At 35.4% G+C, this 109,532-nt stretch overlaps 1 protein-coding gene across 1 annotated transcript; it reads right to left on the minus strand.

Annotated features, from left to right (window-relative positions):
• Window positions 1-2,450: 2,450 nt before the first annotated feature.
• LOC136029701 (uncharacterized) lies at window positions 2,451-98,059 on the minus strand. Its single transcript, XM_065708205.1, has 9 exons — window positions 98,017-98,059; window positions 86,079-86,168; window positions 72,808-74,709; window positions 56,205-56,513; window positions 18,732-18,749; window positions 15,663-15,764; window positions 10,446-11,241; window positions 8,027-8,835; window positions 2,451-3,136 (listed from the first exon to the last, which is right to left on the minus strand). The coding sequence occupies exons 1-9, from the start codon at window positions 98,029-98,031 to the stop codon at window positions 2,561-2,563; spliced, it is 4,617 nt and encodes a 1,538-aa protein (XP_065564277.1). The 5' UTR covers window positions 98,032-98,059; the 3' UTR covers window positions 2,451-2,560.
• Between the last annotated feature and the right edge of the window lie 11,473 nt (window positions 98,060-109,532).

A 109,532-nucleotide genomic window follows, 5' to 3' on the forward strand; every position in this document is an offset into this window, starting at 1 on the left:
TTTTGTTTGAAATACGGTCAGTCAGCTGGGTACCCAGAACGATCTGTAGGCAATTTCTCTAGAAAACATCTAGTAAGTCTTCACTCGCTCTTCGGAGCGCCCTTGCTTCAGTTTGACTACTCTCATCACTGAACCTTTAAATATTCTAATCTTGGTTTGCAGACTTATCTTCCTACTCTTTAAACTTTTTTAAACTGTGGAAAAATTACCCTGAGCCTGTGCTATTCTACTTTTAACATCTTCACTGCTTCCACCGTCTTTACTAATAATACTAACAAGGTAATTCAAGCTGCCCACCTGATCAATCTTTTCGTTACCCAACGTCACCTTTTCATCTTCACTTGTTCCAAGCCTTAGTGACATAGTCTTCTTAACATTAATTTCCAAACCTATTCTAGCACCCTGAACTTGCAAAACCTCTAAAAGTTCATTCATATTGTTCACACTTTCATCTAGGATGCTTAAATCATTAGTATAATCTAAGTTCAGGGGAGTCTTTCCTTTCCATTTGATTCCGTGGTCTCCCATTACCTTCCCTGTGCTCTCTAAGAAGAAGTTCATTAAAATGATCCATGTAAAAGGGGATAGAACACAATCCTACTTAACTCCTAATTTAATACAAAACCGGCTGCTAACCTCATTTCCTACCTTAGCCGCAGGAGTATTATTCTCGTACATAGCACATATCACTTTAATGTATTTTTCTGGTATACTATATAAGGGTAAGACCTTTTCTAAAGCTCTTCTTTCAACAGAATCGAACACTTGCTCTTATTCTATAAAACTGAGGACCAAAGGTGTTTGACAACTAAGGCACTTCTCAATTATTAGCTTAAGAGTGAAAACTTGGTCGACACATCCTCTACCTTTTCTAAAACCGTATTGTTCTTCCCTTAAAATTTTGTCTACAGCATCTCTCAGTCTAAAAATTATCATATTACTAAGCAATTTGCAACCTACAGAGACCAGACTAATACCAGACTAATGCCTCGATAACTTCGAAACTCATTCTTATCACCTTACTTATACAGTGGTTATTGCTATCTCAAAATCTTGATCGGTTGTATTTGGGCGAAAAGAGGCGTAGGAGAGGGGCTTGTTGTCCTCCGATATTTTCGGTAACTCAAAAATTGCACAAGGACTTTTCATTTCCGTTTGAATGAGCCTCCTTTGGATTTTCTATGACATTTGGCTCAATGCAATCACCTTTTTGAAAAAAAAATAAACACACAAATAATCTAGCAACCGTGATTCTTCTTCTGGTAAAAATACAAAATTATTCGGTTTTAGAGGTTTTTCTGTTTTTCGAACATCGAGAAAATTTTCTCAATTTCGTTGATGGGTTACATTAAACTTAATACATTTTACACGTTAAGAATCAGCACAAAAAGCTAATTCTTTTGACGTATTCACTATTATCAAAATTCCTTTTCAGATTTTTGGTTAGTATTGGGCCAAGTCACTCCTTACATACATTCCGTTACCAAAAACTGTGATTAATTGTAAGTAAAGTTCCTTTTTTACACTTTTGGTTACTATTAGCCTGAGTCGCTCTTTACTTATAGTACGTTACCACGAACCGTTCAAAATTTATATTTAAGTGTTTGAAAAAACAACCTGTTCAGAATCAGGGTTTTCATTGAAATATAAGCAAAAAATAGATTGTCTCCCAGAAAACAGACAATTAAATAGTAAAACTTTCAGCCTGACATCATTGCTGAAAACAAATGACCTTTGAAAAATAGGACATAGGAAGTTTTGTCACTTAGCATTCTTCGGGTTAAAGTTGTCTTTCAGTGCCACTAAAAGGAGAGAAATAGCACTTGGTTATTACGAAATATCTGGCATTGCTTAAAAAACACCTATTCGAAAGACGCCTTTCTAAATTTTTTCACAAGCCCTTGCTTCATGTTTTCAGCCATCAACTCGACTCGACTCCGCATCAATTCAGAGTTTTTTTGTCCAAATATTTTCAAACACAATCCGGCAAATAACATACTTTAATTTTACTGTTGGTGATATTAATTACTTTCTAAAAGGCCTTAATGAAAGCACTTGCCAAACTGAAATTTAATCATTTCTGTTCATTTATGTTTTAACGTCTTTTATCATTCTCATGAGAAATAAAACTTTATTTTCTTTGCAATTGACGAACTGGATAAAGTGACTAAGGTTTCCATTTAAACATTATTCATTACATTGGGACAAACAACCTGATTATTTTACTTAATTTTAAATACAAACGGACGCTATCAAATGTAATACTCATGTAATTTTTTATTTTTTTTTACTTTAAAATATAGTTATTTATTCTGCAAATAACCCACTGATTACAAAAGATGCTCCCCAGTTAAATTTGTAGCCCCTTGGTTTGGTTCTACCGGTTGATTTATTGGTCTTTAAGATTGTTCTTACAAGCAGTGAGACTTCAAAGTTTACAGTACAAAATACATGTTATAGAAACATTTATTATAAAAATTAAGCGTACAAAAATAAACTATGGCATCACACCTTCTTTAATCTCTCGCTATAATGTCAGATCTACTGACAGCACCAGACGCTAAAATCGAGGTCTGTATGAAGAATAATGTTGAGGAGCATGGGAATACGGTGCTGGCGTGTAAGGTCTTGGTGCGTAGCTCTTTGGAGAGTAAGGTTTTGAAACATATGGTGCTGGTGGGTAAGGTCTTGGCTCATATTTGCTGGGAGGATAAGCCTTTGAAGTGTAAGGTACTGGATTATAGGAGCGTTGTCCATACGAAGGGTCTGGATAATACGGACGGGGCTTGTATGGGTAGGGCTTGTACTGTGGCTGGTATGGTCTACGATATGACTGTGGTGGGTATGGTGGTCTGTAGGGTCTGTAAGGCTTATAGCTGTTCTGTGGCTCTGAATTAGTGCTTTCCCCTGGAGCTGGCTGATTTTCAGCATTTTTTGCTGCAATCGGTGCTACTTCAGCAGTTTGAACGTCTGCAACAGGCAATGCAGACCGTGCTTCTGCTTCTTCAGCGGCTTGCTCTGCTTCTTCGGCCTCAACAGCTTCTACAGGTACCACTGCTTGTGTTTTCACTTCTTCCTGTTGAAATGGAGTTTCTTCAACAGCAGGATTATTTTCTATTTCTTCTGCAAGAACGTCCTAGAAGAGGTAGATCAGTCAATTTAAAATGGGGATCTTTATCTGTGAGCACAGTAAGGCAGTTAATCAAAATATTCCTTAGTAGCCCTAAATCCAAGTATACTTGTGTAAGATCTATATCACATAATACAAAATTCTTCATTACTATTTTTCATTTATTTACTCCCTAGGGGCGAAGAGATGTAGTTTCTTGAAAACGTATGTTGTTTTTTTCAGTGTCGACGCAATCACGCCTAAATTAATTGTGTTATTTACGAACCTATTTGAGCTCAAAATATTCCAGATCTGCGGAGTTTTTTTTTATATTCTGGAAACTGGGAAATCAATAGATTTTGTACAATTTTTACTTGCCTAACTCCCAAGCTTGCATGTCCTCTGAAGTACACGATGTACCTCTTTTGACTACACATCGTTTAAGGGCTATTTTGAGAATTGCCCTAAATTTTTATATATTAATCACTAAAAATCCGTACGATTGAAGGGTAACTATCCTAAAAGAAAAAAACACTAAGCGCACAACTCGACATTTATATAAATATTTCAGATCAGCAAACTTTTTTTAAATTCTGGAAACTGGAAAATTGACAGATTTTATACAATTTTTATTTGCCTAATTTCCAAGTTTGCTTGTTTTTCGATGTACGTTATGTGCCTCTTTATACTATACATCGTTTAAGGGCTGTCTAGAGAATTATCCTAAATTTTATATATTAATCACTAAAATACCTACAATTGAAGGGTAACTAACCTAGAAGAAATAAACACTAAGTGCACAAGTAACAATTTATATTTTGTTTCCACCAAAGTTGGTAAATAAAGGCTTATAATCCAGTGGCCATACCACACAAAAAAATGTGCAAAATTGAAAAACTCGAACAATAGCTCTCAAAATATTGAAGCTATTTTTTCCTTTCCTCTAAAATTTTCTGTTAAAGCTTTCCACCACAATAATTAGGTCCCTAGAAGAAGTCTCCAAGATACCTGGGAGTCTTGGTGCACCCCCCCAAAAAATGTTTATAGATACATCAGCATTAAAATAAATCAAGTACGTATTCTACACAAAATGCTTGATATTCACCAAAGTTGTTATGTTTAAGGTCGTGGCTTATAAAAATTGAGGCTAATATTATAATATAAATTAAAAAATCCTTGTCTGGCTACTCCCACCAAGACTACCTTCCTATTATTAATCAAGGTTAACTGGTCTTATTATTCATGTAACTTTATGGTCATCAGTGTCATCAATTATCGTATACACTAACTGCGTCAATTAAAATACAAACTTAGTGAATTAAACTATAAATGATTGGTGAATCACTAATACATACAGATACTATATCAATAAGAAAATAAACTAAAAAGCAAAAACACGCAGTTTTCCCATAGAAATTAAAAAGCAAATCTAAAGCTTAAAACATTAAATTGTCATGAATAGGGATGATGTTCCCATTTTTTAGTTCCCTCGTCATCCTGGGCATAGTCAAAAGTGACTAGATTTTTTTTTCCTTTACTGTAAGCAAAACCCTTTTTTGTAGTCATTTTTTCATTATTACATTCAAATTACAATTGTCAATTTAAGTATGTCCGGCAAGTATATAATAAGTTATTGATTCATTAATGTTTTTTTAATTAATGGTTTATTTTTCTGTTTTTGTTAATCGGCTAATTTAGTTAAATTAAACTTTTAATTTAAGCCATTCAAATTGTTTTCCGTAAAGCACAAAGGACACATTAGCCTTTCCGGGGACGTGGAGGTTGGCGATAACAAACTTGTTTTTTTGGCAAAATATTTTTAATATCCACTGACCTTCGTACCGAATCAAAAAGTCAGCAAGACAAATCTTTAATTATTTGTCATTAGGCTGTAAAATAGAGATAATTTCTCTTGCATTCTGTTCTTTAATAACACAACATTACATAGATGATGAAGCTATTTCTACCGTTTCAGATGTTTTGTCATTTATTTTAGTGGTGACCACACCCTGTTTTTTTTTTATTTTTTTTATAGATCACATTCTAGTCTAACCTGTTCAGAATATTCAGGTGCATGGTATTAAACAAATAAGTACAAGGTTGTTCCAATAATTCCATTTGTTCTACATTATAGAGTCAAGGCCGTTTTTTGAACCTTTACTTTTGGATTTTGGAAAAAAAATTGAGTTTAGGGTTTGGACAAAAATCAAGCATGCTCTTGGTAATATAGTTTGAAATAAAGTTAATAACCTATTTGTTGCACTTACAAATCCAGACTTTGTAGAGTATGTATTTGGGAAAAAATATTCCCTAGGAATTTATTTTGGATCGGGCTTGAAAAGAAGGGGTAGGGTGTAATGAAAAGAGAAAACATCATATGGTAAAGACAGAATAACCTTTATTTACAACCTACCTCTATGAAGATTTACCATTGTGTTTCTCTGTAACACTCCAAGTGCTATATGATTTACCAGCGGTGTCAATTCACGAAATTTCAGGGGGTGTGGGTTATATTATTCAATACAAATATATAAACTATTTCTTGAAAACGGTTCCATGTTTTCTTTTGAAATTGGCACCCTGGGATTTTCTGAACTTAAAAAATAATTTTGAGAGGTCACAAGTTTGAGAAAATTCGTTTAGAGGCTTGATTTTGGAAACACACTTTTTATTTAAATGACGTTACATTTTTCATGTTAATGACATAAAATTCATTTAAAGAACCACAACAAGTAGATACATGACAGTATTGTAATGAAGTCATGCACTAATGTAAAACCCTTTAGCATGTAATGAATTATACGCTGTTCTTACTCTTAATGCTGACCATAGTTTTCCGTCAACTGAAATAGTTGTAAAACAATGCGGCGGAAATACTGTCAGTTTAAAAAATACCGACCATTGTGTGGAGCTCTTTACCTAACCGTTGTTTTTCCAGCTGGATTGTCAAAATTGACCGAGTATATGCCACTTCAAACACATTATGCAATTCATCGACATCTAAAACGTCTTGAATTAGCACAGTATCGTATCACTTTTTAACCTGAACACACCAAAAGCCTTTCCCTGCGAGCTGTAACACCTGACCTGCGTTAGATAGGTTTTAATGCTTTACATTTTGGTGGACGGCTTTACCAACATTATATTGCTGATACATGTATTCCTGTTGAACGTGATCAAATTCAATGGATAAAATTAAATGAAAAAACTGTTATGGTTGATAACTACGTAGGTGTTAAATGACTTGGACTCGAAACAGAATGCATTGCAATGCGACTTCATATTGCAATACGAAGTCTTTGGCGAAAAAGTAATGCTACAGTCATCATTCACCAGATCAACACGCTACTGTGCTGAACATTTCGAAAGCTCCATCGTTATTGGACGAATCCAAAACCCAGTCGAAATTGATGATTTTATTTCTGCTGAGACTCCAAATACCGACGATCCTTCATTAAAAGAATTACTGTTAAAGTGGATCATTCATAGTCTGTGCGGGGAGTTAAATCAAAAAGCTAGTTGTATGATTGAAAAAATGGAAAATGACAATGCCGCTTCAGCTTATGATTGAACTTAAATAAAAATTACCGAAAATAAACGATGTTTGGCTTAAAATGAAGCAGACACCTATGTGGAAGGACGCTGCATAGCACCAACTGAAGCATACTGGCGAATATTTAGCAGCGATACCCAACAAATGAAAACCAACCAGGAATTTCCCTATTATTGAGGAATGCCTGAAAACTTTAAATGGAATGAAAAAATCGAGAACATGACAACCACGAATCCGTCGATCCCGACTCAGTTGAATCTACAACGTAAACTACATAGCTCATCCAGAGTACTTCTGTTTGCGAGTACTTCTCAATCATATGAAGGATACAACAGGTTTTCAAGATCTATTTATAGTGAATCAAATTCGTTATGTGATATACAAACAAGCATGTCTAGCTCATGTCTGTGGATTTGACGATAAAGGGTGGATAGATGGCCTTGAAGAATCGGTACTGTCCAAAATGCCTTCTGTAATGGAATCAGCCTTGTTGTTACTGACTTTTGTGACAACATAATTAACGCAAATATTGGTACGGGTGAAAAATCTGGAAAAGAAGTTCACCTCTCTCGAGTTACCTTCGATTACAGTAAAAACCCAATTTGGATGTGCACTTCAATGACACCAATTCCCACTTCGACCTGCGTTTGCACTGACGGAAAGTAAATGGCTTCCTTGGCAGAATAATATGCCAACAATAAATTCCTTCTCAGTGTCGAATTTTGTTAAAAGGGTTAGGGGTATCATAGTTTTAAATACATTTAGGTGGGGAATAACAGGCAATGGTTAAAAAACACTTTTCCATAAGAATATAATTTGAAATAATAGATATCAAATGAATTAATAGCTATAAAAGTACACAAAAACATTACAGCCAGTGGAAAACTTCACTTTTCAATCTGAGAAAATGAAAGAGTGACCCATTAGAATTATACTAGAAAAAAATATATTAGATCTACGCAAAAATTAAAAGAGATTGAGAGACCAAAATTATAATGACACAGTTGAATGGCGAAGAAGTATTTTCATTCATGTTGAATAACTGATCAGGGTTTTACTGTGATTGTTAAACAATGGAAAAAATTAAATAAAATTAAAGAATTTCTAGATATGCCTTTTTTCTATTTTTTTACTTTTCACTATTCCCTTCTCTTTTTACAGCTAATACAAATTCTATCTTTTTCGGATTTTTTTTTTCAAGTCGATCAGTTAAGCGGATATGTTCAAAGTGAAAAGAGTTATGGCTAAAAATTCATGTATATCAATACTGCTTTGTGGAACATCTTTGAAGTTGTGATTGTATGTTTTAGCTTGAAAAAATTTATACCGTTTCAGTGGCGTCTTAAAAAGCCAAAACAATATACCTGAGGTTCTGCTGTTTCGTCAGATGGCACGGCTTCTTCTAGAGACGCTACCTCCGAAATGCCCCTGTCAGAAAATTGTTCATTATCATTTGTCAGTTCTACTGAAGAAGCTTCAGGAGCAATTTCTGCTGGAACACTATCAGGTGCTTCGATTGGAGATTCAAAAGGAACTGCTTGATCTGGAATTAATTCCTCGGCTTGATCAGAAACAAACTCATCAGGCACTTGTACATCATCAGATACTTCAACTATTTCAGATAACTCAACAGGTGCCAATTCTGACTCAATTGGTCCAAGTAGTACGCCCTCTTGCTCAACAGGCTCGATAAGTGCGTCTTCTATTTCAACAGGCTCAAGAAGTGCACCTTCTGGCTCGACAGGCTCAAGAAGTGAAACTTCTGGCTGAACAGGCTCAATGAGTGCAAACTCTGGCTCAAAAACTTGAACAAGTGTGGATTCTGGTTCAGCAGTATCAGAAGGTGCAGCTTCTACATTTTCTATTGACAATACAGGATCGACTTCGAGTGAAGCAGTATCCTCAAAAATGGTCTCGCCAACTGGACCTTCGTTAGTCAAACCTATCTCTTGTTGTTGTTGTTGTACAACTTCGACTGTTTGATCTTGTGTGTCAGCAAAAATTTCTTGCTCCGTAATATCAATTGTTGGAACTTCTTCAACAGGAGAAATTTGGACATTATCTTGCTCAGCATTATCAGTTGGTATGAGCGAACGTAAATCTAATTGATCGCTGTTTTCTTGTTGTTGCTCATCACTGCTGGATATAACTGGCTCCAACGGTAATTCAGGCACTGAAATATTGAAAGTCAATTAAAAAAGTAGACAAATAATAAAGTAAAAAATTTTTAAAGCTAATTGAAGTTACATACTAATCTTAGTGTAGGGGAGCAGCCACTCATAATTAGGACAATTTCTTATCATTTTAAGTTTTAGTATTGCTCGTTACTTTCATGTGACATTTGTTTTATCATTACCATATACTGTTTAATTTTGTGTTCCTAAAGTCGTCGCACTTTCACAATCTGAGGCTAAAGCTCAGCAGCAGAATTGTCTAAATAGAATCTAAACAAATTCTAAGGAAAATTAAGGAGTATTTTATCTCAAGTCGAGATAAAATAAGTAAGATAAGTCTCAAGTCAAGTAAGACATGAAGATATAGTAAGGATACAAAAAAATAATAATTTTCGATCATTGCATAAAATTTTTAGTTTTTTTTTGCTGAATTCGAGAGCAGGTGTTACCTTTCAGTCTTAATTGAATTTAGAATTTTTAGTCGTATTTTTCTTACCAGTTCTTACGAATATGTCCTTCTTATATAATTAAATAAAAAATAGATTTCTTCAACTGAAAATAAGGAGCAATACTGAAACTCAAAACGAACAGAAATTATTTTGTATATGAGGGGGGTTGCTCCTTCCTCAAACCCTCGCTCTTTACGATAAAGTCTTAAAGTTCTTTAAATATTTCTGATTCAAAATCAACCGCTCTTGTGTTTGGATAGTCTTTACAAAAGAATCAGGACAAAAAGTCGAAATTTACCGTAAAGAGCGATGGCCGAGGAAGGGGCTGCCTCCCTCATATGCAGAATGATTTCTGTTTGTTTTATTTTTTAATGATGCTCCTTACTTTCATTTCAAAACACTTGTTTTTATTTAATTTCTGACTGTTTTTCAAATCATGCCAGGAAATTCCCTCCCCTACCTCCATATAACATTTGTCTTGGAAAATTCCTCCCAGAGACACCCTTCTCCGGGGAAAACTCTCTCTATGAAATATCCCCACCCCCTACCGTTGAAAATTAAAATTTTACACATATTCTTCAATAACAAATACTATATGTGTACAATACTGGCAAATTGCCTAACTTACAGCCCTTTCCCCAGGGACTATGGAGGGTTATTTTTATCACCAAAAGCATAACTACCGGATCTTTCAACTATGGTGAATCAAATGGCTATCTTAAATTTTGATCAAGCGTGTTTGGAGAAAAAATGGGTGTCGGAATCATTTAAAAAGGGCACTAGAACACTTGATTTCTGTTCGAAATGGCAATCCTTCAATTTTCTAGGATCATTGGTTTGATACTAACAACTATAAGGAAAAAATGAACAAACAAACACCCATTCGTTATTTTTGTTATGCCAAAAAATAAAAATTCAACATTTTTGTGGCTATTAAATTTTCTGATTACCACCTCTGGTGGAGGAGAAAATAAAAACTGGGGAAGTCTATGTTTCATGTCAACATGAAAAATAGAAAGTTCGTCAAAGTCCTTGCGAAACGTTTGCTTTATTAATTTAAAAATCATGGCATGTCTTTTGTGTCTAAGTTCAAATCTTGCCATGATTCCAATGGTGTTATTATGCTAATGAATCATACTGCAGAAAATTGCATTGCTTACCGTCCTCATTAAAAATTGGTTCAAGTGGAGTCTGAGCAACTTCAACTTCCTTGATCTGGATTTCAGCTTCAATTTTGTCTTCTCGGGGCAGTAACTCTTCAACATTAAGTTCAGGATTTGACGTTACCAATGGACTGGCAGTGGTATAAACATCTGAGGGCCTATATCCATAAAACACTGGTGGATAGTTGCCATAAGGTTGCCTGTGTGGTGGATATGGAGGTGAAGGATAAGAGGAAGGTCGATATCCGGGATAGGAGGGTTTATTGTATTGCGGCTTTGGATATACTGGCTCAGGATGATTTGGTTTAGGATAGCGACGCTCTTCATACCTAGAGGTAGTGTAGGTTGGTCTCTCATATTTTGGCTCAGGGTAACTTGGTCTTTCATATTTTGGCCCAGGATAACTAGGCTTTGGGTATTTTGGCTGTGGCTTATATGAAGGCTCCTTGTAACTTGGTCTCTCGTATTTTTGTTGTGGGTGACTACTAGCTGGGTATGATGGAGGTTTCTGGTACACATGTTGCTTTGGGTAAGACGGTTTTTGATCAGAGGAATGATGCGAATATCCTGAAGGATGCTTTATGTACTGCTCGCTCTTTGATTCACCTTTGTACTGAATATCTGCAAAATACCCGTTCTCATCGGCGACATACGATACCACCTGAATACGACCATCAGGGAGTGCAACTTCATAATTACCCTTAGTATTTTCACCCTCTCTGGATTCTTCTTGTTTAAAATCTGTGCCGTAGCCGTCCTTCACATTATAATTGTAATTGTAGTTCGGAGTTTTCTGAAAAAGAAAACATGCTGTGAACACCTGTATCAATATAAGGGTACAGGTTATTCATCTTAATACTTTTATTCATTCGCTATTAGATTATTAATTTCAGCGTAAGGAATCTTTCTTAAGGAAAATGATCCCCAGAATTGTCATTACCAGTTTAATCCAGACTAAACCTGCACTTGGGATTTCATGCCTTCGACGTTTGGAAGCTATTTTGCTCTAAAATAATTGATATTATGCGGGTTTCTTTTTCACACCCATTCATTTCTGCACTTAAAAATAGAAATTATATTATGACTGTAATGATTTTACTAGCATATATAAAAAAAATCCTCAAATGAAGTTATTCAGGGAAAAGTAAACAGCTAGATTAAACCGAAAACAAGCAGAAATAACGTCAGGTAATAATTCAAGCCTAAAACAACCATATATCACTATCAATGAATAAATCAAAGCCAAAACGAATAAAAAATATAAAAAATAACCAAGTCAAACTTAAAGCGAACAGAAATTACCAAAAACAGGAGTAAGGACTAAGGCCCAAATTCCTTCTAAATACAATAACATCATTTATGCTTTGCTGAAAACAATGTTCATTTTGAGCTCTGTGTTTTTATTTCTCATGACACCAAGAGAAAAAAAGCACCATAATTACCAAGATTACTGGAAAGAACAAATGAATTTGCATTGAAAGTTTGATATATATATATATATATATATATATATATATATATATATATATATATATATATATATATATATATATATATATATATATATATATGTATATAAGTTTAATATTTTAATTATTTCTTGAAGGAAATATATCGTCTTGAGAAAATCACTAAGCCCATAACATTTAAAGTGTTTGAAGTGCAGTGGATTCTACAAGAACTGAATTCAAAAACTAGTTTTTTTCAACTGAAAGTGGGGAGCAACATTACAACTTAAAACGAACAGAAATTATTCCATATATGAAAGGGGCTGTTCCCTCCTCAATGTCCCGCTCTTTACGCTGAAGTTTGACTACTTCCAATTGAATAAACCTTTTTTTAATTTATTTTTTCATTGTTTTTTTTTAATGCTAGAAAATCCTGCACCCCGCCATGGAAATTCTCTTCCCTCATGATAAATTCCTCCATAGAAAGGTCCTCCCACGCAATCCCCTCCCCCTAACACGAAAACGTCCCCCTGAAAACGTCTGTACACTTCCCAATAACTATTACTATATGTAAACAGTGGTCAAAGTTTGTAACTTGCAGCCCCTCCACCAGGTACTGTGGAGGATTAAGTAGTCTCCAAAGACCTAGTGAACGCACCCGTAATCGGTCTTCTGGCAAAAAATACGAAGCTCCACATTTTTTCTAGATAGGAGATTGAAACATCTGCAGTGAGGTCCTCTGATACCTTGAATGCCATAGTGTGATTTTTGTTAAGATTCTATGACTTTTAGGGGGTGTTTCCCCTATTTTCCAAAATAAGGTGAATTTTCTCAGGTTCGTATCTTTTTGATGATAAAGACTAAATTTGATGAAACCTACATATTTAAAATCAGAATAAAAATCCGATTCTTTGATGTATCTATTAGTTTTAAAATTCCGCTTTTAGACTTTCGTTTACTATTGAGCCGGGTCGCTCCTTACTACAGTTCGTTACCACGAACTGTTTGAAAATCATGGTTACGCACACAAAGCTACAAACTAAAGTAGTGGCTATGTTGAGAGGAAGGGGGCAATAGGAACATTTGTCCCTTCAACAATTTAGAAAAAACTTTAGTTTATTAAGTAGCTTTAAAACTGTTTTTTGTTTTAAGTGTCGAATTCGCTCTTTACTTTGAGCAGATAATTTTTTCCATGCTCGTCTTTAACATAAGGAAATAGAAAAAATAGGGGTCGTAAAATGTTTCACGCTAATATTTTTCCAGACGTTTTGCCTTTGAAACCATATCATCATGTAAAAATGCGAGCCTTCTTAATAGAAAAATGTTCTATGCTTCCTGCTTTGCCACATTTTCTCAGGTCATTTCCCCCCATATAATTGAGCTGTTTTTTAATAGTTCCTCTTGTTTTAAAACTTCCAAAGGTGGAAATGAAAAATAAGAAGGTAGATATGCAGTGAATATAGTTTTCTGAATGAAAAAAATCAGCATAAAAGAAAATAAGATTAGTGCTTTTATAATGATATTCGTACTATAACTTGACAAACTAAATCAGTTTTAATTTGGTGATGGAATTTGGTAGAGGGGGATCTGCTCCAGGAATAATTCAACTGTTCAAATCTTTATTTCCAGCATTTAATAGAAACTCCGATGCTCTTATTGGTCATTGAAATGCCTAATAAGCGCCGATAACATCCTATTCCTTACGTTTTGGATTCACATACTAACCCACAAATGTAGGTCTGCCTCTACATATAATACCATGCTGACTTGTCGCTATTTCCGCTTTTTAAAATATTTCTTTTAACCAGCTCCAAAACAATTGACATAAATGTGCTAATAATTATGACTGTAAGTAGTCTCATTTCACACAATGCCAGCGATATTTGTGGTAAATTTAGCTCTGCATCAGCATGCTGTACGAAATGTCTACTGAGAAAAGAATAAAGTGAATTTAAATAAAGTATGTATATTTTTCTCACAATTTATAGATTTTGTGTGCATATATAAGCGCTACCAATCCATTTATACAAGCAGTACCCCCCCCCGGCGGGGGGTATACGTGAGAGGATCTTTCCATCGCTTACATAAAAGAAGCGATTACAAAATTACATATTATTTGGAACATGAGCATCAGCTCTAAAAACAACATAGCTTGTAGTTATTATGGCTATGTAAAAAAAAAAAAAAAAAAAAAAAAAAAAAAACAGAGCGTAAAAATGAGACAAGAAAAAAATTGTGGATAATGCGACATACATATAACTTGTGGTGTACCGTTTGTCTTAAAACTCTTTTCACAAGTAGCTACTTCAAACATTAAATACGGTTTTTAATATTTTGAAGGATTTTCCCAAAATAGATAGTTAAAACTTTCTGTCACCAAACTTTAATTGACTGTGCAATGTTTTCACACAACCAACCCAAATCTGATCGATTAAAAATTTCACAAATTATATTTATTATCTAAGTACAGCAATTACAGTCAACGTGAAGCAATCTGTCTTTCGGTTTTATAACTCGCAATTTTCCTATGAGAGTATTCACAGCAGTACGAACGATCGACCGAGGCCAAAAGCAGCGGCTATTTATTATTGCCGGTTTGGATGGGGTTTACGTATATCACTCATGAAGAAGAAAAGCTGAGTATTTAATTACCCAATCCCCTATTAGCATTTTCCTCGTTTTACCAAAAATTCTGCAAGAGATAGCCGACGCGCAGTTGCACTCGTGGTGGCTCTTTAGGACTGCAGATTGAGATGGCGTTTCATTATTCCACTATTTCGATCGTGATTTACTAATTTTCAAAATTTCTAAGCACATGATTTGATCTCATTCGTTATTTTCGTTACAAGCTACGCTATATTGTTGAGTGTGTAAGCGAAGGAATAGTTTCATGAGTGTTATCCTAAACAAACTTATCTTGGATGCCAAACTCGAGAAAATTCATAAATTAACAAATCTATTCAGCAATGATAAAGAAGATAATCAAACGGGACTACACTATGAATGAAGACAATGGTTTCAAAGCTTTAGTAGCACATACCCCCTCTCCCAGCTAGAGAAGCATTCCAAGGAAGTTCTTACCCTTCTACCTCTTTTTCTCGTAATCGTCAGCATTTAAACGATGTGGCATTAATATTAAACTTTGGGATCTATCCAACAATAAGAAACATAGCCACTGGTTTTGGGAAACGTTCCTTTCCCCTTTATCTTAGGGATTCAGTTCTTTCCATTCCCCTTTGTCTATCCCCTCAGAAGGCATGCCTCTCAGTTTGGAAATAATGGACTTAGGTTCACCAAACTGATGTAGAAAATTCTTGAAACAGGAAACCTATTATCTTAAATTATATTAACCCTGACGTCAAACAAGGAATAGGGTTTTCTTTAACTTTTACCCTATGCTTCTCGGAAACAAAGAAAACTAAATGAATAAAACCACATAAAGAAGTGTTAAATAACTAGTCACTAATCACAAGTTCGTCGTTCGAATTCCCAGATAAATTGAATTTTACCGAAGATTCCTTCGGTGTATTATTGAAGGTATCATTTCAATTTTTCGGAAAACGGAAAAAAAATTTCGAAAAAATCTCTGGATTATCGTATTAATGGTTAAGACTGGATAAAAACACTTTTCCTTTATTTTGACGAAATTTTTTCCATCTTGAAGTTTTTCAAACGAATTTGAACGTTAACAGGAGGGGGGGGGGAGAAAAATTCCCACAAGTGCTTGTACAGCATTGAAGTTAACAAACAGATAAAACGAACTAACCTCATAATCTCCATATCCTCTATACTCCTTATTCTTGTAGTTTGATCTTTTGGCGACATCTTTTGCTGCTAAGCAAATGGAGATGACTGATAGACTTAAAATCTAAGACAAAAAGTAAAAATAAACTTAAACGGTGAAACTTACTTTCTTTGAACGCAACAAATCAACAAAGGGTTAAAAAGACCTAAGAGTCCTCTGGGAGGCCTGTATACCGTACACTATATGTTGTATACACCCCAAAACTGTGTTAAATATGAATAATGGGTTTCAACATTCAGTCAGTAAAAATATTTAGTCGGTAAACAGTAATACAAAACGCCACTATTTTACTGGCTCAATCTTTTGTTATTAGGGTAAATAATATAATGGAAATGTTTAACAAAAAGTGAAAAACAATCCGTCTCAGCCGGTAAAAGACAAAAAATGAAGTAATTTTAATAGCAATATCATCAAAAACAGTCGGTAAAAATGAAGAACTAGTAAAATTCATTCCTCCCCCCCCAAAAAAAAAACTTTTTGGCTGGTGACGCATCTGGCTGCAACCATATACAAGATGTTCGGAATTGAAGACTTCCACATATAACTGGAAGTGATAGGAGATATCATTGGACATCTTCAATGAAATCGGAGTGATAGGATAATTGGAGTGATAGGAGGTAGTTTAACAAATATATTATCCAAGAACCAGGTTTCAGTAAAACGTAACTTACAAAGACACCATCTCAATTTAAGGAAGGGTTAAAAGCCAAGAATGTTCCTTCAGAGAGAGCAGGACAGCAAATGAAAAAAGAAAGTACCATGTCTCTTCACTCTTTTGAGAAAATACGTTCTGTTTGAAAAGTACTTGAAAGCCTTGAGACTTAGGAGAAAATCAAGGCGCCACTAGTCCTCTTTTACATGATCTTCATAACCACTTGTTATCTTCCACATCACCAACATAAATATTTCATAAGCATCCATACCTTCTTGTAGTTTATGTTATAAAACAATAATCTTATTTAATTAAATAAGAAATTCAATAATCTTATTTAATTTACATATTTTATATAATTTTGTGCACAACCAGGGCTGCCTCATATTTGACGCAAGATCTAAAATATCAAAGACGGATTATTTTTCTTCAGTCTACGAATATGTTTGAATAGTATCAATACTCCTGATAATTTTTTTTTTCTGAATTTCAGAAGTTTTTAAGTGGTAAAGTTGGCAGCTTTTGAAATCTGTTTCAAACACAAATAGCTAGCTATGGAGCTCAATTGAATAGAAGAACAATGAGTACTATCAGGGCCTAATACATCAAACTAATAGACCCATTGGAAGTAATAACCCAGAAGGGTACAATAATTGTCTTAACGTGCAATAATTTCTAGAATACAAATGGCAGCTATTCTTTGTCCCCGTTTATTAATCCCTCTTGCTGAAAGAGGAACTACAATCATTTATTTTAATTCTAGTATTCCCGCGCATGAATTTTCCAGTTTTTTTTTCCAGGTTACTACTTTCATATTTGTTTTTGTTATTCAACCTCCATGTCTTTGTCTTGCAGCGTGACAAGTGAGAAAAAAAGAAGTCAGATATCCATCATTTCATTTATCGACTCTAAATCTTAATGCCGTATCCGCTTTCCCCGGCGGTTGCGTGTATTTATAGTTTTTTGTAATTTAGTAGTTAATAAAGAGTTCATTATTCAATCATGTATGTGTGTACTGAGCAAAACTAAGTATTCTGCACTGTGGTACCTTTTGGAATAGGTCGTAAAAGTTCACAAGCGTTCCACCTGTATTATAATTACCATCTTTCAATTAAACTATTTCTTACGAATGTAAATAGACCGAATCTTAAATGTAAAAAATGTTGCTACTTAGTAGAATGCGCAAGATTTATTTAGAAAATTAGCTTAAATGAACTGACCTGTGAAATTTCTCAATATTTTTTAGAGTTCTTAACAATAGCATTTTACTGAAAACACAAAACCGATGCAAAAAACAAGACGTTCCCTTAGAAGCAGAAAATTCTAATAATAACCTGGCGAAATTCAAAGACTAATTTGTAAGACTTTCAACTGTCTTCCCTGACCATGATATCTGCAACCAGTATACAAATATAATTTTCTTAACAACTCAAGCGAGCTCAGTTTCCAGTAAAGCATTAATTTTTAGAATCAATTCTACGGATGTTAGGAAATGTCGAAGGTCAGTTTATTTGATCTACTTTTGTAGATATATCTTGTTGCTCGTTTTAATTTTTAGTTTGTTGAAAATTTCTACTTCGTTTGCTTCAATGTATTAATGTGATCTGTCACCCTACAGTCGCCTTATTATAGGGTCAGTCCAAAAAGAAACATCACGAGAAGGGAGGCTAGAGGTTAAATTAACCCCCCTTCCTCGTTCCATATTTACTTGAACATCCTCTCTCAAAGTATTTGAAAATTTGGCTTAGAAATGCACTTTGAGCCTTCAGGTACCCCCCCCCCGATCTATTGACCTTCTTCTATAATAGCCTGACCAAAACTGCAATTATACATCCCGGTAAAAAAAAATATGAAACCCTAAAATGAATTAATTCAGTTAAATGGAGCTTAAAATCTAACTCTATTAAATGTTTATTTTGTTCCCGCTGCACGTATCCTTAGGAACGAATGCTCCACCACGTGGTGTAAATTAGAGGCTGAATAAATATCTTTTTGATGCTCCTAAATTGATTGGATGTCTTGAAACTGTCACTCGATATCATTTTAGACCTACGGCATAAATTAGTGTTTCATGCCACAAAATTGGAGAACCGTCTCTTATCTGCGGCAGGATCTCTTTGGCTAGTTCAATAGAACACTAGAACCAATAACTACCTCCTGAATATAAGCCCCCTCAAGATTTTCTAAGATCACCGCTTCGATACAGTGACACCCGAGAAAGACAAAACAAGAAAAGAGAAATAAAAACCAATCCGTGACCATAATTCTCCCCCAGAAACAAATTACTGTAGACATGGAAACCCAGGAATATCATACAAAGCAACTGAATTTGAAATAAAACTACGAATAAAGCTGCGTTATCTGCAATACAAACTTACCAATATCCTCATTTCCATCTACTATACAACTCAATCTATTTCAAACTACAACTGATATATATGTGTCAAATTATGATCTATATATATACTTGCCCTCAAACCCGGGGCGTGGATGGTATCCGTAATATATAACGATAAATTATTCACCTTGCTGTGCCATTAATTGAGCTGTTTAAAGAATGGCAATTTCTTCAAGTAATTGAAATAGTTGGTCGGATAGCACGGGCCGTACCTTTAACACACTATTCAGGGTCCCTAAGTTGTTCGCTTTCGGCAAAACTGAGCTTGTAAATAGTTTTTTTTTTTTTAATTGGAAAAAAAGGATTTGGATGTATGTCTCAATTTATATAGATTTTAACTGGAGTATCGTGCAAACAAAAGCTCTTTATTCGGTATTAATTAAAAAATTAGTTTCTTTCAACTAATAATAAGAAGGGACATTAAAACTTAAAACGAACAGAAATCATTCCAATAAGTGAAAGGGGCTGCCCCCTCCTCAATACTCCGCTTTTTACGCTGCAGTTTTTAGTACTTTTAAAAATGCTTCTGATTCTAATTAAACAACCCTTGTGTTCCAGGAGTCGTTCTTGAAGAATTGTGACAAAAAGTCAGACTTTAGCGTAAAGAGTGGGGTATTGAGGAGGGAGAAGCCCCTTTCATAATAATTTCTTTTTGTTTTGAGTTTTAAAGTTGCTCCTTATTTTCAGTTGAAATTCAGTTTATTTATTGAACACAATGGTTCAGTCTAATGATTGGCTCTCGTTTTGATTCTGAAAAGGACGTGTCATGATTAGTTTGTAAACAAGTTCGATGTAAAATCATCTTGATAATTTCACATATGACGGTAGACTAGCTTTAAAATTTTTATTATAACTTGAACTTCTCTGTTGTATATAGAGAAGCTGCGGGAGCTTATTTGATTTTCATTTTGAATAATACTAAAATGTATTTCCTACAATTTAAGATTGTTTATTACTCACTATTGGTATTATAGCTGGTGAGACCGAAATGTTACCTTTTCAATCAGTCCAAATATTTCTGTATGCTGTTCAATGGCTTTGTGGTTATTAAAAAAGCATTTATTTTTATGCCTATGTTTTTAAGATAATTTTAATTGTATATTCTGGAATTTACTGATATCACAGCTGGTGTAAGACTATGAAAAGCTTTATAATTTAGTTTGTTGTTATCAGGCTACGTACTCATTTTAACTAATAAATCAACATTTTATTATACTTGGTTTTTGTGTTTTCAGTAAAGCGCTAGTTTTCAAAAATCCTACTGACACACGGAAATATAATTAGTTGGTTTATTTGTACTAGTTAAATTGGTATATGTCAGATAGACTGTGAATCAATAATTTTTTTTTGTTTTAAGTTTCAGCTTCACTATTTACTTCCTTAAAGAACTTGGTTTTTTAAATTAATCGGCATAAAAAGTGAATTATTTTGACGTATCTCTTGTTATCAAGATTGTTTTTATTACAGTCTGGGTTACTTTTGGGACGAGTCACTCCTTACTTCGGCTACAAAGTCTGTTACCACGAACTGTTTGATACAGGAAGAAAATGTAGATCAGAGAATCATGTGTAAATCAAAAAGGTTAGTCTCCAGCAATCAAAGAGGAATTGACCTTCCTGAGGAAGGGGGTAAAATGAGTGATTTTCAGCTTAATTGTTGTGTTTGAGTTATTTTTATTATCATTTTATTTGAATGTTTTTCTTAGAAGACTGAACAGTCAGAAGACTCCATCTAGACTCAGAAGACTGATTCAAGAGTAATGAACATAAACATGCAAACATAATTTAAAAAGATAAAAATTAAATCATTTCCCGACGCATTATTTAAAGCAGCACCTAATAAATTAGCCTCTATAAAACACAATAGCATGCAAAAATTAGGATACTTAGATCTTAAAACGCAAGGATTAGCCCCCCTCCCCCTCTCAGAGAATGCAGTTCAATTAACAGCCAAACTTTGTTACAAAAAGTATGAATCACTTAGATATATCTTTTATAATTCTTACGCTCTTTTTAGTTATTAAATAAAAAAAACAAGTTTTTTTAACAGAAAGTAAGGAGCGACATTAAAACTTAAACGAACAGAAATTACTCCGTATATGAAAGGGGCTTTTCCTCCTCAACACTCCACTCTTTACGAAAAAGTTTGACTCTTTCTCTTAACTCTACTTTTTAAAACAGTAAAAAACTTTAGCGTAAAGTGCGAGGCGTTGAGAAGGAAAAGCCCCTTTCATATATGGAGTAATTTCTGTTCATTTTAAGTTTTAATGTCGCTCCTTACTTTCTGTTAAAAAAAACTTGTTTTTTTTTAATTTAATTTTTGAACGTTTTTGAATTAATGGATGTTTTGATTTCAGCTCTCCACACATAAATAATTAAAACGAAATTTAGATATTATTTTTTTTTGGCTAAATGGCTTTTTCATAGTATTATTCGGAAGATTTTGAGGAAAAAGGAGCGGGGGAGGAGGCCTAGTTGCCCTCAAATTTTCTAATTACTTAAAAAGGCAACTAGAACTTATAATTTTTTACGAACATTTTCATTAGTAAAGAACTTACGTAACTTATGAATTAACTTACGTAGCGAACTTCTATATTCATATGTTTTTATTACGTATATGAGGGGGCTCACCCCCTCGTCAATACCTAGCTCTTTACACTAAAGCTTAAATTTTGTCCCAATTCCTTAAGAATGACCCCTGAATCACAAAGGCCGTAGAATAAATAGTTGAAATTACTAAAAATACTTTAGCGTAAAGAGCGAGGTATTACGAGGATTTGAACCCCTCACATGCTTAATAATTTCCGTTCATTTTAAGTTTTATGGCTACTCTTTACTTTCAGTTGAATTTTTTTTCCATATTTATTTTTTCATTGTTTTTTTTTAAAGTAATGCTAGAAAATCCTGCGCCCCCTTCATTGAAATTCTCTTCCCCCATGACAAATTCCCCAATGGAGAGATCCTCCCACGTAACCTCCCTCCCTCGAATTTTCCCCCTAAACCAAAAGATCCACCTGAAAACTTCTGTACACTTCCCAATAACCATTACTATATGTAAACACTGGTCAAAGTTTGTAACTTGCAGCCCCTCCCATGGGAACTGTGGGAGAGTAAATCGTCCCCAAAGACATAGTTATTAGATTTATCGACTATGGTGAATAAAATGGCTATCTCAGAATTTTAATCCGGTGACTTTGGGGAAAACAAGAGCGTGGTAGGGCCTTAGGTTCCCTCCAATTTTTTTGGTCACTTAAAAATGGCATTAGAACTTTTAATTCCCGTTAAAATGAGCCCTCTTACAACATTCTAGGACCACTGGGTCGATACGATCACCCCTGGGAAAAAGAAAAAAACAAAACAAATAAGTAAGCACGGACATGTGATCGGTCTTTTGGCAATTAAATAAATAAAAAAAAAAACAAGTTTCTTCAACTGAAAGTAAGGAGCGACATTAAAACTTAAAACGAACAGAAATTACTTCGTATATGAAAGGGAATGCTTCCTCATCAACACCCCGCTCTTTACGCTAAAGTTTGACTCTTTCTCTCAACTGTTCTTTTTAAAACAGTAAAAAACTTCAGCTTAAAGAGCGGGGCGTTGATGAGGAAGCAGCCCCTTTCATATACGAAGTAATTTCTGTTCGTTTTAAGTTTTAATGTCGCTCCTTACTTTCAGTTGAAAAAAACATGTTTTTTTTATTTAATTTCTGAACGTTTTTGAATCAATGCATGTTTTGATTTTGGCTCTTTGCAGAGAAATAATTAAAACGAAATTTGCATATTTTTTTATTTTGGCTAAATGGCTTTCTCATAATTTTGATCGAATGATTTTGAGAACCAAAATTTTTTGGTTAATTAAAAAGGCAACTAGAACTTTTAATTTTTTACGAATCTTTTTATTAGTAAAATATATATGTAACTTATAAACTAGCTTACGTAAAGAATTTTTTATTCTCATGTTTTTATTACACATATGAGAGGGTTCGCCCCCTCGTCATTACCTCTCTCTTTACACTAAATCTTAAATTTTGTCCCAATTCATTAAGAATGACCCCTGAATCACAAAAGCCGTAGAGTAAATAGTTGACATCACTAAAAATACTTTAGCGTAAAGAGCGAGGTATTAGGAGGATGTGAGCCCCTCATATGGGTAATAATTTCTGTTCGTTTTAAGTTTTAATGCTGCTCCTTACTTCCAGCTGAAATAAACTTTTTCATATTTATTTTTTCATTGTTTTTTTTTTTAAATAATGCTAGTAAATCCTGCGCTCCCTTCATGGAAATTTTCTTCCCCCATGACAAATTCCTCGATGGAAAGTTTCCCCAGTATATCCCCCACTTCTCAACCCCTCCCCCAACCAAAAAATCCTCCTGAAAACACCTCTACACTTCCCAATAACCATTACTATATGTAAGCACTGGTCAAAGTTTGTAAATTGTAGCCCCTCCCACGGGGACTGTGGAGGAGTAAGTCGTTTCCAAAGACATAGTTATAAGGTTTTTTGACTACACTGAATAAAATGGCTATCTCAGAATTTTGATCCGTTGACTTTGGTAAAATAATTAGCGTGGGAGGGGGCCTAGGTGCCCTCCAATTTTTTTGGTCACTTATAAAGGGCACTAGAACTTTTCATTTCCGTTAGAATGAGCCCTCTCGCAACATTCTCGGACAACTGGGTCGATACGATCACCCCTGGGAAAAAGAAAAAAAAAACAAACAAACAAATAAACACGCATCCGTGATCTGCCTTCTGGCAAAAAATACAAAATTCCACATTTTTGTAGATAGGAGCGTGGGAGGGGGCCTAGATGCCCTCCAATTTTTTTGGTCACTTGAAAAGGGCACTAGAACTTTTCATTTCCGTTAGAATGAGCCCTCTTGCGACATTCTAGGACCACTTGGTCGATACGATGACCCCTGGGGAAAAGAAAAAAAAAAAAAAACAAACAAACAAATAAACACGCACCCGTGATTTGTCTTCTGGCAAAAAATACAAAATTCCACCTTTTTGTAGATAGGAGCTTGAAACTTCTACAGTAGGGTTCTCTGATACGCTGAATCTGATGGTGTAATTTTGGTTAAGATTCTATTACTTTTAGGGGTTTTTTCCCCATTTTCTAAAATAACACACATTTTCTCAGGCTCGTAACTTTTGGTGCGTAAGACTAAACTTGATAAAACTTATATATTTAAAATCCAAATTTTGGTTTCTATTGAGCCGGGTTGCTGCTTACTACAGTTCGTTACCACGAACTGTTTGATAAAAAAAACTAGTTTTTTTTTATCTGAAAGTAAGGAGCAACATTAAATCTTAAAACGAACAGAAATTATTCCGTATAGTAAAGGGGTTGTCCCCTCTTCAACACCTCACTCTTTACGCTAAAGTTTGACTCTTTGTCACAACTCTACTTTTTAAAACCATAAAAAAAACTTTAGCGTAAAGAACGATTTGTTGAGGAGGGGACAACCCCTATACTATACGGAATAATTTTTGTTCGTTCTAAGTTTTAATGTCACTCCTTACTTTCAGTTAAAAAAACCTGTTTTTTTTATTTAATTCCTGAACGTTTTTGAATTAATGCGTGTTTTGATTTTGACTCTCCGCACATAAACAATTAAAACTAAATTCGCATATTAATTTTTTTGGCTAAATGGCCTTCTCATAGTTTTAGTCGGAAGATTTTTATGAAAAAAAGTAGCAGAGGAGGAGGCCTAGTTGCCCTCCAATTTTCTGATTACTTAAAAAGGCAACTAGAACTTTAATTTTTAGGAACGTTTTCATTAGTAAAAAATATACGTAACTTACGAACTGACTTACGTAGCGAACTTCTATATTCGTATGTTTTTATTACGTATATGATGGGGTTTACCCCATCGTCAATACCTCGCTCTTTACACTAAAGCTTAAATTTTGTCCCGATTCCTTAAGAATGATCCCTGAATCACAAAGGTCGTAGAATAAATAGTTGAAATTACTAAAAATACTTTAGCGTAAAGAGCGAGGTATTCCAAGGAGGTGAACCCCTCATATGAGTAATAATTTCTGTTCGTTTTAAGTTTTAATACTGCTTCTTACTTTCAGTTGAAAAAACTTTTCATATTTATTTTTATTATTTTTTTAAATAATGGTAGAAAATCCTGCGCCCCTTTCATTGAAATTCTTTTCCCCCATGACAAATTCCTCCATGGAAAGATCCTCCCACGTAACCCCCCTTCAACTTCTCCCCTCCCCCCAATCCAAAAAAATCCCTGTGACAATGTCTGTACACTTCCCATAACCGTTACTATATGTAAACACTAGTCGAAGTTTGTAACTTGCAGCCCCTCCCACGGGGACTGTGGGGGAGTAAGTCGGCTCCAAAGACATAGTTAATAGGTTTTTCGACTATGATGAATACAATGACTATCTCAGAATTTTGATTCGGTGACATTGGGGAAAAATGAGCGTGGGAGGGGGCCTAGGTGCCCTCCAATATCTTATCTTACAACAAACAAACAAAAAAACAAAAACAAAAAAATAAACACGCATCCGTGATCTGTCTTCTGGCAAAATATGCAAAATTCCACATTTTTCTAGATAGGAGCTTGAAACTTCTATAATAAGGTTTTCTGATACGCTGAATCTGATGGTGTGATTTCTTCCTCCCTATTTTCTAAAATAAGGCAAATTTTCTCAGGCTCATAACTTTTAATGGATAATACTAAACTTGACGAAACTTATATATTTAAAGTCGGCATTAAAATGTAATTCTTTTGATGTAACTATTGGTATCAAAATGTCATTTTTTAGAGTTTCGGTTACTATTGAGCCGGGTCGCTCCTTACTACAGTTTGTTACCACGAACTGTTTGAAAAATACATATATCCACATTTTTGTAGATAGGAGCTTGAATCTTCTACATTAGGATTCTCTGATATTCTGAATGTGATGGTTTGATTTTCGTTAAGATTCTATGACTTTTAGGGGGTGTTTCCCTCTAATTTCTAAAATAAGGCCAATTTTCTCAGGCTCGTAACTTTTGATGGGTACGACTAAACTTAACGAAACTTATATTTTTAAAATCAGCATCAAAATGCGATTCTTTTGATGTAACTATTGGTATCAAAATTTTAGAGTTTCGGTTGCTATTGAGCCGGGTCGCTCCGTACTACTGTTCGTTACCACGAACTGTTTGATTCATTTTGATTGGCTATATTCTATGCTACTTAAATTCAACCTACTCTTGAACTGTATAATCATCCGTGGAAAATCATCATGTAACCACTTATGGTAATTTCAATCTAATTGACTTTTAATAGTATACTATGTTTTTTAGGGTTTTAAATGACGCTGAGCCATTATGTAAATTGAGCAATTTTTCATTTTGAAGTTGAGTCACTGATTTGGCTTTACTCTATTTTGAGCTATGGAAGTATATCCAGTCTGAACTACAAAAGAAAAGTTTCAAAAGTAAAATAAGTCAAACCTATTTAGTTGCAAATTCTACGAGCATTTCTTTCAAAAACTGGTGGAGTCGGTGTCATATCCAGGTTTATATTTTTTTTTTTTGGGGGGGGGGCTACAAATAAATTTAAAAAACATAAACAATTTGCTTACAGTCATTTTTGTTACCATTTTACAAAGTGGACAAACATTTCGGAGGGAGGTGGATTCAAAACCCCAAACCACCACTCCCCCTGAATTTGGCCTTGTTTAGAGCCAAATTCAAGCTTTTTTTGGAAACATCGGTCGATATATTCCTGTTTTAGAGCATGCAACGGATGTCTGTTTAAAAAGTAACTTTAGTGGAAGAAAAGCTAATCTATAGTACAATCTCTTCCCAAAGCAATGGTAGGATTTGTAACATGAATAAATGTGGACAAAATAAATGTATTGCTCCTAAACCAGACAAAATAGTTACATTGTTGTGACTTAAATTTTATAGAGTAATAAACGAGATAAATGATATTTCATTTGAATGATACTGAAAGCCACTATTCTTGAAGATTGACCTGGATGCCTCTGGGTCAAACATTTTGACAGGAGAAGAGCAAAGAAAATTAATCTAGCTTTTATGATTTGAATTTTACCCATTGAACACTGTCCAGCCTGACGAATTGACTTCTTAACATATACTGTTTTCTACTTGCAATCGCTAAATGTAGTCGCCAATGATAGTGCGTATTGAGTTTCTATTGGAACCACAACGCACACAAAGAGGAGAGAGAATTCAGGTTCTTTTCCCAAGAATATCAAGACTTCTACCAGTTTTCCTGTGATTTCTTATATATTTCCCCACTTTTACCCATTGCTAATTCACCCACTTTCACGTGTTTTAAAAAAAATTCTTATCCCTCCCCCACCCCATCTCTGCAATGGTAAAACCTTGAAACAAATTCATGCTTAGATCCATGGTTGGAACCCTCAACAAAACGGACAGGTTTAAAAATGAAACATGTACAGGACATAAAACCATCGATTGGCGAATACGATTGTGGTATCACAAATTCTAAACCATAATCATGGTAAAAATAAAAAATAAAAAACGTAAAAAAACTTGAAGGCTTAGGGTTTTGTACAACGTGAAGCCATTATATAAACTGATTTCTTTTTCTTGCAGGCATATAATGTCAGCAAAATAATATTTTTTTTTATCTATTGTTTCCATGGCCACTGGGCATGAGAGGTGTGATTGTAAAAACTTTGAAGGTGGCTAATTCGACTGGAGATCGAAAATTCTAGTGTAACTGTCTTAATTATATAAACTATCCATTGTTCACTGATAGATTAGCCACTGATAAGATAAGGACGGTCATGTTTGGCTAGTGCTGTCTAATCAACTAGGAGTTCTTAGGGATCGTTCCCTAGTGCCCTTTTTTAAAGATGAATGTAATTTTAGAGCAATAAATCCGTCCGAGGCTATAGCTCAGTACTAAATACCCCTGCAGCCCCGTAAAAAACCTAATAAAATTATTGAGACTGCTTGACCTCATGACATGACCCCACAGACCCTGGGGCATGGGCCGTAAAAATACAAATTGCCCATTGTTTATTCATTTGTTCCAAATTGAGAAATAAATAATAAGAACAAGATTTTTATGCAGAAAGTAAGGACCAACATAAAAACTTAAACCGAACAGATTAAACCGTATAGGAAGGGGGCTGCCTCTCCCTCAGACCTTGTGCTTTAATAAGTTACAGTTTGAATTTATGTCAAAATCCAGTAAGAAAGACTGCTCAAAGACAAGGGCCGTGAATTTGAACTAACAGTATTTTTTAAGAGCTTTATGATATAACGTAAGTTATATCTGCGTATAATGCAAGGATCAAGGAAAAGGTAGCCCCCTTCTACAAGGAATATTTTCTGATTATTTTAAGTTTTAAATATTGCTTCTTACTTTCAACTGAAAAAATTAATTTTATTTCTGACCTTGTTTCAATTAATGCCAGAAAATCTGCCCCATCTTTCCACAGAAAATCCCCCGACGGACAATTACTCTATGGAAAGCTTTTCCCGTGTAAAATACAGCCCCCCTTCGTAAAATTACCCCCAAACAATTCCATCCTTGCTGAAAATAGCCCCTGGTAAATTTTCTGCGGCTGATTTCGCCTGGAAAATTACCCTTCGCCGACTTCCATTTGAAAAAAAAGACTTTGTTTTTACTTAATTTCTGACTGTTTTTCAAATCCTGCTTGAAATCCTCCTCTCAGTAGAAATTTTTTTACGAAACTCCTCCCTCCTAGTGGAAACTTTCTCTTGCTGAAAACCCCCATCTTATTGGGAAATCACCCAGATAAATCTAACATCGCTGAAAATTTTCCCCGGACAATGCCCTCGGAACATCTCCACATGTGAACTTGATTCGCCAAAGAGAAATTAAGGCAAATAAAGAGGATTTGGCATAGGAATTCAGGCAAAATCCCACTGTGTAAGACTTCCCTTGGAAAATTTATCCCCAGAAACTTCCCTCCTCATGGAGATTTCTACCCGTGGAAAACAATCCTTCCCCACCTGCAGATAATCCCCCCTTCAAAAAATATCTGTATTCATCCTAATAACAAATACTCTATGCAAATAGTTGGAGGGAGGAGTTTCGTAAAAAATTTCTACTGAGAGGAGGATTTCAAGCAGGATTTGAAAAACAGTCAGAAATTAAGTAAAAACAAAGTCTTTTTTTTTCAAATGGAAGTCGGCGAAGGGTAATTTTCCAGGCGAAATCAGCAGCAGAAAATTTGCCAGGGGCAATTTTCAGCAAGGATGGAATTGTTTGGGGGTAATTTTACGAAGGGGGGCTGTGACGCTCGTTAGCGATTGTCTAATCAGATAAGTTCGCTTAAGGATCGTTTGCTAGACCAAAATTCCAAGAGTTTCCCGTTTGTATACTATGGAAACTTCAGTGCAGACCTGAGTCACTCATTGTAGGAAATATGATAAATTTATTGGAAATGAACTAGAAAAGAACAAGAAATGTGTGACAATTTGGAAGGGAAGGAAGATATATTTTGCGAAAAAGAACTAGAGACAGTAACAAAAAGGTTAGAAAATAGGCTCCGGGTACTGAAAGTGTGAAAGGGAGCTTTTAAAATACTATGGTTTCAAAGTCAGATACAACTTACTAAGATTATGAATAGGATATCTGAAAAATGGGAAGTACCTAGGAATTTCAGGATAACTCTAATTAAACCCCTTCATAAGGAAGGGGATAAGAGTGAATGTGGAGGCATTAGTTTGGTTTCTGTTGGAGGCGTATTATCAAGAATCAACAATCATTTAATATAAATATCTATCGTAGTTACAGTTAGTGCCGCAAATAATTTACGCTAAATTTTACATCATAGTAAACACTAAGTACGATTTATCATACAAGTAAAAAAGGAACGAATGAATTACCGAAGCGATTGATTCTGCTGTGTACTGGTTTAAGCTTGTTCTTATGGCGTGTGTTTCGATTGACTACAGCGGCAAGGGGTAGTAGAGAACGGAGTTTATCATTCAAAACCATGGAGTGTCCAAACTTACTCAACAGATGGTGCCTGCCTTCTTTAAGGGTGGAGATTTGTTGAGCTGTGAGAGCAAACCCGTAAATGGCATACTTGGTTCCTAAGATTATTTTAAAGACTCTTTTTTGCGCACTGTTTCTATTTCGTCGTTGAGGAAATGTAATGTTATACACTCGTGGTTTCCAAACTGGGCATGCGTATTCATGCAAAGGGCATACATAACATGTGTAAGCGAGTATTAATTGATACAAAGGAAACTGGAGTCGACTCAATGCTGTTAAGGATCAATGCACGTTGTTGCCCTTTCTTACAAGGTTCCTCACGTGTGGGTTAAATGAACAATCGCCAGTAAACACCACAACAAGGAAAACTACAGTCCAATTGATAGGGTATCAGGGCTTAGGACAAGCAACTTCCCTTTTCAGAGGATTGAAGTGTATCACTTTGGCCTTATTAACGTTCAAAGCCCATTGGGACTGCAGTGATCTTTGAAATTGTCTTTTAGGTCACTATTGAACTGGGGGATTATTTGGGAGCTTTCAGTGAGCCTGTATTCCAAAAGGGCAGATAAATCATCCACAAATTTGAATCTTTTGCCAGTGTTTGACGTAAGATATAGTTCATGACAACTAAAAAACAAGAGGGCTGCAAGTTAAGTACCTTGTGGAGTGCCACATGTTTATTTCTGCCCACTCAGAGACAAGATCCCCGGGAAAAGTGCATAGACGCACTGATATCAATGTCTCGGGAAGTCTACTATGATCAGTAGAATGTTTTTTCTTAGCGTCCATCCGTGTCAGATTCTGCAAAGCTGTGATGTGGTGTATTGAATTGAACACCTTACAATAAGTTCCCTCTCATGATAATAATGAAGAAATGCCTGAATTAATCAAACACATTCAGTCCTTAGTTTTATACGATATTATAAATATGTCCTCGATTCAGACGATATAAGAGCTTTAGTGAATGTTTTGTCTTGTAGGGAATACCAGATAGATATATTAATTAGTGTTGTGTAAAAAGAAAAATTGCTGCGGTTTAAGTAGGAAATGAGGTTAGTAGCTGTTTTTGGTACTGAATAAGGAGTTAAGCGGTGGTGTGTTCTATACCCTTTATAAGGATTGTTTCGATGGACCTCAACTGGACTAAGTACGGCTGTGTTCTATCCCCGTTCATAAGGATTATTTTGATGGATTTCAATAGGAAGGGCTACGAGGATACGCATCCCCTTTTTAACTTGAGTTTTAGAGTTAGATTAAGGGTCAAATCCAATTTCGACTACTGTTTTTCCTTTGTACTTTAAAAGTTAATTTTTTTTGTTTGGATTAATTTTTTCAAATCGTATGGCAATTTTTAAACAGGTTTTTGTGAACATGATATTAAACAGTTTTTAGTTAACAAATCTTTCATTAACAAATACTTTAATAAGCAGTGTTTGTCGAAAAATCCGAATTGCTAAAAGTGCTGTTTAAATCCGGCAAGGCTGTTTTTTGCTTGTAGATCAATATTCTGAATTGACATAATAATTGAATTCAATGTAATCTCATGAACTTTGTTTACTTTCTTCAGAAAAAAGTGGGAATCCAGTCTATATATTTTTCTCTTTCAGACTAGATATTTGGAATTCATGATTTTAATAGCGCCATTTTTAGATCAAGCTGGTAAATACAATGACTCAAACAACTGAATCTTCACTGTTTGTGTTGTGACCTTTGTGTAAGATTTTGAAAAATACCATTTTCATTGAATATCACTGGTTTTAACTTTTTAAGCTAGTAAGTTTTTTAAAACTAAGAAATATGAAAAAAAACAAATTGCCCCGACGATTGCTTTTGAAAAATATTTCTTTGCCCACCCTCCCCTACATTTTCGTGAATTGAAGCCACTGAGCAAAGAAATATGCATTTTTTGTTTTAATTTCAAATTCCTAGGATCTGCCTAGAGCAATGTCTGGGATTATTGCATAGACAAGATTCGAAGTAGAAATATGGTATTTTTATTAGATTTTAATTCTAAGGTTGGGAGAAATTGGGATATATCATATCATATCCTAGGTAAACTTGGAGTAGAAAAAGACAATAGTAACAGCTATTGACTGTTGTAATTTTTTAGGCGTAACAATCTAGTTATAATCGATAAAGTATTAGCACACACAATGGCACATAAGTTCATAATTCATTTGATGGTATGACAGCTAACCTTATCGATTATGTTATTGTAAACCGAAAACCGGTAGGATCGATACAAAATATTAGAGTATATTAAATAGAAATTTTTTTTTTTTAACTGGAAGTAAGGAGCAACATCAAAACTTTAAACGAACAGAAATTATTACGTATGTGAAGGGTATTGCCCATCCCCAACACCTTGCTTTTCACCCTAAGGTTTTTTAGTACTTTTAAAAAAGCTCCTTGTTGTTCTAAAGCAACTGGGATATATTTCAAACTTTAGCATAAAGAGCGAAGTGTTAAGGAGGGGGAAATCCCCTTTATATACATTATAATTTCTCTTCGTTTTAAGTTTTAATGAAATAAAAAAGACCAGATTTTTTTTAACTGAAAGTAAGGAGTGACATTAAAACTTAAAACGAAGAGAAATTAGTCCTTATATGAAAGGAGAAGTCCCCCCTTCAACACCCAACTCTTTATGCTAAAGTTTTTTATTGTTTTAAAAAGTAGAGTTGCAAGAAAGAGTCAAACCTTAGCGTAAAGAGCGGTGCGTTGAGGACAGGATATCTCCTTTCATATACAGAATAATTTATGATTGTTTTAAGTTTTAATGTTGCTCCGTCCTTTCAATTGAAAAACTTGTTTTTATTTAATTCTTTTTTTAAATAGTGCTAGAAAATCCAGCGCCTCTTTAATGGAAAATTTTCTTTCCCCATGATAGATTCCTCCATGGAAAGATCATCCCACGTAACCCCCTCCCGTTAGTGTTACCCATCAAATGCTACAAGCTTGAGAAAATTTGCTTAATTTTTTGAAAAGACGGAAACACCACCTAAAGGTCAAGCAATCTTAATGAAAATATCACCATCAGATGCAGCCTATAAGAGAACTTTATTGTAGAAATTTCAAGTTCCTATCTGTGGATATTTGGAATTTTATATTTCACCAGAAGAAAGATTAGGGATACCTGTTTATTTCTTTTTGTTTTCCCCAAGGGTTATCGTATCTAACCAGTGGCCTTTGAAGAGAGAGAGAGAGAGAGAGAGAGAGAGAGAGAGAGAGAGAGAGAGAGAGAGAGAGAGAGAGAGAGAGAGAGAGAGAGAGAGAGAGAGAGACAGACAGACAGACAGAGAGACAGAGACAGAGAGACTAAACCAACTTTCTCCTTGAATAAGGGAATTCACTATAGAGTATATTTAACTAAATAAAGATTTTCCAGAATAAGATAGTTGGAAGCATGAAAATAAACTTTTCACTAACTTATTTAAAGGCTAAATTAGTGCTGTCTTTAGTGTTTTCTTTCAGTGCCTTTGCAACTTCTTTCTTTACAGTCCATGCAGCCTTTGTGGTGATTTGTGATTATATTGTTGAACAATCTTTGTTATTTTTTCGTGTGTTGAAATATCTTTACCAGTTTTATATCTAATTTTTAAAACTTCAAACTTGACGCGTTTAAAAACTCTTTTTATATTTTGGAGTTTGTTTCCCAAATTTCATGCATAACCCTAAGTTTTCGTGAATCTTGAACAATCCTTTTGGCTAGTCAACATTAGTGTCTTTACGCATCAGGGACAGTTATTAGCAACAATCGATGCGACGAAGCGAACCATTAAGGAGGTGAAAGAGACCCGCTGTTTACTTTTAAAAAAAGAAGAAGATATTTTGGACTGTTATCCTTTTTTGCTTAATCAACGGTATATCATGTTCTCTTTTCGATACATCTTACGCTTACTACAAATATTTCTTGTACACCATATTTTACTTTTTTCGGTACAATGATATTTTTTTAGTCCCTGGCATACAGTCGTTTTTCAAATTATGTATAGCCTAGTTCCTCTGATGTTATAATTGGTTAGAGATGATAAGTGTAATACCAGTATTATGTCATTGCATGAGTTTAATTCTTTAACCGAAAGTTTTGAAACTTAACGATTTCTAACAATGTTTATACTTTGCATAAAAAAATTATATATAAGCTCCCAAGTATATCGTAAAAATGTTGAATAAGAAACAGCACAAGCGGCAGGTTCTAGCCTCCGAACCTTTAAAATAATTTTTCGGACAAGGTGATTCCAACAGCATACTTTTTTCGATCTGACCTTATTTTTATGATTTATGAGCTATTTTATTTTTTACTATGGGGGGTCATCGTCTCTTATTAGGTTGTTATCTACCGCTGCAACCCGGATAATAACCATTAATAGTTCAGTTAACATGAGCAAAAATTCGTTGTTTACTATAAAACTTTTCAAAAGGTACATGTTTTATATTTACTTTAGGTTACTATATGCCGTGGTTTGTTCTTTGCAAGGTTTCAAATGTCTCTTCATCCATAACACTGATGTCCCCGTTTATATTCTTTTTCGTAAACATAGGCCTCTCATAGTTGTTTACTATAAAATTGTAAGAGACTAATATTTTTTGAATTTATAGTTTGTTCTTTACTAAAATCTTACTACAATTTAGAGTTCGTTCTTTACTATAAAATTACAAACAGGAAAAAGTCTGTGGATTTTTCTTATTTGGAATAGTAAGAGACGACAATCTACGATTATCATTCCATTAATTAATCTTGTACATGATCAAATAAAAAAACTAATTTTTTTAGCTGAAAGTAAGGAGCGACATTAAAACTTAAAACGAACAGAAATTACTCCGTATATGAAATGGGTTGTCCCCTCCGCAATCCTTCGCTCTTTACGCTAAAGTTTGACTCTTTACCACAATTCTGCTTTTTAAAACAATTAAAAGCTTTAGCATAAAGAGCGAGGGATTGCGGAGGGGACAACCCATTTCATATACGGAATAATTTCTGTTCGTTTTAAGTTTTAATGTCGCTCCTTACTTTCAGCTAAAAAAATTAGTTTTTTTTTATTTAATTTCTGAACGTTTTTGAATTAATGCATGTTTGGTTTTGGTTCTCCGCACGTAAATTATTAAAATGAAATTTGTATATTAATTCCTTTTTTGGCTAAATGGCTTTCTGTTAGTTTTGATCAGATGATTTGAGAAATAAGGGGTGGAGAAGGAGGCCTAGTTGCCCTCCAATTTTTCGGTTACTTAAAAAGGCAACTAGAATTTTAATTTTTAACGAACGTTTTTATTAGTAAAAAATATACGTAACTTAAGAATTAACTTACGTAACAAAATTTCATAACCTTATATTTTTATTATGTATACGAGGGGGTTTGTACCCTCGTTAATACCTCGCTCTTTACACTAAATCGTAAGTTTTGTCCCAATTCTTTAAGAATGACCCCTGAATCAGAAAGGCCGTAGAATAAATAGTTGAAATTACTAAAAATACTTTAGCATAAAGAGCAAGGTATTTATCTCCTCCTAAATACCTCGCTCTTTATGCTAAAGTATTTTTAGAACCCCTCATATGCGTAATAGTCTCTGTTCGTTTTAAGTTTCAATGCTACTTCTTCCTTTCATTTGAAAAAACGTTTTCATGTTTATTTTTCATTGTTTTCTTATAGTAATGTTAGAGAATCCTGCGCCCTTGTCATTGAATTTTTCTTCCCCCATGACAGATTCCTCCAAGGAAAGATCCTCCAAAATAGCCCCCTCTCCTCAGCCCCACCCTCAAACAAAAAAAAAATCCCCCTGAAAACGTCTGTACACTTCCCAATAACCATTACTATATGTAAACACTGGTCAAAGTTTGTAACTTGCAGCCCCTCCCCCAGGGATTGTGGGGGAGTAAGTCATCCCCAAAGACACAGTTATTATGGTTTTCGACTATGCTGAACAAAATAGCTATCTCAAAATTTTGATCTGTTGATTTTGGGAAAAAATGAGTGTGGGAGGGGGCCTAGATGCCCTCCAATTTTTTGGTCACTTGAAAAGGGCACTAGAACTTTTCATTTCCGTTAGAATGAGCCCTCTTGCGACATTCTAGGACCACTTGGTCGATACGATGACCCCTGGGGAAAAGAAAAAAAAAACAAAACAAACAAACAAATAAACACGCACCCGTGATTTGTCTTCTGGCAAAAAATACAAAATTCCACATTTTTGTAGATAAGAGCTTGAAACTTCTACAGTAGGGTTCTCTGATACGCTGAATCTGATGGTGTAATTTTCGTTAAGATCCTACGACTTTTAGGGGGTGTTTCCCCCTATTTTCCTAAATAAGGCAAATTTTCTCATAAATAAGGCTCGTAACTTTTGATGGGTAAGACTAAACTTGATGAAACTTATATATTTAAAATCAGCATTAAAATGCGATTCTTTTGATGTAGCTATTGATATCAAAATTCAATTTTTTAGAGTTTTGGTTACTATTGAGCCGGGTCGCTCCTTACTACAATTTGTTACCACGAACTGTTTGAAAAATGCATTTTTTGTAAAAGATTGATTATATCTTAAAAATTAATGTTTTAAATTACAAAAGATTTTTAATCGCATCAATTTTCTTTAAATGAGCCATCAAACAGCTCTCTACGATGTTCCAGTTTCAAGCTATCTGAGAAGAAATATAGAGAAAAAAGATGCCGTATATGCAGACTAGCGTAGTTCGCCTCGCTCTTTACGCTAAAGTTTGACTCTTTCTCTTAATTCTTCTTTTTAAAACAGTAAAAAACTTTAGCGTAAAGAGCGGTGCGTTGAAGAGGAAGCAGCCTCTTTAATATACGAAGTAATTTCTGGTCGTTTTAAGTTTTAATGTCGCTCCTTACTTTCAGTTAAAAAAACTTGTTTTTTTTTATTTAATTTCTGAACGTTTTTGAATCAATGCATGTTTTGATTTTGGCTATCCGCAGAGGAATAATTAAAACGAAATTTGCATTTTTTTTTTTTTTTGGCTAAATGGCTTTCTCATAATTTTGATCGAATGATTTTGAGAAAAAAAGAGCGGGGGAGGAAGCCTAGTTACCCTCCGATTTTTTTGTTAATTAAAAAGGCAACTAGAACTTTCAATTTTTTACGAATATTTTTATTAGTAAAAGATTTACGTAACTTATAAATTAGCTTACGTAAAGAACTTTTGTATTCTCATATTTTTATTGTGTTCGCCCCCTTGTCAGATCCTCGCTCTTTACACTAAAGCTTAAATTTTGTCCCAATTCATTAAGAATGACCCCAGAATCACAAAAGCCGTAGAATAAACAGTTGAAATTACTAAAAATACTTTAGCGTAAAGAGCGAGGTATTAGGAGGAGGTGAGCCCCTCAAATGGGTTATAATTTCTGTTTGTTTTAAGTTTTAATGCTGCTCTTTACTTCCAGCTGAAAGAACTTTTTCATATTTATTTTTTCATTGTTTTTTTAAATAATGCTAGTAAATCCTGCGCTCCCTTCATGGAAATTTTCTTCCCCCATGACAAATTATCGATGGAAAGTTTCCCCAGCATATCCCCCTCTTCTCAACCCCTCCCCCAACAAAAAATCCTCCTGAAAACGCCTGTTACATATAGTAATAACCATTACTATATGTAAGCACTGGTCAAAGTTTGTAACTTGTTGCCCCTCCCACGGGGACTGTGGGGGGAGTAAGTCGTCCCCAAAGACATAGTTATAAGGTTTCTCGACTACGTTGAATAAAATGGCTATCTCAGAATTTTGATCCGTTGACTTTGGTAAAATAATTAGCGTGGGAGGGGGCCTTGGTGCCCTCCAATTTGTTGGTCACTTAAAAAGGGCACTAGAACTTTTCATTTCCGTTAGAATGAGCCCTCTTGCAACATTCTAGGACAACCGGGTCGATACGATCACCCCTGGGGAAAAAAAAAAAAAAACAAAAAAACAAATAAACACCCATCCGTGATCTGCCTTCTGGCAAAAAATACAAAATTCCACATTTTTGTAGATAGGAGCTTGAAACTTCTACAGTAGAGTTCTCTGATACGCTGAATTTGATGGTGTGATTTTCGTTAAGATTCTATGACTTCTAGGGGGCGTTCCCCCTATTTTCTAAAATAACGCAAATTTTCTCAGGCTCGTAACTTTTGATGGTTAAGACTAAACTTGATGAAACTTATAAATTTAAAATCAGCATTAAATGCGATTCTTTTGATGTAGCTATTGATATCAAAATTAAATTTTTTAGAGTTTTGGTTACTATTGAGCCGGGTCGCTCCTTACTACAATTTGTTACCACGAACTGTTTGAAAAATGCATTTTTTGTAAAAGATTGATTATATCTTAAAAATTAATGTTTTAAATTACAAAAGATTTTTAATCGCATCAATTTTCTTTAAATGAGCCATCAAACAGCTCTCTACGATGTTCCAGTTTCAAGCTATCTGAGAAGAAAGAGAGAGAAAAAAGATGCCGTATATGCAGACTAGCGTAGTTCAAGCAGCTTATCTTTTTTTTAGGCCAATAGCTTTTCCTTGTTAATCAGGCCAAGGGGCGTAAAGCTTCCCATATAGGGGCTTTGGACGGTGTCCGAAGCCCCTATTGTTTTGGTTTGACAGTATTTTCAGAAGTTATGGGCTATTACATTTCTTAGCATTGGACGAGATCGTCTCTTGTTAGGCTGCTAGCTACCGTTGCTACCCAGATAACTTGTTCTGCTTTTATCTAATCACACACTTGATGGTACTAAACATAAAAAGTGGGGAAATCAAACTTGCCTTTTACCCCTGACCAGTCTTTTACCAAGTTTAATTTCAAGGTTTCATGTTTACGCTGAAATGTGCTCAAATAAACGTTGACATACACATGAAGTAAAAAAAAACATATGGGATGAAATAGCCTTTGGGGAAACGATTTCAGACGAATTCACAGTGCCAAGCAAACACAACTCCTTTTGGTCAACTTTTTCGAAGAGTTTCTCCTTTTTAAACACTTGAAGTAGGCAATACCGTCGGTCCTCGGACAATGCCAAATCTAGGAAAAATATTTTGATAAAGAAGAATTTTCCATCAACATGGGCAGTGAGTTTCTAATCTTGATTATTATGTAGCAGCTGATAGTCGAGGCTTGGCTGGCTAGGATTGGATGACTACAACCTATGAAAACTAGTGTTTTTAATATCTGAACTTAAACAAAATTTACCCCCATATTTTAGCCTATTCAAATACAATGTTTCTCCTCAACTTCACTGGCCGTATTTTGAATATATCCATGGTACAATTTATCTGTCATTTATGTACTTTGTTCAAGATTTAAGATCCCTTGTCCAAGATGGACCTCCTTTTCTAAGTTTAGACTAAAGCTTTAAGAGATTGTCCTTGATTAGGCTCCACTGCTAACCGCCGGTACATTTAAAATTGTTAATTTTGTGCATGTTTAAAATACTCAAGCTAATCATGTACTTATTAAGAAAAGCTAGGCATATTCAATGGTGAGACGATCCACTTTCTAGGTGGTATACTAGAAAATTTAGAGTGATTTAACTGAAGTTGTGACTAGGTGCCCGACCGATGTGTATCTCACTCTTATACTGTGCACAGTGGCGTCATTTAGGGAAGAGGGAGGGGGAAATTCCCCACCCCAAATAATTTGGAGAAAATGAATTTGAATATAGCCCGCGACCCTTGACTCTCCGGATGTGGACCCCTTTCGCTCCCCCCCCCCCCAATAAAAATACTGGAGCTACACTCCTGACTGTGCACCAACATGACTGTCTCGTAGTAAATGGATATTTTTTTTTCAGAAGATAGTTATTGGATAACTTGTAAGATATTTACGAAAAGATTAAAACTATTCACTTTTACAAGACTTACAAAATTATTCGGCCCATGAAACACAATCAAACTTTACCTTTTTTGGTTGCAGTATATCTTTGACAGTTTTAAAACGTTTGGTTTTGGCCCTAAGCTAAGCCCTCTGGAGTATTTTGGTGAGTTTTGAGAGAAGCAGCATAAAGTGGACAGCAATACTCTGCAACAACCATCATGCTTATTGAAAATGCTCCGAAATTTCATATCTGATTTGATGCGATTGAGATAGGCACTTTATTAAGAAATTCACTAAAGGAGGCAAAGCTCATCAGCTATTTTCATGGCTCCATTCTTAATGATAAAATCAAAAAGACGACGCGGGGAAAATTTGATCGGGAAATAGGAAGTTCCTTTGTTTTTGAAGTTCACCATGTATGTATCAAACCAATTTCTCAGTCTCCAGGAGATACAATTAAAGGGATAGTCTAGATAAGGTCTTCGTTCTTTGGGACAGTTACATATGTGTTTCCGTTGTCAAAGAGGTCAAGTGAGTTCACTAGACCGAGTCCTCTGTTATTGTCACATACAAAACAACAAGTGGAGTCCATGATACTGCCTGCACATCTAAAAAGTGCTTTGGACATGGATATGGTCAAAGAATATTATACAAATTACTAATGTTGGGAATTGCGGATTGTGGAAGAAATACATTATGGATGACAAGGGAAAGTAAGAACTATCCTCTTTGAATATTTCTTGACCTTAGTTGATTTAACATATGAATTTTCAAATTTATAACTATCAGCAGAAATTTCACAGAATATAGCAAGTGGCAGTATCTTGAAATATCAGGTCTGGAAAAATACCAAAAGAACCTTTAAAGAATTAAATTTCCATTTTAGGCCTGAGCTGAAGAATCAAATCCTGGAAAGAAAAAGTGTCAAATTTATTTGAAATAAAGCAGGGATGTGCAAGAGGGAGGGCAAGATCGGAGTCCGACCTCCCCCTACTCACAAAATTCTAAATTTTCACTAATCTCTGGTCACTTCTTATTCAAATTATCAAATATAATTACTTATCATGGTCAATGGTTGAAAAGTCATACAACTTACATAAAGGCACAGCTCTGCTAGCCTAAGTCTTTCTTACGGCACAGATCAGCTTTTAAATTCTGCACTTAGCTTGGTCCATACGGATCCTCTGAGCTCAACTTTTTCCTGACTGACCATTTTGACTCCCTTAGTGTTGAAAGCTAGCCTTTTGCCAATGACCATGTGGTAGTTATAACTCGTAAAAATCTTTAAATAATCCACGCATAGAGAATGAGTGGATCACCGACTGTGTAACCTCATAGACTGAGTCGGAATGCGAAACTGCTTATCGACAAAGCCATGGAGTAAGTTTTCAAAGCAAGACCTATCTAAAGCAGTGCCACTCTATGAAAAAACGATCTTAGAGACTGCTGAAAAACTTACCCCATCATAGACAATGCAAGAATTTTCTCGAAACAAACCTTGGTTTAATCCCGGTTGTAGATAAGCAACTAAAGAAAGAAAGAAAACCCACAAGACATAACGTTCAACTAATTCAGAGAAGATCGGGGTGATTTTAATAGAGCTTGGAACGCGTCAATAAAAATCATACGTCAGACTAGGGCTACTAGAAAAGCAAGTTTGAAATAAAACTAAAAAATGTCCCTGAAAAGCGGTGGGTGAGGCTTGTCAAAAAAGCTATGCTGTCATGTAAAGCTTCTTCATTTCTATCGCTTGTCGCTTGTGATACTGCATTATGAACAGGACAAAGCAGATGTTGTTGCAAATGAATTTACAGAAGTTCCTCAAATTGATGATGTTGGAGTCACAAAAACCACTAGTGTAAATATAACTACTATCAATGTATTTAGAACCCTATGTCTGCTGGATCTAATCAGAATCTCATGTCTTGACATGGTCCCCAACATCTTCCTCAAAAGGTGTGCCACCGAATTTGCGGGTCTTCCCGCCTCCGTCCTTCGAAATTGTAGCAGGATCATTCCGAAAACCGTAGAAAGTTGCCTACGTTATCCCTGTCTCAAAGGCAGATGTTAACTCTAGTACTGGAGGACCTTATAGCCTAATTAGCCTCCTATTCTTTGTAGGGACCAACTCCTCTTATTCTTGTCAGTACTCCATCTTGTCAATAGTACTTAGAACTTTCTCACACTCGATTTAGTCAACAATGCTAGCTCCCAAACCACTGTGGTAAATGATACGTACGATTCTTCTTCAGCCCACTCTGGTCAATAATGCGTATGCTCTTTCTCTGACTCATTTGGTCAAGAGTGATCACGCCCCAATTCTGATCCTCTTCAGTAATTAATACGAAGGCTCAGTTCTCACAAAGTTTATTTGTCATTTTTTTTTTTTTTTTTAAATTAACTAGAAGTGCTAGTAACTTCTGAGAAAATCTTCATTTCACAAATTCTATGCTGGAAAAATTTTCACATTTACATATGTTGTCTATACCGCTATAGAACACGGACAAAAAAAAAGGAGCAACAACTAACAAAAAAGATAGCATACCGTAGCCACGCAACACAGCTGTCTGGTTATTTTATATATGCACTAGCTGTTGGGGTGGCGCTTCGCGCCACCCCAACACCTAGTTGGTGGGGGCGCTTCGCGCCCCCCCCAAGCCCCCCCCGCGCGCGTAAGTCGTTACGCGCCATAATAGTTACGCGCCATTGTAGTTGTGTCCCTATGTCCCACCTGTGAATATAGATATATATATATATATATGGTTTTAACTACGTAAAACTTGCGAATATACAACATTCTTTGCTGTCCCATTGTCTTTGCATATAAATAGATTGTCAGGTTATCCCCCTGTTTCCCCCGGTGTCCCCGTTGTAGTTGTGTCCCTGTGTCCCGGTCGTCATTTATATTCCCTGTGTCCCGCGTCCCGGTCATCATTTGTATCCCGGTGTCCCGGTCTGTATATACATTCGTTTTTTAGTTTTGTTTTTCTCCTTTATTTTTTTCCTTTTTTTTTCTTTTTTAGCTTATTTAGATTTTTAGATTTTTTAGTTTTTTTATTAGTTTTTAGTTTTTATTTCTTTTTAGTTTTTTTGTCCCGGTCGTCATTTATATCCCCCTGTTTCCCCCGGTGTCCCCGTTGTAGTTGTGTCCCTGTGTCCCGGTCGTTATTTATATTCCCTGTGTCCCGGTCGTCATTTGTATCCCGGTGTACCGGTCTGTATATACATTCGTTTTTTAGTTTTGTTTTTCTCCTTTATTTTTTTCCTTTTTTTTTCTTTTTTAGTTTATTTAGATTTTTAGATTTTTTAGTTTTTTTATTAGTTTTTAGTTTTTTTTTCTTTTTAGTTTTTTTGTAGTTTTTACCTTCTTTTTAGTTTTGTTAATTTTTTTTTTTACTTGTGTCCTGGTCGTCATTTATACTCCCTGTGTCCCGGTGCTTTGTTGATTGCTAATCGAACATTCCTTTTGTCCTGGTCGCTTTCTCTTTGAGTGTCGTCATTTATTTTTTTCTTTTTTAGTTCTTTTAGTTTTTACCTTTTTTAGTTTTTTTTTAGTTTTTAGTTTTTTTAGTTTTTTACCTTTTTTTAGTTTTTTTAGTTTTTTAGCTTTTTTATTTTTTTTATTAGTTTTTAGTTTTTTTGTAGTTTTTGCCTTTTTTTTTAGTTTTTTGTCCTGGTCGCTTTCTCTTTGAGTGTCGTCATTTATTAGTTTTTTCCTTTTTTTTTTTAGTTTTTTATTGGTTTTTACCTTTATTTTAGCTTATTTTTCAGTTTTTTCCTTTTTTTAGTTTTTTTTTATTTTTTATTTTTTTTAGTTTTTTACCTTTTTTTAGTTTTTTTAGTTTTTTTAGTTTTTTAGCTTTTTTACTTTTTTTATTAGTTTTTAGTTTTTTTTTGTAGTTTTTGCCTTTTTTTAGTTTTTTCAGTTTTTTTTTTTAGTTTTTTATTGGTTTTTACCTTTATAGTTTTTTTAGTTTTTTAGCTTTTTTATTTTTTTTATTAGTTTTTAGTTTTTTTTTGTAGTTTTTGCCTTTTTTTAGTTTTTTCAGTTTTGACGTCACCTAATCCAGTTTTTTCAGGTGACGTCACCTGACACATCCATCCACACATCCATCCACACATCCACAGACAGACAACTTATTTTTATATATATAGATTTTGAAAACCATACTAGTGTAGGTTGTAATCAAGGACTTGATTTTATCGTTTGGTGTTGCTAAAGATAAACTTGGCGGTTCTAAGTCCTTCGCTTTGAACTGTAATAGGCTGTAAAAAGGAAAAAAAAAATTCTGTTTTATAATTTTACGAAAAAACTGTATATTTCCCCTGGGTGTGAAAAAGGAGCAAAAAATTGTTTTATGCTCACACTCTTTCAATCACAAGACATCCTATTATCGTTAAATGATCACAAAAACAGTTAGGTTACTATAAAATTTGTTAATCATTTATTAGCTAATATTTGAAATACAACCACAGATCTCCAGAGCTCCTTCGATAGTCGCTGAGACCTAGGAAGGGGAGGGCTGAGATGCTGCATTTCTTATTCTAAACTCCACACCCCACTGCATCTTATGATTGAATTTAAATTAAAACTACCAAAACCCTAGGCATATACCAAAGAAATAAGCTAAACAAATTCCGTTTGAATATTTTTGTTATTTTGCCATTTGTATAAATCAAGCCTTAGATATTGGCATCTATCAGTTTCAAAGAAGAATTTGTTTGAAACAAATATCTAGAAGTAAAACCTGCCCGAAGTCCACCATGTTTTAGGGATGTTACGAAACACTATAAGACGCTCTATGGGAAAACCCTGTGCCACACCCTTTGCTTGGCCTTGACGATGAACCCGTAAAAATGGTGCAAATTCTGTTACTCAAAAAATCTTTAAAACATTAATTATCCCCTTCTAAAGTGTCATTATTTTCGTGACCGTCATGTCAAAAGAATCTTCAACAAAAATTCTTTATTAGCACCGAAACGAAGAATATTAACCGCAATTTCAACTGATGTATAAGTGGTTACCATGTTAAATACTTGTTATTGGTTGTATTATTAACGTTCTCTTTATGTTTATAGGCTATATGTATCACCCGAGATTCAGAAGCATGCTTTTATATTTAATTGGAAGATAAGTAGCTGGTGGATGTTTTCAGTTAAATAATAAAAACATATATCTTTTTTCTATGAAACTAAATGAGCAGTATTAAACTTAAAACGAGAAGAAAATATCTTAGGTACCAGGGAGGCTCCTGCCCTACTACCACTCTTTACGCTAAAGTGGGACTAGGGCTTTACCGCAAGCATCTTAAGGTGCAAAAAACATTTCAGTCAGTTGGTAATTCAAAGTATTTTGTTTACCGATTAACTTTCGAAACATCTGAACATTTTATTGTTTAAACAAACACAGACAAAAACACTTCAATTCTCACTTCGTTATGGCAAAAAAAAGCTTCCGTGTTAGAGCATTCGATGTTGAAGCAATGAAGGGGGTGGGGTAGACTTTAGCGTAAGGGGTGGGATTGAACAAAGTGGATCCCTAATCGTATGTGGGGTAGTTTCAGTTGGTTTGAAATTTTGATGCTGCACTTTACGTTTGTTCGAAGAAAACTTGTTTTATTTAATTTCTATTCGTTTTGAATATCTTATGAATTCTTCAAATACGGGCTTATTATTTTGTCTCCTTTCAAAATAAAATATGATATTCCTAAATGAGAGGCGCCAAATTGAATTCCACACTTTACATGAAGTTTAACTTATTAACAACAGACTTGTTTTGCAATAAACTTGTTGACATATCCCCATCCAAAGCTACTGCTTCAGCAATAAGTACAACACTTTCAGTATCCAAATTGCACGCCTAGTCAAAACAAATTCTTTCTAATGAAGAGAAGGCCGGGGGTGAAGTTCTCCCTCCATTTTAACCTGATTAGCCTACTGTAAACGCTTCGAAAATATGAGCTAGAAAATACTCTTATGAGTCCTTAGGTATTCCCTTCCTTTAAATACTTTTGCGTTCTCAGAGGCCATACCGACGTGCTACCCTATACATGTGCTGAAAATAATAAATGATAGGTTAATGCAGATAATTATTCCTGCACAACTGATACCTATAAAATATTGCATAGATGAAAACATGCTATTAAGATAGAAGCAATTAGATTAGTTTCAAATAGTTTGGTAAAACTTCTAGGCTGATCATACCTTACAATTTTTGCTCGACATCCATTTGGTATCCATCGGGTTAACTTTGCTATGGCATGCACATTTTCGTTGCTTAAAAGTGGTATTAGAACTTTGAATTTCAGTTAAAATTGATCCTTTCCTGATAATTGACTACCAGGAAATGACCGTTTTGCGGATGGTCAATAAGCATGGCGAATATCGCCCTTTAATTAAAGCAGTGAAAAACTAAAGCCTTATCACAATAATCCAATTGTTCAAAAAATAAGTTTTTTCAACTGTAAGTAAGGAGTAACATTAAAAATTACAGAAATTGTTCCGGATATTAGGGTAGGTACCCATTCCTCAACTTTTGCTTACCACTCTAAAGTCTCAAGCTCTTAAAAATTACTGCTTGTTCAAATTCAACAGCCCTTGACAGAATAATTTCAGTCCGTAATTTATTACCACTTATTATCCTATTCACCTGCTTTTACTGTTTCAACATGTTTACCCATTCTCCCAAAAAATATGCTGTGTTTTTACCTGAGATTAATACAACTAAATTTGTGGCGCTAAGGTCCCAGGATATACTTTAGAAAAGTAACTCGTAGCTCACAATCGTGAAGCATCATAAATAACAATATCTTGTTCTAAAATATGAGCATAGGACTTACTTGAAAAAATATTCTGGTTCAAAAGTAGGTGGATCCTATAGGACGGTTTCTTTTGAGACCATATATATATACAATTATAGTTACTGCTTTTAGGCTGATTCTCCTGGAAAGTTTACCCCCCCCCCGCGTGTACAATTTTGCCTCAGAAAATCTCCTCACTGATAATTCACCACAAGAAACCCCTTCGCCAAAAATACTCTTCACAGGCAATTCCCCCCCGGATAATCCCCCACATGTAAAATTGGTCAATAAAAAGGAAATTAAGACAAATAACGAAGAAAAGAAGATATTTTGGAATATTCTGCCTATATTCCAAAATATAGGCAGAATATCTGTTTTTGCAATTTATTTTCTTTTAATTTTTTTAATTTTTGAGTGCTATGGGTTGGGTTATCACAGCAGGGTAAGGTTAATGCTAAAGAACGTAATTTGGAAGTATGAAAATAATGATAAATGTTATAGGAATCCTTTATTATGGAAGTGGATAGAGATACTGGTTGAGAATAAAAGGAAGGAGTAATTACTGCCTATGAACTGGGTCTGGGACCGATATTAATAGTGTATGATTCCAGTACCCTTCTTACGCACATGAGAAGGTTTTCCCGCCTGAAGTACCTTGGGGTTTTTCTTTTTTAAATTTAATGTAAATAGCTTGGAATTAAATTCCGACTTAGAACCAAGTAAATTTAAAATTTTACACAACTCTTTATTTCAAATAAACAAGCAAATCATTTTCTTTAACCTTTATCTTACCCTACTACGATAAACGATTCCCCAAACCCCAAAAACATGCAACAGAAAAAAAAAAGAAAACGAAAATAACAAGTAGGATGTTCGATATTACATGTTTTACCTCTATTTTTGAATTTATGTAGAATGTTCAAAAATATCTTCCTTTCTTTAACCTTTATTAATTGAGTAAAAAGATAAGTTTTTTCAACTGAAAATAAGGAGCAACATTAAAACTTAAAACTAACAAGAATGTTCCATGTATGAGGGGGGTTGTCCCCGCCTCAATGATTTTTCCTTCACGCTATTGTTTTTTAGAACTTTAAAAAGCTTCTTATTCTATTTAAACCGGCCTTGTGTTTCAGAAGTCGCTCTTCTATAACTGAGACAAGAAGTCAAGTTTTAACGTAAAAAGCAAGGTATTGAGGTAGGATATCCCCGATTTCTCATTGTTTTACAAATCGTAAATGGAACCTCCATTCCATGAAAAATGTTCCCTGGAAATACCCCTCCCAGTGGAAAGTTTTTCTCCTAGAAAATCCCCCGGAGAATTTTTTCCGCAAAAAAACTGTTGGACGAAAAATTATTACCATGGAAAATCAGCCTCACCCACCCCCCTCACGGCAAAATCGTCCAAATAGTTCCGGTCCCGTTGGGATTTGGGACTATTCCCCCGGACCATTCCTACTGAACAACTCCACAGGTAAAATTGGGTCGCCAAACAGAAAGTGAGACAAAAAAAAAGAATTCCATTCAGGGATTTTGTTAAAATCCCCGTGTAAAATTTTCCCTGCAAGTTTCCCCCCAGGAAATATCCCTCCACATGGAAAATTCTCCCTTTGAAAAATACCCTCACAGAAAATAACCACATCCCCAGAGGTTGACCTTATGGTTCGAAGCGACCAATAATATATGTAAACAATGTTCAAATTTTATACCTTACATCCCTTTCCTCAGGGGCATCGGGGGGTCATTTCACGCCCAGAGGCATGGTTATTGGACCTTTCAACTATGTTGAAAAAAATGGCTGTCTCAAAATTTTGATTGGTTGAGTTTGGGGAAAAGGGGGGCATGGGAGGGGACTGGTTTCCCCTTCAATCTTTTTGGTAACTTCAAATGGCACTAAAATTTAAATTTTGCTCGAAGAGGCCCTCTCCCAATCTTCCAGTTTTATTGGTTGGATACGATTGCGGCTGGGGAAAAACAAAAAATAATAAAGACACATCCGTAAGCTTTCTTCTGGGAAAATACACCAAATTCAACATTTTTGCGGATGGGAGCTTGGAATCTATATATTAGGGTTTTCTGAAACGCTGAATCTTGTTGTATGATTAAATAAAAAAAAAGAACGAGTTGTTACAACTGAAAGTATGGAGCAACATTAAAACTCAAAATGAATAGAAATTATTCCGTATATTTTTCACGCTAAAGTTTTAGCACTTTCAAAAAAGCTTCGTATTCTATTTAAACTGTCCTTGTGCTTCAGGAGTCGTTCTTAAAAATATGGTAGAAGAAGTCAAACTTTAGTTTCAAAAGTAAGCTATTCAGAAGGGGCGTTATCCCTTAATATGCGGAATAATTTCGGTTTATTTTGTGTTTTAATGTTGCTCCTTACTTTCAGTTGAAAAATGTTAGTCTTTTTTATTTAATTTCTGATCGGTTTTCAAATATTACCAGTAAATCTGGCTGACCTTCCATGACAAATTTCCTCCCATCACGGGAAACTCCTCCATGGTAAGTTTCTACCACGTAAAATACACCCCCCTCGTAAAATTTCTTTCTGACGATTTGATTTTCGTTAAAAATCCCCCCTCCCTCTGAAAATTTTCTTGCAGAAGATTTAGCCTGAAAAATTCTCCTTAGCATACTTTGATTAGAAAAAGACTTTAAGCTCTAATCATTTTTCTGATCATTCCAGATATCTACCCCTCCATGGAAATTATTTCCCGGAAATCCAAACACGATGAAAATTTCCCCAGGACAAGTTCTCTGGAACATCTCCATATGCAAAATTCAGTAGGGTAAGAGAAAGTAAGACAAATAAAAATAATTTCATATAGGAATTCTGTTAAATACCCCCAGTGTAAAACTTTCCCTGGAAAGGTCATCCCTGAAAATTTCCCTCCGCATGGGAAATGATCCCCATGGAAACCTACTCCGAGCACCAAAGTCCCCCTCCTCCCGCCCGAAAAATGTCTGTATACTTCCCAGTAATAAATACTATATGGAAACCATGAGCAAATTTATAACTTAAAGACCTACCCCTAGGAACTCAGGGGGAGGGGTAATGATTTCTCCAAAGGCATAGTTTTGGGACTTTCCGACTATGCTGAACAACATGGCTATCTCAAAAATCTAATTGGACGATTTTAGGGAAAAAAGGAGCGTGGAAGGTTAGCTATTTGCCCTCCAATCTTTTTGGTCACCTGAAAATAGTGCCAGAAAGTTTAATTTCTGGTCAAACGAGCCCTATCCCGCTGTTCTAGGACCTTGGCTCGATAGAATCACACCTTTAAAAAAAAAGAAAAACAAAAAACAAACATACACAGAATCGTAACCTTTTTTTCTGACAAAAACAAACAAAATTCCACATTTTTTGCAGAGAGGTGCTGGAAGCCTCTATAGTTGAGGTAGCTGATACGCTGAATCTGATGGTTAGATTTGTATTCAGATTCTTATACTTTGAGGGAGTGTTCCTCCCTCTTTGAAAATCTGGCAAATTTTCTCAGGCTCATATCCATTTATTGGTAACACTAATCCCAATGAATATTATATTTTTCAGCATAATAGGTAATTCTTTTGATATAGATTGATTTCAAAATTCCTTTTTTAGAGTTTCGGTTATTATTGAGCCGTGTCGTGCCTTACTTGCAGTTCCTTACCACGAACTGTTGGATTTCCATTAAGGTTGCTTGACTTTTGGGAGTGTTTCCTTCCTTTTTCAAAAATCAGGCAAATTTTCTCAGGCTCGCAGCTTTTGATATGCTACAATAAGTTTTTAAAATTGGAATCATCATGAAAAGCGATTTCGTTTGATTTGCCTAATGTTATCAAAATTCAGTTTTTTAGAGTTTTGATTACTATTGGGCAGAGTCGCTCCATAATTAAAGTCAAATAAAAAAAAAACAAGTTTTTTTTAACTGAAAGTAAGGAGCGACATTAAAACTTAAAACGAACAGAAGTTACTCCGTATATGAAAGGGGCTGTTCCCTCCTCAAGGCCCCGCTCTTTACCCTAAAGTTTGAATTTTTCTCTCGACTCTACTTTTTAAACAGTAAAAGACTTTAGCGTAAAGAGCGGGGTGTTCAGGAGGGAACAGCCCCTTTCATATACGGAGTAAGTTCTGTTCATTTTAAGTCTTTGAATTAATGCATGTTTTGATTTTGGCTCTCCACACATGAATAATTAAAACGAAATTTGCATATTAATTTATTCTTTTGGCTAAATGGCTTTCTCATAGTTTTGATCGGAAGATTTTGAGAAAAAAAAGGAGCGCGGAAGTAGACGCAATTACCCTCCAATTTTTGGTTATTCAAATAGGCAGCTAGAATTTTAATTTTTACGAACATTTTTATTAGTAAAAATAAACCTAGCTTACGAATTAACTTACATAACGAACTTTTATATTCGTATGTTTTTATTATGTATATGAGGGGGTTCAACCCCTCGTCAATATATCAGTCTTTGCACTAAAGATTAAACTCCTGAATCACAAAAGCCATAGAATAAATAGTTGAAATTAATAAAACTACTTTAGCGTAAAGAGCAAGGTATTAGGAGGAGGTAAACTCCACATACGCTTAATGATTTCTGTTCGTTTTAAGTTTTAATGCTGCTCCTTACTTTCATTTGAAAAAACTTTGTCTTGTTTATTTTTTCATTGTTTTTTCAAAAAATACTAAAAAATCCTGCGCCCCCTTCCTGGAAATTTTCCTCTCCCATTATCAATTCCTCTATGGAAATTCCACATTTTTGTAGATACGAGCTTGAAACTTTTACTTCAGGGTTTTCTGATACGCTGAATCTGATTATGGGATTTTCGTTAAGATTCTATGACTATTAAGGGGCTATCCCCTTATTTTCTAAAATAGGGCAAATTTTCTCAGGCTCCTAATTTTTGATGGGTGAATTTAAACTTGATGAAATTAGTATTTTTAAAATCAACATTTAAATGCGATTCTTTTGATGTAACTATTATTATGAAAATTCCGTTTTTTATAGTTTCGGTTACTATTGAGCCGGGTCGCTCCTTACTATTGAGCCGGGTCGTTCGCTACCACGAACTGTTTGATTCGTTACCACTAACTGTTTGATCATGAGTTCCCTTTGGCTGCTCAATTTTAAGTTTTGGGAGTATTTTTCTGAGTGCAATTGTCTATGTGTGTGTGTGGGGGGGGGTAATTTTCCTTGGGAATTTCCCCTGGGAGAAGAAAAATTTTACGGGGGACATTGTCCGCGAACAGCATATTTACTAGCACAATTATTCAATTGGAAATAAAATTTATTTGTGTTAAATAATATAAACACCCTTAAGTTTTATCAGCGCCAAGTGCTGAAACTGTTTTTAATTACAGTCTAAGGTGACTGTTGATTTTGTTCTCATTGATGTACTTACATGAAAATATACCTGTTTACTCTTAGCTCTTGATAACAGAGAAATGGCTAAACTTGAGAAATGGCTAAAAGTTGTATAGCCTATCTATGAAAAGCCAAGATTTCGTTCTATCTAAAACCTGAAATCTCATTGAAAACTATAAGAAAATAGAACAGAAAAAGTATTTCTATTTACCCCCCTCCCCCCAAAAAAAAAATTCATGGGATTAATGATTCAATTCGAGGGATTGGAACAGTTTCTAAAAAACTCACAGTCCGCAAGTGCAATGGTGCGAAAGACGAGACCAGGTGATAAAATGACCTTTTTAAATGACACTGAAATGTGTGGACAGCATTTGCCACCTTGTTAATGTAGAAATTTTATTATTCGTTTCAATTAGCTCTCCCGTACTATTTTACGACCTATGACTAGATTCAATCAGCCCTGGAGAATAAAACACGCATTCTTCTCGGTAAAAATGCTACATTCCATATTTGAGGTCTCCGGATCTATTATTTTCAAAAATTTCAAATTTTTGAAGTAAGTTTCTTCAAAATCACATACACTTTTTTGGGGAGGGGATTATTTCTTTGGGTAGATTCTTGCCCAAAAAAGTATACAATATTTTTATGCTAATAACTTTTGATTGTTAAATTCAAAAATATGAAATATTACGTATTTCGAATAATTATAAAAAAAAATCTCTTGATGATGATATCGCTACCAGTTTTCAGTTATTTAGTGACTCAGTTCTTATTGCCAAGGGTCACTCTTTACTTAGCTCGCTGTTTTCGTTTTTTGGATTTTTACCTGCAGTGATTTAAAAGCATAAGATTTTGTATTTTTTTTTGGGTTGGAGCTTAAAACCTCGATTCAGGGATTTTTAAGATGACAAATTTGATGATGTAATTATTATCTAGATCACATCACTTTTCTGACTTTCTCCAGTACTTTTCAAAAATTAAACATTGGCTTTCAAGTGTAAGTTTACAATTAATGTTAATTTGAATTTAAACTCAATTTGAGTTTAAAATTTAAAATCGGATAACAGCCGAAAATCAGCTTCCCTTGCTGTCGATCACCGTATAAAGTTTACTATTTTGTAAGGTTTGGGATTTTTAATTTCTAAACCACTGCTAAAAAGATTGCTAAATCCAGGGATAACATCTTTTTTCTCTTCTCGCTCGCAATATTGGAGAATATTTTTGATCATTACCTCTAAAAGGTAACAGCTGTTAAGGTACTAGGGTGCTATTCATTGCCTCCAACGGCGTATCGAAAATTTTTGATCCAAGGGATTTTCTTTTTCGGGGGGAGGAGGATTTACCAAAAAGCTCCAAAAAATTGCCTCAAAAATTTGTTTATATGGATTTTGTTATGTTTTTACGAGTTAGACAAAAGTTTTTAGCTGAGGGGGTTAAACCTTGGATGCGGCCTTATTGGTGTTACAAGGTATGTGACACACTTTGCTTCCAACCCTGTCTCCGTGGTTCCTTATTTTCAGTTGAAGTCACTCAAAATTTATGCTGATATTACAGTAATGGTTTCAAATTTGATGTTACTTCCTTCCAGTCCTGCTATGTTTCTGCTTTCAATCCTGCCTCTTTACTTTTTATCTCCTTGTGCATGAAAATGTGTTCAATGAGTAACCCATTCGTTAATATAGAGCGCTGATACTAAGAGAAAAAAAAAATGCAAGCTTTAGCACTATTCCAGAGAACATCATTTGCTTGACTTTTGCTTGTCAGGCTATTTGCTTGTTCCAGGACCCTGGCTATTTGCTTGTTGGCAAATAGCCAACCTCCCCCGCTCCTTATTTCCCCAAAATCGTTTTTTTTAGATAGCCATTTTGTTCAGCATAGTCAAAAAGTCCCAAAAATATGTCTTTGAAGATATCATTACCCCTCCCCCTCAGTTCCTGGGGGTAGGTCTTTAAGTTATAAATTTGCCCATTATTTCTATATAGTATTTGCTCAAATTTGTCTACAAAGATCTAAGAGTTAATTTATTTTAGAATGATTATCGATTAGCTCCCAGCCACAATTTCCCTTTTATCCAATTGCATGATTGACCTCTTGACACTCCAGGTATAGAAATTGAGATCTGGTTACATACAATGAAGTAGCATAATTGTTATTAGCATAACATGATTTTCGTTTCACCAATTTGATAGCCGGCATTTTTGATTTATTGGATTTCCAACACTGGCAAAATCCAAGGCCAATAATGTGTTGATTGTGTTCCTATCAGCTATTTGGCAACGAGGATAATCTGGGAAAAGGATAGTGAGTGCTATCTAACTTTTGGCAAAAAGAAAAAAAGCGGAAAATCCCAGTTTTCCCTCTTGAAAAGCTTTCGATTCTTAAAATTGTTCTTATGTTTGCTTATTTCATACATTCCCTCAGCTGCTCTATTACCCCTTGAGTGTTTAGGTGCTCTAAACAGCAAAACACCGTTGCTACTAGTTCAGTGCAAATTTGGTTGTTGGCAATATGATGTGGCTTGAACATTGGTTTAGCAATGCTTTTGCCTCGGGTCTGACCTACGGCTATTGCTAATGTTGTTCTCAACCAGGGATTTACAGCTTGGATAGACATTTTCCTATGGTTGTGAAAAATCAGTTCTTTAAAGAGTTTTAGATTAAATTTGACAAGCATGGACTAAAAAAAAGACTAGGAGCCTGACTGGGAGACATTCAGCCTTGTTGGACTAGTTTCTGGGGAATTAACTACACGTGTTTTTCATAATTAAAACTAATCTTTTAAATATGCGATTGAAAAAATCACTTCTTTAAAGAGTTTTAGATTAAATTCGAGGGGCATGAACTAAAAAAAAGACTAGGAGCCTGACTGGGAGACATTCAGCCTTGTTGGATTAGTTTCCGGGGATTTAACTAAACGTGTCTTTCATATATAAAACTAATCTTACCATAATGAATAGGTTGATTAATATGTCAGATGACAATAGTCATGCCTGTTCATTTTAAACAAAAAAAGTCATATTTTAGATAAATAACATTTGAATATATTTAAATAAATAACTAAAGTGTGTTATAAGATAAATAAAAAATTCTGTTTGAAAATCCCTCCCTTGGGCAAAAAAGTTAAGATTTCATTTTAAGGTAAAAAAAAAACTCCATTTTTGGATTCTCTCTATGTGAGCCAGTAGCCGCGAATATGGTCTAACCCTAAGCAACAGAAACATCTATTGAGAATAGCCTCGGATCTAATTGTTTTTTGATGACAACCGAATTCCCCCGGAAACGATTTTTGACAGCGAAAATTTTCCTTCAAATTTGCATTCTGGGACGTTCGAACAATGTCCCAGTCGTCCAAGAAAGAACAAGTATTTTAAGTAATGACCTTTTACGATCTAGACATCCTCGTTCTGTCCGAGGTACGATGGCCTAGTTTAGGCCTCAAAAAGTTGCCAAGCGGATACATCATCTTATTCAGTGGACCAGAGTCAAGGAGAGAACATAGTGTTGCCCTTATGATGACGAGAAAAACCAGTCTATCCTTTTAAAGTGGCAGCCAGTTTTATCCAGAATTCTTACCGGTAGGTTTTCCAGCCATATTTCAAAACTGTCTGTGGTTATCTGTTACGCACCCCCAAATGAAGCAAGTGATGATGTAAAGGAAGAACTTTACAGAGTCCTGCAATCAGTTGCCAGTGATATACCTAGACATGACATAGCTTGTATTGTCGGTGATTTCAATGCAAAAATTAGTGATGACAACAAATACTGCCCCCAGTCATTGGGTTTCCATGGCCTCGGTTATTGGAACGAAAATGGCGAGCTTCTAATCGATTTTGCGCTCTCGAATAACCTAGTTATTTATGGGAGTTAGTTCCAATGCCATGATATCCACAAATATTCCAGGAGCTCTTCAGATGGCGTCACCAGAAATCAGATCGACCACTGCCTAGTCAGTCGCAACTGACACACTAGCCTATTGTACGCTCGTTCACATAGAGGAGATGTTGTAGGGTCAAATCACAACCTGATGATTGCCAAATTTAAAGTCAAATTGAAAAAAATGTTAAACAAGAACCCTATCCAAACCCACCTTTTGACTCGAACAAACTACTTCATAGCACAGTAAAAAAACTTCGTGATCAAACTTTTTAAAAGATTCAAATCACTCTCCGTGCCAGAAAATCCAGACCAAGAAGAACTGTGGGAACCGTGAAAAACCATCTCCATACGACGGTGACAGAAATAATGGGGTACAAGAAACGCCCTAAAGACCAATAGCTCTCTGACCGAACTTGGAATCTCATAAGGGAGAGGAAACTCGTAAAACAAACTCTTCTTCAAAGCAAAACACCAGGTCGTTTAATCTTGAAAATTGCACGCTACCCTGAAGCATACAAAGCCGTAAAGAAGAGCTCAAGGAATGACCACCGAGCTCTGATCGAAAACAAAGCTATACTTGCATAGGAAGCAGCCAAGAGAAGAGATTCTAGAACCCTATATCAGATAACAAGTAGCATCGTTGGAAAGAAGCGTGCCGTCAACAGCCCAGTTCGAGACCCATCGGGTGGACCCGTGATCGAACCAGCAGCAGTGAATGAGTTATTGGTATCCCACTTCGAAAGACTCTTCAATAGGCCACCGCCTGATGAGCCACTCGACATTCTTGTATCCTTCTCTCTACATTTTAGTGTGAATCCCACAAGTATTTTAGGGATTAAAGCAGCTGCCAAGAGATTGAACTCTGATAAATCCCCAGGAGAAGACCGTTTATCAGCAGAGATGATAAAGGTATCATTATATGATAAAGGTTGCAACACTAATAACATTCTGGATCGTCTTCTTCGCTACAATATGGGAAAAGGAAAGGGTATCAGTTAATTGGAAGCGCAGCATACTAATACGCCTGTTCAAAAAGGGTGATGCCAATATCCCAGGAAACTGGCGAGGAATAATCTTGGTTTCCGTCCCCGGTAAATTACTGTGTCGTGTTATTCTGAAGAGTATCCAAAATGAGCTTGAAAAGCAACTAAGGGACTAAAGATACGGGTTTCGCCTGAACTGTTCTTGCGCTGATATTCTTTGCGCCGATTTGCGCTGAAAAATAAGCCAACTTGGTCCAAAAATAAATTCAAGCAAAACCAAAACAACGGCGACTACTGATTCCCCACTTCATATCAGATGCGGAAATGAGGGATGCTTCCAAGGTACCTGAATGGAATTCAGGTACCTTGGAAGCATAGTGGAAAATACGGGATCAACATTCAAAAAAATAATGACCAGAATAGGTCAGGTGAACACCAACTTCAATAGGCTGAAGCGCATATGGAAGTCGAAAAATTACTCGATCCAGCTTAAGTTACGGCTGTTCAACATCAAAATCATCCCAGTCCTCCTTTACGTGGCCGAAACCTAGAGTTTGAACCATCAACAAAAGAAGAGAATCCTTGCATTTGAGAACAATTGTCTTCGAAGAATTTTAAATATTCAAAAATGTAAAAATCCGCAAACTTGCCAACCAGCGTCTTGCAACAGATATCATTAGAACTTGGAGGTAGAGATACTTATGCCACGTTCTCCGAATGAAGGACACTCAGATTCCAAAAGCCAATTTACATTGGCACCCAAACGGAAGTCAAAGACAGAGGTACCCAAACGGAAGTCGAAGACAGAGAACACCTCGGAACACTTTGCGTCGAACATATCTGTCTGATCTGCGCCATATCCATGCTTCTCTTCAACCGATTAGGGAGAAATATGCGCAGTTGCCCAATTCAGACAAGATTGGCGAAGTCTCGTGGATGCCCTGGGTGCCTCTGGCGGGTCTAAGGTAAATAAGAGAGTGCTCGCAATAGAAAGTAATTAAAGTAAGAAGTAATCAACAAAGTGGAAAATTGTCCTTGAATAGCTAAAAATATGTCATGACCGCCCCATGCTTACATATTAATTTTGAAAATGGCAGCTTTTCCGAACAGAATAATTCTATATATATGAGATTTTATATATATGATCATATTCTATGACATTAGAATATGAATTAAGAGGATTGAAGTGGAGGTCAGGGATAAAGCTGTCGGGAATCTCGAAGATGCACCTAGACGGCATAATAGTGAAATAATGTACTGGCTTGCTTATGAATTGAGAGGCCTGTCCTCTCAACTTGAGAGGCCTGTCCTAGGACAAGTTAATCTGGACTTGTCCTAGTTAAAGATAGGAATTGGGCAACAATTAGTGATAAGGAAAGAATTAAAAAGATATGGACATAACATTTTGAGAATGAGGTAAACTGAGGTGGAGTTGCAAGAAAAGATATAGAAAAAAAATGATAAAGTTTGTGATACCTTGGATGTAAAGGAGATTTTTTTTGGCGAGGAGCGATTTTTTTAATGTTGCTCCTTACTTTCAGTAGAAATAACTTGTTTTTTTTTATTTAATGTCTGATCGTTTTTTAAATGATACTGGGAAATCCGGAGCCCCCCTCTATAGAAATATCCCTTCCTCTATGACAACATCCTCCATGTAGAGATCCTCCCACGTTATCACCTCTCCCCGACCGCCCCACCAGAAAAAAAAATCCCTCCTGAAAACAGCTATATACTTCCAAATAAGGTAAGGTAAAGGTAAAGGTTACGGCATTAGACTTTACAGTCCGTACCGGCGGTGCTGATCTCCGTTTCTTGGCCCTTCAGCCAGGAAGTGCAATGGGGGGTTGGGGGCCAGCCATCCTGTGCTTTCGCACACCCTTCCTGTTTACCTTCCCCAGATTTCTCCAGGTACCCATTTAGAGCTGGGTCGACTCTGGCTAAGCTTACAGAGTCACGCCACTGACCCCCGTCCCAAACTGAAGAATTGGGTACACCGAGATTCGAACCCGCGTCCTGTCAGACAAGGGATCCCGAATCCAGTGCACCAACCCACTCGGCCAGGGCGTCTCCAAATAACCAATACTATATGTAAGCAATGGGCAAAGTACATAACTTGCAGTCCTTTCCCTGGGGATTGTGGGGGATTAAGTCATCCTCAAAGACATAATTATTAGATTTTCTACTTTGCTGGACAAAATAGCTATCTCAAATTTTTATCGGGAGACTTTGGAAAAAACGGGGGTGGAAGGGGGCCTATTTGCCCTCAAATTTTGGTCACTTTAAAAGGGCACCAAAATTTTTAATTTTCACTCAAATGAGCTCTCTCGTAATATTTTAGGACATCTGGATTGATACAGTCACCCCTGAAAAAAAAAAAAAACAAATAAACACGCATCCGTGATCTCTCTTATGACATTAAATGCAAAATTCCACAATTTTGTAGACAGGAGCTTGTAACCTCTTCCACAGGGTTTCTGATACGCTGAATCTGATGGTATGATTTTTATTTAGATTCTATCTCCTTTAAGTGGTGTTCCCCCCTTTTTCGAAAATAAGGTAAATTTTTCAGGCTCGTAAATTTTGATGGGTAAAACCAAACTTGATGAAAATTGTATATTTGGAATTAAAATAAAATCTAATTCTTCTGACGTATTAAATAAATAAAAAACAAGTTTTCTTAACTGAAAGTAAGGAGTGACATAAAATCTTAAAACGAACAGACATTACTCCGTATATGAAAGGGGCTTTTCCTACTCAACGCCCCGCTCTTTACGCTAAACTTTTACTCTTTCTCTTAACTTTACTTTTTAAAACAGTAAAAAAACTTCAGTTTTTTTTACTGTTTTAAAAAGTAAAACAGTGCGTTGAGGAGGAAAAGCTCCTTTCATATATGGAGTAATTTCTGTTTGTTTTAAGTTTTAATGTCGCTCCTTACTTTCAGTTAAGAAAACTTGTTTTTTATTTAATTTCTGAATGTTTTGAATTAATGCATGTTTTGATTTTCACTCTGCGCACATAAATATTAAAACAAAATTGTCATATTAATTTTTTTGGTTAAATGGCTTTCTCATAGTTTTTATCGGAAGATTTTGAGAAAAAAGGAGCAGGGGAGGAAACCTAGTTGCCCTCCAATTTTTTGATTACTTAAAAAGGCAACTAGAACTTTTAATTTTTTATAGAACGTTTTCATTAGTAAAAAAATATACGTAATTTACAAATTAACTTACGTAACAAACTTCTATATTCGTATGTTTTTATTACGTACATGAGGGGGTTCACCCCCTCGTCAGTACCTCGCTCTTTGCACTAAAGCATAATTTTTGTCCCAATCCCTTAAGAATGACGCCTGAATCACAAAAGGCCGTAGAATAAATAGTTGAAATTACTAAAAATACTTTAGCGTAAAGAGCGAGGTATTACGAGGAGGTGAACCCCTCATATGCGTATTAATTTCTGTTCGTTTTAAGTTTTAATGCTGCTCCTTACTTTCAGTTGAAAACACGTTTCTTATTTATTTTTGCATTGTTTTTTCAAATAAGGCTAGAAAATTGTGCGCCCCCTCTTCCCCAATGACATGTTCCTCAATGAAAAGATCCTCTCAAATAACCGCCCTCGACTTCTCCCCCCCCAAAAAAAAAAAGAGAAAAAAAATCCCCCTGAAAACGTCTGCACACTTCCCAATAACCATTACTATTTGTAAACACTGGTCAAAGTTTAAAACTTGAAGCCCCTCCCACGGGGCCTGTGGGGGAGTAAGTCGTCCCCAAACACATAGTTATTAGGTTTCTTGACTATGATGAATAAAATATCTATCTCTGAATTTTGATCCGGTGACTTTGGGGAAGAAATGAGCGTGGGAGGGGGCCTAGATGCCCTCCAATTTTTTGGTCACGTAAAAAAGGCACTAGAACTTTTAATTTGCGTTAGAATGAGTCGCTTCGCAACACTCTAGGACTACTGAATCGATACGATTACCCCTGGGAAAAAACAAAACAACAAATAAATACGCATCCGTGATCTGTCTTCTGGCAAAAAATGCAAAATTCTACGTTTTTGTAGATAGGAACTTTAAACTTCTACATTAGAGTTCTTTGATACGCTGAATCTAATGGTGTGATTTTCGTTAAGATTGTTTGACTTTTAGGGGGTGTTTCCCCCTATTTTCTAAAATCAGGCAAATTTTCTGAGGCTCGTAACTTTTGACGGGTATAACTATACTTGATGAAACTTATGTATTAAAATCAGCATTAAAATGCGATTAATATGATGTAACTATTGGTATCAAAATTCCATTTTTTAGAGTTTCGGTTACTATTCAGCCGGGTAGCTCCTTACTTACATTACGATACCACGAACTGTTTGATAATAGAAAAGTGCCGAGTTATCAAACACTTCGGTCCTCATTTTATAGATTATTAGCAAATGATAGAAATCTATCAACAAACGATTCTGTTGATAGAAGAGCTTTAGCGAAGGTCTCTTTCTGGTATGGTATATCAGATAAATATATTACAGTGATTAGTGCTATGTAGAAGAATATTACTGCTGTGGTCAAGGTAGGAAATGAGGTTAGCACTTGGTTTCGTATTAAATCAGGAGTTAAGCAGGGTTGTGTTCTAAACCCCTTAATGCGGATAATTTTCATTAATTTTGGCTGAAGGAGCAGAGGGAAGGGAATGGGAGAATAGGAATTAAATGGGGAGGAAAAATTTCTGTGGACATGGATTATGGTGATTATTTAAGCATCTTAGATGAAAGTGCTAGCAAAATGAATGAACTTTTAGAGGTCTTTGCGCCCTCAGGGTACTAAAATAGGCTTGAAAATTAATGTTTAGAAAACTAAGTCACTAAGGCTAGAAATGAGTGAAGATGAAAAGGTGAGGTTGGGTAACGAAAAGATTGATCAGGCTGATAGCTTCACTTACCTTGGTCGTATTATTAGTAAAGACGGTGGGAGCAGTGAAGACGTCAAAAGTAGAATGGCCAAGGCTCAGAGTGTTTTTTTCACAGTTGAAAATCTTTTGGAAGAATAGGAAGAAAAGTCTGCAAACCAAGATTAGAATTTTGTAAGCTACAGCGATTACAGTGGTCAAATATGGTTCTGAACCATGGGTGCTCCGTAAAGCAGATGAAGATTTGCTAGATATTTTCCAGAGAAATTGCCTACGGTTTGTTCTGGGTACGTGGCTTACTGACCGTATTTCAAACAGTAGGGTGTCGAAAAGTGCTGTTCAATCTTGTTTTCTGTGGCTGTAGTAAGAGATAGATTGAGATGGCTAGGGCATGTTCTGCGGATGGAAGATGACAGATTGCTAAGGACTGTCTTTTCAGCCAACCCTCTAGGGCTAAACAGAAAACAGTTTGCGGTTGGTTGGGATAGGATGATGCCATAAAGAGTGATTCAAGGGATTGCTAACTTCCCGAGAGGGAGTAAATAAGAAAGTTTTGAATGGATTAGGATGGAGGAGGAGCGTGCGTGGCTGTGTTGGTCTCAGGTGGCTTAGTGTTGCGGTAAGTTGTTAGTAATAGTATCTGTAGTAGCTTTTTTGAAAATTAGAAAAAAGTGGTTTTTACTTTTAGAAAAATAAATTTCTCATATTCCCTCTAAAATATCAATTGAGAATCGTACTTTGCGCAAATAAATATGGCTCAAAATGCTCCATGTTGGGAGCACGCCAACGTCTCGTTAAACAGCCATAGCAGTAGGTACTTGTATGCGATGAGTGTCATATCTGTCAATAATATTTTTATCTTCAAAGATATGATCATGTAGACTTACGAATCTAATGAAAGGCATTTGAACAATAAGAAATATACAACTACAATTAAGAAAATGAAATTATTATATATTTTTGTAGTTTCTACAAAAATTAGCCATGGAAGAAATGAATACAAAATGGGCAAATTGTATACTAAAGATCTTTTTACAATGCAGTGCTAGTTAGAAATGGTCGATGAAGATAAAACTTAGGACTAACAGCAATAAATTTCTACAATAATTGAAACTCAAAACGACCAGAAATCATAGTCAGCGCAATAGCGCTGCTTATGTAAAGAGCGGTAGGGGCACAAACTATTTTTTGTTTCGTTTGTTATTTTTTTTTAGACCAGGGTGCTTCATATAGAAGGAGATGTCGTTCATTCGATTGGAAATTGAGAGTTCTAGTGTCTTTTTGGATAGTCGGAAGTGATTGGAGGGTAACCATCTTCCCCATCATTTCCCCTCGAACATGTCATCAAAATTTGGAGATAGCCAATTGGTTCAGATTAGTTGAAAGGTCCAATAATTATGTCTTTGTGGCTGACGACCCCCCCACATCCCTATTTTAATCCCCTATTTTAAGGGCCAAAGTGATCGGAGGACAACTAGCCCCTATCTTCCCCAAATACCTGCGATGGAAGTTGTTTTCATATAGTATATGTTGTTGAGAAAGGTATGCATTTTTGAACTTTACCTTCGAAAAAGACAAAGAGCATTCAGATGGGTCTTTTGAAGAATATTGATGGCAGTGTTGAATTAAATCAAAACATGTTATGTATACACTGATTGTCAAAAGGGCGTAACTCAGGAATGACTGGGCATATTAATTTGGAACTTTCAGGAAATGACAAGGGAGATAATCAAAAAGTCAATATTTGTATGCTACCACTACTACTACAACTACCACCGCTACTACTGCTACCACACTACTTTTTTTTAAATTTTTATTGTTTTAAAAAGTAGAGTTGTGAAAAAGAGTCAAACTTTAGCGTAAAGAGCGAGCCGTTTAGGAGAGGACAACCCCTTTCATATAAAGAAAAATTTCTGTTCGTTTTAAGTTTTAATGTCGCTCCTTTCTTGCAGTTAAAAAACCTGTTTTTTTGCTATTTAATTTTGAAAAAAAATTACTGTTTGAATTAATTGGACCTTTTTATAGTGTCGACTGTTAGGATAAGCTTAGAAAGCATTTTACTTAGCGCTTTGTTTGCTTAATGGTTGTAAAGCATTTTATTTGGATAAGCTGTACACTTAGATTATTATGGAGGTTGTCAAACATTGCCCTAGCCATTAACTAGCTTTGATATTGCATTATAGAAATCAGGTGATCTTGCTTTTGTTAAATTTGCAGGATATCCTCTATGGCTCGCCAGAATTACTGACTCTAGAAGATTACATTTGGTGATTGGGAATATTTGGTATATTGCTATGGGTCTCAAAGTCAACAGAAGGTAGAGGAAATTAATTTTTGGCTTACTTCATTTCGAATCGAATAATGATGAAGCTTCGAAGGAAACTACGAAAAATATTAAACAAGCTTTTGAAGAATTGAATTTAATGCCCGATATCAACCTTGAAAGATTTCCACCGAATATGTGGGGATCAAGCTATCCCCAAAGGCATAGTTGCTGGACTTTTCAACTATGCTGAACAGAACGATTATTTCAAAATTTTGATCGGACAACTTTGAGGGAAAAAGCAGATGGGGGCTAGTTGCCATCCAATCATTTTTTTCACCTAAAAAGAGCACAGGAACTTTTGATTTAAATTCGTTCGAGCCCTCTCCCGTTCTCTCTTATGATTTGTTCGATACGATCATTCCTGGGAAAAACAAATAAATCAACCCGGATCCGTTATCGGTCTTCTGGCAAAAAAAAAACACAACAACAACAAACAAACAAAATTCCACACTTTTACGGATGGAAGCTTGAAGTCTCTACTCCAGGATTCTCTGACATGCTGAATCTGATGATTCAGCCGAATCATTAGATTCAGCATGTTTGATTTCCATTTGGATTTCTTGACTTTTTGGAAGTATTCACCTCCCCCATTTTTCTGAATCAGACACATTCATTCTAGTTCAAAAAAACATTCTCTAGTTCGTAATTTTTGATATGTAAAACTAAACTTAACAAATCTCATATTTTAAAATCAGAGTAATAAGCCAATTCTTTTGATATGTCTATTGATTTCAAAATTCCGTTCTTTAGACTTTCGGTTGCTATTGAGTCGCGTTGCTCCTTAAGTTCGGAACCACAAACTGTTTGATGGTTCGAATTATTAACACTATATCAAATAAAAACAACTTAGAAACAATAGGGAATTTTTTTCCCACTATAGCTCTCAGAGTATTCAAATTCTGGTTATTCCAAGAGAAAGGTCTAGCTAGATATATCCTTCAGTTGTGCGTCCTGTTATATAGAATACCCTTGCTGACTGTTCGAGAATGCAACTTGTTCGGTACCTCCAAAATGGGTTACAATAAGTTTATTGCGACCCCTATGATTTTTAAGCTAACTATTTTTACAAATTTATGTTTATTATTATTTTTTGGGGGCTCTAATGTAGCTTAGTTTTTTCTAAGTGATTAGAAAAAATTCTTATATATCACTGGAACCTGTTTTATTTACTGTTAACGACTTAGGCTTCAACAGTATTCGTATCTTCCCCCTCTTCTACAGGCTATTGAGCGTTTGTGGGGATACGTGCCTTGTATTTGTTGAGGGATTTTTTTTTCTTAATATATCTTAACTTTGTTTGAATGGTATAAGACATTTTTTTTAACAATTTAAAAGTGAGCCCTTCAAACACTTTAGTAGCTCTGGGTTTAAGTTCTGGTGATTTCAATTTAAATGGAAAGGAAAGCAAGGTATCACATTTCTTTACTTTGCTTTCAAGGACCTTGCTTGGTCCTTGAACAATTTACCCTTGGATATAAAACAGAAAAATTGTACACACCTTCCCATCTCTATAGTAAAGGATTAGTGTGCTGGTGTCTAGAACTTATAAAATATTGATAGTTTCAAATAACATTTTATTTCTCTCAGTAACTACATTGTCCAAAGAATTAGTCCCAATTTATAAAGACTGCGAGAACAGCTTTTAATTCATTCTCAGAAGAAAAAAATAGCGAAATAGGAATTGAAGAAAAAAGTTTTTTATTTGTCCTTTACTTGAATCAGAACACATGTTTCAATGGGAGAATAGAGTCTAATAACATAGCGTTTAGATACTACATCAAAAATTAAAGTTGGGTGGGGCCTAAAGCTTCCTTGTGTATCCACGAGCTACAAGCCCAAGAAATTTGGTTTAAAATTGATGGTTGAGATAATAAGTCAAGGACCTTGTAAAATGCTAAACTATTTAATTGGGTCAGCAATTCTGCTAATGGTAATTATCAAACTTTTTTTGTGAATCATAGAATTGGCTGTTGTACAAGCATCCAAGAAATAAAGTAGTAATGGGATGTTTAACTATAGAAAAGCAGTCACTATAGAGAGAAAAGTCGGTTGGGCTAATTTGGGGTATGGCTATAGCAGGCACGTATGCAGGATTTTTTTCAGGGGGAGGGGAGGAACCACGGAGTATCTAGATTTTTGTTTGAGGGGTGGGGTTGAAAAAACTGTAACAAAACAAAAAAACTTTAACAAAAAAAACATAACAAAGATTTGTTGACACGTATTATTGTTACTTTTGCACGAGTTGGATAAAAATTATGGGTGGGTAGGGGCTCAAACGGGGTAACCGCACTGAACATAGCTCTAGAAGGAACAAATGAAAAATGAAAATTTGAATGAGAAGTACCCATAATTTGGGAAAAGCTTAGGGTATCATGGTGGGGCCAACTTGCGACCCATCGCTCTGCAAGTGTTTCTACATTAGAGGCACAGTAGATAGAGAGATAAGCAGTCTAAAAACTTTTGTTCAAGTAGCTTAGAATCGGGATATTACATAATTTCAGATAGTTTTTTGTGTAAAAAAATTATAGTGTTTGTCTAAGCACGTAACGTTTTTAAACTAGGTCGGGAAGCACCATATTCCTATTAAAGGGTTTGTGTTGCTAGGGGGAAGATCATTAGAATATCAACTTTGCAGAATCTTAGAAAATTCAAGAACAAGTTTTTTTGGAACTAGTGAATCAATTAAAGAAAAGGACGTAGAAACTGGCACACGGTGTGATCAACTTCCAAATTGACAACATTTTCGTGTTTCGTTTTTCCTCCCTTGGCTTGAAATGAGTTATTAAGTCAAGTCTATCTTAACCCATCTCTCTAGATGGTTCTTGGGGGTTTACCCCCTATGAAAATACCCCCTCTCCGGAAAATACGCCCTGAAAATATCCTCCTGTGGAAAATATCCTCCTGCTGAAAATACTTCCCTTAGGGAACACACCCCCACGGTAAATATCCCATGCAGAAAAACCCCTCCCGCAGAAAATACCCCCTAGAATCCCCTTGGGAAATCCTCCTTGGAAAATAAAGTTTTCCTCCCTTTGTTTAAAATGAGGTATAAAGTTTAGTCTACCTTGACCCATCTCTCTGGATGGTTCTAAGCGTTTGCCCCCTGCGTAAAATGCCCCCTCCCTGTAAAATATATCCCCTACAGGAAATATTCCCCACAGAAAATAAAATCCCCTCGGTAAATACCCCCCCGCAGAAAATGCTCCTCCCCCAAGAAAATACCCCCCTGCAGAAAATTTCCCTCCGTGGAACATTCCTCCCCGGAAAATAAACGCCGTGGAAAATGAGATTTTCCAAATTGTAGGATTTCATTTGTGTTTTTTTAGTTTCGTTGAGAAGAGCTATGGAAAGAGGAAAAAAATGGAATTTACCCAACATAAGCATCTTAAAAACTTGGAGTAAAACTACCACAAATCACCATTATTAAATAAATGAAATAAAAAAAGAACAGAAATTACAATAGATAACTTAGTCAAACACAAAATGAGCAAAAATTCAAAGGAGTAGGGCTGACAACCCCCATGCCTTTTCAAGACCAGAACATAAGTTGCACTTTTCTAAAAAAAAAAAAACAACAACAACAAATAACCGTGTACTGTCTAACATACATATTGTAATATTTTTTCATTATAGTCTTAATGCTTCTTTATTTATTTAAGTCAAAAAAGTGAAAACATATAAAATGTGTTTTGTTTTAAATAATTCAGTAATTATGTTCTGGCCTTGAGAAGGTGTGGGGGTTGCCATCCCTACTAAAGTTAATTTTTTCACGTTTTGAGTTTGACTCAGTTATTTATTGTAATTTCTGTCCGTTTTGGGTTTCACTTATTTATTGACGGGGATTTAGGGTAGTTTTACAATTGGAAAATTATTTGAACTGTAAGCGACTAAATAAAAAAAACAAATTTTTCAACTGAAAGTTAGGAGCAACGTCAAAACTTAAAACGAACAGGAGGGGGATTTACATAGGAGGGGGTTGTCGCTTTCTCGTCTATACCTCCATCTCATGGTCGCAGAAACTTCGGAGCATTCTCATTAGAACAAAAATTGAGAGTTCTAGTCCTTTTTTAAGGTCCAACGGGATTGGAGACCAGCCAGCCGCGTGGGGGGAGCTGTCCAGAGAGTATTTTTCGCGGCGGTATTTTAATGTTGGGGGTATTTTCTGCGGTGATTATTTCCTGGGAAAATTTCCGTGGGGGGTATTTTCTGCGGGGCAGGGGATATTTTTTCGGGGGTATTTTCTGCGGGGGGTGGTAATTATCTGGAGGTATTTTCCCAGAGAGGATAAACGGCGGTCACCTCCCTGGATACGTTCGTGGGTTAAAGACACAATGAATAGAGGGATAAAAACTGTCGTCCAAGTAGCTTAGAATCGGGATATTATATAACCTCAGATGGTTCTCTGAGTAAACAGAATTATAGCAGATCATTTTTGAAAAGAGGGGGGGGGGTCCTAATGTTTAGCATTTGAATAAGCTAAGTCAGATTTAATCTGTATGGAGAAATGAGTATTAAATTCCGAGCCCTTATATGAGATTTATTAAGGTATAAACGCAAACATTGCAAACGCACACAGATTACTGCTTTGAATTTTCAGACTTTGAAGGACTATTTAACTTCGATATTTAGGAATATCAAAGATGTATGTGTTAGAAATTGACCACAAATGTTTCAAAAGATGTATTATTGGCATAATCAAGAAGACGAGGCTTATTCGCAGGGTCATCCAAATTCAGATGTCACAAACACTAGTGGCGCACACCTTATGGAATGATGGTGTTCCATGCATGGAAAACTGTGTTACGTGAGGCGATAATTCTGCGGCACATATGGTGCTCTGAGGCGTATACCAGGTGGTAGGAAATGGGTGACCCCTCAGTTACATCCATTAGAATAATCGTCCTAGGTCTTAAGATGATTGGGAACATTGAAACATTTTCCATGACGAAAGACCCTAAATTACCTGCAAAGGCCTTAATGTTGGAGGAAATTCGAGAAGATAGATGAAACGCCATAGTTAAAGGCAGTTTCTGGCTAATGTTAGTATGGGAATGGGTTTCGATTGCCCCCTTCCCCCCAACCTTTTTCCAAAATATTGGTGCAAAAAATCCCTTATACATGGTAAAAAGAAAAAAAGAATGAAAAGGGAAAGAAAACATGTGGAATCATAGAAAAAATATGTTTTAAAGTGTCTGTTTGTTATCTAGAAAGTTAGTAAAAGGGAGTCATTTCCATACTTGTTTTCAGAAAAAAAGAATGAAAATAGATCGTTAAACACCAAACTTGCACCCTTTTTTGATAGTAATTGACTATTTATTTGGACTGGGACAATTTTGGAATATATACAATTTGAAGTTAAAAGGATACTATCTCCAGCGTCTTTTAGCTAATTTTTTTATCTCCTAAAATATTTTGTAATATGCTGAAAACCAATGGTGTCAGGAGACACCAAAATCATTGGTGTCAGGAGCCATAAAAAGTTAAGTGTATCTAAAAATGACTAGCAAAAGATTAGAAGTGGCACCCCTTCTTATTTATATGGTAATATCTGCAGTGTTTGAGCGTGAAGATCACCATGTAAATCTTAGGCATTTTTGCTTTTTAATTTTGTCAGAAAAGCTGTTTTGAGCTTTTGGAAATTTTGAAAGAATCTTCTTGAAAAATTGTTCTTGTAATTTAAAAAGAGAATACTATTGTCGGCAGACTGCTAATGCTACTGCTAATAACTCACGGCACTACCAAGCCGCCAGTGCACAAACAATTCATTGCAGCATCAAGCCGCCTGAGGTTCACATCTATTAAACACCTATTAAACATCAATCAATCTATTAAACACCTTCCTCTTAACAGCCTTCCTGGAAGTTACCATTTCTCTTAAATCTTTCCTTACGATATCCTCCTAACCCAACTGGGGATGACCTGTTTTTCAACGGACCCTAGACGATTGGCCAAAACAGACAATCTTTGGCGTCATCCGTAATCCAAATGATATGCCTTAGTCATCTGAACCTTTCTCTCATTATGGTCCTAGAAAACAGGATTGAACCACACTTTTCGCATAGTCTACTGTTTGAGATACGGTCAGTCAGTCGGGTACCCAAGGCTGTCCGTAGGCAATTTCTTTGGAAAACATCTAAAAATCAACCAGACTTCGGAATAACATTTGAACACTGTCATCACTATAGCTTTCAATATTCTAATCCTGGTTTGCATCCTATTCTATTCTTCCAAAAATTTTTCAACTGTGAAAAAACACCCTAGGCCTTGGCCATTCTAATTTTAACATCTTCACTACCCCATCATCTTTATTAATCATTAATTTTACAAAAGATGTTCCACAAGATAAGTTTACCAAAGAAAAGTAAGGAACTCCATTAAACCAAGAATGAGCAAAAATAGAAACAAATAATCTACCAAATATATAACTAGCCCACTAGCCCTTTCAATTTCCAATTGAATGAGCCCCTTCTGAAGTTTCTACGACAAGTCTTTCAATGTAAGGTGCCCTGGTTTAACCAAAATAAAAATAAACTAATTATTCAACATCCAACGTTTGGATGTTGAATAACACCTAATTATATACTAATTATACTAATATACTAATTATTCAACATCTAAACTACTATCCAACGTTTTGACTATTAAGCAGCAATACTGAGAAAGAAACTACAAACATCCCAAATATTAACCGGCAATAAGAGATACTGTTATAGGTGAATTATTAAATCCTAAATCAACAGAAATTGCAACGAATAAATAACCGAAATTTAAAATGAATAGAAATTACCACAAACAGCAGTAGAGGTGCTGCCCCCCAAGTGTTCTGAAGGTTGTAACATCATTTGCGCTTTACTGAAAGCATAGTGTATTTTGAGCATTTTTTCTTTAATAATTGTAACTTCGAAAAAATCAAAATCAAAACTGAATACAACCACACTGTTTAAAATGCACGTCGTTTTAAATAAAACACAAATAGCGTTCGACAGCAATGGGGGAGTACCACTCTTATTTATACACCTTGATTAACCTTGTGATGGTACATTTTTGTTGAGTCGCTGTAGATTTTATGAATTTATTCATTCATCTATAAAAGTATCTGTATGCGATTGCGATTACACTTCCTGACTGAAGGGCCAGGAACAAGAGATTAGTACAACCTGTCGAGTTAGACGCTGCATTATTTTTCATATTTTTGCCTTTTTTAAAAGTTCACCTTATATTTAGCTGGATTAGCCTATTCATTTTCTTTTCAGCTGTGTGTTTAATTTATCAATTTATAACAATTTCTGTTTGTTTAAAGTTTGAATTATTATAGGAGTCTCGCAATAAGGGTGCTTGGTTTTATCTGAAAAACTTCCTTTTAAGTTCCTTAGAATCAATTTTTGAGAGTGGCCACCAAGATGTAAATCATTTTAAACAAATTATAAAATTAAACGATATTTTACGTTCTGAGTCATTGCTATAAGTTTGTTCCAATTGAAAACTTGGCTACTAAGTAATTATATAGAAAAATTACTTGATCCTTCATGGACATTGAAGGAAGAAGCATCAAGTTATGAGTTTAGGTAAAGACACTTGCAACCTGGTTTACCACTGGACGAAAAGCTTTGGGAGCAGTTTGAGCAATCCCATAGGAGAAAAGATTCAGTTGTACATACGTTGTACAGTGTACAATGTACATACGCACCGATCCAAAATATCGATACTGACAGGTGGGGGGGTATTTTTAAAATGACTCTGATACGTGGGAAAAACGTTCTCAGTTTGATCTTTAATTTGATCTTAATAATAATAATAATAAAACTTTGTCAATCAAGACCCACGGAACTTAATTTTCAGAACACATTATCAAATGAAGAAGTCTTTCAGAGAAAAGTAAAGAGCCATACTAACACCTAAGACGGCAGAAACAAAGTCTTATCATAATTAAAAAAAAAAATAATTAGTGTCAATAAGTAAATAAAATCCCCAACGAACAGAGATTGAAATGAATAATTTCGTCAAATATAAAGAAAAAAAGATACCGCTTTAGATAAATAAATAGAATCTTGAAACAAAAATAAAATGAACATTCCAATCAAACGAATAAAAATTTAAACAAATAGGAGTAAGGCTACAGGCTCTTAAACTTCCTATAGGCAATAGCATCATTTGCGCCTCACTGAAAACGATTTGTGTCTTTTTTTTTTCATAACATCTGCAACAACACGACAGAAGAATAACATCACAGGGTTAATTAAGACTTAGAAATAAAGATGGTGCTGCTCCTCTTTTCTCCTAAGCCCTCTAAGTGGTCTGAATGTCATTTGAGTTTTATTAAAAATAATGTGTGTTTTGAATAATGTGGTTTTGTTAATCAAAATATAAAAACACCATCATAACAAAACTATTAGAACTATATAAAAGAACTATTAGAATATACGTTTGGATACATTAAAGTGATTAATTACTGTAAAATGGTATTAGTTCCTTGTAACCTAAAAGATTTTTCTCCTCTAAGCTATAATTATAAAGGAGGAAACGGTAAGAAGATTTTTTTTTTTACTTGTTTTCAGCAAAGCGCAAATGAGGCTATTACAATTAGAAGAGTTAAATAATGGTAGTCCTCCTGCTTGTGGTAATGTCTATTCGTTTGAAGTTTGACTAGATTATTCGTTTAAATTTCTGTTCGTTTTAGTATTCACTCATCTATAGCAATATTTTTAATCTTTGTCATTTATTAATAGTAACTTACCTTCATTTCTGATTGAATTATTAGAAAAATTTATGTCTGCTCATCTTAGGTTTTAAAATAGCTCCTTACTTTTCTTTAGAAAACTTGTTTTTTAAAAATTTGTGTTTTTTTATTGACTGAAATCAAGAAAGAACAAGAAAAATCCTTAAATTTTGTGTAGACAGGTGTCTCCATAGTACGGCATGGAGATACTATCAACGATCATAATGTAAAAGAACAAGAAAACTTTATTAATAAATTAAACAAAAGAAATAAATAAAAAAGGAAAGAAATAAATAAAGAATGGTGCATAACAAGTTCAAAAATACTGCTAGTTTAGTTTGTACTTATTTCTTTCATTTTTGTGGTAAAACCATCTGATATGACAAGCTTATTGTTATTGTCAATATACGCATGTAAAATCAACCTTTTCTTGGGCACCTTTGCATTGCCTGCTGGAGGTTTCAAGATTGCGCCATCTGTTTTGAAAGAAGCGGATTTCAGTTGTTTTGATTTACCAATACTTTCTGTTTTCACAGTTGAGTCCCGTTTTTTAATAAGCATTTGTGGAACTGGGGTTGGAGAGAACGAAACAAGCGTAGAGTTATGTGATAAGTCGTTACTCAGCAGAGTTGTTGATGATTTTTCAGTATTAGTGCTTGAGTTATCTTGATTCTCGCTCCTTCTACTAAATTGTTTGTTACTGAGAAGCACTTTGAACAACCTGTTATTTGTCGTAGGTGAGACTCCTACTCTGTTCAATTTGTATTGACCTCTTAAGGAGGTGGGGTTTTTGAGGACATACTGTACCCGCTGCTGAGGCTGCAAAATTGCGTTTTGCTCATCAACTGACGACTCGTCATCACCATAGGGGGATATTTCTTCTTTGATAAGATACTGCCGACTCAACTGTTCTGGGCTTTCTGGACGATTTAAATTGTTCACAAATCTTGCATAAGCTCTATCCAGCTGACTATCAATTGGTTGTAACTTCTCATCAAGTGCATCGTCGGCGGTAAGGATATACTGCCTTGTTAACTTATAATCATTTGGATCTGTATTAATATAGGTCTTTTTCAGCTGATATTGCCTTGAAAGAGCTGGTTCTTCCTGTTGGCTAATTGGATATAACTGTATGCTGTTTGAGTCAGATCCTGTCATATCTCTGCTATATTGCCTAGTTAGTGTTGGCTCTTGATAGTTCACCTCTGGCACTGATACCAGGTTTTTCGAGTAAGCAGGACGACTTAAACTTTGTCTTGTATAAAGAGCCTCGTCTGCTTCCTTAGAGGCTATGGGCCTCACAATCTTATTATTGATTTGTTTGCCTTTGCTGTTCATAAGCTTACGTCCAAATTCAACATCTTTGATGAAGTATTGCTTGGTAGGCTTAAATACAGGATCTACACTTGGCTGAGACTCAAAATTATTGTTAGCCTCATCACGGAAAATCGTGTCGAATTTTTTAATCTGGTATTTAGCCAGTGCCTCTTTAACTGATAAGTCAACAGGCTCTGCTTCTATTGGTCGTCTAAGAGGTAATTGAGCGATTGATGCATATTTGACTTTTGGCTTATAAACAGATGACACTTTTGGATTTTTGTTTACCTTAACATACTGTCTAGAAGTTGTAGCGCCATTTGCATATGAAAGAATCTGTTGATCTCTAAAAGCTGATTCTTCAATGGATGGCTTTCTGTTGATATAAATTCCCTTCTGTTGGTCCATTCGTGGCCTTGGGGTTACTAGTAACTGAGTATTCTTTGCAGAATAAAGTCTTGAAGAAGTTTTTGGACTAGTATAAGCTGAAACAGGCCTAACAGGTGACGATGATGGTCTCAATGATAAAGTGCCCACTTTTTCAGTGGAAATAAACGAGTTTACCAGGTTTCCTCGGCTTGGGGTCTTTTGTTGATAGTATGAGGGTTCAACCTGTCTATTATCATAGTCATCCTCGTTATAATAATTGTTCTGTTTCTGGGGGATAGATGGCTCTGATTGTGAATAAGCTGTGGTTTTTGAGGTGTAAGTTGAAGGCTTATAAGGACCATCAACATACTTAACATCTGCGACAAATCCACTATCAGCATCTACGTAATAAGTAACAACTTGGGTCCTTCCATCAGGTAAATTAACAAAATATTCCCCCTCTGTTCGTTTCCCGTTGCTATCTTCTTTATGGCCGTAATTATTGTATGTTTCATCGTCTCTGACAGTGTATGCAAAACTGTATGGCATTCCAGCTCCCTGAAATAAAAAGGTAATAAATAGAACCATCTTAGATCCTAGGCTGGCTTAACTGACAAGGACTAAAAAGAGAGAATGGTAAATAATTTGAAAGATTTTAAATATTTTAAAGTAATTTTCTGTCTGGTATTGCCAATCATATTCATTGAAGATTTCTATAAGGTTCCCTGTCAAAAGCTGTTGGAAAATTTGGAGCACTTGGACTCTTGTTTCTTGGTGTTTCTTTTTTCACATTTAAGGTCATGTTGGACCTTTTTCACATTTAGGGTATGTTGAAAAAGATGTTAACATATTGTGTTTAATTCAGCTTCTTTCATTTCTTTCGCGGATAAAGGCTTCTAGACGTGAAGTCAAAATGGTTTTTTTTTCACGTTAAGGTCAGTGTCCCTGAGTTTTACGACAGTCTGTAGTCTGTCTTGCACTTACGATCTACTGGCTGTATTGGTAGGTTTTTTTTTTTTCAGTATCCTTTTTGAAATCGCAAACTTTTATTCACTTTGATAGAATATACAACTTTATTGTAAACAATACAAGATTTTCGTCGTGGAAGATTCAGAAGATTCGTCGTGGGTGATTACATTTGTAAACGCATCCTTTTGAACTCTTCTGAAAGATACCTGATGAGAGGTGTATACGGGTAAGGGGGACTATACCAGTACCCATTATATACTTTCTTCCTATTAGAGATATTTTAACATGTCACCTCTTCCCCAAATTAGATAAAACAAAACATTTTTTTTTTAACTGAAAGTAGGGAGCGACATCAAAACTTAAAACGCACAGAAATTATTCCGTATACGAAAGAGGCTGTCTCCTCCTCGACGCCTCACTCTTGTACACAACAGTTTGACTCTTTGTTTTAACTTTAAGTTCTTAAGTTTTGATGTCGCTCCTTACTTTCAGTTAAAAAAAATTGTTTTTTTTTTAAATTTAATTTCTGAATGTTTTGAATTAATGCAGGTTTTGAATTTGGCTCACCATACATGAATAATTAAAACCATTTTTGAATATTAGTTGTAACCTAAGTTTGATTTTTGTTTCAGTGGCTTAAGAATGACTCCTTAATAACATTTAATTAGAACAAATTAGAAGGCGATTTAATTAAAACACTAACCTCTTTTAAAAATAAAAATTAAACTTCAGCTTAAGAGCGAGCTACTAAAGAGAGGCAGCCCATCTCATATACGTACTGTTTTTGTTAGTTTTAAGTTTTAAAGTTGCTTCTTACTGTCAGGTGAAAAAACATGTTTTTTATTTAATTGCTGATTGTTTTTTAAATAATTTGGGGGAGTCCAGCTCCCCTCTGTTGAAATCACCTTCCCCCACGAGAAATTTCTCAGTAGAAATATTCTGCCACGTAGCTTAAATTAGCGATATTTGCGGAACTAGTTTTGTAAAGCATATTAAAACAAAAAAAAATCGACCAAGAGGTCGAAACTATTTTTATGAAAATGAGAGTCACAAGTTGAGCAATTTTCAAATGACTGAAATGAATGAAAGAAAAGATTTTTAAAATATATACATAATAATTTATGTTCATTTTAAGTTTTAATGTTACTCCTTTCAGTTGGAAAAAAACTTTTTTTAATTTAATAACAACCGCAAGCCGAAGGCATACAATATCTTCGGTTTGTTTTCACATAAAAATCATAGTTATGAAGCTGCTTAAGGTAACATTAAATACTAAGATTGACCGAAAAATAACAGAAACAAGTTATTGCTTATATCGACCATTACTTTACAAAAATTGAACTTTAGCGTAAAGAGCGAGGCATTGACAAGAGGGTAAACCTCCTCATATAGGTAATGTGAGGGGATTCGTCCCCTCGTCATAATCTCGCTCTTAACACTAAAGTTGGAATTATGTTCAAAATCTTTAAGAATGATCCCTGAATCACAAATTCCGTTTAATTAGAATAAATAGCTGTTTTGAAATTACTAAGAATACTTTAAGGTTAGCAGAGAGTTATTGACGAGGGGACAAACCCCCTCATATACGTAATTATTTGTGTTCGTTTTAAGTATTACTCCCTACTTTCAGTTGAGAAAACTTTTTTTTTAATTTAATTTCTGATCGTTTTTTAAATAATGCTGGGATATCCAGCTCCACCTTCATAGAAATTATCTTCCCCCATGAAAAATACCTCCATGGAAAGATTCTCCCACGTAACCTAATCCCCCCACCAGAAAAAATTCCCCATAAAAATGTCTGTATACTTACCAATAACAAATACTATATGTAAACAATGGGCAAAGTTCATAACTTGCAGCCCTTCCCTCGGGGACTGTGAGACATTAAGTCGTACTAAAAGACATGGTTATTAGACATTTCAACTATGTTAAAAAAAAGGCTATTTCTGATACTTAAACCTGATGTTGTGATTTTCATTAAGATTCAACGAATTTAGGGGGTGTTTTCCCCCTTTTTTCGAAAATATGGCCAATTTTCTCAGGCTCATAACTTCTTATGAGTAGTACTAAATTTGATGAAACTTATATATTTAAAATCAGTACAAAATTTCATTCTTTTGATGTATCTTCTGGTATCAGAATTATGTTTTTTAGTGTTTCGGTTACAATTGAACGGGGTCACTCCTTACTTGCAGTTTGTTACCACGAAATGTTTGATGTGTTGATTTCACGTGCGTGCTACTTGTTGAGTTTAAACGTAAATATTCAGTTTTCGATGCCCGGAATATGACCAAAATGTGAAAAAGATAATTGCTAGTTCAACAAAAAAAGAAACATGGCAAAATATATCAGACAGATCGCTCATTCCGTGGTAATAGACTATCAAACAGTTCGTGGTAACGAACTATAGTAAGGAGTCACCCGGCACAATAGTAACCGAAACCCTAAAATACGGAATTTTGATACCAATAATTATATCAAAATAATCGTATTTTAATGCTGATTTTAAATATATAAGTTTCAAAAGTTACGAGCCTGAGAAAATTTGTCTTCTTTTAGAAAATAGGGAGAAACTCCATCACACTATCAGATAATCACACCATCAGATTTAACCTATCAGAGAACTCTACTGTAGAAGTTTCAAGCTCCTATCTACGAAAATGTGGAATTTTGTATTTTTGCCAGATGACACATCAGGGATGTGTGTTTATATGTTTTGTTTTTTCAGGGGTGATCGTATCGACCCACTGGCCCTAAAATGTTGCAAGAGGGCTCATTTTAACGGAAATTAAAAGTTATAGTGTCCTTTTTAAGTAACCAATACAATTGGAAGGCACCTAGGCCCCCTCCCACGCTCATTTTTTCCCAAAGTCACAGGATCAAAAATCGGAGAAAGCCATTTTATTCAGCATAGTCAAAAAACCTAATAAATATATCTTTGGGGACGACTTACTCCCCCACACTCCCCGTGGGAGGGGCTGCAAGCTATGAACTTTGACTAATGTTTACATATTGCAATGGTTATTTGGAAGTGTACTTATGTTCTCTGGGGGATTTTTTTGATTTGGGGAGGGGTTGAGGGGAGAGGGTTACATGGGGGGATCTTTCCATGAAAGAATTTGTCAAGGGGGAAGATAATTTCCATGAGGGGGTACAGGATTTTCTAGCATTATTACAAACAAACAATGAAAAAACAAGAGTCAAGAGCTCATATGGCACTTGTGACGATGTCGGAGATCCAAGAGCCTAGAGCTTCTCCACACCAAGTTTCATTACGATCTCTCCACTCTAAGTATTTTCCAAGATTTCCAGTTTATCCCTCCAACTCCCCCCATTGTCACCAGATCTGGTCGGGATTTAAAATGAGAGCTCTGAAACACCAGGTCATTCCAAATATCAAATTTCATTAAGATCCAATAGCCCATTCGTACGATAAAATACCTCATTTTTTCTATTTTTTCCGAATTAATCGTCCTTCCACTCCCCCCAGCGGGTCAAATAAGGGAAGTGGCTACTTCTAATTAATCTGGTTGGGTCCTGATACGCCTGCCAACTTTCAATGATCGCTATATTGATCACGTATCTAGTTTCGGATCTTCTTCATGTAAAAGTTGGGGTGGTCAGGGATTCAAACCTGAGACATCTCGCACATAAAGCGAGATAAACCCCTAAACTACAGGCCATACTTAAGAAGAACAATCATTTTTTTTATCGGCAAACAAAATTTTTCTCATATATTTTGTTCGACCACTCCTCCACCAGATGGTCGAATCGGGGAAGAGACTATTTCTAATTTAATCTAGTCTGGTCCCTGATACGCCTGTCAACTTTCATTGTCCTAGCTTATCTGGAAGTGCCAAAACTATCAAATCCTCCCCAAATTCCCCAAAGAGAGCGGATCCGGCCCAGTTATGTCAATAACATATCTAGGATATGTGCATATTATTACCACCAAGTTTCACCCCGATCTCAATACTCTAAGTGTTTTCGAAGATTTCCGGTTTCCTCCCTCAACCCCCACGCCTTGGTGTCACCGAATCCGGTCGAGGTTTAAAATAAGAGTTTTGAGACACGAGGTACTTCTAAATATCTAATTTCATTAAGATCTGATCATCCGGTCGTAAGTTAAAAATACATCATTTTTTTCTGTTTTTTCCAAATTACTGAATTAACCCCGCCCCCCAAACTCCCCCAAAGAGAGTGAATCCGGCCCAGTTATGTCAATAACACATCTAGGATATGTGCTTATTATTACCACCAAGTTTCGCCCCGATCTCGATACCCGAAGTGCTTTCGAAGATTTCCAGTTTCCCCCTTTAAACCCCTCCCGGTGTCACCGAATCCGGTCGAGATTAAAAATAAGAGTTTTGAGACACGAGTTACTTCTAAATATCAAATTTCACTAAGATCTGATCATCCGGTCGTAAGTTAAAAATACATCTTTTTTTCTGTTTTTTCCAAATTACTGAATTAACCTCCCCCCCCCAACTCTCCCAAAGAGAGTGGATCCAGCCCAGTTATGTCAATAACATAAAGTGTTTTCCAAGATTTCCGGTTTCCCCCTTCAACTCTGCCCAATGTCAGTGGATCCGTTTGGAATTTAAAATAAGAGTTCTGAGACATGATAATCTTTGCAATATCAAATTTCATTAAGATCCGATCACTCGTTCGTAAGTAGAAATACCTCATTTTTTCTAATTTTTCCGAATTAACCGTCCCCCAATCCCCCTAAATGATCAAATCGGGGTAACAACTATTTCTAATTTAATCTGATCTGGTTCCTGATACGCCTGCCAAATTTCATCACTATCTGGAAGTGCCCAAACTAGCAAAACCGGGACCGACCGACAGAATTTGCGATCGCTAGATGTCACTTGGTAAATACAAAGTGCCATAATAAATATGAAAAAGTTTTTTTTTCATGTAAAAGTAAGAAGCAGATTAAAACTTAAAACGAACACAAAATATAACGCATATAAGGGACTCACCTCCTCCTAGTACCTTGCTCTTTACGCTAAAGCACTTTTACTAATTTTATTCTACGGCCTTTGTGATTCAGGGATCATTTTTAAGGAATTGAGATAAAATTTAAGCTTTAGTATAAAGAGCGAGGTATTGACAAGGGGGCGAAACCCCTTATATACGTAATAAAAACATACGAAAATAGAAGTTCGTTATGGAAGTTAATTCGTAAGTTACGTATATTTTGTAGAAATAAAAACTTTCGTAGAAAAATTCAAAGTTCTAGTTGCCTTTTCAAGTAAACAAATAATTGATATAGGAATATAGGAAGATATAGGAAAGATAGGAAGATAAGCCTGCAAACTACAATTGGAAGATTGAAATCTACATTGATGACAGTGGTCAAATATGGTGCTGAAGCTTTGGTGCTCCGAAAATCGGAGGAGAATTTGCTAAAGTTTTCCATAGAAATTGCCTACGGATTATTTTGGGTACCCGACTGACTGACCGTTTCTCAAAAAGTATAACTGTACGAAAAATTTTATTCACTTCCCCTTTCTAGGTTTGTATTGAGGGAAAGGATGGGATGGCTATGATACATTCTGCGGATGAAGGATAACAGATGCCAAAGATTTTCCTTGGGGGCCAACCCTCTAGGGCCAAGCGAAAAGCTGGTTGTCCAGAAATAGGGTGGGAGGCTGTCGCAAGGAAAGATTTAAGGGAAATGGAACTTCTTGGAAGGGTGTAAACAGGGAGCCTTTGAATAGATTGGGATGGAGGAGGAGCACGCGTAGCTGTGTTTGCCTCAATAAGCTTGGTGCTTCGGTAAGTTAGTAGTAGTATTATTAGTAATAGTAGTGGTAGTAGCAGTAGCAGCAGTAGCAGTAGAAATAGTAGTAGTAGCAGTAGTGGTAGTATAACTAGTAGTAATAGTAGTAGTAGTAGTGCCAGTCTTCAGTCTTATATGGCTCTTTATTTCATTATTAATAACTACATTTCCATTAAAAGTTGTTTTATTGGCACTTGGTACTTAGCAAGTGACATATAGCGATCGCAATTTCTGTCCGTCTTTCTGTCGGTCCTGATTTTGCTAGTTCGGACACTTCCAGATAAGCTAGGACGATGAAAGTTGGCAAGCGTATCAGCGACCAGACCAAATGAAATTAGAAATAGTCGCTGCGCTGATTCAACCATCTGGGGGGGGCGGATTAGAGGGACGTTTAATTCGGAAGAATTAGAAAATATGAGGTATTTTTAACTTGCGAACGGGTGATCGGATCTTAATGAAATTCAATATTTATAAGGATCTCGTGTCTCAAAGCACTTATGTTTTAATCCCAACCTGATCCGGTGAGATTGGGGGAGTTGAAGGGGGAAACCGGAGATCTTGGAAAACGCTTAGAGTGAAGAGATTGCGATGAGACTTAGTGGGAAGAATGAGCACAAGTTCTAGATACGTGATTGACATGACTGGACTGGATCTGATCCGTTTGGGGAAGTTGGGGGTTAATTCGGAAAAATTATAAAAAAGAGGTATTTTTTACTTACGTACGGGCGATCGGATCTTAATGATACTTGATATTTAGAAGGACCTCGTGTCTTAGAGCTCATATTTTTAATTCCAACTGGATCTGGTGACATTGGGGGAGTTGGAGGGGTAAACTGGAAATTTGGAAAACGTTTAGAGTGGAGAGATCGGGATGAAACTGGGTGGGAAGAATAAGCATAAGTCCTAGATACGTGACTGACATAATCGAACTTGATCCGCTCTATTTTGGGGGAATTGGAGGGGAGAGGGTAATTTGGGTATTTCGGAAATTGATGGGATCAATTGATGTGATCTTAATGAAATTTGATATTTAGTAGGACCTCGTGTCTCAGAGTGACATTGGTGGAAGCTGGAGGGGGAAACCGGAAATCTTTGAAAACGCTTAGAGCGGAGAGATAAGGATGAAACGTGGTGGAAAGAATAAGCACAAGTCCTAGATACGTGATTGAAATAACTGGAAGGATCCGCGCTCTTTGTGGGAGTTGGGGGGGGATTTGATTAATTTGGAAAAATTTGAAAAATGAGATAATTTAACTTCCGAAAAGGTGATTGGATCTTAATGGAGTTTGACATTTAGTAGGACCTAGTGTCTTGGAGCATTTATTCTAAATCCCGACCAGATCTGATGACATTGGGAGGAGTTTTAGGGGGGAACCGGAAATCTTGGAAAACACTTAGAGTGGAGTGATCGGGGTGAAACTTGGGGAGAAGAACAAGCACAAGTTCTAAATACGTGATTGACATAACTGGACCGGATCCGCTCTCTGTGGTGGAGTTGGGGGTTAGGTTAATTCGAAAAAAAATAGAAAAAATGAGGTATTTTTAACTTATGAACGAGTGATGGTATCTTAATTAAATTTGATATTTAGAAGGACCTCATAACTCAGACCTCTTATTTTAAATCTTGATCGAATCTGGTGTCACTGGGGGGAGTTGGAGGGGGACTGGAAATCTTGGAAAACGCTTAGAGTGGAGAGATCGGGATGAAACTTGGTGGAAAGAATAAGCACAAGTCCTAGATACGCGATTGACACAACCTGACTAGATCCGATCTCTTTGGGGTAGTTGGGGGGGGGGTAATTTGGTAATCCGAAAAAATTATAAAAAGCAGGTACTTTTAACTTACGAACGGGTAATCGGATCTTAATTTGAAAAATAAAAAAATTTGGGATTTTTAACTTACGAACGGGTGACATGATCTTAATGAAATTCGATATTTAGAAGGACCTCGTATTTCAGAGCTTTTATTTTGAATTCTGACCGGGTTCGATGACATTGGGGGAGTTGGAGGGGGGAAACCGGAAATCTTGGAAAACGCTTAGAATGGAGAGATCGGGATGAAACTTGGTGGGAAGAATAAACATAAGTCCTAGATACGTGATTGACACAACCGGAGTGGATCCGCTCTATTTGGGGGAATTGGGGGGGGGGGGTAATTTGGTAATTCGAAAAAAATTAGAAAAAGGAGGTACTTTTAACTTACGAACGGGTAATCGGATCTTACATAAATTTGATATTTTGTAGGACCTTGTGTCTCAGAATGACATTGGGGGGAGTTGGAGGGGGAAACCAGAAATCTTGGAAAACGCTTCGAGTGGACTGATCGGGATGAAATGGGGTGGGAAGAATAAACACAAGTCCTAGATAGGTGACTGACATAATCGGGCTGGATCCACTATCTTTGGGGGAGTTGGGCGGGGATTAATTTGGTTAATTTGGAAAAATTTGAAAAATGAGGCATTTTTAACTTACGAACAGGTGACCGGATCTTAATGAAATTTGACATTTAGTAGGACCTCTTGTCACAGAGCTCTTATTCTAAATCACCACCGGATCCGGGGACATTGGGGGGAGTTGGAGGGGGAAACTAGAAATCTTGGAAAACGCTTAGAGCAGAGAGATCGAGATGAAACTTGGGTAGAAGAACAAGCACATGTTCTAGATAAGTGATTGACATAAACAGTTAACATCCACTCTCTTCTGGGGAGCTGGGGGGGGGGGGAAGATTTCCAGTGCCTTGACGAGTTCGGCACTTCTGGACATGCTAGAATTATGCCCATTGGTAGGCATGTCAGGGGGGCTTGAGGGAGGAAAATTGTGAAAATTTTTATCTTACGAATGGGTGATAAGATCTTACGGTTGATTTTGACACGGTTGATTTTGAAATTTTAACCGATAGGCTAAGGTCACTTGGAGTCACAGGTTGTATTTTAAAGTGGTTTGAATCTTATTTGATAGGGAGGTCGATACGGGTATTTTTTGATGATGTTATATTTAATAAATTTTTATAAATTCCAGTGTTCCGCAAGGTTCTGCTATATCTTGTTATATCTTGTATATATAATACTATACTTGTAGATATAAGATATGTAGATACTATACGGTTTTATTTTCCAGTTGCTACTAATAGTTCTTTTGCTGATGACACGGTATTGTCAGGTGCTGCAAGACATGCTGATGATCTTGCAAAAAAAATTAATCAAGCTTTAAGCTGTCTTTTGATGTTTACAAGGATTAGCTGATTATCAGTGAATGTTTTAAAAATTCATTTTATGTTGTTTAGTCGGAATGAAAATCCAGTTGATTTAAATGGAAAATTATTTCTTTGTAATAGGCCATTAAAATAAGTAGCTGTGGTGAGATACCTCGGTTTCCAGCTGGATCAAAATCTGAGCTGGGAAGCACATAGTAAACAGGTGGAAGCTAAGGTATCTAGAGGGCTTAATTCGGCGTCTGAGAAATCAGTTGCCTCGTTCTACCCTTTTAACTCTTTATCGTTCTCTTGTCATGCCTTATATTTCTTATGGTTGTTTGATATAGACTAGTGGATTTTATATAAATTTTCAACGTATTCAGGTTTTACAAAATAAAGCTATTAGACTGTTAGGAAATTATTTCGATGGTGAAAATGATACAAGTTAATTGTTACAGGAAACTCGTGATTCTTAAGGTTAGCCAACTTCATGATTATCAACTTGCTATTTTTGCTTTTTTTTTTCAAATGTTTACAATGAACCCTTCGAACCACAGTTATGAGACTAGAAATATGGACGATTTGGTATACGTGTGTCGCAGCTCTCAGAGGGCAAGGTTTAGGCCCAAGTTTGCTGAACCAGTAGTATGGAATTCTTTACCGACGAGTATAAGGTTGTCAGATAATGTCAGCCAGTTCAAGAGTAGACTTAAGAACCACCTTCTGGGAAGAGATTAAGTAAATAATTTAAATGGGATGGCTTATTGTCTTGTTCTTTAAGTAGTTTTTGTTTCTCTCTCTCTCTCTCTTCTTTATTTTCCTTTTTTCTTTTCCCACTTCTCTCTCTCCCCTCCCCCCTCTCTCTCTATCTATCTTTCTCTATCCTTTTCTCTCTCTCTATCTTTCTCTATCTTTACATATCTCTATCTTTATAGCCACGGGGAAATGCATATCTTTCCTTGTCGATCCTATATTAGCTCGATACCCCCTCACGTGGTACCACTGCCTTATCTGCCGATCATTTTTTTCCATATTTTAGTAAAGACCGAGTTTTCTTTTCAAATGAAAGTAAAGAGCCGCATTGAAACTTAAAACAAACAGAAACAATACTGTATATGAAGGGTGTTAGTCTCCCCTCAACCCATTAGCTTGTATTCTAACGTTCGTCTATGGAATCACTCAAAGTTTTTTTGAGAGATATTAAAGTAATGAAAACTGATGGGTTGAGGGGAGAATAGCACCTTTCATAAACGGTATTGTTTTTGTTTGTTTTAACTTTCAACGCGGCTCTTTACTTTCATTTGAAAAAAAAATACTCGGTCTTTACTCTAATATTGAAAATATGATTAGCAAACAAGGCAGTGGTACCATATGAGAATGCAGGGGAAGGGGTTTCTAGCTCCTTCCTGCAATATTTTGAAATAAGATTTTTTACGGGTATTTTATTGAAGATGCCTTTTTCGGTTTGTTCCATGAAAAAATTGAAGAAACGACTAATTTACTCCCTCGATATTGAAAAATTTGCATGTCCCTCTGGATATATTTGTTTGCATTTACAAGCTGGCTATTTGTTGTACTCATGCAGCTGCCACTCTTGTTGTCGGTAATTCTTGGAATACAGTATTAAAAATTTTAATAGACCCAAAGCATTCATTTAGTATTATAAGTCGTTCTGGTTTAATAAGGCTCGATTAAAAAAAAGATCTTAACAAGATGCTCAGAGTAAGTTACAATTTGAATGCTTTGGCCCTATCATTCCAAAACACGTAAACATTGATTTAATTTTCAAATCGTTCATAAATCCTAAAGTATATTACTTTTATTCAATATTTCAGAATTCACAGAGTATCTATATTCCCCCTCTCCTCCTCAAAATCTTCTCTTGTTGCAATTTCATGCCAAAACAAAAAAGTCTAAGTAAAATCTAGTCAAATCTAGACAAAATGGAAAAAAGATGTTTGAAAATGTGCTCACGTATTCTTCATACTCCTCCCATCGGTTTGAATTTCGTCTCTCTGCGTTCACTGACTTGATGACCAACAGCTGTACCACAATAATGAGACCCTGAAATGCAAATCTTGATTTCACTTTCTTCTAGATTATTCAATGCCTTGTAAATTAATTGGCATGTATTAAGTAAACATTATTTTTCCAAATTAAACATGCCGTCATTTGCGGTTTCGTATTTTAAAGTAAGATTTGCAAATTTCCTTCCCTTGAAAAGCGAGCAAGAGTAACGAGTGGAAAGACAAATACCCGTGAAAACATAAACTTTCTTTGAAAAACGATTGAACTGTCAATCTAACAGGACTACGAAAAATTGATAGCATGAAGTGTTTCATGTCTCGTTAATCTTTAATGTCAATACGAGTACAAGCATACATAAGTTAATAGTGTAACGGCCTACTTTTAATCAAATGGATCCCTCTTAGAGATCAGACATTTTTTTTTTAGAGAAGTCGTAAAACTGTAAACATTCTTGCCACACATTTCTGTTGATGTTTGAGGGGCTGGTCCACAAGGATTATTTTTGTCTTTAGGTGGTTTATTTTTAAAGGGAAATTTTCCGCATCTGCCCTCAGCGCCTCCTGTGAAGTTTTTTAGCTCAATGAAACTTCCACGTACAAGCTTCATATCATAAGCGAAGCTGGTGTCTGACGGAACTCTTCCAGCAAAAGCTACACCAATATTTTGAAGAGGCCGATGACTTTTATGAGCATACCGGCATATTGAAGGGTCTTTCTCAGCATTTTGCTAATATTGGCGTAAATTTATCTTCCAGTATTATACCTTCTGATGATCCTCCTTTGGACTTTTTATGGAGACTCCAATTGACATTTCTATGTGGATAAGAAACCGTTCTCTCAGGGCTGAGGCTCGCTAAGTGCCTTGGGAATATTATTGATGAAAATTTATCATTTAAGTACCATGGAAAAGCTATTAGTAAAATATCTTCGCGTAATTTAGGGACTATCCGTAAACTAAAACACGTTTGTCCTTGATATGGTTTACGATTACTAAATTTTTCTCTTATACATCTATACATTTTGTACTGTTCGTAGTGTGGCTTGGTGCTTTCCCTTCAACACTTCGCCCAATACACGTACTGTAGAATATTCCCATTAGATTATTTTGTGGAATAGGGAGCCGGGATTCGGTCAGGTCAGTTCACAATATGAATAATATAATGCCTGTAGCCTGATTCTGTGATTTTTATGCACTTGTTTTTATGTACACGCATTGTAATGGGTGCCTTCCTGACTATTTTAGAGGAAAGAATCCCCCGGAAAATACCCCTCCAGAAAATACCCACCCACCCTGGAGCCCCCCCCCCTCTGAAAATACCCCCAATGGAAGATACCCCTCGTGGAATATATTCCCCCGTCAAAACTATGGTTTTCCAAATTTGATAATTTTATATGAGTTATTTTTTAAGTTTCGCTGAGAAGTGCTAAATAAAGTGAAATAATGAAATTTAGACACCATAAGTATCTTAAAAACTTATCCTAAAACTAAGTATCCTAAAATTCATTTTTGTTGAAAAGCCTTCATAGCAACTTCTGCATTTTTCGACAGCAGCGGGTACCGGTGGCGATTTTTTGACGGACAGCGGGAAAAAATTTTGGCATAAAACATCAATATTAAGCTAAAAACATATGGCAGCAAAAAGTTTAAGTAGTTTTAGCGTTCCTCTCAAAGCATAGTTGGCTTCGCAAATTATGTTCTGGTCTTGAGAAGACGTGGAGGTCGTCAGCCAGCCCTACTCATGTTAATTTTTGCCCGTTTTAAATTTGATTCAGTTATTTATTGTAGTTTTTTACGTTTTTGGTTTAATTTATTTATTGATGGTGATTTGTCGTAGTTCTACGCTTTAAAAGTTATTTGAAGTTACTGCCACTTATTCCTTGCATAGTGGAACTTTGCTCTTCTTTGACTAACGGGTTTTGTGGAAATTTTTTTTCCATAGAAAAAATTATATATCTTTTTTTTTCTGTTAGATTTCATAGTTTTTTATTTTGAAGATTATTTGACTTTATTTCTTTATGAATCTCTTTACTCTTCTTTGAAAAACATCGTTTGTTGATAAAATTTTTAAAATTCGTATTTTACAAAAAAAAAAACCTTACGTAAATGTCGATAAGGGGTTTAAGGAGTGTGTCGTTGAAAGATTCCAGGTCCCCTGACCTCCATCTGCCATATTAGTCCCTTAAAGAGAGTGTATCGCGAAGGCACTACCTCCACCCATTTTGGCCTGGCTGCTCATGAGTCATTGAAACGCGCGCAAAGTCGATAATCATAGGCAGCGCAATAGTGCTGCCGAAGTAAAGAGGAATGTGGGCACAATATATATATATATATATATATATATATATATATATATATATATATATATATATATATATATATATATATATATATATATATATATATGTATATATATATATATATATATATATATATATATATATATATACGTATAAATATATATATATATATATATATATATATATATATATATATATATATATATATATATATATATATATATATATATATATATATATATATATATATATATATATACATACATATATATATATATATATATATATATATATATATATATATATATATATATATATATATATATATATATATATATATATATATATATATATATATATATATATATTTGGCTCATTTGATTAGAAATTAATTGGCTGATGCCCTTTTTAATAGTCAAAAGTGATTGGAGGGCTACCGGCTCCCACGCTCATCATTTCCCCAGACACACCCAATTGGAATTCTGAGATAGCCATTTTGTTCAACGTAGGTGAAAGGTTCGAAAATTACTTCTTTGAGGATGACACCCCCCCCCCCCCCCTCCAAAGCCGTCAGGACAAGGGTTGTAAGTTATGCCATAGGGGTTAATGAGGTTCTTATAGAAAGTGTGCTCGCACAAACTTCGAACGGGGCTCAATGGAGTGGTAATCAAAAGTTCTTGTTACCTCTTCAAGAAACAAAGTGACCAGAGAGCAGCTACTACCTCCCTCCCCACGGCCATATTTTCCCTAAACAGATGCGATCAAAATGTTTAGATAGCCAATTTTTTCAGCGTAGTTGAATGGTCCATTAATCATGTCTTTGAAGATTAAGCCCCATCCAGAGCCTTCTGGGCAAGGATTTTAAGTCACGTCCTGGGGATATATAAGGTCTTTATGGAAAAGGTGGTCGTATAAACTTCAATGGGGGCTCATTGGTTTGGAAATTGAAAGGTCTAGTGTCCTTTTAAATTGCTGAAAATGACTGGAGACCAACAAGCCCCCCTCACCCATCATTCCCCCAAAAAATCTGGCTCCCTCAAGGCTATTTCAATCACTATTACCTCTTCCCACTCTGCACCCAACAACACTCTTTCATAACATATGATTTGAACTTGTACCTTATTGTACACAATAAGGTACAAATCAAAGTTTGACTATTTCTCTCAATTCTTCTTTTTAAAACAGTAAAAAATTTTAGCGTAAAGAGCGGGGCGTTGATGAGGTAGCAGCCTCTTTCATATACGAAGTAATTTCTGTCCGTTTTAAGTTTTAACGTCGCTCCTTACTTCAAGTTAAAAAAACTTGTTTTTTTATTTAATTTCTGAACGTTTTTGAATCAATGCATGTTTTGATTTTGGCTCTCCGCAGAGGAGTAATCAAAACGAAATTTGCATATTTTTTTTTTTTTTTTTTGGCTAAATAGCTTTCTCGTAATTTTGATCGAATGATTTTGAGAAAAAAGAGCGGGGGACGAAGCCTAGTTGCCCTCCGATTTTTTGGTTAATTAAAAAAGCAACTAGAACTTTTAATTTTTTACGAATATTTTTATTGGTAAAAGATTTACGTAACTTATAAATTAGCTTAAATTTAATCCCAATTCATTAAGAATGACCCCTGAATCACAAAAGCCGTAGAATAAATAGTTGAAATTACTAAAAATACTTTAGCGTAAAGAGCGAGGTATTAGAAGGAGGTGAGCCCCTCATATGGGTAATAATTTCTGTTTGTTTTAAGTTTTATTGCTGTTCCTTACTTCCAGCTGAAAAAGCTTTTTCACATTTATTTTTTAATTGTTTTTTTTTTTAAATAATGCTAGTAAATCCTGCTCTCCCTTCATGGACATTTTCTTCTCCCATGACAAATTCTCGATGGAAAGTTCCCCCAGCATATCCCTCTCTTCTCAACCCCTCCCCCCAACCAAAAAAAATCCTCCTAAAAACGCCTGTATACTTCCCAATAACCATTACTATATGTAAGCACAGGTGAAAGTTTGTAACTTGTTGCCCCTCCCACGGGGACTGTGGGGGAGTAATACGTCCCCAAAGACATAGTTATAAGGTTTTTCGACTACACTGAATAAAATGGCTATCTCAGAATTTTGATCCGTTGACTTTGGGAAAATAATTAGCGTGGGAGGGGGCCTAGGTGCCCTCCAATTTTTTTGGTCACTTAAAAAGGGCACTAGAACTTTTCATTTCCATTAGAATGAGCCCTCTTGCAACACTCTAGTTCAACTGGGTCTATACGATCACCCCTGGGAAAAAAAAAACAAACAAAAAAACAAAAAAACAAATATACACGCATCCGTGATCTGCCTTGTGGCAAAAAATGCAAAATTCCACATTTTTGTAGATAGGAGCTCGAAACTTGTACATTAGGGTTCTCTGATACGCTGAATCTGATGGTGTGATTTTCGTTAAGATTCCATGACTTTTAGGGTGTTTTCCCCCCTATTTTCTAAAATAACGCAAATTTTCTCAGGCTCGTAACTTTTGATGGGTAAGACTAAACTTGATGAAACTTAAATTGATATCTACTCCCTTATGAGTTCTAGGAATATCTCTGGTCTCCATTGTTTTTGAAAGTAAAGAATAACGTTAAACCCCAAAATGAGCAAAAATTGTTCCCTACAGGAGGGTGTCTGCCCCTTCCTTATCCCTACTTCCACCTCAAGGTCACAGTAACTTCAGAATGTGCTCATTAGATCAGAAAATGAGAGTTCTAGTCCTTTTTTTAAAGTCCAGAGGGATTGGAGACCAACCAGCCGCGTGGGGATGGAATTTCCCGGGGAGGGGTTGTTTTCCGCGGGGTTTTATCCGTGGGAGGTATTTTTGGGGGGTATTTTCTGCAGGTGGGGGAGGGGGTATTTTCTGATGAGGATACCCTCCAGGGGTATTTTCCGCAGAGGGTATTTAAACGGGGGAGAGGGTATTTTAAGGTGGGGGGTATTTTCCATAAGGGGTTATTTTCCAGGGGGAGTTTTCACAAGGGGGTATATTCCAGGAGGGTGTTTTCCATTGGGGAGGGGTATTTTTCGGGGTTATGGTCCGTAGGGGTATTTTCCTGGGAGGGGGGGGGGGGTAAACACCAGCCACTGTTTCATGGAAGGTCGAATGTTCACGTCACGGAACTCGGGCAAGTAGAGATATTGCGGTTCCTCGCCTGGTTTCAGCGTCTAGTTTCAATAGACTCCTTTTTCAGTTATTTATAGAGGGGCTAAGCTATGGACTAAGCTTATCCCGAGTACAAAGGAATTATCCATTTGTAAATTTAAATCTGAGTTACGGGTGGGGTTGCTCGGTAAGCATACCTTCGAAACAAATTGAGATTTATGGTATTAAAGATGATAATAAATGTTTGAATTTTTTTTTGCTTTGGGATCATGCTATTGGTGTTGTCTTGAAATTTTGATTGGATGCGTTTTGGGAATTGATGGACATGGGAGGGGATCATTTGCCCTCCATTTACTTTTGACTTCAAAAAAATATCTCCAAAAATTCAAGCTCCAACTGAATGAGTTCTTCTAAAGTTTCTATGACAACTCCTTCTATACGAGTGCCTTGGTAAAAAAAAATAAATAAATAATACATTGTATCCATATCAATCTTTATTGAAACAGCGTTATTGTACTGTCTCTGATAATTGTAGGATGATTTTTCGTTCAGCTTAAAATCTAGGTTTGGGGCGACTCTGGAACTATGCTTTTTGATCATAGAGCAATTTGTAGTTAATAACTTGAAAGAACCCTCCCGTGAAAATGCTCAAGATATTACGAATGAATGAAAATGGAATAAGAATATAAGTATGTATTAAAAGCATCACTCAGTTCTCTTTATTTCTGACTCTTCGACCTCTTTTATTTGAGCCTTTGACTTTATTTGAGCCTTTTTCTCTGTATGGTGCAAATTTATATTTTTGACAACCTAGGTGCACATAGTGCCCTTTATTTGATTTCAACACGCTCCCCACATTCCCTGAAGATTTCACTTTAATACCTGTATCGTTTCTATCAAATTGCAGCTGCACTAGTTTGATCAACTGGATGTCGTTCCATTTAACCCAATGCCCCCCGAAAGTTTCAGCTTAATACCCTTAGCCTTCCCTGAGATATTGCGAGGACACGGTTTTGATACCCTGGATGAAAATGGTGAATGTTGTTATATTAGCCAGCTCAATGCAGGAACGAGCTAAGACCTTAATTTTTAAGTTCTGCATAATCTTTTTATTTTAGTGTTTAGTTTAGTTTTTCATCTCCCTCTAAGACTGGACACGGTAGTACTGCCTCTGAGACAGGAAAAAGAAAATACAGCTTTTCGATAATTCCAAGTCGATTCGAAATCTCAGAATTTTCATTCGATATCTCTTTCCTCTCTTCGGAGCAAAATTAATCTTTATTTGCCACATATGGCGGAAAACCCCACTATACTGCAATACATTCTTTAAAGTGCCTTAAAAAGGACATATGAACTTTTTATTTCCGCTCAAATAAGCATTTTGTATATGTTCTAGCGCCATTCGTTCGATACAGTTCATGATACAGTCCATGAAAAAAAAAACCGAGTCCATGATCATTCATCTCGGGATTGACATAAGTTTTCGCAATTTTGTTGATAATAACATGAAAAATGTCTAATGGGCTTGTATAATAATTTATTTTTGACCCGCTACAAAAAATCAAAGCGGAGTACCAATAAAAGAAACAAAACAAACACTACACAGATCCTGTTTGGGAGTGTTTACACCTTTTTCTTAAAGGGGGCAAACTTTCTCCGGCTTTTTCTTTCGATGGGTAGCTTTAACTTTAATGAACTTAACATATTTAAAGTTACCATAAACAGTAAATCCTTTTGAGGTATATGTTGTTAGAAAAAATTCATACTTAGAATTTTAGTTCCTATTAGTAAGGGTCACTCTTTAGATTTTGTTGCTGGAATAGTGTGTAACCTTTTTATTACAAATAGAAACAAAATAGATCATCCATTATAGCTAAAAAAAATAATATAAAAAATATAATATAATATATTTATATATAATATAATATAATATAATATATAATTATATATAAATAATATAATATATTATATATATATATATATATATATATATATATATATATATATATATTGTATATAAAATATATATATATATATAAGTGTATATAATAATATATATAAATATAATTATATATATTGTTATAATATAATAATAAAATAATATAATAATAATATAAAAATATAATAATAATAACAAAAAAATAAATCTAAACCGCAGATGCATCGTTTCACTGAACTTCAAAGCAACCACAAAACTCAGAAGTAATCGTCAAACACCTCAAAAATTAGCACTAACTAAACGTTCTATTTTCTCTAACGATGCCGAAACTCAATTAGAAGTTAAACATATTCAGTCATTTTTAAATTCAACCTGAATATTTTGAGGATTTGGTTTTTTTTTGGTATTTAATTGACGCAAAATGGATGTGGTTAAAAACTAGGTTTACACGTTTAATTATTAATGTCAAAGATTATGTATGGAATGCACATTCGTGTACATTAAAGGGGTTATTTGACGTTAATTCATCACATGGGGGTAAATTGACCATGCCACTTATTTGTACGGTATTCGTGCGTGTTAAACTTGGCCGGGGAGCCATAGTCATCTTAGAAATTTACCTGCACCTTCTTCGGAGGAGGATTTATGTGTTGCTCTTTTAATTTTATATGCAACTACGTTTTACTTTTTTTTTTCATATTTTACGTCTGTGCTAATCGCCAAATGATTAGTCAGACTCTTTTCAAGAAATCTCCATCTTCTAACCTTGCTCCTTGCTTTCAGTAAAAAAAAACTAGTTTTTTTTTATTTAATTTCTGAACGTTTTGGGATTAATACAATAATTAAAACGAAATTTGCGTATTATTTTTTTTTTTTGCTAAACGGCTTTCTCTTAGTTTTGATCGGACGATTTTGAGAAAAGGGGGTGGAGGAGGAGGCCTAGTTGCCCTCCTATTTTTTCTTACTTAGAAGATCCAACTAGAACTTTAAATTTTTAACGAACGTTTTTATTGGTAAAAATATACATAACTTACGAATTAACTTATGTAACGTACTGCTATATTCGTATATTTTTGTTATGTATATGAAGAGGTACCCCGCTCTTTACACTAAAGCTTAAATTTTGTCCCAATTTTTTAAGAATGACCACTGAATCACAAAGGCCATAGAATAAATAGTTGAAATTACTAAAAATACTTTAGCGTAAAGAGCAAGGTATTTAGGGAGAGGTGAGCCCCTCATATGCTTAATAATCTCTAGTCGTTTTAAGTTTTCATGCTGCTCCTTCCTTTCAGTAGAAATTTTTTTTCATATTTATTTTTTCATTGTTTTTTAAACTAATGCTAGAAAATCCTGCCCCCCCCCCCTCATGGAATTTCTCTTCCCCCATTACAAATTCCTCCGAGGGAAGATCTTACCATGTATCCCTCTCCCCTCAACCCCCCCACCAAACCAAAAAAGTAAAACGTCTGTACACTTCCCAATAACCATTACTGTATGTAAACACTGATCAAACTTTTTTAAATTGCAGCCCCTTCTCCGGGGACTGTAGGGGAGTAATTTAGCCCCAAAAACTTTTTCGATTATGCTGAAAAAAATGGCTATATCAAAATCTCCATCTGTTGACTTTGGGAAAAAATGAGCGTGAAAGAGGGCCTATGTCCCCTCTAATTTTTTTGGTCACTTAAAAAGGGCACTGGATTTTCTAATTTCCGTTATAATGAGCCCTCTCACGACATTCTAGGACCACTTGGCTGATACGATCACCCCTCGAAAAAAAAACAGCAAACAAACAAATAAACACGTACTCATGATTGGTCTTCAGACAAAAAACCGAAGTTCCACATTTTTGTGGATAGGAGCTTGAAACTTCTACAGTAGGGTTCTGTAATACGCTTATGACGATGGTTTGATGGCAACTGATCCCCTCCCATGTCCTTCAATTCCCAAATTATGACTTTTAGGGGTTGTTTCCCCTTTTTTTCCAAAATAAGGTAAATTTTTACAGGCTCTTAACTTTTGATAGGTAAGGATAAATTTAATAAAACTTATATATTTACAATCAGTATAAAAATCTAATTCTTTTGATGTATCTATAAGTATTAAAAATCTTGTTTTTTAGAGTTTCGTTTACTATTGAGCTGTGTTGCTCCTTACTACAGTTTGTTACCACGAACTGTTTGATACTACCCGGGTAAATGGAGCTATGCAATCAATCGATTTTCTAGTTACTTAACATCACCTTTTCATCCTCATTTCTTCTTAGTGTAAACGACGTATTCTTCTTAGCTTAGGTTTCCAAACCTATTTTGTACTCAAAATTATCAATAAATCCAAAATTTTATTAATTTCACTCGTATTTTCATTTAGGACACCCAAATTGTCTATAAAGTCTAAGCCAACGAGTTTTACTCTCTCTTATGACGGCATGCTCTCCTATAGCCTTTCCTGCATTTGCAAAAACAGTCCTGCAACACAGTAAACCTACAAACTGTGTATTAGTCATTTTATCAATAGTGAGTTTCAATCCTTAACTTTCTTTGTTTTGAAGCCCTTTCAAATGAGCCTCAGTTCGGGTAAAAGGGTTTAAAAGGTATTTACAACCCCTAAAAGACCTAAACATACAACGAGTGAAGTATTCCTTCGAAGCTATAAAAAATTATCGAACTTTTCACGCCGGACAAAAAGATGGTGTGACTTACGTCACGTTTATATACAGTCAAAGAAAAAATTTACATAATTTTTTCCCAAAGATGGTAGTATCATTTTAGTATCTGATGTCACATTTATATACAGTCAAAGAGCAAATCTACATTATTTTTTCCCCAAAGGTGGTCGTATCATTTTAGTATCCATAACACTTGCAAAATCACAAAAGATGACAAATGACAAGGGACAGCTAAAGAAAAAGGCATGGAACAAGAAACTGCAAAAATTACATTGAATGGCAAAGGAAAACGTTGTACAAGGAAGTCTGCAATTAGAAGACCAAACAAAATTTTAATGGAACGAAGGAACGTGTTAGTTTAGCGTGTGTGCGTCTGTATGGATAAACAGCAAGGAAGAATTCATTTTTGGTGTATATGATAAGTGCACAATTACACAAGACGACAAATGACTCTACACAGCTTAAAAAAAAAAAAAAAAAAAAAAAAAAAAAAAAAAAAAAAAAAAAAAAAAAAAAAAAAAAAAAAAAAAAAAAACAAGAAACAGCAAGCATCGCATTGAATTGTGAACTAAAATGTGACATAAAACCAAAGAATAACTAAAAGAATATTTAAGACTAAAAGAAGACTAAGTCGCTTACACTAGGAACAAATGACCGTGAAAAGATGATTTTAAGCAGATAGAAAATCGATCGGAACATAGCTTTATTTACCACGTAGTACTGCTAGTAAAAAATGCGGATGCAATAAGATATATGAAGTAGGATAGCTAACGCCTAAATTTTTTCTTTCTTTTGCAGTTGAAAATTAGTTTGGATTTGGAATGATAGGTAGATAGGTTTTCAAACAAATATAATAATATTGGAACCAACGTTAATGTCGGACATGACTTTGAAACGTGGGCGCTTGGAATGGTGGAAGACTCGTTAAATGTTTTCCAGAGGAATTATTTTTCGGTACTTGTGAATCATAATAAAATCATAATTGATGTAAGAAATGATAATTGATAATCAAATGATACGAAAAATGGGGTTTATATCCACTTTCAAGGAATAAAATAAAAGAAACACTATTATGTATAAGTCGCGCTTTACGGATAAAGAATGACAAATTACTAAAGGCTATGATGCTTGGCCATCCATCTGGGATCAAGCAAATCTGGTTCTCTTCCAATGGATCGGAAAGAGCTTATGAGGAAGTATTTAAATACAATTGAAACTCTATGGGAGGTGGTAAAGGGCTATGTTTTAAATAAATTCGGTTGAGCAGGAGCTTGAGCAACTTTATTGGTTTAAAGCAGGTTAGTGCTGGAATGGCTTGCTGCAATAATATTAGGAATAGTAGAAGTAGGTTTGTTTTAGATATGACACAGCTATTGTTGCATCTAAAATAACTTCAAATCCTCTTCATTTAAACTTACTAATTCGCCACTCATCTCTTGACACTAACATCAGAACCTTTGAATATTAATTCATAGAGGCTATTGTTTCTTTTCCTTTATATGATTTAATACCAAAATTGTTATTCAAAGGTACAAAATAAAAACTTTATGTAAGTAAAGTAAGTAAGTAAAGTCAGTAAGTAAAGATGTGTGTTATTTCCAACAAAAGTATTTTCTAACACTGAAGTTCTAATTTCCACCCACTAAACGGGATATTTCTCATTTAGAACTCTTTTACGAGTATTTAAAAGTTTTTGTGTTTGTTTATAAAAATACTGTATTATTTGCTGGATTTTGAGCTTGTGTGCAAGATTCAGGATCAGAAGAGATATGGGAAGTAGTTTAAAATTCAAATTCACATTCAAAGACGAAAGGACATTTGTAAAATAAATGTGAAAAAACCTGCTTATTTCTTTGGTTAAACTCACCAATTTGACACTCATCCTTTAAAGACAACCTCAGAGCCACTGGACGTTCATTTGATAATACGATTATTTTTCTTAATCACTTTAAACTTTTCTCCCTGCTGGATGCGAAACCGCAAAAAAATTCAAATCTTCCCACAAGTGCCGAAACTCACTTAATAAATTTTGCATAAAAGCTTTCATCCTTCTAAATGAAAGTATTTGGTATTTTAATTTACACTTGAATTAATTGTTTTTGTTATTCAAGAGTCATTTTCTTTTTCATTTCATTTAGAATTTCAAGGGCATTTAAATGTATAATTCCATTGGCTTGCATTGCACCCAATAAATTATGTAATTCAATACAAAAATTATAAAATGTTAATTAACCAAAACGAACGCACAATTTAGATCATTTTTCTAAGACAACATTTGGAACTGTTGCTATGCATGGATTCAATGGGCACTTCCTCATTGAGGTACATGAGTGTAGGGCCAAGGGCATCTAATTAATGGTAATTTGGGTTTTTATGTTAAATAAAGATTCATCAGGAGCCTTGGACACGGTTTTATCTCTTAGTCCTTAGTACAATAATGACGGCCCTGGCTCGATATGTTGACTGTTAGCCCTACTAAGAGCGACAAGAATAGCCGGCGAATAGTAATGTAATGAATAAGAATTTATCCCGGACCTAAATTAAAAAAGAAGACATGATAGGATTAATTAAATTGACAAAAAAAATCAAAAAATATAAATAAAACGGTTTGGTTACAACAATATTTTCTTATAACATACAAAATTATTATAACTGTTATAATATTGTCTGAAATTCATTGATGTTATCAGCTATAGCAAAAAAATTACCATCAAAGTCACCTTGATTCAAATAATATAACTGAGAATTTTTGGTTGGCTACATTCTCTTAAAATTTTGAGTAAGTAGGAAATTATAAAAAACCTCATACTCGGAAGATCTATATTTCGTGACAGGACTGTCACTTAAAAAAAAAAAAATAAATAAAAATAAAAAACCTTAGCTGTTGAGAATGTTTACCGTTGAGATGATATATCCTCACTAGTGTCTCAACTTAAGACATTGAGGAAGAAAAGTCGTACTTCTAGAACATCTACTGTAGCATAGTGGGCTAAAAAAGAGCTATTTCCTCTTTTTCGTCAAGACACTCGTAGGTTTCAAAGTTTCAAACCGAGGGATTCCTAGGTAAAATCTGGAAAAAATGTATGCATTTCAAGTCTGCTAACGCCTGAATGTAAACATCAGTGGTGGAACGTTTCTCCTGAAATTCCAAATTTACCTATCAAATTTCAAGCAAATCTGAATTACTAAGGCTTGAAGTAAACACGGACAAAAAACTACAGTGAATGAATAAATGAGACATCTAGAGCTAAATTATAACTATATCCAGAACTAGAACGTCAGTGATAGTGATTTGAAGGATAGGTACTTTAGAAAAGTAGTAAATTAACGGAAAAGTTACCTTTTGAATTTCATCTATTTATCCAAAATAGGTTTTTTTTTACATATTGTGACTTTTATTATATTTTATGACTTTTAGGGGGTGTTTCCCACTATTTTCTAAAATAGGGCAAATTTTCTCAGGCTCATAACTTTTGATGGGTCAGTCTAAATTTAATGAAACTTATATGTTTAAAATCGGCGTTAAAATTCAATTCTTTTGATGTAATTATTGTTATAAAAATTCCGTTTATTAGAGTTTCGGTCACTATTGAGCCGGGTTGCTCCTCACCACAGTTCGTTACCACGAACTGTTTGATACAAAATTCCACATTTGTAGAGATAGGAGCTTGAAGCCTTAACAGTACGGTTCTCTGTGCCCTGAATCTGATGGTGTGATTTTGTTAAGATTCTACTACTTTTAGGGGGTGTTTCCCCTATTTTCTAAAATAAGGCAAATTTTCTCAGGCTTGTAACTTTTGATGGGTAATACTAAACTTGATTAAACTTATATATTTAAAATCAGCATTAAAAAGTGATTCTTTTGAAGTAACTATTGGTATGAAAATTCCTTTTTTTAGAGCCTCGGGTACTATTTAGCCGGGTTGCTCCTTACTACAGTTCTTTATTACGAACTGATTGATTTCAAATATATTTCATCAAGTTTAGTCTTACCAAGCAAAAGTAACGAGCCTTGGATTTCCGAAAAAAGGATGAAACACCCTAAAGTAAAATCTAAATGGAAATAGCACCACCAGAGAACCCTACTATAGGGGGTTTCAACCTCCTATCTTCAAAAATGATGAATTTTGTTGTTTTTTGTCAGAAGACAGATCACGGACACGCGTTCATTTTTTTCCCAGGGATGGGATGTTACGTGGGAGGATCTTTCCATGGAGAAAGGAGGCGCTGGATTTCCCATCATTATTTAAAAAATTTATCAGAAATGAAATATAAAATAGTTTTTTTCTACTGAAAGTAAGAAGCAACATTAAAACTTAAAACGAATAGAAATTGTTACATATAAGGAGCTTCATCCCCTGTCAGTACCTCACTCTTTATGCTAAAGTTTTTTTTTTTAGTATTTTCAAAACAGATAGGTATTCTAATTAAACGGGCTCTGTGATTCAGGGTCATTCTTAAGGAAAACAATTCAAAATTTTAGTGCAAAGAGCGAGTTATTGACTAGGGGGCGAAACTCCTCATATAAGTAATAATTTTTGTTTGTTTTAAGTTTTAGTGTTGCTCTTTACTTTCAGTTGATTCTTTTTTTTATTTAATGACATGAAGTTTGAAATAGTTTGGGCACATTCTGCGGATGAAGGGTGACAGATTGCCAAAGACTATTCATATCAGTCAACCGTCTAGGGCCAAAGGAAAAACAGGTCGTCCTCTGTTGGGGTGGGAGGATGTCCTAAGGAAAGATTTAAGGGAAAATGGTACTTTCTGGGAGGATGTAAAGATCGAGTTCTTGAGTAGATTGGTATCAGAGAGGAGTGTACGTAATTGTATCGGTCTTAGGTGGCTGGGTGCTGCAGTGAATTGTTAATAGTAGTAGTAGTAGCGCTTCATCAGTAGTGGTATATATTTCAGAAAATATTTTGGTAGGAATAAAATTTTAAACGACAAGAATTCCTGGTAAAGGGATCAATTTATTTCATCTATAATATATTTAATTATTATGCATTTAATCTTAAAAGAAAATCAAACTCAAACCAAATTTACACAAAGATTCATTAATTCCGTAGATTGTAACAGATATAAACTTGTCTTTATACAATTTACTACGCCTTAGAATAGTTTACAGAATTTTATAACTGCCATGTCAAATTTACCTCTTTTAAAACAGGACAATTCACCCATTGAACTTAATCCCTTATATATTCAGACATTAAAGAAATAGAATAGCGAAAGAGAAACAAAATTTAAACTTACTTTGTTTTATTGTCCTATTCAACTAAATAAAATGAACAGGTTAAAAAAAATATCGTCATAAGAGAATCTTATCAATTTTTTGTGATAAAAAGAAACTGAAAGCAAGAAGTTACTTGGACCAGTATTCACCAAAACTAAAAATGGAATTATCAAGACAATTGCTACACCACCAGTATTGGCTTTTTATGCCGATTCTAAATATATATAATATGAAAAAAACTTCGTTTTCTTAAAGAGTTAAAGAGGCTGCGTTCCAAAGTCGAACCTTAAAACGTACAGGAATTAGAAGAGGCAGTTGGGGGGCTGCCGCCCCCCAAACCCCCAGCTTTTAAAGACTCTTTTGTACAGGTTTTTTTTTGTGGGGGGGACTTCATTGTTACTATTTACTAGTTTCGGCGCAATGGTTCTCCTGTCCTCTTGTGTTTAACATTTTTCGAAGTTATTCCATTATTCATTCATTTCAATTTTTTGTTAATTAAAAGAGGGCCTTTCCGAAGCCAAGAGCGGGGGGTTAGCAAAAACACAAAAAACCTGTACAAAAGAGTCTTTAAAAGCGGATAAGCTCCTGGGCCCTAGGGGACCTTAACTTGTGAATTTCAGCCCGATCGGACAACGTTAAAGGGGGGCTTGGGTTGACAGGTCGAAACTTTCGGCCAGATTTTCCCCATGAAGAAAAAGTTGGAGGGGGATGAAATTTTGCAGGTTTCTTAGTTGGAACTCGGGCTACGAAATGCATCCCTCCCCATCCGTCTGCGACCACTGGAACCGAAGATCGCTTAACATTGTCGTGTGTCGCTTCTTTATACAACTAAAATGTTACATTCCAATATCTACCAGCACAGATGTGGGAAAGGCAAGGCAGGTCATCATCAGTCCCACGAGGAAACTTCTTTGGGATGACAAATACTGCTGGTAGCTTAGTTTTCAGCAGTTTTAAATGGTGTTATTTTCTTTTTCTATTTGTAAGAAGTACTTTAATATATTTAAAGAAATGTGTGTAAATGTATTTATCGATAAGAAAATCCTCTTGTAAAGGTTGTGAATTAGTATTCATCGCCAATTTTCAAGTATATTCAAATTTTATCCAAAATTGATATAGCACATTAAAACGTAGGACGATTCTAATCAACGCGCAATTACAGATTTACACATTTTTAAAAGCAATTAATCAGGGATCTAAGGGACCGGTACCTCAAATTATATCTTGGTTAGGCCTGGGTATGACTCAGTCAGAAATTAAATAAAAAAAGAGCTTTTCAATCGAAAGCAAGAAACGGATTTGAAAGATATTTGGACAAATTCTTCTGTATATGAAGGGGGGCTGTCTCCTCCTCAGCTTTTAACGCTTTACTGTGAAGTTTGGATTTTTTTTTCAAATTTTCTAAGAAAGTTTACAATTGAAAAGATTTTTCAAAGCACTAAAAAACTTGAATTTAATGAAAAGGTGTTGAGAAGGGGACAGTCCCCCTTATACGGAGTAATTTATATTTGTTTTAAGTTCTAAACTTGCTCCTTACTTTATTTGAAAAGCGTTTTCTATTTTTGTTTAATTACATATCATGAAACTATAGTTTTATAAATACAATATTTTTGGTAACGCAGAAAAAATGATCAATTTTTCAATGATTTCTGTTTGGATTTTGATGGGTAATCAAATAGTTCGTGGTGACGACCCGGCTCAATAGTAACTGAAACTTTAAAGAACGGAGTTTTGATACCAATAGTTATGTCAAAAGTATTAACTTAATATGCTGATTCCAAATATATCTTGTTTAGTTTATTTAAGTTTCATTAAGTTTAGTCTTACCCGTCAAAAGCTATGGGCCTGAGAAAATTTGTCTGATTTTCGAAAAAAGGGTGAAATACCCCCTCGAAGTCATAGAATTTTAATGAAAATCACACCATCATATTCAGCATATCAGAACCCTGCTATAGGGCTTTCAAGCTCGTATTTGCAAAAATGTGGTATTTTGTTATTTTTGCCGGAAGAAAGATCACGGATGCATGTTTATTTGTTTCTTTGTTTTTCTGTTGTTTTTTGTTTGGGGGTGATCGTATTTACCCGGTGGGCCTAAAACCTTGAGAAAGGGCTCGTTCTAAAGGAACTGAAATGTAATAATGCCCTTTTCAGGTGACAAAAAACTGGAGGGCAATCAGGCCCCCTCCCACGCCATTTTTTCCAAAAATCGTCCACTCAAAATTTTGAGATAGCTTTTCTCTTCAGCATAGTTGAAAAGCCCAATAACTATGCCTTTAGAGATACAATGACCCTACGGCCCTTATGGTAAGGTTTTTAAGCTATAAAATTTACCCGTGCTTTATTTGTTATTGGGAAGTATGCATACATTTATCACGAGGCGAAGGGAGGACGAATTTTCTGCTAGGAGAATTTTAAACGGGGAGAATTTTCTACGGAGAGGGAAATTTCCATGGGGTGAACTTTTCAAGGCAAATTTTACACTGGGTGAATTTGCCAGAATCCCTTTACGAAATTTCTTTATATGTCTTGCTTTCTCTTTATCGATTCAATTTCAGGCGTGGAGATGTTAAGGGTAATATTGTCTGGGGTAAATTTTCATCTGGATTGAATTGCCCAGACGATATTTCTTTGGGGAGAGGTATTTTTCCGTGGAGGTGGAGCCAAGTATCATGGCGTTATTTAAAAAACGATCAGAAATTAAACAAAAAAAAAACAACTTCAAGGAGCAACATTAAAACTTCAAACGAACAAAATTATTACGTATAAAAGTCAGGCTGCCCACTCCTCAACACCTCGCTCTTTACGCAAAAGTTTAAATTTTGTCCCAATTCTTTGCAAACAACTCTTGAAACGCAAGGGTCGTTTAATTTAAACAATACATAACTTTTTTTAAAGTGCCGAAACACTGTAGCGTGAAGAGCGAGGTGCCGAGGAGGGGGCAACCGCTTTCATATATGTAACTGTTTCTGTTCAAGACTGATTGAACAGAAACAGTTTGACTGAATTGAACTGATTGCTCAAGACTGAGCTCGTCCAAGTGAAGACTTCTACTTTACGAACAGAACTATATACAAGAAAAAATAATATCATTATACATGGAATTGAAGTGTCGCAAGGCTCAGAAAATCTTCGGCAGACTGTAGCCTCATTTTTCGAGGCTAAGCTTGGAATATCCAACGCTAACCAAATATGTATGAGTGCCATTTATCGTATTTCAAAGAAATCTAGTCGACCAGAACCAGAGAGTGTTCTGAGCCTCTGAAGTGGGCACAGCGAAAAAAGGTTGTAGAGCCTATTTTTGTAAGCCTAGATGGCTTTGACCGGTCGATGATCATCAAGGAGTGTGGAAAACTTAAAAAGACGGGGTTCGGTATATCGACGGACCTACCAGCGGAGCATGGTAAAAGAAGAAAGGAGCTTTTGTCATTAGGGTATAAGCTAAAAACATCTAAAGTGACAGCTGAGAAAGTTGCAGAAAGTTGTCTTGTCCAACGAGGCGTCAGAATGTGGTTGGATGTTAAAAAGTCTAAAAATTCGCATTGGGCGAAATATCTAGATGAATGCTTTGACCCAGTTAAAGTGCCAACTATCCAACCTGAGGAATTAGACTCAGAGTCATAATTGTGTGTGTTCCTTTCATTCATAAGTTTGTCAGTATAAGTTGATTGCCAATTGATTAGATTTCTATGTTGATTTTGCCCCATCCTTGCCAGCGGTCGGATGTTGATTAAGTTCTTGAACATCCCTTAATTTTTCGATATATTTTATGTTTTTTCTCCTTCATATGTAGTTGTCATTACAAGTTGATTGCCGCTTGCTTACATTTTTCTGTCTAAAATGTGTATTTCAGTGCTTTTTTTTATCCATGTTATTCCATTTTCTTTGTTTTGTTTTTCTCTTTCAGAGTTCAAAAAAAGTTCCTACGGGTGTGTGTATTTCTCATGGCTTTTGCTTCACTTCAAGATATGGCCTTGTCCCCTGGAAACTATTAGGGAAGTAATGAGTTCCTATTCTTCATCCCGAGGGCTAATCACTTCTTCATTACCAAAAAATTAAAACCGGTTAAAACAATTAGAGATTTCTTTTTTGGATTTAGAGAAAATTTTTGATGAAAAAATAAGTAATGAAGATGATTTGCCGTTATTTAGTGAAAGTAATTACCCTAGAAGTAAATATGTTGATTTAATAGATTCGACGAAGGGACGCTCTGAATCTCAGTTCTATGTGCTTCAACTTAACTGTCAAGGATTATGTTCGTCGTTTATGGAAATAACTTCAATGTGCCACCAACTGCAACCCAACATAATTGGATTATCTGAGACATTCCTTACAGGACAAACGGATAGCCTCCTAGATATCCCAGGATATAGATCAAATTTTCTACATAGGAAAGAAGCTCGCAGAGGAGGATTGGCTATTTATGCGAGGAATGAATATGCTGTGCATATTAACAACCAGCTGAGCCGGAATGTTGAAGGCATTTTTGAATCACTTTTCCTTCAGCTATATGGGCCTTCTAAGAAAAAGATATTGATTGGAGAAATATATCGCTCACCCTCTGGTTCTGTTTCTGCTTTTATGGATATACTAACTCAGATTTTACAGCTGATAGGAAACCAGAACCAAGATGTGATCATCATGGGTGATTTTAACATTAATCTAGCCTTTCCTCTAAGAAATACCTCAGTGGATCTTCTCACTATTATGTCTGGGTCTAATCTTTACCCTTCAATTACAATTCCAACCAGAGTAACAGAAAGTACACACTCACTGATTGACAACATTTTTTCTACATTATGTCCAGCGAAGGTATCAGTCATCACCAGCGACACATCTGATCATTTTCCTATACACACTGTCTTCAACACAGCGAGGATGCCAACTCCACTTGTAAGAACTAACCAAGGTCTACAAGTAATTCATCTTAAAGAGGAGAATCTTAAATTGTTAAATGATGAGTTAAAAAAAGTTTCTTGGGACAGTGTCCTAGCCAATGAAGATGTGAACGAAGGTTTTGAAATTTTCCACAATGCGTTTGTAGCTGCATATAAAACATGCTGTTTTAAAGAGAAACCAAGAAACCGTGAAAGAAAAAATACACCAATATGTCCATAGGTTACCGAAAGCTTACTCATATGCATAAATAAGAAAAATAAGTTATGGGCAAATTACAGAAACCACCCAAACCGAGTAAACCTAGAGAGATATGAGACGTATAAGAAATGCCCTCATTCAGATCTGAGGAAAGCAAAAAGAATTTATGTGACTAATAAAATATCGGAAAGTGGGAAGGATGGACGAAAAGTGTGGAAGGTCATTAATTCGATTTTGCGACCAAATGATAAGAGAGCAGAATTGCCTTCCAGACTTTTTGTCAACGGGCTGTTACGGAACCCACTCAGGTTGCAAAAGAACTCAGTACATTTTTCGCAAGGATAGGAGGAATTACGTCTAATTCTGCGAAAAGTCCCCACAAACCCTACAAGCATTACCTTGGCTCAGTATGCACCAAATCAATGGCAATAATTCCTTTGACATCAACTGAAGTAGAACTAATTGTGAAGACCTTGAAAGGCACATCAGCATCTGGATTTGACCGGATACACACGAAAGCCCTGAAAGCAGTCCTCCCTTCTATCCTAGAGCCATTAACTTATTTGATAAACCTGTCTCTAAGAAGTGGTGTTTTTCCCTCGATACTAAAAAAAGCAAGAATAATCCCTCTGCATAAAGGTGGCCCTCATTGCGATCCATCAAATTTCCGACCCATATCCATATTATCTGTTTTTTCAAAAGTTTTTGAAAAACCCTTACAAAGACTACTTTACCAGTTTCTCGAAAAAAAAAGGATTTTTTAATAGTCGTCAGTTCGGCTTCAGACCTGGTCATTCAACAGAAGATGCTCTGGCATCATTAAGCTTATTCATCAACAGAACACTTGACTCAGGTCTTCTGCCAGCTGCTATATTGATTGACATCAAGAAAGCATTTGACAGTATGGATCATACAATCTTACTGGGAAAGCTGCAACATATTGGAGTGAGAGGGATAGCCCTTCAATGGTTTGAATCTTACCTTCAAAATAGGTCCAAGGATCAATCCTCGGTCCTCTTTTGTTTTTAGTCCATGTAAATGACCTAACTCGTATCCTTAATCCGAATCATGACGACCAAAAATGCTGTAACCTATGCTTTGATCAAACATCTGAGGACATTACTAACGAGCAAGATGAACTTATAGCATTCGCTGACGACACTACAATGACCTGCTGCGGACTCGATATGCCTTCACTCCAGCACAAGCTTGAAAACATCATAGAAGAGACCTATCTGTGGATGGATGCCAACAAACTTGTCATCAATGTAGAAAAATCTTGCATTCTACTATTTTCTAGGGTAGGAACCCTTCACCCAGAAATAACAGGAATTATGACGTCTCGTGGAAAGGTTCAACGACCAGTAAATGGATGTGCAAAATATTTAGGAGTAATAGTAGATGAAAACCTTTCTTTCCTTCCTCATATCCATGCTGTAGAATTAAAGCTTTCAAGGAATCTGGGTATCATGAAGAAACTGAAGCAAACATTCCCACGTAAAACCCTTACCCTTCTCTACAATGCACTCATTAGACCCACTTACAGTATTGCGCAATTGTATGGCAATCGACATTCAAATCCCATCTGAAAAAACTGGATTCCATCCACAAGAATGCCTTGAAGATCATCAAACACACAGAAGATTATCTCGCTGAAATCGCTGTTTGAGCTTTCCTGCTTGGTTTTTACTTTCAGATTCCTCTCCGGCTTGCTTCCACCGCCTTTTAGGAATCTATTCCGTTTGGTATCCGAATAGCGTCTTCCAATTACAAGACTATCTGCACAGATACATATTCGACATACGCCAACAGTGAGGTCGGATTTTTCGCCTGACATCGTCTGTGCTAAGGCTTACAATACCCTACCGCTTGAACTGAGAGGTAGGAGCTCCCTTGGTTCTTTCAAAAAGAGAATAAAAAATTATCTTGTTTTAAATTAGTTTAATTTGAATAAAGAATCTAATTAGAATAGTGATTTTAGTTATTATTGAGTTTTTTTTGTGGTGGTTGGAGTGGTTTGCTCCTGAATGAAGAGGTGGGGACTTGTAAGGATGTTTATTTGGTAGGGGCCATGGTTGTATCGAGAAGTGGAGGGAGAGCCATAGTGGCGTATTTATTTTTGAGGTGATATGGGACTCAGCATGCAGTTTTTGCATAGAGATGAGAGATTATGTATGTTATGACTGTTATAATTTTTTTTAATAAACCCGAATGAACTGAACTGAACTGAACTGAATTAAAGTAAAAGTATATGAAAATGAAAAAAAGTAATTAATTACAAAAAAATACACAAAACAATAGCCTACTTACGAAAACTAAGATTTACACTCCCGTCATTCAGTTCTGTTAAGCAATACCGATGCGTTGGATGGACATTTTTTTTTAAGTATCGGCAGTTTAGAACTTGGTTATCAAACTCCAAAATATTTATTGCCTTTAGACTCAATTGTTTATAAAAAGTAACAAATAACCAAAATAGTTTGTTAAAAGTAACAAATTAAAACTAAAATTAAGAAAATAAAATATTTTTTAATTCAATATTTTTAATCTACCAAAAACGGATATGTCCGACGCCTTTATACTTCATGATTATAAAAAAATTAAATCTTTTTTCGAAGTTACAACTTGATAAATACAATCACTTGGGAAACAAAAATAAAAGGTAATAAAAAACAAAGAAAAAAGTATCTGTTCAGAGGGAAAATACAAAAATTCCCAGCATTCTGTTCAGGCGAAATATTTTGATTATAGATGCTTCATATTTCATCTCATGGGTACTCTTGCAAAGCAAGCAAAAATTGACGGCATATTTTTACCGAGATTATCGCTTATTAAGTTGTTTCCCTTGTGTTTTCTATAATTATGCGAACTTTCTTGTGTACTAATAACTACAATAATTATTAATAAACAAACACATATTTAGGATCACCATAAAAAGCTGATTCTTTGTTTGAATGTTATCAATAGTTAAGCTCTTATACTTTTTTTATTGACAAGGATCATTATTTACTTACCATTCATTACTACGAAAAATTTGATTTTGTTTTTTGCTCTAA

The sequence above is a fragment of the Artemia franciscana genome, chromosome 7, assembly GCF_032884065.1.
Source record: "Artemia franciscana chromosome 7, ASM3288406v1, whole genome shotgun sequence".
NCBI lineage: Eukaryota > Metazoa > Arthropoda > Branchiopoda > Anostraca > Artemiidae > Artemia > Artemia franciscana.

Excerpts from the sequence above, each read along its gene's own strand:
- LOC136029701 (XM_065708205.1), bottom strand. Across the intron at positions 56,514-72,807 it reads CAAAAATGAAAGAAATAAGT|CGAAGAAGACGATCCAGAAT; the intron begins ACAAACTAAACT and ends CCCATATTGTAG. Across the intron at positions 8,836-10,445 it reads ACCAATTTTTAATGAGGACG|TGCCTGAATTACCGTTGGAG; the intron begins GTAAGCAATGCA and ends TCAATATTTCAG.